At 51.1% G+C, this 108,940-nt stretch overlaps 1 protein-coding gene across 2 annotated transcripts; it reads right to left on the bottom strand.

Moving 5' to 3' along the window:
* Positions 1-38,389: 38,389 nt before the first annotated feature.
* CRISPLD2 (cysteine rich secretory protein LCCL domain containing 2) lies at positions 38,390-104,067 on the bottom strand. Of its 2 annotated transcripts, XM_043898199.1 has the most exons (15): positions 103,913-104,067; positions 87,396-87,710; positions 84,350-84,468; positions 82,437-82,569; positions 81,891-82,006; positions 78,493-78,593; positions 73,173-73,313; positions 71,326-71,386; positions 68,032-68,098; positions 67,414-67,544; positions 65,410-65,453; positions 62,043-62,115; positions 58,891-58,966; positions 52,502-52,635; positions 38,390-40,805 (listed from the first exon to the last, which is right to left on the bottom strand). In XM_043898199.1, exons 2-15 carry the CDS (start codon positions 87,633-87,635, stop codon positions 40,751-40,753), a joined length of 1,491 nt encoding a protein of 496 aa, XP_043754134.1. In that variant the 5' UTR covers positions 87,636-87,710; positions 103,913-104,067; the 3' UTR covers positions 38,390-40,750. The 2 variants fall into 2 exon arrangements, with proteins under 2 accessions (XP_043754134.1, XP_043754135.1); XM_043898200.1 differs by lacking the exon at positions 103,913-104,067 and having other exon boundaries at positions 87,396-87,731.
* Positions 104,068-108,940: the final 4,873 nt, after the last annotated feature.

The following is a 108,940-nucleotide window of genomic DNA, read 5'->3' as shown; positions in this document are numbered from 1 at the left end:
CTCAAGCCCTCACACGCCGCACACAAGTCGCAAGAAGGAGGGCCCCAGTCCCCACCGTTTTCATTCTATCACTTGGGGCCATTCTGGAGGTGGCACTGGGCTGCAGGGTCCTTCAAACCCCCTCCAGCTCTCCCCTTGCTCTGTCTGGCTTCTCAGCTCTTCCATCACCTGTATCATCAATTCCCTGCATTCAGTACCCTCTGCTGAAAGGCCCAGCAGGGTGTCAGTTTCCTGGGCTGGACCTTGATTTCCCGTGGGCCCACAGTGAGCCTCTCTGCTGTGGGTCACACTTCCGGACCCACAATGGAGGGCAGGGAAAGGCTGAGCGGGGTCTTCACCTCCCCGAGGTCAGGCTGTGGCCAGGCTCCGGCTCTCCCACCTGCCCTGTCCTCGGCTCCCCTCCCCCCTCGGCTGCATCTCACATCCCCCTGCTGTGATTCTGATTCACGCCTTGATGAGTCTTGGTTGTGAGACTCTTCATGGGAGACGGCCCAGCAATGGGAATTCCAGGAATGGTTACTCATGCTCAAAAACCCCGCTTTCAAGACCACTATTTCACCAAGGATTAAAAAGACAACTGAAAATATTCTCCTGCTCAGAGCTGTGTTTAGTCCTCTGCAGTCATTCTCCTCTGCCCTGACAAGCCACATCTGTGGCCTGGTTGGGGTAACAGAAGGGGTGCCGTTGGGGGCACCTCAAAAAAGGGCACTGGGCTATTTCAAAATCTTCTTCCCCTAGAGAAGTAAAGCCAGTATAGCCAGCAAGGAACAGGCTGTTTTCTTGGGAGCAAAACCTTTGTAGAAACTAGTGGACCCTTGGTTGCTGCTCTGTATCTGGTGTTTCTGGAAGGGCAGATACTGGTGATGAGAAGGGAATAGGGATTCCAGGGTGAGAGGGAGACTTGAGTGCCCTTTAGCACAGTCACACTTCCCAAGAATGAAGGAGGAAAAACACCTCCCCTCCCTTTCCACAAAGTTCAGTTGGCTCAATCCATCCTGTCTGAAAATAAAGAAGAAAAGCAGCTGATAAACGTCTCCTGCTTGAGGCCGTTCTTTGAGGAAGAACCCAAGCCATGACTCATCACTTGCCTGCGATAAGCATTTGCAGTTTCAGGCAGAAACAGGCCACAAGCATGCCAGGGAGGGTGGGGGCAGCCGCCGCGGGGTCCCGCACTTCTGGCTGGCTGGGGCTTATCTGCCTTTGGTAATGCAGGGGGATCTGAGTTGCCATTCCATCGCCCCTCACTGGAGGGGTGTCTGTCCAAACACTCACAAGCACACACCCATGTGAGATCTGAAATTCCCCAGGGTGGGGGTGGGGAGGTAATCAGGCTCCCTTTCGTCCTGTCTGAAGTCAGACCCAGACCAGGCACCCCGCTGGAGAAAACCCAGGCCGGCCAGACCTTTTGCTGTCTGGGTCTGCTCCATGAAGTGCTGGCATGTCCGGCTGGTGTCTCCTGGAGAGCATGCCTTGGTGGCATGCCATTTGGGAGGCCGGCCCCTGTGAGCATGTCCACCGGCATTAACGGGGCAGGCAGCCTCAGAAGGACTGTATCTCCAGGTCCGCAGCAGAGGCTTAGGACCAAGCTCGGGACAGGGCCTGGCCGAGAGCACCGAAGCTGCGGCTCCTCACACAGCCACCAGAGGGTGCTGTCCAGCACCGCCCCTCCACTCCCCTTCTGAAAACCTTCCGAGGCTCCCCGCGGTCCTCAGAATACAGGCCAGCTTCGTAAACCCACTGACACGCTGTGCGTGATCTGGCCGCTGACCTTTCCAGCTTCACCTTGCTCTCCCTGCCCTGTGCTCCAGCACAGATGGCTTTTCTCCCCATTCCTCGAGAGGACACTTAATGCATCCGTGGGCTTTTGCGATCACTGCCCACTTCTCAGAGGCTCTCCCATTCATCTGCACCGAGAGAAGCCCAGTGGTCCCTCAGGTTTAATAAGCATCAGCTCAGGTGCTGAGAGAAGCCGTCCAACACCCCGATGAGGTTACGTGGCCCTCTGGCACCCTGGTGTCCTGCACTTCTCAACAGCACTTACCACGGATGGAATTAGACCACTAATTCTGCCGTGGCTCGTCCACTGTGTCCCCAGCTAGACCAGCAGCATCTGAGCTGCCATGTGCACTGCTGGCCCCCGGGCCCACACAACGCCCCACTGCAGTTCAGTCTCAGGATCTCACTCTTCCTGGCACCTGGGAGGGTCGCGCTTTCTGCTCCCGGTGAGAGCCTTTAATTGTCAATGTGACCTGAGCCTCACAGCCCAGATGGCAGCTGCTCCCTTAGCTGGGGTCCCCTGTGAGGGACACAGGGAAGCAGCAGCCCCGCCACCCATCACCTGTGTGACTGTCACCTGCTCCTCAAATGCCCCCACACACCTCAACACACTCAGAAACACACAGGGACACACAAACACACATGTACGGACATTTCTAGCACCTTCTAGTGCCTGGCATGTAATCGGTACTCAGTAAATATCTATTTAGTAAAACAATCGATCATTAAATGAAAAAATGACTAAATCAATGATGTGCTCACTATGCTGGGTGCTGGAGGAAACCCCCAAACACACAAGTGTCTTGGCTTAGAGTTGTCACTTCATACCCCCGAGGGGAGGCTTTGCGGGCAGGTGATACAGAAGGGCTCCTGGGGTCATGGGCCTGGGAGTGGGGGAGCAGGACGGGACGGGATGAAGCCTGAGAGCGTACGATTTCATGCCCAGTCCGGGCCTCAGCCTGACCCAGCTTTATGTGTCACATGCATGACTCACACGTGATACACACGGAAGTGCTTCAGGAAAGAAAAACACCTTAACAAGTCTGCCCTGAATATGGAAAGCGAAGGGAGAGGAAATTACGTGGCCAGCTCTGTTAGCATCGGCCAGAGTCTGCGGGCCTCAGTTTCCCCTTTACAGATGCACAATGACCCAGGGCCTGGCCCGCGAGGCCTGCTGTGAGCCTCAAGCAGAGGACTCATGCCATCAGTCATGACCATCAACCACCACGCTGCGGGCACTCGAGGCTGCCCTGGTACAGCTTCTTTCTGGTTGCTGTGGGGGGCCATTCATGGCGTGAAATTAACCACATACCTTTCTGACTGAGGCAAGTGGCATTAAAGCACAATCGAGATGAAGTGCCAGCCTCTGGCCAAGAACATCCGCCACGCATACTCTGCCAGTCCCACCAGGATCTGCCCCGCAGCTAGGCCCCTCTGCTCCGCTTCTGGTAAATGAGCGCCGAGTGCCCACTGCGGGCAGGAAATGGCTTGCAGATGGTAGGTGGGCCAGAGACAGCTAAAAATGGGCCAGACTGGGGTCATTTAAAGGCTCAGTACGTTGAAAGCCTTGAGCTGGCCAAGCCCAGGCCACAGCTGAACAAGCAACAGGCCGGAAGCATGCACTGGGCTTTTGGGGGCTGGACAGTGTCTCTTTAAGTGGAAATGTCAATTGGCTTCGAAAAGAAGGCTCGGTTCTTGGAGGGAAGCCAGGACTGACCAACAGCCTCAGTGCATGAGCTAACCCAATGGGGAGACCTGCTCCTACGTTGCGTTAGGGATTTGGGGGCCTAAATGGGGTGGAAGAAGCTCTGGCCCAGGAGACGGCGAAAGGCGCAATTCCTTCCTTGCCTCCCTCCATCTACTCACCCTCTCTCACCTTGTTTTTTCCTTCTTTCTTGATGCCTCATTTTTCTTCCCTTCCCCCTCCACCTCCCTCTCCTCCTGAGTTTTCTCTTCCGCCAAATATTTATTCAAGGCCTACTATGTCCCAGAGACTCTCCTGGGCACTGGGATTCAGCAGTGAATGGAAAGAACAGAACAATCCTGTCTTTGTGGAGTTTACAGTTTAGTGAGAGAGATGAACAAGAAAGTAAGTAAAAACACGTTTTTAAAAAGCGATCTAGAAAACCAATAAGGAAGAAAGGGGGATGTAGTCTAGAGGGTGGGGGTTGGGGTAGGTGCGGAGGTGGCGAGGAAGGTCACTGGAGAAGGTCATTCCAGGCAGAGGGCATAGCAGGTGCAAGGCCTGGGGGCAGCAGCGTGTCTGGTGTGTCTGAAGAACAGCAAGACAGGGTCTTCCCTAGTGGTTCAGCAGCTAAGAATCTGTGCTTCCTCTATAGGGGGTGGGGGTTTGATCCCTGGTCAGGGAACTAGATCCCACCTGCCACAACTAAAGACTCCACATGTCACAATGACAACCCAGCGCAGCCAATATAAATAAAAAGAACAGCAAGTAAAAAAATTAAAAAAAAAAAAAGAAAAAAAAAAAAAAAAAAAGAACAGCAAGGTGGCTCGAGCTTACCCAGTGCCATCCTCTGGACGGTCACAGAACACTCCTCTTTGTCCTACTTGCTTCCTGGTTCTCTCTTGGGGACTCAAGGATAAATTCTGAGCATCTACTTCATGTACAATTCTCTGCTCCATGCTGGGCATTCAGGTGGGAAACTCGGGCAGGATTTGCCCTCAAAGAAGGCATGGACAGATGTGGGTGCCTCAAGAAGTTAACACAGAACCACCTTACGACCAGTTATGTGCCCCCACGCACACGTTCAGAAGAACTGAAAGCTGAGACGCAAACCCTCATACACGCGTGTTCACGGCATCACAATTCCCAACAGCAAAAAGTGGAAACAGCTCAAGAGCCAGTGAACAGATAAACCAAGGGTGGTCTGTCCTGACAGTGGGGTATGATTTGGTCATAGAGGAGAACGAAGCACTGACAACAGCAACACCACAGATGAAGCTCGAAAGCCTTGTGCCAAGTGAGAGAAGCCAGACACGGAGAGTCACGTATCGTGTGGCTCCCTTTATGCGAAATGTCCAGAGGAGAGAGACCCACAGAGGCAGGAAGTAGGTGGGTGGTTGCAGGAGCAGCGGGGAATGGCAAGAGGGAGAAACAGCTTCCTGGGTACAGGGTTTCCTCTGGGGTGAGGGGAATATTTTGGAACTGTGTGGAGGTGGTGGTTTATAACATTATGGACATGCTAAAGGCCACTAGTCACTTTAAAAGTGTTAATTTTATGTGATTTCACCTCAATAAATTAAACAAAACCTACCAAAGTGGGCAAGACTAAACTCCAGAGAGACCAGCTGGAGGTGCTGCTCAGAGGCGGTGGCGGAGGGGTGCAGGCAGGGGCAGGGGTGGGAGGAACTTGGGATGTGCTGAGACTTCAGAAGGATGGCCCCCCAACAAACAGAGGAGGAGGAGAAGCCCCAGGTTCTGCAGGACTGGGTGGATAGTGGGGTTCGTCAGCATCTGGAGCACAAAGCCCCTGGAAGCTTCTGGAGGAAGAGTGATGGGCCATCTGTGTGTTGGGTTTCTGGTGCCTGGGCGCCTGCCAGGGTGGGGGTACAGGGTACCACTCACGTGAGCATCTCCCACCCAGTGAGTCGGTGGGAGGACTGCTAACATCTTTCTGGAAAGACAGGCCGTGGGTCCTGTTTTCTGGAGCCGGCCCTCCCCACCCCACCTTCTGGGCTGAGCCCCGAGATCAGAGTGGCTGCTGTCGGCTCAGTGGGCATCAGATGGGGAGTGTGTCTGGGCTGGGTGTGGCCCTGGAGGTTGGGCTTCCTGGGGTGACAGGGGGCTATGCTCGCGTCAGGGGCATGCCCGGGGTCCTCCCAGCTCCTCCAACCTGACAAGCCCCTTCCCTGGGGCTTGTGGACTTTGACTCCATCCATTTCTCTTTGGGGGCAGAATCCAGATGCTTGGGCCTTCCTTAGCTGGATTGGGGCAGAAACGCTGGAAGGGCCCACATGAGGACCCCAGGGGACTGCCCTGACACGACCAGGCAGGGGCCCCTGCCTCACGAGGGTCAGCAGGGAACTGGGTCTTGCCGTTTGTAAACCTCAGAAGCCTGAGTGGCCCCTCTAGAAGCCAGGCCGGGTCCACAAACATCTGGAAGCTGTCAGCCTACTTCCAGGCTACACTGATGCCCTTGGCATTGGGAACGCTGCCCTCGGGATGCAGATGCAGGTCTGGGGGTGCAGAGGAGAGGATGTCCCTACAGGAGCAGACAGGGGCCGGGGCATGGCAGAAATGTCACGCTCGGCAGCCAAGGGTCAGCTGAGAAGGCAGCTTTTGCTTGGGCACTGTGAAGACAGACGAGCAGCTATTTCAGAACCTTCCACATGGTGCACCAGGCCTCATCTCAGGCTTCTCCCCCGACCTCAGGCTTCATTTCCTCACACAAGAGGCGGCGGGGCGGTGGGGGGGGGGGGGTCGCTTCCCTGTGCTTGGCCTTTGTCTGGATGCTCCCCATATCCCTCAGAGCTCACGGAAACACTGCCTGCCTCCCATTATAAGCTCTCAGACACCCCATTAAACAATAACTCTCAGGGTCTGTCTCCTGGTTGCCAGCCCAGGTGGGTAGGGTGTGTCTGGCTGCTCATGACTGTCCGTGCCTTGTACACGGGGGAAACTGAGGAAAGGACTCGCTGTATCACTGGATGGATCACTAGATCCCCTGAGAAATGGTTTTCCCATTGTTTCTCCTGTTATAAATGCATCCAGTGAAACGTGGATGACAGAGCTCCCAAATTGGCTCATATTTCTGATGTTTTGAGGGAAAAGGAAGTAGATACAAGCAGAAGCTACCTGTCAACATTGAAGCAGCCGAGAGTTGCAGGGGAACACTCGTCACAGCTCTTCAGCTCTTAAACCTTCTGAGGCTTGTACCCTGGGTGGGCAGAGCTGCCCATTAGACTGGGTTTGGGGTGGGGACTGTGGGATCCTGAATCTTCCAGAGAACTCTCCTGAGGTCTCAGGTTCCCAGCTGTGCTCCCAGAACTGTGGTACAGGAGTCTAAGTTTTTTTCAAGAGAGCAGGGGTTGAAAACAGAGGTGTGCATCAAAATGCAGATTCCTGGGCTTTGCCACTTCTAGTGTGAGGTCTGGTCTGGGACCCTAGTGTGGAGGGGCTTGAAGAGCTCTGGCTGACAGGATGGCCTGAAGCCTCTCAAGGGACGACCCCTAAACCTGGAGTCTAGGGCTGGGCAACCTCCACGAACCCCAGCTCGTGTGGACACCACCCACTCCCCACCATGGTGACTTTGCGGGAATGAAGATAACTGGGGACCAGGGTAGCCCTGATTAGCACTGAGACAAGCAGAATGGTCTGACTCATCAACAGCCTCTCTGAAAGCCAGATCTGGAAAATTTATGCAAGGGGGAAAAAAAAATGAAACAAACAAACATGAAAAGAGAGGGGGAAAGTGTTTTTTAAAAGGACTGGAACTAATTTGGGGGTTAAACCCAGCTGCCCACACAGATTCATTTCAGCGTTTCCAGTGTTATTCTATATGATTTATTTCCTGCTAAAGCATCTGACAACTATTGTGTAAACAGTTTCCATTTATCCTGGAAAGGCATCTTCTCCAGCTCTGGGGAGGTCCAACCAGGCCCCAACTTAATCAGAACAACAACAACAACCGGTTTTGATTTGGAAAGACAAAACCCACAGAAAAACAGAAGAGTAAAACAAATGCTGAGTCCAGAAGGGAACTCGAGACAACCTGGAATGAGTCACTCAGGGCACCACTGGCTCTTGGAAAGATCCAGTTTTGAGTCCTACTGTGTGTCCTTGGGCAAGTTACTTAGCCTTTCTGAGCCCCGCTTTCCTCATCTACAAAATGGGGAGAGTACTTGGACCACCTCACAGGGAGACTATGAGCGCAGCACGTTGTAAACACTTAAAAATAGTATTACTTATTATTCTTATAAAGTGAAAACATGGTCAACAGTAAATGACTTTTTCTCCCTACACTTAATACATGGGCTCATTCTGCAAAGGTTCCAAAAAGGAGGACAGCTCCAGGATTTCAGTTGGATACGAGGTCACTTACTGTGAAGGAAACAGGTAAAGATCAGGAAAGGCTAAGGGATTCGTTTGTTCAAGGCTCACAGTCAGCTAAATGCATGATTGTCTTTTGACTCTAGAAGAGTCCTTAAGGGGACCTCTCTGGCAATCCAGTGGTTAAGACTTGGTGCTTCCAAGGCAAAGGGCACGTGTTCAATCCCTCGTCAGGGAACTATGATCCCACATGTTGCACAGCACAGCCAGAAAAAACAGTCCTTTAATCTGAAAGAAAAGGGACCCTCCCTTTGAAATAAGTGGTATGCCAACCTCACCACTGAGTCATTCTTTCAAAGCCATGACTGAAAGAGAATATGAAAGCCAATGCTGTGAAGCTAGCTGGAGGAAAAAACTTCCCATGAGCTGATACGGGGGCAGGACGGAAAGCAGGCATGGGGAGAGGGGCTGATACAGGGGCAGGACGGAAAGCAGGCATGGGGAGAGGGGCTGATACAGGGGCAGGACGGAAAGCAGGCATGGGGAGAGGGGCTTCTGGAAGCGAGTGAGGGGGGCTTTGTGTGCGTGCCGGGGTCCGGGGCAGCATGGCAGGGGGCTGCAGAAGGGCAGCGTGGCCCCTGCCCGGCACAGCTCCAGAGCAGCCACCGTTCTGTGGGATGTGATGCAAGAGGAAGCCCCTGGCTTCGGCCCAGGGCAGCCGGGGCTACCAGGCTGGCCTAGAAGTCCACTCAGGCCATGTCTGCCAGCTCAGCCCAGGCCCTCGCAGGTCAGGGCACAGGAAAGGGCCACCGCCACCTGGGAAGTTCATCACCAGAGCTGGGCACCCCGTGGCAAGAGGAAGCGAGAGGCCAAGGTCTGGAGGCCAGGAGATCAATCTAAGGTCAGCACTGGCAGCGCCCAGCGAGGGCGAGAGGGGGCAAGGGCAGGGCAGGGCAGGCCGGCGGCCCCACGCGGCCCCTGGGCTCCAGCCACGCAGGCAGCAGCCAGGGTCAGCACAACGGGGCCGGTTGGGCAAGGAGAGCCCGGGGTTCCCGGCAGCAGCCCCGGCTGCGGCCTGAGGACACAAGTCGCTCACTCTTGGCTGGGACCTCGGCTGCCTCCTGTTGGGGAGGGGTGGGTGAAGGGTCAGCAGAGGCGGCAGTGAGGACAGGGCAGCTGGGATGACCCCAGTGTCTGGGGAGACACCTGCGTTCCCACCTTTTAGCTGTGATGTCCACTCTGACTCAAAGCCAGGCTTAGCACCGGCACGAAGAGGCCTTGGGATGGGGATGCCCTTCAAATTCCAAAAGCATTCCATGCAAGGTGGACTCAATGGGGTAGCTTGGCTCCTCCCCCCATGTTCATCAGCCCCTCTGCCCTGGGCTTTAGGTTGAGGCCTCCAGGCAGAGAGCCTGAGACAAGGATTTGGGACAATCCTTGTCCCAAATATAGCAGAGATGCTATAGAATAGCATCTATTCATCTATATTCAGCTATAGAATAGAATATAGCAGAGATGCTCCCAGAAAGCACAGCTGAGGGGGTGCAGAAAGGAGACAGGCAGGGGAAAGATGAAAAAGAGAGTGGTCCTGAGCGGGTAGCCTGCTGGGCACCCCGTGACTTGGGGCGAGCCTCTGAGCTGTCCCACGTAAGGGGCAGGACCCAGGCTTCCCACAGCATGCTTGTCCTTCTTTGCCTGAAGGCAGCTCCCCAAACATCAACTCCACAAGGTTACACCATCCTCGTCTGCCTGGGACTGAGGGCTTTCTGGGCTCTGGGACTTTCAGGCAGCTGCAACTAGGTCAGCCTACTCTCTGGCTCTCCTGGGGAACCCTGCTGCACCCCGGACTTGCTCCTGTGGCCAGAAAAACCCCAGATGGGACACAGCAGGTAAGAAGCCATTGGCATGCATCGCACTGGGGAGCTGAGAGGCAACACGGGCAAGGGCATCTAGTAGCATCTGCCCACCAGCCCTGTCACCCCACAAACCTCTAACCACCCCACCTCCTTCCTGCTGCCTTCCCTTATCCACCAGCCACAGCACACCAGCCAGCCGTGACACTGCCCTAACATTCCCAACACCAATGACCTCAGGGCCTTTGCACTGGCTGCTCCCTTTGCCTGGAAATCTATTCCCCAGACACAAAAACAGTAAAATGTAACCTCCATGAGGAAAGCTTGTGTACAATCGGTGCAGTATTCCCAATGCACAGAACAGTGCCTGGAACTTAGTAAACGTTTATCCACTCATAAGTGAATGAAAATGATCTAAAACAACATGAAGGAGAATGAATGATCTGAGGTGCACCTGGAGACGAGTTTTCAGGCCCTTCCACCCAAGGAGACTGCCTCCCCCAAAGGAAACTGGGGGAGAGTCCTCTAGATGACTGAGAGAAGGTGAGGGTTCCTGACACCTTGGTCTGCCTCTGCTGCCTCAGGCCCTGTGCGGCCCCCGCGAGGTGGTCATCAGCACAGGCGTGACCCAGGACCAGGACTTTCATACTTCCCTTCAGAAAATCGGTCTATGCAGAACCCCATCAAACAAACCCCAACATGTGGTTTTGCCTTACTTAAGCAGGGGTAAGGCATCTAGGCCCAGGGACAACCCTAGGGACTGGGGCACAGCGTGAAGTCCACTGACTTGGACAGCAAGGGGTTTCAGCACAGAGACGTGGAACGCTAAGACCAGAGCTTCTCAAGTGACTGCACTCCCCCACTTGCGGGTCGTAGTCAATGCAGAATCTGAGGCACAAGGTTTGAACGAGAGCCAGAGCCTCTGCATCTCCAACCAAACTCCCAGGTGATGCTGAGGCTACTGGCTTCGAGCCTGCACATTTGGGAAAAGTCTCCCCTCTCTGCCCGAGTCAGGGAGGATTTGATCATCTTGCATGCAGTTGCGACCAGCTCAACAGCGGGGAGGTCTAGGAGAGAGGCGGCAGAGACCCTGGAGTCATCGGCAGTGGGAAGAACAAGGCAGCCTCTCAGACACACAGACCCACGTGTCTGAGTCAGGGTACAAGGTCCGCTGCTGTGACAGAGAGGCCCCCTAATACGTTTGCTTAAACAATATAAGATATTATTTCTCTCACAATCCAGAGGGAGGTGACTACTAGCAGGGTGGTTTTGTGAGCTTTAACACATGATTTTTATCTCTGGATCCAAAGTAGTTGCTGCAGCCCCTATGGTGTCCACAAGCCCAACACTGGGAAGAGGGGAGAGACAAAGGGAGCCCAGGCCCATGCTTTTTAAGGGCGCATGTAAGGACGCACAATGCGTCTGCTCACACACTGGTGGCCAGACACAGCCGTGCGGTCATTACTGGCTGCAAAGGAGGCTAGTGAGTTAGCAGTCTTAAGCCCAGTGAAAACTGAGGCATTCTGTCATTAAAGGAAGAAAGGGGGTGGGTACTGGTGACATCTGTAGGAAGAGAAGTTGTTATTTTAAAACTTAAAGTTATATGAATGATATCCCAACAGCCTTATTAGGCAGAGGCTGCCCACCCCAACTACGTGGATACAGAGTGTGTGGTCAGTGGAATAGTGACCCCCCCACCAAAGTCGTGCATGTGAGTGTGTGAGCTTACACGACAAAAGGGACTTGGCAGAGGTCACTAAGGACCTGGAGGTGGGGACAGGGTCCTGGCTTGTCTCATGGGCTCAGTGTCATCATGAGGGTCCTGGCGAGAGGGAAGCAGGAGGGTCAGAGAAAGGAGGGCGGAGGCACAAGCCCTGAGAACCAGGCTGTGAGCCAAGGGACGCGGGCGCCTCCAGGAGCTGGAAGAGGCCGGAAACACGTTCTCCCCGGGGCCTCCAGGAAGAGCGGCCCTGCCCACACCTTGATTTTTGCCTGAAAGACTCACTTCAGACTTCCAGCTTCCAGGGCAGTAAGAGAACACGCTCGTGTGGTGTTTAAGGTGTTGGGTCTGTGCAGTTTGCTAACAGGAGCCATGGGAGACTGTGCCGGGGAGAAACATCCCTACTGCTCAGCTGGGGCCTCTGGTTTGCGTCCACAGGGCCCGGGGCTCTTTACTGCTCCCACAGACCCTGCTCTGACTTAGACTAGACCTTCAGCGGCCTCAAAAGACCCCTTTTTGGAGCCATCCTCAGCAAGCACAGCTTAGCTTTCGCTAACTGATGATGATCATAGGTAACCAGGATAAACCCAGGCCCCATGGGGCTCAGCAAGTCCTCAAAGTTCCCGTCAGTCTCTGCCTTGCAGCCCCCAGGGAACTTCTGAGAGAATACCTGAGTGCACCCAATCCAGAGGTCCCTGCAGGGGCCCCAGACACCACCCTCTCCTCCCTGTCCCCTGACAGAATGGCTGGCCTCACCGACTGCGCCCCCAGGCCAGGCTCCGTCTCCCAAGCCCCAGTGTCTGCTGTCACCTCAGGACTCACGGCACCCAGTGGACCACAGCTCCTGCGCCCCCCCGACCCCCAGAGGGGCCCACGATCCTCTCTTGACTCCGAAAGCGCAGGTTTCTCTCACTCGGCCTCTATCTAGAGGCTTCCTAATGAATTCTATAAATAAGTAATCTTTTCACAAATATGTGACCTTCACCAAGGGTTTCTTATGCACAAGGCGCTTTGCCCAACACGAGCTGACCTCCACGGCCTCTAAGCCTCACGGCCATCCTTCAGAACAAGGGTGTCATTACGCACCCCCCGCCCCTGTGGCAGGAAGGAAATGGGTGGAGAGGCCCGGTGCTCTGCCAAGGTCACCTTGCTGGGAGGCAGAGGAGGAGGCTGGACCCCGGGGCTGGCCAGGCACAGTCTCCTGTGGCTCCACCACTCTGGTCTGTGGCCAGAGCTGCCTGCAGAGAACATGTCCTCCCGCTGACCTGAACAGCCTGTCCACATCTGCTTCCAGAAGGGTGGCCCTCAGGGTCCCCTAAGGCCACTGCCCTCTTTCCTGATGGGAAGATGAACGGAGCTGGCGCTGTGTGCTGGTGGTTGGGCGGGAGGCAGAGAACTCGGGGGCCAGGAGTGATGAATCAGCAAGCATGCGCACAGCCCAGCCTGAGGGTCAGGTTCTTCTCTGCCAAAGGACACGTGACCTCCCTCCCTGGCTGGGCTGGGAGGCTTTGCTTAAACAGCATCCTTTCAAGAAGCCCACGGAGGGACCATGACAGCACCACTTTCAACTGCGGTGACGTGGCTCTCTCCTGCTGTCTCGGAAACCTGGGAAACACTGAGGAGGAGGAGCAGGCTGGCTGGGAGCCCAGAGCTCAGAGACTTAGTTTCTCATCTGTAAAATGGAGCAACAGCCTGTTTCCTGTGTCCAGGTGCTAGAGAGGACCAATGAGGTCATGAAAGAGGAAGCATTTTGGAAACTCACTTGTGCTTTTTTAAACACTTTGGTAGAGAGCCTGTGACAGGCCAGGCTGGGGAGGGGACTTGCTAGGGGGACCACCCTGCCCTCCAGGAGTTTTCAGCGCGGACAAGAAGGCCCCCAGACCATCACAGATAGGCCCAAGAACCCAAAAGTACCAGGATATCCTGGAAGACCCCAGGGATAGGAGGGAAGCTGAGGCTGGAAGGATGAGTGGGCAGAGAGCAGTTTGACTCTGCAGAAAGAGCAGTCCTGGAGGCAGTTGGAACACAGATTCACCCCCAGACTCCCGGCCTTCAGATCTCCACTGGTCACTGAGGAAGCTCCTCAAATAACCAACAGGGATCTGAGGCCCAGGAGGGAGTGACCTGTCCAAGGGCACATGGCTGGGACTGGTGGAATCTTCCCATGACAGCCTGTGCAAAGGCCCTGGGGTGTGAAGGAGTGAAGTGACAAGTGTGTCTCGGGGACTTGGTCAGGTTGTGAGACTTCAGGGCTGCCCCCCACCCCCGAAGTTGAACTCATGCAATGGTGACACGAAGATGTAAGCAGGTCCCAGCCAGAGGTGAGGCTGGGGACAGAATTGCTCGGTCCCCGTGGGAAGCACACGTGCCGGGAATCCCATCCATCCCCTAGTGGCTCTCCTCCTCCACCGGTCGGGGGGAGGGAGGGAAGACTTTCTCTCTGGCTGGGCATGTGGGGCTGCCTCGCCCCTTGGGACTCTGCTTGGCCCCGTCCCTCTGGACAAGCATTTGGAACAGGGTGGGGTGACTTCCTCCTGGAGATAAGGCTCGGGCAGGCATCCCTGGCAGCTGCTGCAAGGACAGCTGTGGACACAGAGCCTGGTTCCCTGAGCCTGGAGATGCTGCAATTTTCTGATGATAATTGAGCCCGAAGCCCCCAAAGATCCTAGGGGCTTAACCTACCTCAAAGACTGTGTGATGTTTTCAGACGAACTGCAGCTGGAAAGTCTGCAGCCTTTACAAACACAGCCCACAGTTCGGCAGGCTGCCCTGCTTTGCTGTGTTATGTAGGCCTGACCTTGAGAGGGGCCGGGGCAGAGCCTTCGCTTGCAGATGGAATGCAGCTCATGTTTCTAACCTGTTTTGCTTTCTTGGGAAAAAATTAAAATGTTCACAGGTCACTCTTTCCCTCCCTGCCCTCATTAACAATAAAAAATAGCCTTAGGGCATCTGATGGGGAAAACATAGCTTTTTTAAGGAGCTCTTTTGGGATATAACTCACAGGCCACACAATTCACTCTTCTAAAGCACACAGTTGCATGGGTTTCAGCATATTCAGTCATGAAACCATCAACACAGCGACTTTTAGAGCATTCCACCACTCCTAAAAGAAACCCTGTATTCTTAGCCATCACCTCCAACCCCTCCACCCCTGGCAACTACTGATCTGTTCTCAGTCTCTACGCATTTTCTTTTGGACATTTCACATACATACCATCACACAAGCTGTGGTCTTTTGTGTCTGGATTGGGCTTCCCTAGTGGCACAGACGGTAAATAATCTGCTTTGCCATGCTGGAGACCTGGTTCAATCCCTGGGCTGGGAAGGTCACTGGAGGAGGGAGTGGCTACCCACTCCAGTATTCTTGCCTGGAGAATTCCAAGGACAGAGGAGCCTGGCGGGCCACAGTTCATGGGTTGCAAACAGTGGAACACGACTGAGAGATTAATTTCCTCTCCTTTTTTTTGACCTGAACATAATGCTTTCAAGGCTCATCCCTGTTGCGGCCCGTGTCAGTGCTTCGTCCCTTTTTACAGGCAATAGACACTATTCCATTCTGTGGACAGACTATGTTTTGCTATCCATACATCTGCTGATGGAAATTTCGGTTTTTTCCACTTTTTAGAGGCTGTGAATAGTGCTGCTACGAACATGTGTGTACAAGTTTTTGTGTGAACCTAACTCTTCACTTCTCTTGGGTACATAAACAGAATTGCTGGATCATATAGTAACTCTACATCTAACTTTCTGAGTAACAGCCAGACTGGGAAACCATAAAGTATTATAACTTAAATGAAGAATTTATTAAAAACTCACTAACACTTGCTGAACACTTACTCTGGTCAGGCTGTCACATGTGCTACGGTTACTGCAGCCCCACGACAAGCTTGCTCGGTGCGTACTGCTTCTGTCCCCGCTACAGGGCAGGAAGCTGGGAATCAGAGACACTGAGTCACTGAGGAGGTGGCCCAGCCTCTAAGTGAGGAGCGCGGACATGAACCCAGGTAGTGGGCTCCCCTCCCTCCTGAAGACCTGGGACAGGCGGCCTGTATTGCAGAGTCAGGAGGACTGGGCTTCTTCTTTAGCCAGAGATGTTCTCATGTTGAAGAACTAACAACCCAAAGACCACTTTCTAATTCCTCCTCCTGGGAATCAGTCAGAGGCTGGGTCATGATGCTGTGTGGCCATAACTGACTCATTCATCCTTCACATTAACGGTCAACCTGGCCCAGCTCGGGGAAAGGCCTGCTGGGCCGAATCCCTGCTCCAAAACCAACATCCCTGCGGTAAACAGAACCCAACCAGGACTCTCTTCCTTACAGCAGCTCCGACACATGACATTACATGAACCAACGTTCCCATCTTGCCTGCTTACCTGAAAGCAGTCATTCTTGACCCTGAGCTGAGCAGAATCCTGAGGGCCATAAAAACCCAAAATGACCAAACCACCTAAGTGTCCATCAACACATGAATGGATAAAGAAGATATGGTACATATATATACAATGGAATACTACTCGGCCATAAAAAAGAATGAAATAATGCCATCTGCAGCAACATGGATGGACCTAAAGATTATCATACTAAGTGAAGTAAGTCAGACAAACACCATATGATATCACTTATATGTGGACTCTAAAATATGATATAAATGAACTTATCTATGAAACAGAAGCATACTCAGAGACACAGAGAACAGACAAGGGGGACGAGGGAGGGATGAATTGGGAGTCTGGGGTTAGCAAATACAAACTATTGTTTATAGTCTGGATAAACAACAAGGTCCTATGGTATAGCACAAGAAACTATATTCAACATCCTATGATAAACCATAATGGAAAAGAAAATGAAAAAGAGAATATGTTTGTATAACTGAGTCACTTTACTGTGCAGCAGAAATTAACACAATACTGTAAATCAAGTATACTTCAATAAAATAAACTGAAAAAAATTGCTGGGCCTAACCCTCTGAGAGTCTGAGCCTATGGGTCTGCGGTGGGCCCGAGAGTCAGCAAGCTCCCAGGCGAAGCTGACGCTCCAAGTCACTAAGTCATCAGGTGTATCGGGGCTGGTCCACACGGCCTGAACAAGGTGTAAAGTGCTTCTGTCTCTACTTGGGCAAACCTGCCCGTGAGGAATGAGGCTCCTGCTGCACTTGGGACCTTTGTATCCTTGCCTGATGGGGATGCACAGAGGGTGTGAGAATTCACTTGGAAGGAATAAGAAGGGCTGTCTAGATGGGGTGGGCAGGAGTTTCACAACTTATCAAGGTACCAATTCGGACCCCTGCCTTTGTATTTGTAAACTGATCCCTGGTGCTCTGCTGCCCCCCAGTGGTGGGCAATTCTGCACCACCTCCTTTGGGAGGTACCCCTTGATTGCTGACTGTAACTGGGGGTGCCTGCTCTCTGACCCCAGAACCAGGGTCCTCGAACTTGGTTTTTCTTGGGAACTGATCTGTCGTCAGTCATTCACACTTTAGTAAGAGTAAGTGTAAGTTCGAGTCCTTGTACTTCGTTCCAGGGGAGAGTGCCACTTAAACTCCAAAGCTCATACTGGAGGATAGGAATGCTTCGCTGCTGGCTTTATGTACCAGAGAAGGACAGATAGGGTCCTTCCGAGAACAAAGAGCAGCTGTCTCCTCTGACCCTGGAAGGCAGGAGAACCTGGCCGAGGCCCTGCTCCCAGCTCTGGGAGCTCCAACCTGGAGGGGCGGGTGTACACTTCGCACTGGCCTTGTGAGAAGCCCACCTCTGGCTCTGGGCTCCTGCCCCGTGCTCAGGGTCGTCGCTGTATCTCACAGCAGCCCTCCAGGGCCACAGGTACCAGCGGGGGCTCAGACAGGCTACTGGGTTTCCCACCCTCACAACCGGCCAGTGAGCAGCCTGGAAGACATGTTGAGTGGTTGGCCCTGGAACTCTGTGGACCCGGAACTCAGGGGGGCAAGAGCTAAAGAGGTGTGGGGTGGCCCGCACGGTGATGGCACTTAAAGCTCTTAGAAGGTGGGTCTAAGAGCGGGGAAGAGGCCCAGGGTTGGGCACAAAGGGAGAAGGACAGGAGCTGGCAGGAGAGGCCAGGGAGGGTGCGGAATCGTGAGGGGTGAGGACTTGCAGGTGTTGACAGGCAGATGCCAGATGGAAGTGTGTGGTCTCAGAAAACCGCACCGTTTGATCAGCCACTTCACTGGCTGTGGGCCAAAGCCTGACTGCTTGGAGGCAGGGCCAGGGACCCAGTCTGCGACTCCGTCCTGGGGGTAGACTTGAACTCGGGCATCTTCCCTGTCCTTCTGCTTGAAGGCCAATTTGGAAGGATGTGGCCACAAGTCAAAGAATGTCTGGGGCAACCAGGATGGAAGGACCCTCGCCTGGATCCTCCCAAGCAAGCTGACCCTGCCCACACCTTGATTTTGGACTTTTGGCCTCCAGACTGTGGGAGAATATATGTCTGCTGATTTAAGTCACCCAGTTTGGGTAATTTGCTATGGCAGCACTAGGAAACTAATATGACATGGTATCTATGTATCTATACACGTGTGTGGGTGCTAAATTGCTCCAGGCTTGTCCAACTCTTTGTGACCCTGTGGATTGTAGCCTGCCAGGCTCCTCTGTCCCCAGGAGTCTCCAGGTAAGAATACTGGAGTGGGTTGCCATGCCCTCCTCCAGGGGATCCTCTCGACCCAGGGATCTAACCCACAACTCTTCTGTCTCCTGCATTCCTTACCAATAGAGCCACCTGGGAAGCCCTTTTATCTTTATACATACATAAATACAAAATAGCCTCTCATGTATATATATATCACGTATCATATAAAATGAGAGTTTACTATCTCCACCAGTGTTTTTCAAAGTGTGGTCCAGGGATCCCCTATATTGTCTGGATACCTCATCAAACATGAAAATCCCTCCCAGACCTCCAGGATTAGGCTCTCTGGGTGTGGCCCCCAGCTGGCTATTTTATGTCAGCTTTCCAGGTAATTCTGAAGGACCTGGAGGCTGGGACCCCAGTGGCCCCTGGATGTGGTCATGAGGGTGACCTGAGGGCAGGTGGGAAGAGATTCCTCACCAAGGGCCCAGGAACGCATCCAAGGAGAGCAGGAGGGACAAGGACGGGCTGTTCTGTGGACGGGAGGTGGCCGGCGTCCCTTCCTCGAGGCTGGTGTGTGTTGTGGGCCCAGAGGTTTGGGGTCACGAGGACCCAGCCCTGCCCCCGCTGCAGCTGCCTGCCTGAGGAGCCAGGAGCACAAAGGCTGTTTGACGTGGGCCCTCTTAACGTTTCGGCAGCTGCTCCGTGTCAGGCTGCTCCAGGAATTCCAGGGCCCAGGAAAGAGGTCGGGGCTGACATCCCAGGAGCAGCTGGTGGGATGGCCACACGCCCATCTGGAAGGTTCGAGGGCTCAGGGAACACTTATGTAACCGGCCTAGAGGGGAAGTTGGATGTAAGTTAGCTCAGGGGCTGAGGACAGCCCACAGAGTGGGCTGAGGGTCTGGGCAGCCCCTTCAGTCCAGTCCCTGCCACAAGGACCCTCTCTTATCCCTCAGGCCCCCCACAGTCCCCACAGGCTCCATGCTGTCAGGGAAGGAAGGACAGAGGGGCGTGTGTGACCTCCCCGTTTGCCCTGTCACTCACAGCTTGGCAGAGGGCTGCACAGAGTAGCCGCTCACAAGAGTTTGCTGAGTGAACGCATGCACACATGGACAGTTTCTCCTGGGGAGGGGGGCGGCGCCGCTCGGGGTTTCTTGGCGGGGGTGTCTCTGACCAACAGCTCAGCATCCCGAGATATTAGTAGAGATGCAGGTTCCTGGGCGCCACCCGGATCTCTTAAATCAGAAACTCGGTGGGTGGGTGACAAGCTGTGGAATCTTCAGGGGTCCTGCTGCTCCCAGGTGTGAGAACCACCGTGCAGTGTGGTGATGGTCATCCTGGCTGAGTGCTAGATCACCCTCAGAGCTCACAATACAAAACCAAGCCTAAGTTCTCTGCAGACTGGCTGAGCAGAGTCCCTGGAGGGGCCAGGCATGAGCTATGTCCAGTGATCCTCTGGGGCAGCCAGGCTGTGACCCACACGGAGCCTGCAAAGTGACACGGATTCAAATTTGGATTCTAATCCTGGCCCTGCCTCTTGACAGCTGAGAGACTTTGGGCAACCAAGTAAAAGGCCCCTGCCTCTACTTCTTCATGAGAAAACAGGGGACAGTAAGTAACAGGTGTCACGGAGGGGAATGTGTCTGTCTCTGTCTTGTGTTTCCAACAGCATTTGGTACACAGTAGGTGGTAGGACAGCACTAGTGTTCCTACTATTATTATTGCTGCTCTTATTACTACCGTGACTATGATCACTACTATTTCTACTGCCACTATTACTGCCTACCGTCACTATCATCTTAACTACCATTATCACTGCTATTGATCCCTGGGTCAGGAACATCACCTGGAGGACTAAACGGCAACCCACGCCAGTATTCTTGCCTGGAGAATCCCTTGGACAGAGGAGCCTGGGGGGCTGGGGTCGCAAAGAGTCAGAGGCACTGAAGCAACTCAGCATGCGTTGTTAATGTTACTATTAATACTACCGTCATTGTTGTGATAACCACTGTGTTACTATCATTACTAATATTTTTATCATTGCTAGTATTAATGTACCATAGTACCATAACTATTATTATAATAGTACCATAACTATTATTACTACATTGCTATTATAATTTCTATTCTGGCTACGGTTAGTATTATTACTATTAGTATTTCTGCTACTATGACTATTATTGCTCTGCTACCATTTTGTCAAGGCAGAAGCACTCTGTCTTCCAAACTTCTTCAAGGAGAGACAATCACCTCTTGCGCAGGCTGAGATTTGGACTTTTGGAACAGGAACCTGACTAAAAACCCGACACTTTGCAGGACCAAAGGGATCAGGGTCCTCCCGGGTCTCCAGTGCTACAGTGTGCGGCTGCGCCGGCAGGGAGGGAAGCCCTTTGGAAATCAATGGCGGGAGGCTGCAGAGGCCTGGGGCGCAGCCTCCTCCCTCCACATCTGCATTTGGGGGTTAATCTCCCTGGAATGGGGCCACAATCTTCCCCAGACAGTTAGGGGCCCCCCTGCGCCAGACTCAATCCTTCAGGCTCACATTTTAAAACGTTTCTTATGTACACCCATGGCGGATTCAAGTCAATGTATGGCAAAACCAATACAATGTTGTAAAGTAAAATAAATTAATTAATTAAAAAATAAATAAAAATGAGATGACCTGACAAAAAAAATAAAAATAAAACGTTTCAACCTTTTGTCCTGCCCAAGCAAACGGACTGAATTTACAGGGAAGGCTGCTTCCAAGGGGCTCTTCCCAACCCAAATCCTATCTTCCTGGGGCCAGACGTGAAACAAAACAGAGCACCTCTCCGGCCCTTTGAAGCCAGGGAAGGGAACGCCTCATTTTTTCTGAAAGGCCCAAGTACTGCGGGAAGATGTCGAGCACATGCAGCTGTGATTTGCTTTGCAAGTTTTCTTTGGGAGAAAAGGAGAAAACATGACATTGAACTTACAAAAGAAAATGACAGTGAACTTCTAAAATTCGTAATATCACACACCTGGATTTAACAAATGGAGCAAAAACTTCTTTCAGAGGTGATGAGGGCTGAGCCTGGCTGGCAGATTCTGATGGAAACGGGAGAGGTTAAGCTATGGAGTGCCAGCTATGGGAATTTTCCTGCTCTGACCAGCCAGACTTATTCTCTGGGAAAAAATGAAACACTACCTCCATCAGAGGCTGGACTGTCCTAGAACTGATGAAATACACATCACTGTTCATGTGTGGTTTTCCCTATTTATTGTATTAGTACATGGTCATTAACAATTATTTGGGAAATAGAGAAAAGCAGAAAGACGAGAATCCTGTGTGCAGAGAGAACCTCTATTAAATCTTTGGTGAATTTCCTTTCAGTCTTTTTTTCTGTACATTTTAAAACAAGGACAATATTGTACTGTAAGCTATGTTTTGTACTTTTTAAGTTTATGATGACAAAGATTTTTATTTCCCCCTCTCACATGAGTTACCTGGATGAGCAGCCACCACCTGGCCCAACTTCTCTGAACCAGACACCTGGAGGCAACTGTGACTCTGACTTCTCCCTCTGCCCAAAACCTGTGAACCACTGAGTCCTGTCAGGATAGTCCGTTCAGTATGTCTCAACCCATCCACCTCTCCCCATGCCCTCGGCCGAGAGAGTGGCAAGCACTTTAGAAATATTTGGCTGAGGCCTCTCAACAGAGGTGGGTGACAGCCTCCTCCCTGGCTACCACCCTGAACTCCAACAAGCCATTCTCCACTGTCGGCAGAATAAACTTTCAAAATGCAAATCTGATCACCATCACCTCCTGATTAAAACCTCAACTGCTGTAGCCAATTGCTCTTAGCATCAACACCTGACTCCTTCTCCAGGAAGCCTCCCTGACGGCACACATGACCACACCCCTGCTTCATAGCACCACATACCTCCCCCACTGACTGCCATTCTCACGGGTGTCAGCGGGCCCACCATCCGGCCTCCCTGAATCACCGCGCCCTGGGAAGCTCTCCATCACCAGTGCTCAACCAAGAGCAAGCACTCTGAGAACACATTTGCGTTAGATGAATGAAAGCAATCCATAAACAAAGTACTGGAGCATCCTTATCATTCACATCTTGTTTTAGGGTATGTGATCACCCAGTGCAGCATATCTCTATACGGCCACAAAATTTTGGCATGGCCATCTTAAATGCTGAGGATGGCATGACCACTCCAATGTCATTATTCAGGGGAGAGATCTGGTTCTCAGTCTACAGAATTTCTAGGGAAATAGCCCAGCAAAAATAACTCAGTCTGTCTCAGGGACTGGGGACCAGTCCCTGAAAATCCTGTTAGTTATCTGCATCCTTGCCTCCTGGGCATGGAAGGAGGGATGTCCCCTCTCCTGGAGTCAGGAGATGCAGTGGTGCCGTGACCATGCTAATCACTGAGGACCATTATCAGTGACGGAGCCGCCTGGGGCCATTTCGAAAGGCAGCTGCCCAGGTGAGCTGAGGCCACAGGTCCAGCCTAAACACAGAAGCTGCTAGAATCTTTCCAGGTGCCAGCCTCTTAAATCCCTCTCCCCAACTGCACTCTGGGGTTAGGTCCCTGAAGCCCCTGCAGCAGAGACACACACAGAGGCCACTGTGGGGTGAATGCGGAGTCTGAGACCCATCCCTGCTGACACCTTAGGAGTTTCCTACCATTTCCTAAGGTTTGCCATTCTTATCTTATTGGTTAAAATAATGATTTTCTTCCGAAGGGCAGGTGGTGAGGTTTGTGACTCTCACTTTTGGCAAAGCAACGAGGGGAAAAACAACCACACAGTCTGGAAGGAGAGGAGTCGGCCAGAGAGCGAGACTGGACCTCATTCCTCGGCATCTGGGCCACAGAGGGAGAAAATGAGGTGTTTCAGTCTCAAAACGGCCGTCATTCTGATCAACACCACCGCCGTCCTTATAAAGCTGTCCAGCCCTGAGCCAAGGCTGCAGCACCACTAGTGTCTGTGTTTTAGGGACAAGAAGACGGAAGGAGGCCCAGACTCGAGACGTCAGGCTTCTAAGCGGCCGGACTGGGCACACAAGTTCCTTACCTGGGCATCTGGTTTGCAGTGCTCCCCCACTCCCCGGACATCCTGGCAGCTCTGGCAGGTAGAAGGCTGAGAAGTTGAGAGGGAAGGTTGAGTGGCCCCATTTTCCCCTTGGAGTGATCGCTCCAATTTCATTATCAGGGGAGAAACCTGGCTCTTAAGACTATGGAATTCTGGGGAAATAGCTCAGCAAAAAGTGGAGACTGGAGACAGCAGTGCCTGAAAATCCTGCTGGTTATCTGCATCCAGGCCTCCTGGGGATGGAAGAGGCAGCCCCCACCCCAGACGTCCCCCCTCCTAGAGCTGTCTCTCCAATTCCCATAGATGTCACCCTTCTCACTTACAGGAAGGTGGGGCAGTGAGGATCCCAGGGCCACCATGTCCTAGCCATGGCACCTTTTGGGGAAGTTAATTACACACCTGGAGCCTCAGTTTTCCCACCTGTAAAATGGGCTCGGGGCACCTAACTCACAGACTTGCTGGGAAGCATTTTTGCGCCTTCTCCTCTCCTAGCTTTTTTCCTCTTCTTTCGGTTCTTGGCATAAACTAACTCCACCTGGAAGCCTTCCTGCTCCCACCCTGCTCCAGACTACTGGGTCCCTTCTCCCCTTGTAATTCCTGTCCTATGTCTGTTGCTTCCCTGAGGGTGGGGGCAGGGTCTGTCTCATTGATCCTGGGACCACCAGGGTCAGAGCCAGTGCCCAGCATGTAGTGGATGCTTCTGGCATCTCTCGAGCTAGGAGGAGGAGGAGATAAGGACATCCAAACCGTCCGAGCAACGGGCCACCCACCTGAGCACAACCGTCTCCAGCGCCCTGGGGGGCACCAAGGGGGCACGGGTGTGTTTCAGGGCTGGAGGAAGTCGATACCCTGAAAGAGCGCTGCAGGGTTACAGCATGACATCACAGGTTTGGGGCTACTTACTCATTTTTTAGTTATTATTTTCTATAATTTTTTATTTTGGTATAAATTCAACAGACAGGTTGCAAGAATATAAGGCATTCCTGTGTACCCTTCACCCAAATTCACCATCACTGACACTGCCCTGTTCTTTCTCTATCTATATGTTTTCATGTAAATACCATATATATGTTAAGTTGCAGACATCAGCCCCCTTTCTCCCGAAACACTCTGGCGTGTATTTCCCAAGAACATGACTTTCTATCACTTAAATACAATAAAATGATCCAAATCAGGAAATTTAACATCTTACCAGAATATAATACAGGCGAACCTCCAAGATGTTGCTGGCTCGACTCCAGACCACTGCAATAAAGCAAATATTGCAACAAATCATACAAATGTTTTGGTTTCCTGCTGCCTATGAAAGTTATGTTTCCACTATGCTGTAGTCTGTTAAGCACGCAATAACATTATGTCTGAAAACACAATGTACATGCCTCAATGTAAACATATTTCATTGTTTTAACATTCTAATCACCACCTGGGCTTTCAGAGCATCATCCTCTTTTTGCTGGTGGATGATCTTGCCTCAGAATTGATCTGCTGACTGATCAGGGTGGTGGCTGGGGCAGTTTCTTAATATGAGACACCAGTGAGGTTGGCTGTAATGATTGACTTTGGTTAACAGTTTCTCTGGAGCATGCAATGCTGCCCGATAGCATCTGGCCCACAACAGAACTTCTTTCAAAATTGGAGTCAGTCCTCTCAAACCTGTTTTATCAACTAAGTTGAGGTTGTAGTCTAAACCCTCTGTTGTCATTTCAGCAGTCTTAACATCTTCAGAGGAGTGGGTTCCGTCTCACGAGGCCACTTCCATGTCCGTCCGTAAGGAGCAGCTCCTCTCCCGCTCAGGTTTGACCATGAAGTTGCAGCAATTCAGCCACGTCTTCAGGCCCCACTGCTCGTTCTCTTGCTGTTCCCACCACATTTGCAGCTAATTCCTTCACTGTATTCTGAACCCCTCAGAGTTGTCCATGAGGGCTGTGTATTTTGATACTTGAACCTCTTCCCAAGAATCATGAATGTTCTTAATGGCTGTTTCATTGTCTGCACTGAACATCTGCTATTCACTGCAGGACCGCCAAGCACGAACTGAGCTAGAGCTTGTGCATGGTGCACTGCTTCATCGGGCACATTTATGTTACAGAGACGGCTTCCTTCCTTCAACATCATGAACCACTTCTGCGGCTTCCTCACCTCTCAGCCTTCGCAGAACTGGAGAGAGTAGGGGTCTTGCTCTGCATTAGGCTTTGGCTTCAGGGAATGTGGTTGGTCTGATCTTCCATCCAGACTGCTCAAACTTTCTCCGTATCAGCAGTAAGGCTGTTTCACTTTCTTATCATCCATGTGTTCGCTAGAGCAGCCATTTAATTTCCTTTAGTAACATTCCCTTTGCATTCACAACTTGGCTAACGGTCTGGTGTGAGAAGACTAGCTTTTGGCCTGCCTTGGCTTTCCACGTGACTTTCTCACTAAGCTTGTTTCCAGCTTTTGATTTAAAGGGAGAGACGTTTGACTCTTCCTTCCACTTGATCACTGAGAGATCACTTCGGGGTTATTAACTGGCCTAATTTCAATATTGTGTCTCAGGAACAGGAGGCCTGAGGAGAGGGAGAGACAGGAGAACACCTGGTCATGGAGCAGTCAGAATACACACGATGTTTATGAATTAAATCTGCCTTCTAGTATGGGCGTGGTTTGTGCTGCCCAAAACAATTACAACAGTCATATCTAAGACCTCTGATCACCATAACAAATATAACAATAATGAAAATGCCAGAAATACTGAGAGAATTACAAAATATGACACAGAAACAGGAAGCGAGCAAATGCTGTTGGAAAAATGGCACGTGATAGACGCAGGGTGGGCTTCCCTGGTAGCTCAGCTGGTAGAGCATCTGCCTGCAATGCAGGAGACCCTGGTTGGATTCCTAAGTTGAGAAGATCCCCTGGAGAAGGGCAGGCTACACACGCCAGTATTCTTGGGCTTTCCTGGTAGCTCAGTCGGTAAAGAATCCGCCTGCAATGTGGGAGACCTGGGTTCAATCGCTGAGTTGGGAAGATCCCCTGGAGGAGGGCATGGCAACCCACCCCAGTATTCTGGCCTGGAGAATCCCATGGACAGAGGAGCCTGGCGGGCTACAATCCATGGGGTCGCAAAGAGTCAGACACGACTGAGCGACTAAGGACAGCACACAGACGCAGGGTGACCACAAATCAGCAATTTGTAAAAAACAGAATATTCACCAGGCACGATAAAGTGAAGAGCAACAGACCAAGGCTGGCCTGTACTACTGCGGTCTCACAGTATTAATGCATTTGTATACTCTAATATACCTCATTATGCCTACCCAACCCACAGCTCACTCTCAAGGTCATCTCAGCGACACCTCCAAGAAGGCTTTATTTCCTGGGTCCAGGACTCTCCAGAGACCTAGTCCCCTTCACTTTTCCCTCTATTTTAGCCAGAATCACTGAAGGAGGAAGGCAGGGTGAACATGAGGAAGGAGGCCGTTCAGAAACGAATCCTCTTCTCTGGGCTAAGCAGCCTTTGGCTTTGGCTTGAGTTCCCCCAAAGGGAACTCAAATTCTTCCCTTTCCATCCATGCAGGCTCCAACATCTTCCAACCACACGTCTTCACCTGCAGCCCAGGGCTCCTGAAACTGGAGAAAGGGGCCAGGCTTGCACGGACTTCTCCTGAACTAGTCTGGTCAGTTTCGCATTCATTCATTCACTCACTCATTCGTTTATCCACCTGTTCCTGGTATGATCACTTCTTGCTCGGTTATTTTTATAACCATTCACTTGTTATTGTGATGTTATCAGACACATTTACAGGGCTTTCTTTGCTATTATCCATCAGCCTTTATTAAATAGTCCAGTCCTTTATTAAAAATTGTTTTAAACATGTTACACAAACTATCTCACTGACTCCTTGTGATCACTCTGAGAGATAGGAATTATTATTGTGCCTCTTGTACAGTTAAGGAAATGGAAGCACAGAGAGGTTAAGGAACTTGCCCAAAGTCACACAGCTGGAAGAGACCCCACCAGGACTCTAACCTGGGGGCTTCTCATTCTTCAGTTAGACTCCCTTGTCTGATGATACAGATGGGGGGTGAGGGGCGGTGAGAGAGGCCTCCTTCTCCAGAGGATCTTCCCGACCCAGGGATCGAACCTGGGTCTCCCACATTGTAGGCAGACGCCTTACCGTCTGAGCCACCAGGGAAGTCCTGATGGTCACACGGTTGGGGGATAAAGACAAGCACAGGCACCTGTGAGGTGGGTCTCCCACTGAAGCTCAGAGAGGGTTCTGCAAGGCCAGCTACACTCAGCAGGTGAAGTGGAGCCGGGGTCCCCCCAGGTCTGGGGTTCTGGCGTCCATCTGGCTGCTGTGTGTCCCAGCGCCGCAGCCACGGTCACAGAGAGGCAGCTGGTTCTACAGGAAGGTCTGGCCAGAACCTGGTTCTGCCTCTTGTTAGCATGACTGGCCAAATGATTTACGTCGGGCCTCAGTTTCTTCATCTGACAAGTGGGCCTGATAATAGTTCTTAAGTGTTGGCGTTGTTGTGAAGACAACCCACAGCATCTTAGCAGGCTCAGCTCAACAAGGAGTAGCAAATGGGGCCCCTCATTTTGACACTGCACCGTGAGTTACCTTCCTGAAGCAAGTTGGGGGAAGACTCGGGAAAGGAGGGAGGGCAGGGGGTGGCAGTATGGTTTGAATTAAGCTGTTTATATGCACCCCAGTTCAGTGACAAATGGCTGTAGTGACGGAGGAGCATGGTTTCAATTTTCCATCTGGGAGCAGACGTCTCGCGGCTCTGCCAGCCTCGTCCGGAAGTGGGCAGGTCATCCCAGCAGCCGTGGAAGCCAGGGACGGTGGCTCTCCATCTGCATGCCCACTCCCAGCCAGACTGCACTGCAACCAGGCTGGTGGGGGAGGAAAACCATCCTTGCCGACCCCACTCGGGCCTCTCTGGGTCTTCTCACTATCCCTGGACAAAGCGCTGGGCCACACTGGGCCTGGTTCCTCATTGGTAAATGGGGTATTGTGGGGTTGTGGTGAGGAATAAACAGGGGATGCCCATGAAGTGTAAGGAGTTGTCCAGCCACCCACTCCTATAAGGAAACTTGACCTTTCGATCTCAAGTCCTGCCCCACGTCTAGTAAACTTGGTAGAATAAAATCAGTCATTCGGGGAAAAGCATACTGGTTTTCACTATTGTTTCAAGTTTAAATTGGTTCATTCAGAAGGCCCTGCTTCTCCTTGAGGTGGCATTTAATGGCCTTTAAAAACGGAATCAGAGCCCAGTCCTCCTTGGCTCAGGTCCCACTCGCGTCCCCGTTCCTCTGGAGTTGAATCCCAGCCCTTCCCATGGCCTCATGGCCGCCCTGACCCACCTTGGACTCTGACCTCCCCTGCCCCTGCCCTCCCCCCTCCGGCCTTGGAAGGGTCCCTCAGACCAGGCACTCTGACTCCCCAGCACCCTGGGGCTTGCTGATGCCTCCGCCTGGGACGCTCCGCCCCCCATCACCCGTGTGGCTCCTCCCCTCTTTATGGCACCTTCCTGGCCACTCAGGGTAGAACACCGACAGCCCCTGTCTCAGTGCTCCCCGCCCCCTTCACAGTTCATCTTGATAGCACTTCTCACCAGCTGACATACAACGTGTGTAACTTAATGCCTGCCTTCCCTACAGGAAGGCAAGCTCCATGTGGGAACAGACACATTTGTATCTGTTGTTTCTTCATTGGTGGTGTCTCCAGGACCCAGACAGTGCCTAGCACAGAGCAAGTGTTCAATTCTGAATGTCACATGGATGGAGGGATGGATGGACAGTGGATAGCCAGATGGTCGATGACAGATGGACAGACTGTAGACGGTGGATGACAGATGAAGGGTGGGTGGGTGGATGAATGGATAGGCAGATGAGTAGATGGTAGATGATGAATGGATGCATGGGTGACTGTCTTCAGTCTGCAGGCTGGGGAATTCTTCAAGTTCTGGAAGGAAGTGGGGAACAAGGCCCTTCTCCACTCCAGTTCCCAGAACTGATCTGGGGGTTTCCTCTCTTTGTCCCCACCTGACTCTAGCACAATGAGAGGCAGGCACAGACGGCCCTTCACAGCACCTAGAACTTATTTAAGCAAAAAACGGACCATTACAAGAACACTGTGGATCCCACAGAATCTCAAGGAGAGCTGGAGGGACAGGCGGGAGCATTCTGCAGCCAGAGATCACCCCAGAGAAAGGCCTGGTGGGGGTGGGACCTACCTGCTGGGTGGCTGCCTTGCGGCCCAATGGGACTGGAGTCCAGACACTCCTGTTAGGCCCCAAAACACAGGCAACCCAGTTCACTTTGAACTGCAGATAAACAATAGTATTTTAGTAAAGGTATGCTGTATACAATAGTTTACTGTTCTTATTTTGTCTAAATCTGGCACCCCTACCTGCTGTCCCTGAAGCCCCTACAGCTCCCCTGAGAAAAGTCTCTAGACACCCGCTTCCTTGCGTCAGAGGATCCCAATTTGAAGTCATACAAACATATCCTGGGTGTGCCCCTAGCTGCAAGGGATTCTGGGAAAGCCATTGTCTCCAAGCTTCTACAGCAGGAGGGGGCTCCACCTCCTGGGGTTGGGGACTTTCGCAGACCACGGTCAGCAACTGGGTTTGGGCTACTCTCCTGTTATGTGGAGAGCCTGGGCAGGATGAAGAACCAGATTCTGCCCAAATCTGTCGTGTGGTCCATGAGATTTAGCTTTTGAGATCTGAACATTTTTTTTCCTCAACCCATTCTCTCCACTAAATATGTCTATTTAAGACACAATCTCCACTAAAAGGAAGTAGGGTTCCTTGGAGAAACGGCTGATTCCAGGATTAGGGCAAATTAAGTACAAGGCAAGCCAGGAACACCATGTGCCAGAAGGCTGAGCCAAAATTGATGGGGCTGTGTCAGAAGGACACAGGGCCAGCTGGAAGGGGCTCCTGCTGCTCAAATCTGGGATGACTTGAGCATGAAAATACAGAAAAAAAATGTAATCCACCGCATGAAATAAGAATGAGTCTGTAACAATAAATGTGTGTCTATGTTTGTATATAACATAATACACATGAAATATACATTTATAAAATACACTGTGTGAATAAATGAATGGAGGGGAAGGGAAACATTTTCCTGAGATGAAAGTGCCAACTGTCAAATGTGGAAGGCAAAACATAATGAGAAGAGGTAACATTCGATAACCATCACAAAATGCTTGCTTCAAGGAAGAGTCATCACCAGATGTTAAAACTGGTGGCTGAAGCTTTTATGGGGGTAGGATATTTACACAGTTCCAATACATCTCGCTACAAGATAATTAAAATATTTGTCACCAAAAAATATAGGCTCTTCTCAGTAGAGAAACCTGGCAGATATCATCTTAACCAAGATATCAAAATTGACATGAGAGCCCCACAGCGAACAGGCACGTGGCCCCTGGTCTGAGGCACTAACACTTACAATATCCCTTCTGTGAGATTCCTTCCAAAAACATGTCATCTGAATCTCACAAGAAGAAACGCAGACAAACTTGATGTGAGGAACACTCCCCAAACCCTTGGTCAGTCATCTTTTTAAAAATGTCAGCTTCATAAAAGAAGAGCATAAAGTGAAGAGCTTATCCAGATTCAAGGATACTAACAAGATGAGAAAACTGAATGTGATTCATGATCTGAGATCTTCTTTTGCTGTAACAGACATTCCTGGACAACAGGCAAAATCTGAATAAGGTCTGCAGATTAGATTACATAACGCATCCATGTTCATTTCCTTGATTCAGATAATTACACCAGGGTTATAGAAGAAAATGCCTCCTTCCTCCAAAGAGAACGTCCATGTTCTTAGGAAATACACACTAAGGTATTTAGAGATAAAGGGGATTTCATGTCTGCAACCCCCTCTTAAATAATTTACAGGAGAGAGAAAGAAGATGATCAAGGAACAGCAGTAAGTGTTCCTATCTGGGGAAGCTGAATGAAGGGCAGAGGGGAATTCTCTGGAATATTTCTGTGGCTTTTCTGCAAGTCTGAAATAGTGTCAAAAGAAAAAGAAGAAACAAAAATCCGTCTAGTAAGTCAAAAGCTAAATAAAATTCATGTCTTTGTTCCTGCTCTTCTGCTGTGGCCTTCCTTCCCTGAGAAAAACAGGGGCTGCTGCATGAAGGCTTAGGGCAGAACTTTGAGGGGGAAAAAAAAAAACGAGGAATGCAAAACACATTTGTTAAAATGCTGATATAAACTAACATGTATATAGCACTTATTATGTGCCAGGCTTCCAAATCCTTTTTTTTTTTTTTTAAGAAAAACATTAACTTGTTTGAACCTCCTAACAACTATACAAAGCAGCTGCTATTACAGCTCGATTCACAACAGCCAAGACATGGAAACAACCTGAATGTAAACAGGTGAATGGCTGAAGAAGATGTGGTACATACACAGAACGGAATATTCCTCAGCCATAAAAAGGAGCAAAATAATGTCATTTGCAGCAACATGGATGGACCTAGAGATTATCATACTAAGTGAAGTAAACCAGAGAGAAAAAGACAAATATCACATGGAGAATCTAAATTACAATACAAATGAACTTATCTATGAAACAGAAACAAACTCACAGACATAGTAGATTTGTGGTTGCCAGGGTGGTGAGGGTGAGGGAGGGATGGAGTTTGGGATTAGCCTCTGCAAACTATTATATACAGAATGGATAAACAGCAAGATCCTACTGTATAGCATAGGGAACTATATTCAATATCCTGTGATAAACCATCATAGGAAAGAATATGAAAAAGGACATATATATTTGAGTCACTTAGCTATACAGCAGAAATTAACACACTGTAAATCAACTACACTTCTTCAAAACAAAGCTTTTAAAAAGTCAAAGTAGCTGCTATTATTGTTCCCATTTCATATATGAGGAAACTGAGGCAGAGAGGCTAAGTACCTCATGCAAGGTTTCACAGATTGTTAAGTGGCAGAGCTGTGATCTGAACCCAGGCCCACCAGCTCCAGATTTTTCTTCTGTCCCCTCTAAAGTATCAGATAGGGAAGATGTCAAAGGTTCCAACTATGAGGAATTGAAAAGGGAAAATGAGACAAGAGCACAGACTGGAACCTGAAACCACATCAGTCACCAATTCCCAAAACGCTGCCCTGATAGTCACCAGCTACGGAGGGGCTGGGGTGAAGACCCCAGAGTGAATGGTGGCAAACCCAAGTGTCCAGGGAGAGAGCTGTCACGTGGACAAGCAGCTATCATTGCTCAGCCCGCAGGACAGGTGTCCACCTGCTAGACTGGGTTGAATAGTATCCCTCCCAAATTCATGTCTCCCAGGAACCTCAGAATGTGACCTTACTTTGAATTGGGATCTTTGCAAAGGTAAATAGTTAAGGAGCTTGAGATGGCCACGTGACCTGGGGCAGACATCAGAGTGACGTGGTGAGAAGCCGAGAGATGCCTGGGGCCCCCAGAAGCTGGAAGAGGCAGAATTCTAGATTCTAGAAGTTTCAGACTTCTGATCTCCAAAACTGTGAGTAAGTGTCTGCTATTTAAGCTACTGGATTTACCGTCATTTGTTACAGCAGTTCTAAGAAGTGACACCTGCACTTCTCACCTGTTCACAGGTGAGCCGGACCTGACCTACCCAAGGTCCCTTCTCCCATTTGTCCTCACAGGATCCACTTAACAGCTGGATCTGCAACATGCTCAGAAAAAAAGACGCATCTCTCCAAACTTCCTTGCAGCAAGAAGTGGCCGTGGGACCCAAGTCTGACCAAGAAGGTACCAGTGGAAATTCACAAGCCGAGACCTCTAGGAAAGCAATGCTTCCATTGTTTTTCTGGTTGAGACACAGACTCAGGTTCTCCCTCAGAATTCCAGAATTGAAAAATACACTACCTGGAATAAAAGAGGCAGAATTAAACTGCCATGTAGCTTCTGCCCTTCATGGTATCTCTTCCTTCCTGGAAGGTCTGCTATGGGATAGAGGTGAAGAGTCATCTTTTAACCACAAGGACACACACCACTCTCTGAGGATGACAGGGCAGGAAGTGGGAAGGAACCTGGAGGACTTCCCAAGCGTGCATCCCTGGGACCTCCCTCCCACTGTGGTTGGGTCTCCATTACATGCAGCTCAACGCATTCCCAGCTGACATTTTGACAAAGAAAATCTAATTAGGATTTGAATTATATTTGACACATACATTGAATTAGAAAATTGTTGATGGAGACGTGTGCTTACTAGATGAGACAGCACAAACTTGGTGCCCAGTTAATCCTGGCATGTAGTGGCACTTGGCACAGGTGGGTTCCTTTGCTGCCTTCCTGGGTCAGACAGGGGTGGGGGGACGGCGGGTCTGGACTGGTGACAGTGGGATGGAGTAGAAGTATCCTTGGACAGCAGCCATGACTGGTAAAAGAAGGTGAGAGCCTGCAAGCTGGGAGCCTGCTGGCTGACAGGCCAGCCCATCCCCATTCAGGAGGCAGCAGGGCCCAGAGGGCGGCCTTCTGCCCACGTAGGATCCAGGCCAGGCACTGACAGAAGAATTGGTTTAATGGTCTGTCTCCTGGTCCTTGGATGAAGGCCACTACTGGTTTAGTTGGCCAGGATGAGTCAAAGGAACACCATGAGGGTTTTGAAACCTGGACCTTCGGCACCAAATTTGTTTTTTTAAGGGGCTAAAAGATTTTTAAAGTCCCAGTGGTAGTCTAGGACAGGTCTTGGTGTGAAAAATTGGAAGGAAAATGGGTAAGACAAACAAACAAATCAACCCCATAAAACATGTAACAGTTTCAGGACCACCCACCAAGCTGCAGGGTTTTTACTTTTCCTTTTTAGAATGAAGTGGACATGGTTTGAGGAGCCAGGATTTCACAGTTCCTGTCACCCGTTCCGTGGGTTCCCTGGGCCCTCGGGGCAGGGCAGGAGAAAGAGGGAAGGCAGGTCTCTGCTGGGAGCCAGAATCAAGGAAGACGCTCCGAAGTCGATCTAATCCAAGGATCTTCCAGCTTCCGTTCATATTCTTCCAGGGAAGAGGCGTCACTCCCTCTTCATAAGGCACATTTCACTTCTGGAAGTCCTGCCAGTCTGAATCTTCCTCATTGTACTTGGTAGAAATCTGTCTCCCTGTGGCATGTACCCACTGGTATTAGTTCCATGCTGCAAAGCAATGTAGTGATGATACATGTGGCACCGTGGGCATCCACCAAGGGCTGAGCACGTCTCAAGCACAACCTCATTTAATCCACATAAGCACCCCGTGAGCACTGTCATTATTGCCTCTTTACAGAGGAGGCCACCGATGCTCAGAGAGGTTCAGCAACTTGCCCAGTGTCACACAGCTGGTGAAGAGCTGATGTGGGATTCAAACCCAGGCATGTCTGTGTCCTGGCTCGTAACTCTTAGACCATGTGACCCCTTCGTGGCCCCCGGTCTGCCTCTCTTCACTCTAAACCCTCCTGTTCTGTCACAGTTGCTCACGATAAACCTCGGACTGGGCATGTGACCCACTGGTGATGAAACAAATGCAAAAGCAGGCCCGCTGGGGAATCCCAGGAATGATTTTCTTCCCCAATAAAAGAATACTGTGAGTGTGGAGATTTCTTAAAAAACTGGAAATAGAACTGCCATATGACCCAGCAATCCCACTTCTGGGCATACACACTGAGGAAACCAGATCTGAAAGAGACACGCGCACCCCAATGTTCATCGCAGCACTGTTTATAATAGCCAGGACATGGAAGCAACCTAGATGCCCCTCAGCAGACGAATGGATAAGGAAGTTGTGGTACATATACACCATGGAATATTACTCAGCCATTAAAAAGAATTCATTTGAATCAGTTCTAATGAGATGGATGAAACTGGAGCCCATTATACAGAGTGAAGTAAAGCCAGAAAGATAAAGACCATTACAGTATATGAACACATATATATGGAATTTAGAAAGATGGTAATGATAACCCTATATGCAAAACATAAAGAGACACAGATGTACAGAACAGACTTTTGGACTCTGTGGGAGAAGGCGAGGGTGGGATGTTTCAAGAGAACAGCATCGAAACATGTATATTATCTAGGCTGAAACAGATCACCAACCCAGGTTGGATGCATGAGACAAGTGCTCGGGCCTGGTGCACTGGGAAGACCCAGAGGGATCGGGTAGAGAGGGAGGTGGGAGAGGGGATCGGGATGGGGAATACATGTAAATCCGTGGCTGATTCATGTCAATGTATGACAAAAGCCACTACAATATTGTAAAGTAATTAGCCTCCAACTAATAAAAATAAATGGAAAAAAAAAAAAAGAAAACTGTGAGAAAGAGGACACACCGCCTCGTCCCTTCTCCCCATCTCAGACTCAGCGTGGGGACAGTCTGTAACCGGCGGCCGTCCTGCCCACAGAGGAGGGGGGGAGGTCTGCATGGATGCTGACCAGCTGTCCTGACATCCCTGAGCCTCTGCCCCCAGATCATCTCCCTTCTGACTTCTCACGTGAGATGTCTGGATGTTTTCAGAGTGATGATTCTCCAACGGACCCAGCACCAGAATCATCCTGAGGGCTTGTGAATTCGGGCAGGTTTGACTCACAGGATCTGGGTTGGGACCCAAGAATCTGCCTTTCTGACAAGTCCTGGGGCTACTGCGTGGGTTCGTGCTAGCTGCCGTCCCAAAGCATGTCACCCAGCACAGTGGCCACGATTACTAGAGCACCTTTCAGCCCACAGCTCCCCTGTAATCACTGCTCTGCGGTGAGGTCACTGTGAGAAATTCTGTTTCCTAAATGAGCAGCCAGAGGGCCAAACAGGCAGAAGTGACTTCTCTGGCAGGACAATGGTTAAACTTCCCCCCTTTCAATGCAAAAGGCATGGGTGTGATTCCTGGCTGGGGAGCTAAGATCCTACAAGCCTCACAATGCAGCTGGAAAAAAAAAAAAAAACTTGTCCAAGCTTCCTCAGTTGGTAAGGGGGTGGGAGGCAGGCCAGGGACCCTCAGGCCAGTGCTCTGACCCTGGGTCACCTTGCGCGGAGCCCCCTCTGTTGGGGTCCCCAAGCAGCGTGCTGGCATTCAGCCTGCTCACACCACTCCTGCCCCCCTTTGCTGTGTCTCAGACTGACTCTGCAAGAGGGGAGCGTCAGCTCCCTCCCAGCTGCCACTATCTCCCCAGCTGCCAGTGCCTCTTTTGTGTGCTGGACATCTGGGGGCAAAAACTTCGGGACCCAGGGTTGCAGCATTCTGGGAGTTCAGAAGAACTTCCTGAAGCAGGAGAAAGAGGTGTGGGCACCAAGGAAGGCTGCAGGCTCTGCAGGAGAAAGGCTGGAAGGGCCACTCCCAGTGCTTGGGGGTTGCCGTTGATTTGGGGGGGAGGGGGGGATTGAGCATGTCTATGGCCTTAACAAAGCATTTGTCAGAAACCTTCATTTCCCAAACATCAGTCGTCATCATCTCATCTTTGTGATTTCTGTGACCCACCTGCACATCTGCTTATGCAGTATTTTAAATCAACATTTAAAAAGCCTTAAAAGGGAACTTCCTTGGTGGTCCAGTGGTTAAGAATCCACCTGCCAATGCAGGGGACACAGGTTTGATCCCTGGTCCTGGAACTAGGACCCTACTTGCCACAGAGCAACTACCGAGCCTGTGCTCCAGTCTAGGAGCCACAACTACTGAAGCCCACGCGCCCTAGAGCTAGGGCGCCACAAGAAAAGTCGCTGCAACGTGAGCCCAGGCACCACAATGAAGAGTAGCCCCCGCTCGATGCAACTAAAGATCGCCTGCCTGCAGCAGTGAAGACCCAGCACAGCCACAAAAAAAATAAATTCTTAAATTAAAAAGCCTCAAGTATATTTATTAGAAAGGAAAGCTGAGAATTCCCAGGTGGTCCAGCGGTTAGTACTCTTGAGCGTCCCCTTAGGAGGCACAGGTTTAAGTAAGATTTCGCATACCACTGCCAAAAAAAGAAAAAAGGACCACTAACCCCACCATCGATGGGAATGAGAAGTACTTCTTACAAATAGATGGCTGGTGAAAGCAAATGCAGAACGTGGATGGGGAGATGAAAAAGGTCGGCCAGGAACCTCCAAAACGGTTTGTGGATGCTGGCGCTCGAAACACATAAGAGACACACGACTCAACTGGACAAAAACGGACTGACGCCCGGGGAAGAGGACGTCTGTTCAGAGCTGAGCTGGGTTTCCCCCTCCCCAAATTCACGTGTTGAAGCCGCAACGCCCGATATGTCTGTTTGTGGAGATGGGGCCCCTTAAGATGCGCGTGCTCAGTCGTTTCCGACTCTCTGGGACCCACTGGACTACAGCTCTCCAGGCAAGAATGCTGGAGTGGGCTGCCATCTTCTCCTCCCGGGGCTCTTCCCAACCCAGGGACTGAACCCGCATCTGCCCGCATTGCAGGCGGATTCTTTACCACAGAGCCACCAAGGAAGCCCTTCTGAAGGAGATAACTAAGGTTAAACGGAGTCTACGCGGCAGGAATTGATCCTACAGAAACCGTCCTCGTAAGACGAAAAAGAAACACCAGGAATGCTCCAACAGAGAAGACTCAGTGAGAAGGGGGCGCCTGCAGGCCCAGGAGAGAGGCCTGAGGAGAGCGGCCCTCTAAGCCTTCATCTTGGACTTCCGGCCTCCAGAGCTATGGGGACGGCAGGCTCTGCAGTGGGAGCCCCGGGGGCAGCCGAGCGGACTAGGACGCTGATGGAGTGAGGGTAAGGCTGTCGTACTCACCACGCCGTGCGACTAGGTGGTCAGAGGCAGCCCCTCAGGTCGCAGCCCAGCCCGGCCGACCGGAACCCACCAGCCCGGCCCCACAAGCACGCACACACCCACGTCTGCACACACACGTGCCTTCACGCCCCCACGTCCTCACGCTCCCACGTCCGCACGCACACATGGCTTCACGCCCCCACGTCCGCACGCACACATGCCTTCACGCCCCCACGTCCTCACGCCCCCACGTCCGCAGGCCCCACGTCCGCACGCACACATGCCTTCACGCTCCCACGTCTGCAGGCCGCAACGTCCTCACGCCCCATGTGCGCACGCCCCCACGTGACTTAAGCTTCATTCACATCGGAGATGGAAATCCTTCCGTCATTAGCATCTCCACGCCCTCCACGCCCGTGTGCCGCGTTCCGGGGAGGATGGCGTGGGAAAAAACAACCAGCCTGCTGCTGCTTCTAAGGCGCTTCACTCGTGTCCGACTCTGTGGACCCCATAGACGGCAGCTCACCAGGCTCCCATGTCCCTGGGATTCTCCAGGCAAGAACACCGGAGTGGGTTGCCATTTCCTTCTCCAAGCAGCCTGGAAGGAACTTTTAAACGTTTTATTACACAAACGGTTGAAGTGTGTCATAAAAGATAAGTCCCAGAAACGTTTTAGAAATCAAATCAGTTTTATTGAAACGATAGCAATGTGGTCCCTGTTCAAGCGAAGCACACATAAATTTACAATAAATTTTTGTACATAGGAAGTAGTAAAATACATCATTTTTCATAGAAAAAAGCACACGTGTAAGCTGCGGGCTGAGTGAGCCTACAGACAGTATGAAAAATCAGAACATGATGGGAAAAACCGGAAGGAAACCAAAACTTTATATTTTGGGGGTCCCGGTAACGCTGTCGGCCAGATTTATCATCTTTTTATGGGTGAGGTGGCTGAAGGCGCTGTAGGCACTGTTAAACACACTAAATGAGAAAGGGGTCCCTGATTAGGAGAGCTTCTACTTTGAAGCCCTGTGTTCATTTCTGGAAGATAAATGGTTCCAGTTTCAAAATGTTTGTGAGAGTGAAAAAGATAGCAAGACCTGGCTCTGGGCAAAGAGTTTCTAGTCCTTTATACGGGCCAGTTAATGAAGCATTCAAGAACAGGGGAGTTTTACTTTTAAATGATAGAGTTCACTCCTATTGGATGTTTCAGATTCTCCCTCGGGCAGAATGCTTCAAAAGCAAACCTACTGAAATTCCCCTTGACTGCCACTAATTCTAAAAACCCAAACTCAGAGTCTGGATGTGGTCACAGCCACCAAAGCCTGGTGACAAGCAGAAGTCCAACAGTGTAATACCTAACTAACATCCAGAAGTTTCCAAGGACTCAGATCTTTGGCAGGGACAAGATGAGTATCTGACAGTCTGACCAAATTCTTCCACTCTGACATTTGGAGTCGGACAGTCGGTACTTATGAATTATAACAAGCCCACAGTGTGCAAAGCAAAAACAGTCCTGCTCATTTCAGCTCTGTCAAGGTTAAATTAACAGTTTCATTCCTTCTACAAACTCCCTCTAGCTGGGAATAGTATTACCTTCTGTTTCTGCTCTAATTAGGGATACGCTGAAAGGAAGCCCCAGCTTGGTTCCCCAGGTAGAGCTCCTCATCCAGACCATCTTAGTTTTTTCTTTTAACTTTCTGCTAGCTCTTTTGCCTTCAAAATATGCTGATTGAGGGTGGAATCAACTTTGAAACTAGCATTCACGAAAGTGATCTATTGGCCAGTCTGGTGGTGGAAGGTGGAATTTTACCTTCTGCAAAGAAATGCTATTTACAAAAGGGTATTTTATTTCACTGTGGGTTCGGGTCGAGGCTTATGAAGTTTTATATGGCGATGGGAGCCAGACAGCACCATGCTCCTCGGAGCCTCAGCAACATTTGACAAGAACCGTTCCACAAAAACAGGAAGAGAAATCCCCCCGCGTGTGTTACCATCTCTTGTTATTATGCCACAAGATGGTTTCATAACCACTGGCTGTGTCTCCTTCCAGAGCTGCTAACCTCGGCGAGGAATGTACTAAAGAATGAAGCCATTCCTTCCAGTGCAGAAAAATAGGTCATCTGACGGATGGGGAATCTGCACACTTCAGTGCCATTTTTAAAGGCAGCAACTAAACAGCCCTTCTTTGGCTGTTTTTGGACACCTTGGTGGGACCCACAGAGAACGAGGGGTTGAAATTAAAAGTTGGGCTTCATACAGAATCACTTGCTAAGCAAAGACCCTGGTGGGAGACACAAAAACTAGTTTGGGCGGGGTGTGAGCCGCAGCGAGGCGAGGATCAAGGAAGGGTCCTGGTTCGTTAGTCCTCAATGAGACCAAAGGTCGAGGCAGCAGACAGACAGGCCACGTGGACGTAGGGAAGGACCAAGACAAGACACATCTCTGGAGTTAGGGCTGAACTCGAAGTCAGCCAGCACTGCTGTGTATAGAACCAGCCTGCACGCAGCAGGACGGGAGCAGGACCGGCGCCAAGGCAGAGTCCCACGGCCCAGCCAGTTTGTCTGACCAGCAAACATTAATCCCATTTTTCACCATTAGTAGGGACAGACTGTGTTTCTGAATGTTTTAAATAGCTACCTCTACTCCATCCCTGAAACTCCCCTGCCCCCCGAGCGTTCTCCGTGCGCCTCTTCCCATGGCCCCAACGCCTTGCGGTGTCAGCTCCGAATCCTTCATTCTCTCCTCCAGTTGGAATCATCTCTCCATCAAGAAGGACACCTCCATGGGGAGACCTCCAGGCCTCAGCAGGATGATCACTGGCTGTCTGCTCAGGACCCCAGGGATGCTCTCTCTTCCCGGCGCGAGGAGCTGAGACCAAGGCACGGCAGACGGGACGCTGGACACCAATCAAAGGAAGCTTCCTGACTCCCCACATCCCCGGCCCACCCCACCCCACCCCCATGACAAAATAAAAAGCGAACCCCTGAAGCCGTCTTGATGACGTGCCCTTCTCCCCAGCCCTGCAAGTTCACTGCCTGACAGCAAAGATGCGGAAGGCCTTTCCGTCTCTAGGGGTCCTCAAGCTGAAAAAGAAGGAAGAGCGCATGTTACCAAAAGTTCTGCAGGGATTGAGCTGGGGGTGGGGGAGCTGGGTGTCCCCAGGTCCCCTCAGTGGAAGCAGTGTGGCCAAGAGATGCTTCCTAAAGCTTCAGGAACAGGGCCCGCCCCGGCCAGGAGCAGCCTGCCTCTGCCTCTGCAGACATGCCTGGGTCTGAATCGAGATCTGGATTGTTAAGGTATTTCTGTTAACTTGGAATTTGCTGGCCCCTGTCTGAATGCAACTCAGCCTCCAGGACTTCTGCCTGGTTTTTGCTACCACCTGTCAACCCAAAGAGAAACCACCTGCTTGACTGATTAATAGGGTGGTGTTAAAACAGTAGTACATGTGTTCCAGTTACTAAAAGAGGCAGCACAATTGGGCTTGGATATTGTATAGAAGTGTAGAGAAAGTTGCTCAGTCATGTCCAAATCTTTGTGACCCCATGGACTATACAGTCCCTGAAATTCTCCAGGCCAGAATACTGAAGTGGGTAGCCTTTCCCTTCTCCAGGGGATCTTCCCAACCCAGGGATCAAACCCAGGTCTCCCGCATTGCAGGGGGATTCTTTACCAGCTGAGCCACAAGGGAAGCCCTGATGTGAAGAACTGACTCACTGGAAAAGACCCTGATGCTGGGAAAGATTGAAGGCAGGAGGAGAAGGGGACGACAGAGGATGAGATGGTTGGATGGCATCACCGACTTGATGGACATGAGTTTGAGCAAGCTCTGGGAGTTGGTAATGGACAGGGAAGCCTGGCATGCTGCAGTCCATGGGGTCGCAAAGAGTCAGACACGACTGAGCAACTGAACTGAAATGAACTGAATTGTAAAGGAAGCATTTTCTATCTGCCTTTACCTCCCTCCCACAGTGGAGCCATTCGTATCCCTATTTTTCAGGCAAGAGTATGAAAGCAAGGAGAAAGTCAGTTTCTACAAGTCACACAGCCAGAAAAAAACCACTCTCTCAAGATGGGAGCTAAATCCTTTTTTCAAAACAAACAAACAAACCCAGCTTCGTTGAGATACAACATGCCATGAAATTCACACTTTTGAAGTGGACAATTCAGTGACTTTTAGTGATTTTGGGGGGCTATGCAATCATATCCACAGTCCAGGTCATTACAGTCATCCCTAGGTCTCTGGGGCCCATTTACGGTCAGTTCCCCTGGCCAGTTCTGTTCCTATGGACCTGCCTCTTCTGGACCTCTCATGTCAATGGAATCACACAGTGTGTGACATTCTATGATTGGCTTCTGTTCTGGGCATGGTGTTTTGAGGTTCACCCATGTTGTGGCCTCAAAACATCACGCTCAGAACAGAAGCCAATCACAGAAAGCCAATCATCCCTAAAGGAGAACCAGTCGATCCTGAAATAAATCAACCCTGAATATTCATGAGAAGGACTGTTGCTGAAGCTGAAGCTCCAGTACTTTGGCCACCTGATGTGAAGAGCTGACTTACTGGAAAAGACTCTTGACATTGGGAAAAATTGGCATGAGGAGAAGGGGATGACAGAGGATGAGATGGTTGGATGGCAACACTGACTCAATGGACATGAGTTTGAGCAAGCTCTGGGAGACGGTGGACAGGGAAGCTGCAGTCCGTGGGGTGGAAAAGAGTCGGACACGACTTAGTGACTAAACAACAAAACAGCAACGTGTTGTAGCGTGTTCAGCACTTCATTACTTTTCTTACCAGGTGATATTCCATCATGTGGGTAGATCACACACCATTAATCCCTTCCTCAGTTGATGGACTTTAGATTTCTTCCATTTTTGGCCAATATAAATGATGCTGCGATGAACATTTGCATACAGGTTTTTGTGTGAATGTATGCTTTCAACCAGAGAAGGCAATGGCACCCCACTCCAGTGTTCTTGCCTGGAAAATCCCATGGACGGAGGAGCCTAGTGGGCTGCAGTCCACAGGGTCGCTAAGAGTTGGACACGACTGAGTGACTTCACTTTCACTTTTCACTTTCATGCATTGGAGAAGGAAATGGCAACCCACTCCAGTGTTCTTGCCTGGAGAATCCCAGGGATGGGGGAGCCTGGTGGGCTGCCGTCTATGGGGTCGCACAGAGTCGGACACAACTGAAGCGACTTAGCAGCGGCAGCAGCATGCTTTCAACTCCTTGTGGTTATATACCTAGGAGTGGAATTACTAGGTCGTATGTTAAATGTATGTTCAACTTTTAAAAAACCTGCCAGACTATTTTCCAAAGCAGCTGCACTGTTTTCCATTCCCACCAGTGACACGCAAGCATCTTCCAGCTTCTCCACATCCTGTCAACATTTGTTTTTGTCCCTTTTACAGCCATTGGCTCCCTGTACAAAAACAGCTTCCTCGTGCTTTTGATCCAGCTGCATAGTATTCTCTTGTAGGAAGCTATTGTGTACTCAGTCGCTAAGTCATGTCTGACTCTTTGCGACCCCATGGACTGTAGCCCACCAGGCTCCCTTGTCCATGGGATTTTCCAGGTAAGAATACTGGAGTGGGTTGCCATGCCCTCCTCCAGGGGATCTTCCTGACCCAGGAGTCAAACCCGTGTCTCCTCTGGCTCCGGCACTGGCAGGCAGATGCTTTTTACCACTGTGCCACGCTATTATCATATAGTTCACTGGGCCCTGAGGATGGATATTTAGCCATTTCTAATGTTTTGCTTTTGCAAACAATGCTACAGAGAACAACCTGGTCCATGGGGCTGCCTATATCTATAGGAGGGCACCCAAGGATAAGCTCCTAGGAGTGGAATTACTATATCAGAGGATGTGCCCACTGGTGATGTGGGCAACCTGCTGAATTGTGTTTCAGGAAGGTTACCATGATTCACAAGCCCCTCAACTATGCACGAAGTGGCCTGTTAACCCACATGTCTCCAGCACAGCTCTTCAGGTGGATTTTTTTTTTTTAAGGTAATTACCATTCTTTTTTTTTTTTTGGTTGAGCTGGGTCTTCTGGAAATGTGTATCAGATGGGAGCCCTTGGCAAGAGGGGGCGGTGGGGACAGTCCAGAGCCCAGAAACAGCAGAATATTGGTGCCATAAGCCCCCATGGACCGCGGAGGCAGAGGGTGGACGCTGTGGAGGGGGCTGCAGTGACTCTGGCTGCCCTGCAGTTCTCTCAGAAGCTCAGATTTCAGGGCCCTCCTCAGGCCTCTGGGCAAGACTTTCCTGGATTCTCTGCCCAAGTGAATCGTCTGGGAGAATCACTCAGAGCCACATGCCTTCGGCTATTACACGTGCTGGGGACAATTACCAGAGTTTGTGATTCTGAAACTCTATGGATGGGACAGGGGGTGCCCCCATCAAGCCAGGGACAGGGGCCACTCAGGCTGTCATCCAGATAGGAACCCTAATGTTCCTACCAGACATCCCCACTGAACAACCACCCCACCTGGAAGGCACAAGCAAGCTCTGCTGCACCGGCTGTTTATTTCTCAACACATCAGACAGCGGGCCAACTGGGTATCACGTGACATCAGGTGGGTCCCTCCCACTGGCTCAGGCAAGGTCCATGCTTCAAGCATTTACCAAGCTCCAGTTCTGCTAGGAAAAGTGTGACCTGATAAATTATAAGACAACCTCCTTTTCTAAATCTTGCCCTCTGACTCTTTCTAGGTTAGTTTGTAGCTCCCACAAGGGAATGTAAACCAGCACAACATTTCTGAACAATTTTCACCAAAGGTATTGGATGATGTTCCCAAAATATATTGAACAATTTTCATAAAGGATATTAAAAATCCTACAACTGGTTCTGAATAAATAGCTGAACTCATCATTTTGTCAGTCATTCAACCATTGTTTACTGAACACCTACTATGTACGGGCATTGGGGTGGGTGTTGGGGACACAGGGTTAACCACACCTGTGAAGGGGTTCTTACCTTCACGGAGCTTACAGTCTGGGGGTGAGAGATCAACCGCTAAATAGGTGTAAGGAGTAATTGCAGACAGTGGTGGGTCCTGAGGATCAGATTAGATCGGGGGTGTGGTGGGGGGAGGGTGAATGGAGACCCCATAGCAGGAGGGTGCCTCCTTGGGGAGCTGGCATTTTTGTGTAGATGTGAACAACATGAAGGTCCAGCCATGGGAGGTAGAGGAGCTGGGAGGGCCCAGAGTTGGGTACCAGCAGGTGCAAAGGCCCTGAGGTATCCAGGAAAGAGAGCAGGCCAGTGAGGGGTGCTGTTGTGACGAGGCAGATGCTATGCCAGGAGGGTGGGGAAGTGGGTGGGGTGACTGCCTGGTAAGAGTCGGAGATTTTTTTCTCAGCAGGGCTTGAACAGGAGAGAAACACGCCATGCATCACAGAAAGAGGTCAATTTGGTGGCTGTGGCTATGCTGCTAACAGGAAGTTACCTAAGCAAAGTGTGGGGAAAGCACACAGGTTGTGCAAAGATGTTCTTTGCTGTGTTGTTCACAACAACAAAAAAAAGGAACCAACCCAGATGTCAGTCAACTGGGTAAAGAAACGATGGTCCGTCCATGTGACAGAATAGCATGGAGCCATGGAAATGATGGTGTGGCTATGTCGGGCATGGGAAATGTTGGGAAGACACTCACAACTATTGTTGACTGAAAAAAAAATTAACAGAACGATGCGGGCAGTCTGATCCCTTCCTCTGTAGAAACAAAAGCAAAACCACATGGGAGTTCCCTGATGGCACAGTGGATAAGAATCTGCCTGCCAATGCAGGGGACACGGGTTTGACCCCTGGTCTGGGAAGATTCCATGTAACACGGAGCAACTAAGCCCATGCACCACTATGGAGCCTGAGCTCTAGAGCCCGTGAGCTGCAACTACTGAAGCCCACGTGCTCTAGAGTCTGTGCTCTGCAACAAGAGAAGACACTACAAGGAGAAGCCCGTGCACCATGACTAGAGAGCAGCCAAGGATCTCCAAAACTAGAGTGAGCCCTCGGAGACCCAGCACAGCCAACAGGAAAATTAATTAAGAAAACTAAGAAATAAACTGCTACTGTGTAAATAGGAAAAAATCTGGAAGGAAACCACCAGAGTGTTCACAGTGGGATTTTCTGTGATAGTAGTTTCTTAAAACTATTTGCACTATTTCTTGAAATTTCTCTAATCTTACTATGAAAAGTCGGGGGGTGGGGAAGAAGGGAGAAAGAGAAAGAAAGGAAGGAAGGAAGAAAGGGAGAAAGAGAGAGAAAGGGAGGGGGAAGGGAGGGAAAACCAGTATAAAAACCCCCTCTGAGAACTGGGGAAGAACCAGAGCTGGCCTGGGAAGCCCCTGGGGTGTCCCCAGGGTCACTGATCTACTGGAATGGGAGCTCCGGGAAAGGCTGAGGCACTGTGGCCTCGGGTGGTGTCACAGCCCAGCCCTGGGGAGTGAGTCCAGGCTTCCGACAGCCCCTCGCCTGCCCTGGGTACCAGTGCTCAGCTCTCCGAGCCAGCGGCTGTGTCTGGCACACACACCAGCGCACCCCAACGCTGCCTCCATTCGTTATGTAATCTTACCCCGTCCAGTCCCCGCAGCCCCCTGAGAGATCTCCAGGGTTCCTCCCACTTACAGAAAGGGAAGCAAGGCTCTAAGAGGTGATGTGATTTGCCCCAAACAGAACACCTGTTCCAGGTGCAGCTGGGACACGGATGCAGCTCTGTGGATGCTCTGGGACCCTTTCCTGACCCTCATCCTAAATGGATGGGCTGTGGCCACACCACTGCCCAGGACCACACTGGGCAACCCCACACGGCAGTCGGGGCTCAGACGCCGGGAGCCCCTTGGGAGGTGGGAGGCTGCAGGTCTGCAGGAGCCAAAAGCATAAGGCTTCGTCCTGAAAGCTCACTCCTGTGGGCGAAAATTATTCAGGGAGGAGGTGGTTGGTGTTTGGCAGCACACAGTAGAGACTGGATTAAAGAGAGAGGACAGTGTACCTCTGTCCTGGGACAGGCGGTCCACTAGTTGGCAGCTAACCCCAGGGGGATGGAACCCAGCGACAAAAGGATGGCAGAGGATTGCTCTCCTGGCTTTACATTTGTGACATCTTTTTTAGTATTAAGCAATATCACTTATATGCATACATGAACATGTATGTATTTATATGTATAGTGTGTTATACATACATAAACAATTTTTTTAATATTCTAATCTGTTCCCCCAGATTCTCACCCTCTACTGATCTTCCAGGAAACTTCAAGAGTCAGACAGAAATAGTTCCAGATCTTATCTATTGGACCTTGGGGTGGTTAATCCATTTCTCTGAGCCTCAGTTCCTGCTTCGAGGACAGAGTTCACAAAAGCACCCCCTCCTCAGGGGCCCTATGCGAGGTGAATGAGCTCATCCAGGGAAGGTTCTGGGAGCTCAAGCCCTGGGCCATGGGCAGCGCCACCTCACAAGACTGAAACCGCATTCTCCCATCAGGGGGACAGCGGGCAGGTGCACGGCGGCGAGTGAATTGTTATTATTAAGCCCAAGCCCCAAGGAATTGTCAAACCTCTTCATCTCATTTCATGAAATAGAAAATATTTTTTAGGATAAAACAATTTCAGAAAATATTTTTTTAGGGAAAAAAATACAATCTCCATAAAAATACAATTTTCATTTTTATGTGAATTGCCCGGGGTGGGGTGGGGGAAGCCTGGAAAAGTTATAAAAAAGCAGTTAACAGAGATTAACAGAATGCCTATAGGAACTCTTGTTTTCTAATCCTTAGACATATTATTTAAATAGAAAGTGAAAGTGTTAGTCGATCAGCCATGTCCGACTCTTTGTGACCACGTAGACTATGTAGCCCGGCAGACTCCTCTGTCTATGGGATTCTCCAGGCAGGAATACTGCAGTGGGTTGCCATTCGCTTCAGGGGATCATCCAGACCCAGGGATCAAACTTGAGTCCCCTTCATTGCAGAGGCGGGGGAGACTGCCGGCCCGAGGATACCCAGCTGGCGAGCAGTACAGAGGGGTCCCAATGCCATTCTTTACCGTCTGAGTTACCAGTGAAGCCCTATTATTTAAATAATAAGTAAGTATTTCTTTTCTAACTAACATTTGTAAAGTTTACAAACAAGTGTACCTTAGGAGTGTAAAAGGCTCACCCCAGCCCCTTCTGCAGTCAACAGCCTGTCTAGTGAGGAGTCACGTGTGCTGGTTACCAGTCTGAGTATGGGCCCTGCTGCTTACTGGTGGGGTGACCTTGGGCAAGTCGTTTAACCTCTCTGTTAAGCCTCCCTTTCCTTATTGATAAATGAGGGTAACTGTGGTCTCTGCCTCATGGGACTGTTGGGAGGTGAGCTGAGCTAATGAGAGTACAGATCTGAGAGTGCTGGGAAACGGGAGCTGGGAGGAAACGGGGAGGGAGGGAAACGCCGGGGGAAAGCAGCCCAGCTTGGTCCAGCAAAAGTCATTCCATCTGGAAATAACAGCCCAGTGGTTTCTGCTTCCCAGAGTTTCTGCACAAGTTGAGAGAGTTTCAGACACCCAACCCTCAAGACTCCCAGGGCTCACGGTGGTTACCGAGGGCTTGAAATGCAGCTCGCCCAGACTGAGACGCGTTCTGTGTGCAAAACACCTGCTGGGTTTCCCAGCTCTTATAAGAAAAGAAGAGTGCAAGTTTCCCACCAACACTGCTTCTGTTCATACGTATTGAAACAATAATAATGATGCATTGGATGAAGTGAAATGTACTCTAAATTCTCCCTTCTGTTTCTTTTTCACTATAATTACTAGAAACCTTAAAACCCCCATGTGTTGGGGAAAGAATCTCAAAAAAAAAAAAAAGAAAAGCAGATATATGTATATGTATAACTGACTCACTGTCTTGTGCACCTGAAACTAACACAACACCGTAAATCAACTATGCTCCAATAATTTTTTCTTAAATCCCATATGTGACTCATGGTATGTATCTGGGACATGCTGCAGTAGACAGAGGCGTCTGAGGACAAGAATTTGGCTTCTTCCGTCCCTGCTGTGGCCCCAGCCCCAAGGACAGTGCCCAGCACACAGGAGCTGCCCCATAAATGCTACCCGAGGTGGCCTACCATTCAGGTAAACATCGATCCACGTATATACCATCAACCTCTGTAAAGAGGTCATTGTGACCAAGAGTATTATCTGTCATTGTTCAGTATATTTCCCAATCTCATTGTGAAATCTGTCTTTAAAAATCAGTCCTGGCCTCAGGAAAAAAAAAAAAATCCTGAACTGATATTCTTCCAGATGTCCAGCTTCTTTCTGAGAATATCTGGACAAACCCAGGTCCCAACACCTAAAGTTCTCCCAGATTCCTTTTCCTTCCTTTCTTTCATGGGCATGTGTGTGTGAGAGAGAAAGTGCCTGTCCTCTTACGTGGTCCCAGTTCTGCATGGTCATCTTTCAAAATTTCCAGGAAATCCTCTTCTAGAAAAAGATAATTGCTAAACTAAAGAGACTTTGAAGCGGAACCAACTTGTGGTCTGTGTACTGAGAATTCTGTTCAGGAGGTTTCATTTGTTTGACTGATTGAAGGATTCCCCAAATTTAGAATGTGGCTTTCTGTGAATGGGCTGCTATATGTCCAGTGTCCACATCTCCCTCGGGACAGTCATGACCACTCCAGGGGCCCTGCAGACACTGAGGACAGAGTCACCATCCAGCCTCAGGCTGGGTTCCCACAGTCCCTAATGGGAACAGGCTCCAGGGAAATTTCTCAGCCCTGGTCCCTATGCAGAGGGGCTCAGGTCCCATCTAAAGAAGGGGAGGAGGGGGCTGCCCTGCCTAGGGCAGCCAGACATCTCTGCAGCAGCCACGTCCCCACAGAGGCCCCTCCAGACTGTAAGATGGGACCCTGCTGGGTGTACTCGGCTCCCGGCACCACCCTCCATAGCAGAGACGCCTGTGCCCTGCTACTGAAGTTGTATTTCCGCACTGTCTGTCCTGCAACTAGGTGACAAGTCCCAGGAGGGCGGAGATCGGGGCTATGTGTTCCCCACTCGGTCCCAGTGCCTGGGACACTATAAGGGTTCACCCCGTGCGTGACACCTGATGGGTGAGAGCACGTGGAATGGATGGATATCAGGATGGAAGAGTAACTCCTGCACGATGCTTTCTCCCTTGTCTTGGAATAATCCACGTAGGCTACTTCCTACAGTCGAGTTACCTGACCCTACATGAAAAGAATCATAGTGTCTTGAGGTTCAAAACAGGCCTTGAGGTGTCATAACAGCCAGGCCAGCGGGTCTATTAGATGCTTGCCCTAAGCCGCTGGTGAGTGCTTTGCACGTACTTTCTCATTTAATCCTCACAGCAGACTCCTGCCCCAGGACACCCAGCTGACGAGCAGTGCAGAGCGCTCCCAGCTGCCCTTGGACCCCACGTCCCCTCTGGCCTGGCCTCTCCCCTCTGCACATGCAGGGCGGACTACCATCTGGCACCCACTCATCCCGGCATGGGTCTGGGCCCCCGCAGAGACAGAGTACATCACAAACTATTAGAATCACGGACAGTGCGACTCTGTGACCAGGACACGGTCACCCTGCATCACCCCCTCTGCAGCAGCGGTCACCTTCCAGCAGGCATCAGGGCCCCTAGGGCAGATCCACACTCCCCAAGTGTCTGTCCCGGGTTGGCCAGAGAATGTGCTTCTCTAGCAAACTCCCCGTCAATTTGAATGCTGCCCTGGGGAGCCCACTTGGAGACCCACTGTATTCCCCAACACTGGGGGTGGGTGCTATCATTTTCCCTCTACAGGTCAGGAAGCTCACCACAGATTTCAGCTGATCACAGAATTCAGCCTGCACGACCTACTCAGGAGGAAAGAGCCCAAGCAGGCTGTTGGCTAAGTAGAACCTATCTGAGTAGCGCAGGGGGCATCAACCACTGTGGGGCCTGGGGAAGGCTGCCCGCAAGACACAGTCAGCCCTCTGTATCCACTCCACGTCCACCCGTGGCTGTGGAGTCCGTGGATGTGGACGGCCTCCTGTTCTTCATCATTGTGTACAAGGACTTGGGGGCTTCCCTGGTGGCTCAGAGGTAAAGAATCTGCCTGCCAATGTGGGAGACGCGGGTTCGATCCCTGAGTCGGGAAGATCACCTGGAGAGGGAAATGGCAACCCACTCCAGTATTCTTGCCTGGGAGATCCCATGGACAGGGGAGCCTGGTGCGCTACAGTTGATGGGGTCACAAGAGTCAGACATGACTGAACGACTAAACGACCACAACAACAATAAGGACTTGAGCATCCTCGGACTGGGGTATCCTTGGGGGATCCTGGAACCAAGGCGCCGTGAATGTCAAGGGGCAATTATAATGACAGCATTTCAGTCGGGTCCTTTGGCCAGAGAAAACTACAGATGGAGGGGGGCAGTTAACAGTGGGGAAGAAGACACTTTGGGGGACCTTCTGTCAGTCTCCAGTCCTCCCTAGAGACCCCCCTGTGTCCCAGCCTTGGGCAGGGGTGGAGCTGCTGGGGTCCTCTCAATGATAAGAAGGCCAGCCTGTCAGCTTCTCACCAAGGCGTTTTCTCTCTCAAAGGGACACAATGAACTCAAGAGATGGGTGTCCTGGGATTTCTTTCCAGCCCCACCAGGAAATTCCACCTAATCAGCTGCTTCATTTCCCTCCCATTAAATCAATGGAATTTCCCTTCATTAAGCTTTTCCCACACAGAGGTTGCAGGCTTTGAAGGAGGAAACGCAGAAGCCACTAACTCCGGGTGTTCGGGGCTGATGGCCATGACCGAGCACATCCTGCGCGCCCCTGCCCCCCACCAGAATCCCCGTCACTTGATTCTGCAGGGTCCGCCCTTGCAGTGCCCCAGGAGGCTGGGAGGGTGCAGACAGCGGCAGAGCACCAGGGAGCCACGACAGCCCGGGCTTCATGGGGCCTGGTACAGTTTGTACCCTTTACTTTATATTCCCTTTCTAAAGCGGTCCCCAAGTATAAAATCTTCATCATTTCCCCTGGTATGGGCTGGCTGGCTTGTGCGGCCCCACCCTCAAGTTCACATGTTGACCTCCTAATCCCCGGTGCCCTCGGAATGTGACTGTACTTGGAGAAGGGGACTTCAAAGAAGTGATTAAAGTAAGATGCGGTCATCAGCGTGGGCCCCAGTCCAATGTGGCTGGTGTCCTGGCCAGAAGAGCTAGGCAACACCTCCGTCAGCTTCGCAACACCCCCAGAGGTGGGGACTGTAGTTCTCCCCACGTTCCAGGCCAGAAAGCCGAGGCTCAAGAAACCAGGAGACTGGCTCCAGGTCACAAAGTTGGGAAGAAGCAGAGCCTAGGTCTGCTGCACTCCAGACTCGGCTCTTAGTTGGGTAACAAAATGCAGCTATATTCTGACGCAGCTAGAGCACTGCTTTGTGACTATAACTTGGTCCCTTTGTCTTTTGGGGGGAGGGGCATGGGGGAGGCATGCACATATACATACAGAAAAAGGACCAGAGGGATACACACCAAAGATCCCTAACTCCCCCAGGCGAGAGGTAATGGGTGATGGTTTTCCTTGGGGCTTATCTGACACCTCTAAATTGTCTACAAACACATGTGCTGGGTATAGAAACAAGCTCTCCTTTTGAAAAAAGAAAGGAAGAGAGAAAAGGACAGGCTTGTCCTGGGTGCTCTACTGAGAACATGTACCAAGTCTGCCCAGCCTTTATCTTAAAGGACAATCACCGTAGCCCTTCTCCAACGGCCCCCACAGGCCCTGGGTGTTGAGTGTCTGAGAAAGCAGCCCTACCTTTCAGACTGGACTCCATTCCTGAGCGAGCCCACATAGGTCTTCTTTTTATCCACGGGCATCACGTCCACATAGCCCCCACTCTCGTTCCGGATGACCCCCGCGTGCACGGCGGTCTTACAGATGCTGGAAGTCTGAAAGTGCAGAAGGGAAGGGCTGTGATTAGTGTCAAGGTCAGGCCCTCAGTCACACCCTGATGGGGTCAACCATGACTTGGCTTGCTGGTTGGTAGGATGTTGACCCCACCAAGCCCTAGGAAGTAACCATCACTACCTCGATTCCTCAGCGGTCTCTCTGGGGAGACCTGGTCTCATCCCTCATTCATTTGTTCATTTTTTGACAAATATTTTCTGAACACCTACTATGTGCCAGGCACTGTACTAGATGCAAGAGGATTCGGGGGGAACAAAATAAAGGTTCTACCTTCACAGAGTCAAGAGAGACAGACAAACAAATACACAAATGAGGAACTCATGTCATGAAGAAAACAAAACCTGATCATGAGATAAGATTAAGGGGCTCTTTTAGAACAATTAATACGGGAAGACTCCCACAGACATGGCAACGTCTCTGGGAGGAGTGTCCCAGGCAGAGGGAGAGCCTGTGCAAAGGCCCTGGGGTGCAGTGAACTTGTCAGATCCAAAGAATAGAAAGAGGGGCCAGGGCGGCTGGAACACAGTGAGTCAGGCAGAAAGCTGCAGGAGAGGTGGGAGGAGGTGAGCAGGGGCCAGTCACTCGGGGCCGTGAGGGCCGTGGGGGCATCTGGGTTCACTCCAGGTGCCACATGAGCCACTGTGTTTCAAGCAAGGGCAGGAGATGCTGTTTTCTAAAGTCTTCGAGTCATCCAATCCCTGGGTAAGACAATCATCGGGTTCAACTTCCATTAGGGTCTTAACTTATCCAGTAGAAAAACACTCCTCAGACTGGGTTGTCTGAGAGTAATTAATCAATGTTTCTCAAAGCTGGGGAGACTCATTCAGGGCTGGGGAGGCTGGTGCTTGTAAAAGACGCAGGCTCCTGGACCTCACCCTGATGTACCTATGGACTCGGAACCACCCCCTCAGGTGAGGGCCAGGTGATGCTGAGGCCAACTCAAGGTAACACCTTCCTGCCTCTTCTGCAGTCCTTCGCCTGGCCTGTGCTGCGAGCCTCCACCCTCACTGCAGCTGCGGCATCTTTACCTGGTGATGCCCCCCCCCATCCCCTCCTCCCTCCCCCACAGATTCAGCTGCTCTGGGGTGAAGCCTGAGGCTGAGTGTTTGTCAGGTGCAGCCAGGGCTGCAGACATAAGAGGAGCTAACCCATCTATGGAGTGAACAGCCTCCGTCACGGAGAGCAGAGCTAGTGTCGACTGAGCTTATTGAATACCAGCCCTGGGCTGCTTTTTGCTTATCATCTCATTTCATCTTCCAGTGAGATGGGTGACTACATTATTCCCACTTTATAGGCCAGAAACACAGGCTCAGTGAGACTGGACAACATTGCCAAGGCCCTGAAGACACTTCTTGGTTTAGTAGCGATTTCAAACAAGATCGGGTTAAAGGTCAAGGCTGTGACTCTGTGGTCAGCAGACTAACAGAACTGCCCACCAAAGACGCCCACCCCCGTCCCTGGAACATGTGGGCACGTGACATGGCACAGCACAAGGCCTCTGAAGATGTGACGAAGGTAGGAACCTCAAGACGAGAGGGTCCTGAATTACCCCAGTGGGTCCAGCAGAATTCCAAGGGTCCTTGCAAGAGGGAGACTAGAAGAAGGTCAGAGGCAGAGAGAAAGACCCAACAGCCCTGCAGACTGCCAGCTCCTGCCACATCCCTTCCAAATCCAGGCCATTCCAGACAAGCTGCTGGTTTTGCAGAAGGAAAAAATACTCACAGTAGAAGGCCCCGCCCTGCCCGCTCCCTGGGAAGTTAATGTTGCTGTTAAAAGCTGGAGAGTCTCAGAGCCGACAGGCACCATCCCACTAAAGATGGGAGAACTGGATTTCTTGCTTCTCACCACTGACTGATGTGAGGAGCTGAAGGCCAGTTTTTCTAATCCCACGTGAACATATCTTGTCTTCAGTTCATACATTAAACAGATGAGGGCCGGATTCCTTAGCCCAAAGCAGGCTCCGGGGCATCTGCGAGGCCCTGAGGCTGCAGGCAGAACTCTGTGGGCTTAGAAGGTTGGCAAGAACTTTTGAGGTTTTAGCACTGAGCCTGGGAAACTCAGCATCCCAGACAAACTGGGATGGTTGGTCAACTTTATCAATACAAAGAAGCATTCTCCACCCCCACCTCCTCGGAGGAAGGATCCACAACTTTCCAGTTCTCTTTGTGTCCCTAGAAGATTAACAAGCAATAAGTCTGCCTCATCTCAGAGAGAGGCAGGAGACTGTGAAGGAAACCATCGTTGTGGAATCCTCCTACGTTTGCTGTTTGAGGGCCTGAGCGGGGGCTCACTGTCTGCCTGGTGGGTGGGGCTGGGGGGTTCTTCCATCTCCCTCTCGTATTGCTCACGCTCTGTGAGTGACCAGACCCAGGGCCTGCCCAGGAGGCACATCCTCTGACCACAGCTGCCAAGAGGCCGGGTGCTCCGGTGTTGGGGCCTCTGTGATGGCCCTCTGCCCCGGCCCCCGAGGGTGTCTGGGCACCAGTGGTACAGAAGTTCCCATGATAACAGCAGGCCGCAGGCATGGGACCCTCACACCCAGGGCCTCCTCCTCCTCACTGCATGGGCCGGTGACCACCGCAGACGCCTTCCACTGCTGATGGCGGACAAACACTCTCCTCCCGCTTCCTCCTCCCACACGTCTCGTCTCACCTCTGCTTCCCCAAAGGTACAAGGTATCTGCTTTCTCTCCTCAAGACCTGAGGCAACGCCGACTTTGTTGTTCAGTCGCTCAGTTGTGTCTGACTCTGCGACCCCACAGACTGCAGCACACTAGGCTTCCCTGTCCTTCACCATCTCCCGGAGCTTGCTCAAACTCATGTTCATTGAGTCAGGGATGCCATCCAACCATCTCATCCTCTGTCGTCTGCTTCTCCTCCTGCCCTCAATGTTTCCCAGCAAATCAAGGTGTTTTCCAATGAGTTGACTCTTCTCATTAGGTGGCCAAAATATTGGAGCTTCAGCTTCATCATCAGTCCTTCCAATGAATATTCAGGGTTGATTTCCTTTAGGATGGACTGGGTTGATCTCCTTCCTGTCCAAGGGACTCTCAAGAGTCTTCTCCAACACCACATATTGGCAACACCGGTATCTGGATACTTATTCACAAGCACTATCAACAGAGATCTGGTCTCAGCATCCCCCCCCTCCCCCACCACTGGTTGGCTGTGTGGCCTTGAATGACCTATTTTAACCCTCAGAGGCTCTATCTTCTCAACATAAAGCAGGGATCATCCTAGGTAATCTTTCTGAGCAGTTATCACTACAGGCCAAGTTCTGAGTGTTTCAAGTGATTGATAGAGTAACTCCCAGTAACCTACACAGTATTATCATCTTCATCATTATTATTATGGTCATCATCATCACCACCACTATTATTCCCTCTTAACAGGGGTTTAAAGACTTGGCCCAAGTCACTGGGCTGGCAAACAGCAGAGCCAGGACTGCTGCTCAGAGCTGGCAAGCTGCACACTACCTCACAGGGGTCAATAAGACCCCGAGAGGGGCTAGCGAGGCAATTATGTAAAGGTCAAAGGCTAAATGCAGGCCTGCACACAGTAAGTGCTCAACAGATGTCAGTTAACAAAACAAACACCACCATAATCATTGCTCTCACCATCACCATTATTGAAAATTCCCACAGGACTGTCATCTCCAACCCAGGGGTCCTTGAAGTGCCGTCTCAGACCAGCAGCATCAGCACCACCGGGGAACTTGCTAGAAATGCAGATTCCCTGGCTCTGCCCCAGACCCCCTGAGTCTGAAGGGCGGTGGGGGCGGGGCCCGGAACTCTGTCTGAACACGCCCTCTGGGGATCCTGGTGCGGGCTCAAGGGTAAGAACCCAAGGAGCCACAGAGGGAGGGACAGACAGGGAAACTGAGGCTCAGAGCAGGGCAGGGCCTGTCCACCGTCCCAGGGCTGTCAAGTGTCACAGCTGGGGCTGGCGCTTTTCGCATCTTCTGACCCAGACGTGGTTCACGGGCTACACCCTGGTGCTCCTCCTGCCTGCAGCTCACCACAAAGTGCGGGGTCTGCCAAGTAACGCACGCTGGGGGAGGCACTATTGGGCCCTTCGAAGGCCTGGAGACAACACTCCCAAAATAAATCTCTTAGCTAAACAGACATTTTCCAGGGGCATCATCATTTCCCAGAATACAGAGTGACCTAGAAACCGAGGCCAGAAAAGAGCCTCTGAAACGGAGGTAGTTTTCTCTTTCTTTTTCCCTTCCTTCCTTCCTTTTCTTTTTTTTTAAATTTTCTCAAGAGATGTTTAGGCATTAACAACTGCAGTATTTTTATCTACTTATTCTTTTAACAAACATTAATCGAACAATTATTATATACCAAGCCCTGTCATGGGCACCAGGACAGTGTTGTCAAAAGCTCAAAATCCTAGTGAGTAACTTAGTTAGAGACTGAATACAGGTTTTCACAAACAGGCCTGTTCACACCTGTGCATTCAGAAGTGCAGCAACATTCATGCAGGCAGAACAGACCCAGAGGCAAGACACGCCCTCATCTGCATCTCGCCTTCCCCACTGCCAGCGGCATCATCTGTGGCAGGTTATTCTAAGCCTCCCTGTCTGTCTTTGTAAGATGGGAGTAACAATACCTAGTGATGATGTTTTTAAGAATCTAAAACAAAGTAAAATGTAGCCTCATATTATTACTAAAATTTCATCAAGTTCTCCTTGCATTTCTAAACTTTTTTTTTCCTTTTGCTTTATATGTTTAGCTGCTACACTGTTTGGAGCATATGGACTTGATTTTCACATCTACATACATTGTACCTTTTGTGCCATTGCATAATGAATTGTCTCGTCCCATTCAGTATGTTTAAATTCCACTTTATCAGATAGCAATATTGCCACTCCTGCTTTATCTATTTGTCTTTTGTACTGTACTAGAATCATCTTCCTTGTCCTTTGATATTTAAAGCACTTGAAAATCAAAGACTCTGTCTTTCAGTTGCAGGTTTTGGCTTAAATATTTGGTATAACAATTGATTCACATTGTTTTATTCCTTCATTAAACTTTTAGAGCTCCATTTTGGCTAAGCACCTTTTAAGGAGAAAAAATAAAAAGGCTCATTTAAAGAGGAGAGGAAAAAAAGATGAGGGGTGGGGGAAGGCCAGTCATGAAGGTTGCTTTGACTTCACAGAACTCAGCGAGCTCACATTACAGGAGTCCAGAATAAATGAAGGCGGATGGAGGCAAAGGCGGGCGTGGTGATAGTGGATGCAGGAGAACCATAGAAATGAAGATGAGGAAAAGCTGGGTAAAAACATTAGCTGGGATTGAGTGAAGCTGATCTACTCATGGACTTTCAGATCTAGAGGATCCCCTGAATTAGAAAACCCCAGCCCTGGCTCATTCTACAGAGAGGTGAATGGCTTGGTCAGGAAGACCACACAGCCTGTTGGGCAGAGCTGTGACCGTATTCACATCTCCTGGGTCACCATGTCCCTAAACCCTGGACCACAGGAGGAAGAGACCTTGTTCTGTAGGAGCCATATCTGCAAACTCTTCTCTGTAGGATGGATAAACGACAAGGGCCTACTGTGGAGCACAGAGAACCGTATTCACCATCCTGTGACAAACCAGAATGGAAAAGAGTATGAAAGAGAACATGTATGTATAACTGAGTCACTTTTCTGTACAGTAGAAATGAACACAACTCTGTAAATCAACTATACTTCAATAAAATTTAAAAAACAACCAAGCTAAACTTTCCTTGCTAAAGTTAGGATGGAAAAACGGAATATAATAAGAGTGGTTATTAACAAGTAGTACATTGGCAGTAGTTTGTATTTTCTTCTATGTGCTTTTAGTTCAGTGTATGTACACAGCCAAAAAAGAAATGCAATGAGTGGAGAAGACCAACAGCTATACAAGCATCAGGAGAGCCAGAAAGGTTATTAAGTATCTGGGGGAAGGCAGTATGTGATGCATGGCAGCCTTCACATGAGAAGAGCTTGTCAGTGAGGGAGCAGGATTCAGTTCACCAAACTCTGAAGATGTCTGGGCAAGAGGAGGTACACCCATGTCTGTGTTCATTAGCACACATTGGTGGAAGCACAAATACTTCTGAAAATGTAGAAACTAGAGCACTGGTAGCAGAAATGAATGGTATAAATTTATCTAGAGGCACAGGAATGAGATTTTAAGTTTCTGACGTCCAGACCCTGGAACGTGGTTTCTGTGGGGCAGTCACCAATAAGTCCAGAATACTCACATCGGCATAGATGTTGCTTCCAAACACGGGAGCCCAATAGGATGGCTCGTCTTTGCAGTGCGCTGGACAGCGAACTCTGGAAAACAAGAAGCGTTTAGGGAATGGTTATCATCAGCAGAAAACAAAACTTCTTGAGAAAAGCAGCTGGCCCTCTTTATTTGCTCATCAAGATTTAATACTTAGATGAAAGGCAATTATTACCACAGCCTACTCTTTAAGAAAAAATACATATATACCTCTTTCACCCTAGCAGTGATAAAAGATATTTTTCCTTTTCTTAAAAGTACATGTAGAATTTTATTGACACATACACACTACTATATATAAAATAGACCTTCTGTAAGATCCTACTCTATATTACCGTATAGCACAAGGAACTATACTCAATATTCTGTAATGACTATAAAGAAAAAGAACCTACAAGAGTGGATATAGATGGAAAGATTGAGGGCAGGAGGAGAAGGGGGTGACAGAGGATGAGGTGGGTGGATGGCATCACCGACTCAATGGACATGGGTTTGAGCAAACTCCAGAAGACGGTGAAGAACAGGGAAGCTTGGCATGCTGCAGTCCATGGAGTCACGGAGAATCGAACAGAATTGAACAACAACAGATGCATATATAACTGATTCACTTTGTTGTACACCTGAAACTAACACGACGTTGTAAATCAACTATACTGCAATAAAATTTTTTTTAAAGAAAAAGCTCTTCATATTAAAAGACATGCAGAAACAACGAGGTGAAATGAAACAAAAATCTCACAGAGGTGAGTATGGAATTGGAAGGGGTTGTACCTCCCATTCTTGGGTGTTGGCTGGTTCACACTGTGGGTACTTTATAGAGATTATAATCAATAGATTTTTTTTTTTAAGGCCACTTCCCTGTTGTGGAGGAGGAAAGGGTGGGGGCGCTCACCTCTGTGAATCACAGAATATTCCAGGGAGGGAACACTGATAACCTGGGGCAGGAAGGGTTTGCTCACTGCTGTGTCAGTCACCACATCCCTGCCACAGGGGATGAGGAGAGTGCCTCAAACTGGAGCCTCTCAAACCAAGAAAGTACAAGCTTGACTTAAGAAAAGGTCTTTTGTCTTCATCTGGAACAGGCACACGTGGGCTGGAGCCCAGGGACCAAGAAACCAAAAAGGCAGCCGGAAGCCCTCTGGCCCAGAGACAGGCAGGATGCTGAAGGGGAAGAGAGCCAGGCAGAGCGACCAGGAAGTGGAAAGGGTCCTTTGGGGCGAAGGAGCAGGATAGGCAGAGAGAACAAGGATGTGTCTGAGATTTAAACAGAAAAAAAAAGAGAATTGGGGTAAGAATGTTCTTTCCTGCTTCTAGAATGAGAGGTCAGAAACATTTTGGATACTTGTAGCATGTCAAGTTTTTCTTTTTGTTTGTACTTTCTTAAATTACTTCCTTCTGCTTCTCTTTAACATGTGGGATGTTTTCCCTTGAACACTCAAGGCGGGTCAGCGTGGTGGTGGAGGTGGCAGTGGGCAGTGAGAAAGCCCCAAGGGGAACGTGAGTAGCCAAGGGGAGGAGTCCGGGGCCCAGTCCAGTCCCCTCTCCCTCATCAGCACCCTCCCGGGGTTCCTCCTGCTCATCCTTGTGGGTCTCCGTCTGTTAGGTTTTGGGGGGCCACTGCTCCCAGCATGCAAGATCTTGGTTCTCCAACAAGGGATCAAACCTGTGCTCCTTGCCATGGAAGCAGGAGTCCTAACCACTGGACCGCCAGCAAAGCCCCTCACCTGTTGGTTGTAAGGTCAGTCTTTCCCTTGGAGAACCCACAGGCATCCAGGCCCCGGAGAAGGGCTCAGGGGATACTACATCCCACAACTTCTGAGACGGTCTAATAGGTACTTCAGAGGCACCTCTTCTTTAGTTATGACACACCATCTTCCAAAAACCAGCCAAGTAAGGCTTAGGCAGATGCGTGTAAAACTCACTCCTCAGACAAACTGCAGTACATCCACAGAGTGGAACACCACTCGGCAACGTGAAAGAAGAAACGAATCACCCACTGGCTCTAGGACAGGTGAACTGCAAAGCACTGTGCGGAGTGAAAGAAGCCAGACACACAAGTCTCTGCTGTGACGGCTCCATGTACGTGAGAGTCCAGAAAAGGCACGAGTACAGGGACAGGAGCGGATCAGGGGCCAGCAGGGATACAGGAGAGACCGGAGGGAGGGGAACGGACCACAAGGGAACCTGCTGGGTGATGAAAACGTCCTCTATCGGGACTGTGGTATACACTGGTCAAAACACACCCAACTATATACTTATTACTGGTGGATTTCACTGTGTATAAGTTTTACCTCCAAAAAGCTGGATTTTAACAAGCTGGTTCTAAAGTGATCCACAGAAAACATCACAGATCAAATACAAGAATCAAAGAGCAGATTCCACGGGGACCAGTGTCACCCAGCTTCCAGAGTTCTCAGCTGATCTAAGGGTTCAAGAATGACAGGCCCTGAGGTCTGTCTTGGGGCCTGGGAAGAGCTTGGTGGCAAATGAAGTCAAACACTCTCTTCTGCTTCCCTGGTGGCTCAGACGGTAACGAATCCGCCTGCAAAGCGGGAGACCTGGATTTGATCCCTGGGTTGGGAAGAATCTCCTGGAGGAGGACACGGCAACCCACTCCAGTACTCTTGCCTAGAGAATCCCATGGACACAAGAGCCTGGCGGGCTACAGTCAATGGGCTCACAAAGAGTCAGATAGGGCTGAGCAACTAAGCAGACACTCTCTCCTGCTAGTGGAGGCAACAGTGAGCGGGGCAAAATCATCTTCTCAGTTAAGTTCCTCACGGCAGGCCCCAGGTTCTTGGCTACACAAGGGGCTCACGGAGAAGCTTCTAAAGATGCGATACCCTCCTGGGCCACCCTTGGAGATGGGGATTCGTCCTTTTAATGCCCCTGTAGCAAGTCCAGTGTGCAGCCAGGGCTGAGAATAAGCGGTCTCAGGAAGTTGGGTGGGTCCTTGACTCAGACCACAAAGCAAATGACTTCCTGTGTGGACACATGCCAGGGCCACGTCTAGAACTCAGCCATGCGTGGCTGCATGCGGTGACCACCCCACCCACCCCACAAACCAGCCTGGCCCTTTTTCTCTCAGCCCCCATGTTTACAAGTCCAGATGCCAGGGAGCCTTACCTTGGGCAGTGTGTCCCCGGCTTCTCATACGGGCAGAGCTGGGCCACAGTGGTGTAGCAGTCCAGGTCTTGCACTGTGAACGGGAACAACGGGTCAGAGGTGGGCCTGAGCCTCAGGCTTCCGGACTATGAAAGGGGCTGCTGGACAATGGGCCCTGGGGGCTACTTGGGCCCCTGAACTCAGATAAGAGCTGGGATGAGAACCCAGCCGGTACCAGGTACCAGGCCCCAGTGCTCCCGACTCCTCCCCCAGTCCACTCAAAGGATGAGACAAACCCCACAGCCCAAATGTCTACAGGTCAAAGGTCATCACCCTTACCAGTTTCTCTGTGGGGCCAGCATTGTGCTTTTCCACTTTGAAGTCTTTACCTCTACCTTATCATGCTGGATCCTCATGGAAGGTATTGTTCTAATTATGTAGATGGGGAAACTGAGGTCCAAAAGAGCTAAAAGACCCCCTGAGGCTGCACAGGACAAGCTGAAGGTCTGGTTTTTGACTTCCAGCCTCAGCTCATTGCTCAAGTCCTTCCCGAGGGGTGGGTGACTCCTTCAAGGTCAAATGCTGTGTCTAAGGAAGCACTTCTAATACTGAATACCTGCGGTCTCTAACAGCCTATCCTCGTTTAGTCCAGGCCTCAGCAAACTGTTTCTTAAAGAGTCAGAGTAAATATCTCCAGCTCCCTATGGTCGTGTTATAACCACTCTACTCTGCTGTTGTAGCAGAAACCAGCCATCAGTTCAGGTCAGTTCAGTTCAGTTGCTCAGTCATGTCCGACTCTTTGTGACCCCATGAACTGCAGTTCGCCAGGCCTCCCTGTCCATCACCAACTCCCTTAGTTTACTCAAACTCATATCCATTGAGTCGGTGATGTCATCCTCTGTTGTCCCCTTCTCCTCCCACCTTCAGTCTTTCCCAGGATCAGGGTCTTTCCAATGAGTCAGTTCTTCGCAAAATGTGACCAAAGTATTGGAGTTTAAGCTTCAGCATCAGTCCTTCCAATGAACATTCAGGACTGATTTCCTTTAGGATGGACTGGTTGGATCTCCTTGTAGTCCAAGGGACTACAAGGCTCAAGAGTCTTCTCCAACACCACAGGTCAAAAGCATCAATTCTTCGGTGCTCAGCTTTGTTTATAGTCCAGCTCTCACATTTATACACGACTACTGGAAAAACCATAGCTTTGACTAGATGTACCTTTGTTGGCAAAGTAATGTCTCTGCTATTTAATATGCTGTCTAGGTTGGACATAACTTTTCTTCCAAGGAGTAAGCATCTTTTAATTTCATGGCTGCAGTCACCATCTGCAGTGATTTTGGAGCCCCCCAAAATAAAGTCTGACACTGTTTCCATTGTTTCCCCATCTATTTGCCATGAAGTGATGGGACCAGATGCCATGATCTTAGTTTCCTGAATGTTGAACTTTAAGCCAACTTTTTCACTCTCCTCTTTCACTTTCATCAAGAGGCTCTTTAGTTCTTCTTCACTTTCTGCCATAAGGGTGGTGTCATCTGCATATCTGAGGTTATTGATATTTCTCCCAGCAATTTTGATTCCAGCTTGTGCTTTATCCAGTACAGCATTTCTCATGATGTACTCTGCATATAAGTTAAATAAGCAGGGTGACAATATACAGCCTTGACGTACTCCTTTTCCTATTTGGAACCAGTCTGTTGTTCCATGTCCAGTTCTAACTGTTGCTTCCTGACCTGCATACAGATTTCTCAAGAGGCAGGTCAGGTGATCTGGTATTCCCATCTCTTTCAGAATTTTCCACAGTTTGTGGTGATCCACACAGTCAACGGCTTTGGCATAGTCAATAAAGCAGAAATAGATGTTTTTCTGGAACTCTCTTGCTTTTTTGATAATCCAACAGATGTTGGCAATTTGATCTCTGGTTCCTCTGCCTTTTCTATAACCAGCTTGAACATCTGGAAGTTCACGGTTCACATACTGTTGAAAAACCATTCTTAGGCAACACAGAAATGAATGGGCACAGCTCCGTGCCAATAGAATTTTATTTACAAAACAGATGGCAGGCAGGATTTGGCCTTGAAGGTTGTAGTTTGCCCACCTCTAGCACAGCCTATCATTTAGATGGGCAGGGGTCTATGCAGAGGTCCAACAAGGGTCTGTTACACAATGGGATGCTGGGGAGACCATTAAAATTAGGTTCAGAAGTCCACTTAAAGGTATAGAAGTATATTCTTGGTATATTATTATTTGAAAAGAAAATCAGGCTACCAATTTCAATTTTTAAAAACATATCAATGTACATATTACCAATGTATATACTCAATGCAGAGGGAAAATAAACTCTATAGAAATCCACCAAAATGTTCAGAGTAGTTATCTCTGAGTGGTCGAATTTAGGTCTTCTTTTTTCTTTTTTCCCTACTGATTCTCCATATTTTTAAATTATCTGGAATAAATAGGTATTAATTTTGTAATACGGTAAAATGCTGCTACATGTTTCTATAAAGATATCTAACCAGGTAGTCAGGTATCCAGGAGGAGAAGGGGATGAGAGAGCATGAAATGATTGGATGGCATCACCAACTCAGTGGATATGCATTTGAGTAAACTCCAGGAGATGGTGGAGGCCAGGGAGGCCTAGCATGCTGCAGTCCATGGGGTCACAAAGAGTCGGACACGACTAAGCGAATGTCTGGTATCCAGGGCAAGTGACAAGCATGGCTTTCCCAAAGGAAGAACGGCTGGGTGGGAAGTTTCCCGGGGTGGAGAGGCAATGTTTGTAGTGTGCCTATGCCCCCCTGCCTGCCTGAGACCCTCCAGCCAAGTGCCCGGTCTGGGCAACTACAAACCCAACCCCGATTCTGATTACAGCCTGCTCTCCCACGGTCACATGCCGCCCTGCCAAAGAACAAGCCACAGGTCATGTACCTAGCCGGACGAGGTACGGCAAACATAGGCCATGTCCTTCCCCAGGTTTCACCCCCTCCTCTGTGGCAGACATGACTAACCTCTCCAGCTTCGTTTTCTGCTGAGCACAGAACTGGACCTCAGAATCCTTCTAAACACAATGTTCCAGGTAGCCACTACCACTCGGTAGCAACCAACACTGCCTACACAGCCTGTTGGCTACTCTAGACCCAGGCAATAGTCTTTCTGTGACAGTCAGCGGGGAACTTGGGCATGTGTTTCAGCCTTAGCCATCCAGGGCCAATGCCAAGTTCAGATGTGTTTAGAAACTAGCTAAAGAATCCTCAGGAACCTCTTCAATACTGTGGCAATGCTGAGAAAAGCAGTATCAACAGGTATGATAACCATTAAATCAGTAAGTAAGGGGAACAAAATTCCAGGGTAACCTGTGGATTGTGGTCATATAAGAGAAGACGGTCCACCTTACCTTTTACTTTTGACACCGTGAATGAGCTGGAAGCCTTGTATTTGCTATAAAAGGAAACATTAGGTGAATGCAAAACAGAGCTGCTTCTAAACATGCACCCCTGTTCATTTCAGCCTCGATGTCATATCTTCCTACTTGCTTCCCATCACCCCGAAAGCCCTTAGGATGCTCCCGAGCAAGGTCTAGACTGAGAACATTCTAGAACAGGGCTCATTAACCTTCTTTGTGCCAAGGATCCCTCTAGAGGCCTGGTAAAGCCTTTGGACGCCTCCTCAGAACAATGCTTTTTAAATGCATATGATACATTTATAAGATTAAAAGGAAGTCATGTATTATTAATATCATTGTCAAAGTATGAAAACAAATTTGTGTTAGCCTAATGGCTGTGCATCTTCATTAATGCATTAAAACCAGAATCAAGAGGCAGGTTCTCTAACTTCTGTCATTGAGGGACCATGATGGGCAGAGAATGTTTCAAGATGTCTCCAGCAAGTGGACTTCGAGCAGCGCTAGCTAGATGTGGGGCTAAATATCCATAAAGGAAGACAATACTACATTTCAATTAGAGGTCAGTGAAACTAAAGCTTTCATCTGCCTTGCGTTCACAGACTCCCTGAATTCTGAGACGCAAAGAGCCTCACTCTAGATGCAAAGCTGGCCACTGGCAGGGACCAGAAGGGGCTTCAGGACAGGCATCCTGGGCAATACAGGCCCGAACCCTCAGCCAAGCCCACAATTCCACCGGGGCTGAGGTTGAGCTCCATCAAGGCTGGTGTAGAGGTCACCCAACCTATCTCTCTGAATATTTTCTTGGTTTTCATTTAAACTTCCTTGCTCTTTTTTGTTTTGTTTTGTTTACATAACCCCCAAATCCCTAGCTAAGACAGAACAAGGAATATTGCAACACTGCCTGAAGATGAAGAACCAGGCCTTTCCAAGCAGAATGACTCACATAGTTTCTGAAATGTTCTGAGTGGCCTCACAGTTTAGAACGGACACAGACATACCACCTTGTAACAACCACAGAAGCGTCTGCTGAGCTCCTTCCTGCCACAGACCCTGGGGTGGGCGCTGACAGGGGTCCCTGACACGCCGCCCTGTGGTGGGTGTCAGCCAGGTGTCAGCCTCAGGTCCTACCATGGCCCCCATTCAAATATCAGGGCACTGCCAGCCAGAAGGGACGAAGAAGCCAGCCCAGGTCACAGACAGAGCAGGCAGAGCTGGGTCTGTTTGACCCCAGGGCCTGCAGTGGGTTCCACCTGCTCCTGGTCACATGATGCCTCGATGCCATGGACAGACCAAGACACGGCCTCCTGCTGGTCTTCATGCCCCCTCCATCCCCCAGAGTCAGGATGGCAAGGATGGTCTGCCTTGTGATTCATCCACATACCTTACGTGAAAAGCATCTTGCAAACACAAGTAGGTATATTTAAAAAATGAAAAGCTTCATTCTCGGGGGTAGGGGGGTATGTAGGGAATGCCAGTGAAGAATTAGCCTGCAAACTCAAAGATACCATCAGTCATTACTGAGGTGTCCGAAAAGTTCTCAGTGACAAGGAAGGGAGAAAAAGGAGGATTCAGAACTCACGTCAGACTGCAAGACTGTATGCTTTTGAAGGTTGTGTACCTAGACTATCTCGAGCAAGTGGGAAAGAAGGGGTCAATATTTCCTTATTTGTTTTTCTATATCTTAATGGCTATATGTACATTTCATAATTAAGAGTAGTATTAACTTTCAAATATGGAATAAACTTTCCTAAAAGCTACAAAAACAAGCAAACAAAAAACTCAAAACAAACAAAAAACTCAATACATTAAACATACACTCAGAAACCCAGTGGAATAAAATATGCTAAACGGCCTGTAGGGGTGATTTCTGAGTTCTAGCATTGTCATCTTTATTGTTTCCTGCTTCGTTATACAGTCCAGAACTTCCCAAGGTTTCAACAATACTCTCACAATCAGAACAGAAGTCTTCAGGAGCCCTGATCACAGAATATTTACCTCAGAGACTGCACGCCGTTTCTCTCTGACTTGACAAAAAAGGGGACCTTCCCGTTCCTGGTGACGTCCACCAAGCCTCCCCTGTCGTCCAGGATCCCGTAGTGAATGGCGGCCCGGCAGATGCTGGACGCCTGCAGGGCGGGGCCGGAATGTAAGTACATCTGAATTCACCTTTGTCAGCGATCATTTCCAGGAACACCCAAGATGTTTGTCCTCAACCCACAAAAAGCCAAACAGCCGGGCCAAGGCTCACCCCACTGCTGACTCCGACCTCGCTCTATAACACGTCTTTGTTTCTGGGGTTGCTTATCTTTAAGAACTCATCTGCGTTGCTTTACAAACTAAGAACAGTGACAAACAGCCCTTTCTCCCTCTCCAGTGGAGCATATTATCGCTGGGGCTAACATAGAGACTGGTCGGCTCGGGGGTCAGCCCCCATTCCCGAAAGTGGCTTCACAAATCTGTGACCCCAGAAATAGGCATGGATCAGCTCTACAAAGACAGGGGTTTGACTACTGAGCAGAAAGAAAATCTGTTCACCTGAAAACCAGCCACCTGCTTTTAACACAGAGACAGGAGTCCACGCCAGCCATTTAAAGAAGCTCTGGCCATACTTACGCTTTCATAAAAGAGAGTCCCAAAGATCTTTGCTCCACTGTGCAGGCAGCCTGCTGGGCACTGGTACCTGATGGGGAAGAAAGAAGATGATTTTCATAAGTTGAACAAAATACATTGATAAAACCTTGCCATGAATTTATTGTTTTTATTCCCCTTCAACAGCTATCATTACATATAGAAAAGTGTTGGTGATCTAGCATACACTGTTTGGGAGGAAGCCACAATTTACCGAGGCTGAAGTGTATAGACACATGGCCACAATTACAGATTCAACTTGGCCTCTTTAAAGACCATTTTCATGTGCTTCAGATTCAAGTCACATGGATGTTTCTATGAACAGATGGACAAAAGCCTTGTCCAGAAGAAAGATGAGCAGCATCAAAGGCAGCAAAGAAGTCCTCAGATACCAATCATCAAAGATGTGCAGACTAAAAGTTCCAGGTGTCAAACTACAAGGGTGTTTTAATAGAATAAAATTCAATGATGGTGATCATGCTCACAAAAAAATATCAATTAACCTTTCCAGAAAGCCTTAATGATTCATGTCCCTTAAACCATAAACAAAATGAAGAAAAACAACCTACAAACTGGGAGAAAACATTTGCAAATGAAGTGACCCACAAGCTATTAATTTCCAAAGTATATAAATTCATACAGCTTAATATAAAAAAAGAACAAATAATCCAATCAGAAAGCCCCCCAAATGAGCAGAAGATCTAAATAGACATTTCTCCAAAAAAGACAGCCAGATGGCCAACAGGGACATAAAAAGATCCTCAACGTTGCTAATAGAAAAATGCACATTAAAACCACAATGAGGTACCACCCATCACTAAAAAGTTTACAAATAACAAATGCTGGGGAGGTGTGGAGAAAAGGGAAGCCTCCTACACTCTTGGTGGGAATGCAAGTTGGTGCAGCCAATGTGGAGAACAGGATGGAGGTTCCCTAAAAACAGAACTACCAAGTGATCCAGCAATCCCACTCTTGGGCATATATCCCAAAAAGATGAAAAATTCTAACTCAAAAAGATACATGTACCCCAATGGTCATGCCAGCAATATTCACAATATTCACATGGAAGTAACCAAAGGTCCATCAACAGATAGATGGATAAAAATGATGGTACATATATACCATGGAATATTACTCAATCATAAAAATAAAATAATTCCATTTGCAGCAACATGGATGGATTACCATTCTAAGTGAAGTCAGAGAAAGACAAATATATGATATCACTTATGTGTGGAATCTAAAAAAAGATACAAATGAACTTATTTATAAAACAGAAACAGACTTACAGACATAGAAAATTTAGGAATACAAAAGGGGGAAGTTGGGGAAGGGATAAATTAGGAGTTTGGAATTAATATATACACACTACTATATATAAAATAGATAACCAACTGTATAGACCTGTATATATAGACCTGTATATATAGACCTACTGTATATTGTATATAGGTATTATATGCAATATTTTATAATAACCTATGATGGAAAAGAATCTGAAAAAGAGTAAATATATGTATAACTGAATCACTTTGCTATATATCTGAAACTAACACAACATTGTAAATTAATAATACTTCAATTAAAAAAAATTTTTAATTTATATCCCTTGATTCTTGAATCTCCCAAGCAAAAAGTCAGAAAGTCAGACCTCCATGTTATTCCAACCATTTATAACTGGGAAAAATTGGAAGCAAGTCAGCAGGTGTCAAAGGAATAGCCAAATGTACTTCTGTGTGGCCAAATGTCAGCATGTTATACAGTCACTAGAAATGAAGTTTTTGAGGAACAGTTATTGACTTTGGAAATCTTAAGTGAAACCAGTAACATGCAAGATTGTACAATAGGATAGGCCTAATCAGAGCGCAGAACAAAGGCTGGAAGGGGCAACATCAAATTATTACTGACACTTATTTTCTTTATGCTTGCTTTGGTGGTTGTTTTCCTGAATTACAATGAACAAGGATATCCTTTAAAGTCAGAAAAAACACCCCAATAAATATTTTTCTTGCAAAAGTGCCATGTACAGAAAACTGACATGCCAGGTGGTGGGAGGGCATCCAGGAAGGGCACTGTGGGACTTCAGGGGGCCACATGTGGGCTGAGCTCTACTTCTTGACAGGAGGCGTCTAAGAGGCACAGACCCCTGCCTTCTTCGTGCCTGGGGAGGGCTCCGTCTACCTCCAGTCCTGAAACTCTTTTGATGCTGTCTGACAACGAATGTTCTCCAAACCTTGTCATCTTTTCCCACTGACTACTCAGGCGTGATGCTCTCGTTACAAGTCAGCAGTTCGGGAAGACATGGCACTGCCACGGGCAGCTCAGGAGCCTTCCGGGCATCCCAGACCGGGGAGTCTGCAGGGTGGAGATCCCTCCGGGATGACGTGCAAGGTGGGGGCAGATGGTTACTCCACCACCCTCGCTGCCACTTCTTGCTCATCTCACCACCAAACTGCCTGGTTCTGCTTTCACGGTATTTGCTGGCCCATCACCAAGGCTGGGCGGACAACGTGTGAGCCCCTTGAACATCTGATCCCGGCTGTTCTCTGTCCCAGGACACTCCCGCCTTCCCGCCAAAGGCCAGTGGGGCGTTCTCCTGACAAACTTGACTCCACGTCCCCGTGGTGTAAAATAGGACCGTCTCTTTCAGGTAATATGATACACCTTCTCTTTTGAGCATGTGCTTTAAATAACATGATTCAGCTTTAGATGAACAGACGCCAGGACCTATAGGAAGAAGAGCAAGGGCCCCTCCACCAATGACATGGTTTTCCTGCCGTGAACCTGAGGGTCTGCACGTGGCCGCTGCACCTGTTGGCCATTCGCTGCCAGAAGGAGCAGCCCAGTGGCTATGTTGCCAAAACCAAGCTTGTTCTTCTTGGCAGATGTTTTTCAACATCCAAAATGGATGCTATGAAGCGACTCCATTGGCTAGATTAATTCGTTCCACTCTAGGGGAGATGCTGGCCACTTCTCGTCTGGTGGGGCCCTGGGGAAGCAGGCCGACTGGGACTCCACAGCAGCCGTGCTGGACCCAGCCACGGCCACATCTGCCCTGACACTGCCGCAGCCCAGAGCTCTGAGCCACTCTGGGACCCCTTCACGCAGAGGGTGGAAGGGAGCGCCCACCTGCACCAAAACATCGTTCAGGACCTCCCTGCCGATAGCACACCTGGCATTTCCACAGCAGGTCAGCCGACAGGTCACGAAGGGACCCCGGGCCCAGAGTGGTGTGTCTGAGGGCTGCAGGTGGTGGGGGAGGGAGGGGCCAGCCCCTACCTGTTGCACGTGGACCCTTTACACTTGTCCTTCATCTTGGTGTCACACTTGACGACTTGGGCTAGGAGAGAAATGCAGAAACACTTGTCACGGCAAGAAATGGGAGGATGAGTCCGAGTTAGCAGATCCCATCCCCACCCCAAGGAACTTTCTGGAACACCCCGGAGTCCTCATCATAACGAGAGCAGAAGCGTCGCCCACTGGCTGTAGGCGCAGGGTGGAGGTTTGAATCCCGGTTCCTCTCTCTAGGAGCACCGTCACCTTGGACACTTACTTCCCGTCTCTGAGGTTCAAATCCCACTTATTAACGGAGATGGGTGCAGTATCCACCTCCAGGGGTTTCTCTGAGCCTTGATGAGAAGGAGAACCAACCTCGGGAGGCAGCCTGGCACGCTGAGTCCCCCTCAGCCTCACAGGGCCCTGAGGGCGAGCCTCGCGCAGCCCAGGAAGCGGGGACCCAGCCGTTCTCCCCAGCATCATCTCCCACAGCCACGAGGACTCGGCCAAGTTTTCCTTTGGTTTGTTTTATAGGGGCATATCAGAATCTTGGAGTAACGTTATAGTTTGACAGAAAGACACGTATTATTTTGTAATTTTACATTATGGAAAAATAAAATAATAATGAAAGAGTTTGGAACCTCTGGACAGACAAGGACATCAGGGTATTTCCTGGTCACAGAGAGCTACAGTCTAACAGGCAGGAGTCCAGGGGAGAGATAACTCCTGCTGGGTGTGGGCTGGTGGGAGGGCAACTGACAAAATAGCCAAGGCTTTCTGAGAAAGATGGGTGTGAGCTGGCCTCCTCCTCAGGCCCGAGTCCAGCTGTGTGCTGTGTGATAGTTCGGAGGGAAAACAGAGACACTGGCGGGCAGAGAAGCCACACCTGGTACCGTGTCTGTAAGAAAATGCCCTCTAGAGCCCCCAAACTTCAGTAAAGGTGCCGCATACACAGGTGACCCAGGTCGGGAAGGGGGGAATCAGAGCCGGACAGGGGAGGGCAGAGAGAAGCGAGCCCCAGGAGGGGAAGGGTCTCGGGAGACCAGAGGTGAGCGTGAGGACATGGCATCTGGGGACCTCCGAAAGTCTCTGGGGAAACAGCCAGCTTCCCGCCTTAGGGGAGCTGTTGGAGGCAATGTGCTGGTGACCTCACAATGCAGCTGACACTGGGGGACCCATGTGACTGTGAAAAATCCTCACAGCGACCTGATCGAGCTGCAGCCGCTCGGGCAAGGAGATGGGTGAGGAGGGACAGATGAGAACATGCAGCCCAGGTCTAGAATTCATAGCCTAGCTCCTTAGTGACTGCTTCAGCTCTTCTCTGTCAAGAACACAATGCCTCTCCTAAACTACGGACACAGGAAATGCACACACCCGCGTCTCTGGACTAAAACAGTGCTAACAGGAGGCATCAGGGCTCCTACTTTACAGAAGGGCACATGGAGTCTCAAAGAGGCAGGTCCGAGTCACAGGATCCGTGCGCATGGTGGCCCTGGGAGCCGGGCCCCGCGCTGCACGTTCACTCTTCCTCTGGGAGGGGGGCACCCCAACAGGAACCCAATCTCAGCCCCGGTCCTCTTTGAAAGGACAAGAGAAGGTCTAACCTTAAAATAACTGCGTGGGGGGAAAAGGCCACCCAAGTACAGCTCCTATAATGCTTCTTTTGAAATGACTTTAAAATATCATTTTTTAGAAACATCTTCGGGTCGTGCTTTTGCAAGCTATACCCCACTCTGGTCCCCGCTGTTTGTCGACTTGGAGACCTCTCAACCCACTGGCCCCCCTACTCCGTCCACCCCAAAGAAAACTGCCCCCTTCAGAGGCGGCCAGCATGGCAGAGCTCCACTCACTCATGTAGTTCACGGGAGAGTCTTTCTTGGGCTTCGTGGGTTTGATCACCCTCGGTGAGACCCAGACGTGCTTCTCGTCAGGAATGGGGGCCACTTCCACCTCGTTCATGTCGTCCGTTTCAGGTTTCTGGCCATAAGTCTCTTAATAGTGAAGGGGGGAGAGAAAAGCAACATGCTGGGATCCAAACAAAATGCACTTGGGAAGAAGTAAAAAAGCCATCTGGAGACGAAACTAGTTTGAGGTTTGCTTTCACAAAGGGTCATTTCAGCAGCAAAGAGAAAGTTCCGCTTCAGGGCCAACTGGCCAGGCGGGATTCTCCCCACCAAGAGCAATGGATGGCTGTCTGCTCACTGTGCTTGATTTGGAACCCAAGAGCAGCTGGGCTGACCGGAGGTTAGAAGGCCCCAGCACCCACCCCTGAATGGTCTGAATGATTTCTTGTCCCCTCTCTGCCTACTCACCACTGCCTACCCAAGGAAGCAGCTTCAGGAAGCCACCTCATCCTCTGACCCCAAACCACAGCTGTCTCCCCGAGGTCCCTCTGTGCTGGATTCTCACTGAGGGAGGGGTCCTCCTAGATATGTGCCATCGGGGTGCAAGAATACCCGTGTCGATGGTCTTGGACCCACTGCCCTTTACCGCCTACATGTTCTGTTCCCTTCCCCACCCCCGAAGGTCAAGATCACTTAACCTTTCTCTGCACTGCAGTTCTGAAACCCAGTAACACTGGAACCATCACCTAGAAAGAGCCAAAGACCCAACTCTTGGTTAAAAAAACTTAGTTCACTGGCTCCCAATCTTTTCCCCACTCAAATATGGTTATTTCTCCAAACATGACTGCAACCTTCATGTTTCAAAACATTCTAATTCACCAAACAAATTGCATTTATTAAGCATCAGTTCTTATCATGAAAGTCACCATAATCTGTAATCAGACCACTTGGATACCAAGCCTTACACTCCAGCCAAAGCAAAGCAAAGTATTGCTTGTGCACCCTTATCAAACATGGACCAGTGCACACCTGTTGTGGGACCCGCCAAGGATGTCGTGGACCAGAGCTGGAAACCCCTGCCCTCGAAGCTTCTCCAGTGAGAAAAGACAACAGATGTGCTTTGATAAGAAGGAGTTCAAGGAGCAGGAATGGATGGGGCCCTCACAGGCCTCTCATGTCAATGGATTAAGACTCAAGTTCCATCAAATGTCCACCAATTCCGAGCCTTATCTCCATTTCTCCTTAAGGGTGACAACATCTCTGAAGGACAGACCAACCGTTTTGTGTTGACACAAGCCATTCAATTGAAGGGCGACTTCAAGATCTCTTCAAGAGATCTCTGGGTGCCTTTTGATAGGACACTCTGCAGCCATTTCACTGGCTGACTCATCACTGTACAACCACCGCTCCAGGGGAAACCAAGAGGAGGATGGACGGGATCTAAGCCAGAGGAGAACATTAATCCTGAGTCCCAAGATCATTACCAGAGCTCTTGGACCTTCATGTCCGGCTCCTGGACAACACGCTCACCACCACCTCCCTCCCCCACCAGTTGAAGACTCCCTGGGGCAGCAGCCAGCCTGCTTCACACCCCACTCTACAACGAGCTCCAGCACACAGCAGTTGCTCAACAAAATTGGCTGCATGAAGGACTGTCAACCCTCCCCCCACCCCCCACAATGAATTCTGTCTTTGAACTCTTTGGAGGGGGAAAAATAGTCCCAGCAAAGTTTAAAGATATTCAGGAAGGGGAATGTGGAAAACATTATACTATAGCTATACTCTATAGGCAAAATCTTTATGAAGATGCTGGGTTTGCAAACAGCACTTGGAACCCAGCAGCGGTCTCTGGTCTGTCTTCCCATCAAAGTGGCTATTCAGGCTTGCTCTTCACTGAAAGCCAGAGCTGTCTCTGGAATAAGCTGGGTTTTCTTCCACTGGCCTTTAGGATTTTTATACCTCATAATCGTGGCTTTATTTAGCCGAATATAGTTGGGTAGCGCAGCCTAAAGCATTTGAGGGCTCACTATTTAAGAAAATGGGCAGACAGTCCTCACCCTCAGACACACACATGAAAAGTGGAATGCTTACCCAGAGGACGGGCTGTATTTGAGCACATCCTAATTAAGATCCCCTGAGTGGACCAGCACAGGCCTGGGGAAATTCCGTGCCCGAGTTCACGCCAAGGTTACCCTGTGCACCGTCCAGCTCTGGACCGGGGGTCCCAGGGTACCGAGCATTTCTACGTCATTCTGCAGGCTCCACCTGGTTCTATAAGTGTGGACAAAGCTCATAGCTAATGTCAAGTTCTGGTGTCATCCTGTCATTGCCCTGGGAGGCATGAACAGCCCCATTTCACAGATGGGAAAACTGAGCCTTGAAGAGGCTATGTGACCTGCCCAAGCTCACACAGCTGAGAGTCAGACTCCTTTCCCTGAATCCCACACCCTTCACTGCCACACAGGGACAGGCTGGAGGGGTGGGAACGCCTCTTACAGTCTATCCTTATCCCCGCTCCATCTCCATTAAGAGGTCAAGGCTTTGCCAGGCACCTCAATAAACGCTTATTAAGTAGCTTATGCAGATAAGCTGCTTTAGAGGAGACTTTCTGCATGGTTAGCTAAGGAAATCAGGATGCCCGCCAAGTGGAGTTGGGTATTTTCCACCAAAAATAAAGAAGCAAGTCCAGGAGGCTTCACTGGGGGGGGTTAACCAGCATCTAGGCTGTCTTTGTGTACATTTGTTCTCTGACAAGGACCCTCTGTGGACTTTGGGGGTATATTTATTCAGACAACATGCAGAACACACCTGCTAGGTGCCCCTGGAGGCCCTGGAGTGAACCAGCAGCTGTAACTACAGGTGATTCAAGTTCATGGAGAGTCTGGGTGCAGCAAGGGCATGGAGGCAAGTGAGTGGCCTGGCTGTGAAATCAGGGAAGTCTTCCTAGAGGAGGTGTGACACAACAGTTGTGTTTTCCGAGAAAAGAAGGCATGTGCCAGGATCCTGAGATGGATGGGGCCCCCAGACTGCTAGAGGGCCCCCAGTAACCCCTAAGGTAAAGAACTCCATGCCAGGTGATGAGTGAGGTCATACCTCCCCACCTCTACTTCTCCAAGAAAGTAATGGGCTGGGTCCATAAAGTGCTGACTATGTGCAGGCTGCTGTCCTAGTAACTCATACCTTCCTCACCACATCCTCCCAGCAAACCATCTACAGGAGATGATGGCATCACTCTTACAGATGGGGGAAACTGAGGCTCAGAGAAGGCAAGCAGTTTGCCTGGCATACCCGGCCCGGAGTGCAGACACGCCCCCTCTGCCCAACCTGCATGCCAACGGCCTGCCTCGCGCACTCATGGAGCCCCCCATCAGGAGACCTGAGGGGGCGCCCCCAGAGGTCTGCCCTCCCTCATGGTCCCCATACCAGCCCTCAGGATCTGAGAGGGGACTTGTCCCTCTGGGCGACCAGATAGCAGCCATAGGACCCGCCTGAAAGGGGACTTGGAGCCTGACATGCCTCGAGTGTTGGCCTGCCTTCTCAGCCCTCCCATTACCCCCGGGAGCTGACATGTCACCCCATTTTCACACAGGAAGACTGAGGCTCAGATTGATGAAGTGACCTGCCGGGGTCCCCCTGCTGGAACGTGCAGGGTTGATAGTCCTCAAGCAGGTGTACTAGACTCTCAAACCCACACTTGTCCCAGGAATCCAGGTATCGGAGTGGGACTGTGTGGGAATATTTCACTAAGGATGGGCGTGGGGACCCCGTCTCAAAGACAGTGAAGAGGGGGAGCAGAAACTCCACCTAACCAATGCTCATGGTGCCCTACCGCGTGGCGGGCACTGCCAGGACCTGCGCACCATGCCATGACACGTGCGGTTCCCTGCCGGACATGCCCTTCCCTTCTTTCATTACCAGGCTGTCGTCTTCAACAGCTGCCTGCTCGGGAGGCCCTCCCTGGCCTGGCCCACGGTGGAGGCTCCTGCTACAGCCCCGGGGCACCTGTATCATGCCCTGAGAGGGGCGATGGCCCCACTGGACGCCAGGTTCCCCAGGGCAGGACCAGGACTGGTCCCCATAGTCACCCCACCCCATCACCTAGCAACATCCTGGCACACAGCAGGCACTCAGGATGTTCACACCAAATGCGCTGACTCTCTCATCTGAGCCTGAGATGTGTCACGGACGGAGTCACCAGGCCCATTTTGCTGCTAGGCAGAGAGACCGAGGGGTTTGAGCAAAGAGCCTCAGATCACCAAGATCCAGAGCCAGAAGTCTCATGTCTGGACTCTGGGTTGAGCCCTGATTCCCCCGGAGACTCAGCTACCTGCACATAAGTCACAACCCAGGGGACCACATGGACCAGGCCACACTGACCAAACCATCAGACCTTTGCTTCTCCCCCCAGAGGGCACCCCCACCCCGCCCCACTGCAGTGGGCAGAATCAGCAGGGAAAAACCGGCCCGAGAGGGCTGGAACTCCACTCTTCACCCTGGAGCCCACTGCGCTGACCCCACGAGCCCCCGGCAGGGAAGGGCCGCTGCCTCCTGCCCGTGCCAACCCTCCTGAAAGGCCCCTCTCAGCCGTCACAGGACCTGTTGACGCAGCCACGTGAAAAAACACACCTCAACCGCAGACACACGTTCAGCGCCTCAGCCGGGACGGAGCTGAAGGAAATAGTCCAAAATGTGAGGAGCACTTCAGGCATGAAAAATGTGCATTATTTACAGGAGCGGGGTAAATGGAAACACCCTGAGTGGCCAGCAATAAACAAATGCTGGCGTCGCTGGAAAATACACAGCCTGAAAGCTCTGGCTGGGCCTGAGCTGAGGGGGGAGGGGAACGTAGATGTTTATGACGAGTAAGGGCTGGGTGAGCCTCACGTGTGGGTGGGTGGGAGGCTGGTGGGGACAAGGATGAGCAGGAGGGGCTCCGACAGCCCACCCGGTCCACAGCTGGCCTGGACCATCCATCACGCAGCTGCTTTAAATCCCTCGTTTGTTGTCTGTTTTGTACCAAAGTCTGAGCACCAAGAGGGCAGGATGCCTCTGGTCGGTGCCGCCCACGGGAGATGCCCACTGGGGGATGTCCCAGGGGCAGCTGGGTCCCCGGGGAGCTGGGGCTGAACCCCGAGTCTGGAGATGGGGAGGGGAGCGGGGGAGCGAGGGCTGGAGTCTGGAGATGAAGGAGGGGAGCAGAGGGTAAGGGTGGAAGGGGCCAATTTCTCCCCCTAGCTGTCCAACGTCCCCGTTTCACGGTGGCAGCTCTGTGACTCAGGGACGGGAGTGGAAACCCGCTCCCAAGGGCTCTGAAGTGGATTCCTACCTCGGTAACAGAGGTTGTTCTTGCAGCCACCGCCGTACTTGGGGGGGCACTCGGAGCAAGGCCGGCCGGTTCTGTAGGGGGCTTCTCCGATCCAGTTGCCCCTGAGGACAGACCAGAAACACCATCACGGGGCTGCCATGCCAGGGCCCGGGGGCCCCTCTCTCTGTTCTAGACCCTCTTGGGGCCCCGACACGGTCAGGGAGGACGGAAGGTATGAGGGGGACAGGCACTTGCCCTGAGCCCCTCTGTGCACAACGTCTAGAGAATTACAGAATAATCTAGCCAGAAGCCATGAAGCATCCTTCTCCTTCTCATCCTTTGTCCTGTGGCCCCCACCTACCCACACTGCTCCCTCTCACAACTCTGAACACCGGTGGCACCGCCCCCTCCCCCAGCCCCAACACCAATGCAGGGAAGTTGCTGGGACCCTCCCTTTTAAGCCATTTCTCAAATAAGTGATGGGCAGCCTGCTCCAGGGAGGGCCTCGAGGTTACTGGCTTCTCACTGCACACCCACCAACTCATTCCATCCTTCCAACACCCTAGGAGGGACATGCTAGAGTTCAATCCTTTATCAGGCGAGGAAACAGGCTCAGAAATGTTAAGTGACTTGCCCAACATCACACAGCAAGTGAGTGTGAGGGCTGGGATTTGACCTCAGCCTGTAGGGTTCAAAGCTTTGACCATACTCTGCTCGCGGGGCTGAGAGCCTCTGGGCATCACAGGCACCAATCCGCCTCCCTCTAAGCTTCCGGGGCAGGAAAACCAGAGGCCGCTCGGTGGGATTTCTCCAGGGCCTGGGTAGCAGGTGGTGAGCAGGACTCCCAGGCCCTTCTGGTGGTGCCTTTGGCAGCACAGGCTGGAGCAGTGAGTGACTGGGGGCCGGTTTCTGTGATCTGTTCTAGGAACTTCCTTCATGGTTGCCCCAGTCAACTAGCTGTCTTCTCAGGAAATAGATGCAGGGCCCCACTCTTGGGCCAAGGGCGGCCGAGCCATGAGGAGCAGGCTCTGGGGCTGGACCTGGCCCTTCCAACCAGAACCTCTGCCCTCGTCTCTGTATGGGGTAACCTCGGGGACTGGTCGTGAGATGAAGGAGGTGGCTGTGTGGACGGCTCACGTCAGGACTAGCCTCTGGTGATGGCAACACACTCTCTGAGCGCTTGCTAAATCAGCAACCTCACGGGGTGACGGTCTGATGGCTGTCCAGGGCGGCCAGGGAGGGAGGGGTCCCATTAGTGCTGGCCAGGGACAAACTGCAGAAAACACGCTGTTTGCTCCTGGTCAGCCCAAAATAGTGGAATGGAACCACCCAGGGCCATGCGGGTGTCAGGCCGGGGGTGGTGGGCAGGGGCTGTCACAGGCTGCACCCACAGCGGGCAGAACGACACCCCCAGCAGGCTGCAGACACTGCTTTGTTCAGCACATCGGCCTCACACGCAGGCTGGCCAGGGCTCACGGAGGGCTTCGGGATGACCCCACAGATGGACCATCACCAGGGGGACCCTGAGGCCCCAGCGCCTGCCCTGTCACTGGGTGGGGCTCAGTAGGTTCTTCAGACCATTCGGGCCCCCAGACGGGCTCTTCCCCCACCCACCCCAGCTGAGTCTGCCAGCATGTGTGGGCTCCGCGTCTCCTCAGTGACAAACCAGGCCTCCCACAGGGCTGGCGCAGTAGCTCTCAGAGGTGGTGGCTGTGGATGGGGGCTGGGTGCCAGGCGTCCTGGGAACCCGTCCTCCAGCCTGGGCGCCATGTTATATATACACGATGCATGGGCTGAACGTATGTGCACGCCCCCCATAACCATAACCCCCAGAGTAGCTGCATTTGGAGATGGGGCCTCAGAGGAGGTGACTGAGGTTAAATGAGGTCACAAGGGTGGGGACCCTGATCCAATAGGATTAGTGGTCTTATAGGAAGAGACATAGAGAGCTCAACTTCCTCTCCATCTCTCTCCTCCACCCCCCTGCACACAGTGAGGAAACATCATGTGGAGACACGGGGAGAAGGTGGCCATCTATGAGCTGGGAAGAGAATCCTCACCAGAAACCAGCCCTGCTGGACCCTGATCTGGACTTCTGGCCTCCAGGGCTGTGAGAGAGAACTCTGCTGCTGAAGCCACTTTGTTGCAGCAGTGTGTGCTAAATAATACAAATTTATACATGTGAATATTTACTAGCTGTACTTCCAGGATTAGTGTGTTTTCCTATACGTACAATATTAATTTTTTTAAGAAAGGGATAGGAGGTAAATAAGGGGGAAGTGGTATTTCTAGTAGGATCTTCTAGTGTTTTTTTTTTTTTTTAATATACAGTCAAATTGAATTATTCCTCACTCCACACCTGCCACTCTTCCAGTAGTTCTGACTAGCTTACTGCTCTTCCGTGGGGCTTGGTCCCTCCCATTGATGACACAACCCATAACCTCATCCCTGTGGCTGTGGAGGCACTGTTACCGCTAGCGTGCCGGATGGTTTACAGAGAGTTTCTATTTTCCTCCCAACCTCAGCGATTCTCTCTTCATCCCACCTTCGCATGGCCACTCCTGACCCAACCCAGTAAATGAGGTCATTCCTGCTTCATGCAGTCACTGAGAAAATATGTTTTAAGGGCCACTGCATGCAGGGCCCAGTGCTAGGATGGCGGCCAGCCCCGTGGCCAGTGCGCAAACCACAGGCTGTAAACTGGGTGAGCTGTTCTCCGAGAATCAGCACATAGTTGTCTTGTGAGCAACAGAGGTGAGTGGGTAAAGAGGTAAGTGACATACTGATGGCATCAGGGTGCTGTAAAGATGAAGAGGGGCTGTGACCCAAAGGTTTGATCAGGTCCCTTCTGGGAGGGGAAACATAACAATGCAAAACACCTATTTACTAGCATGCCCTTTGCTGCATATTTTCAGAGAAAAAGAATCTTTATGGTGGACTCCACTAGTTGCCCAGCCAGCAGCTATTCCTGCTTCTGATCTATTCAAGCAGTCCCAGAAGACAATTTGCCAAGCCAACTGGGACAAGTTCATTGGTCAAAGCCAACTGGGGCAGTCTTGTTCCCCCCTGTCCATGAGTAGTCTGGTTCTGGCCAATGACGTAAGGAGAAAGTGGACCAGGGGAGAGAAAAGCCAAAGGAGAGAACTCTTTTCTACCATTCTCTTCCCTTCTGTTTGGGGAGACTTGGTGCCTGATGTTTTGCAGCCTTCTTATGACCATGAGGAGAGGATAGTACTGCAAGAAGACAGAAAGTTCTCCTTGACACTGCTGAGCTACTAAGCTAACCTAGACGCACTAATCTCTGAATGCCTTGTTATGTTAAGTAATGAAGAGGTTTTCCCACTTAAGCCAGTTTTAGTTGGGTCTTCCATGGCAAGCAAACACACCCCAACCCATAAAACCATGTCACTTGTTCTTACTTTGGAGAATAATTGCAAACGAGGTAGACTGCATTCTCCCAAACATCTCCCCAGACATTGATCCTCTGGCAGGTGTTCACAGCACAGCCGATCTTGTTGGTTGTGGCCCAAACTATCTGAAAAGATGACATCCATACATCAAAGTACAAGGGGAAAATGACCAGGGTGACATAATCTGGCCTGAATCCATAAGGTGCCCACAGTAAATGGGTGTATGGTAAAGGGGTGAAGGCCCAAATTCTTCCCCTAGCCCGTGAAAGAGCCAGACATTTGTTTAAATCAAAAATGGAAAAGTGAACAAAACAAAACAAATAAGGAACATGCCCCAGCAATATAAAACTGCTATAGAAGTTTCTAGTGCTTATTCTCAGTTTCCACATTTGTGAACCAGTCACAAACAGTTCAACCCACCAGTTATACTTTGAATAGGACTGAATTAAAGGAAGAAAATTAAGGCAATGATAGAACAGAGGTTCTCTGATTGGGGGAGAGCCCCACAGTTCTGGGGGTGCCAGGCTGAGGCCACGCCCGATCTTCCAGCCTTACCTGGGTGTAGTGGGTGCACATGGGCCCGGAGCACCTCTCTGGACACCAAGGGTTGCACTCGTGGGGGTAGGGGTAGGTGTAGTCCTTCACCTCATCGTACCAGGACTGCACGTGGAAGCCAGGGGAGCGATACCTGCAGGGACAGATGGGCTTGTTAAGTTCTGGTCACCACATGCACACAATAACAGAGACCCCTTCTGGCAGCACCCACCCAAGGTGGAGTTGGAGGCGGGGCGCGCCTTCAGGCCAACAGCCCTACATCCCACCTGGCACCTGTTAGAAGTGCTTAAAACCTGAACTGGCCTCCTTCAGAGTGCAGGAGTATGCCTGGGTGACCCACACACCACCTGTGTGTATGAGAAACCTGTATCTGGCCCCAGTGAATCCTTTTTTATACTAATAATTATGTATTTTTTTCATATACATTTGGGGAAATATATGCAGCCCCTGAATCCCGTATTTCACAGATATTACTGCATAAGAAAAAACCGAAGAGGGGCAAACCTTGCCCCAAGCTCCCATTTGGGATCCTATCACCTGAGCCCTCCCTCGCCCCCAGCACTTAGAAGACACTCCCCATCTCTTGTTGTGACTGGCCCTCTCTTCAGCCCCGTCTGCCAGGCTGGCATCGGGAAAGAAAATAAACCAGATGCAAGCCCCGGTCGCTGTCACCAGCAAGTGTAGACAAAATGGTTTCAACAAGCAGAACAGATGTGGGGGGGACTGGGCACTTCTGAGGGCACCATGGGGAGCAGGGCAGTCAGTGGTCTTGTAATAATTACCGTCAGGACTCTGGCAAAGGTTGTGGTCAGTGCCCTGGCCAGGGAAAGCACCTCTCTGCTTGGGGCCAGCTCAGAGAAGGACACACAGACAGCGACAGGGCTCCGGGGCCACAGGGTACCCACCACCCTGTCTGTCCATGTCCCACAAGCCTTGCTGCCAGGCTGGACTGGTTTTAGAAAGAAAACATTCAGCTGCTGAGGGGCTTTCAGATGAGGGGCTCCTCTGGAAAGTGAGTCAGCAATATTGATCCAGAAAGGGGACAGCCTTTGTGCTATGGACCTATCAATCCTACTCCTCAGAGTTTTCCTAATGAAATCATTCAAATGAGCCAAGAGGGAAAAAGAAAAAAACAAAACCCAGCTACGAGAATAGAATGGCTAAATTCTGGTCTGTCAACCTGATGGCTCACAGGCAGCCTTTCAGATGTGATAACCATGACAAGTATGTGCTAGAAAACTGTTTGATGTCGTATGAGAAGGAAAAAAAAAAAATCAATAGCTGTCCTGGCCACAGTTACAACTATGGGAAAATATGTCGGCCAGATGCAGCCCAGGAGCCCAGAAACACAGAAAGAGCTGACCAGGTCAGCAGGTCCATGGGTTGGGTTCCTCATAGACATTTTCTGGTGATGCTGTCATAAGACTGACTGGATAAAAAGCAGAAAACAACACCGGGTTGCTATGCCTCCACGAAGCCAAGCCTCTAGCCCTGTGATGACCCCTTGCCCAGGTCCTGCCTGGAACAACCCTGGCTAGAGGACAGTGCAGGGGCTTGGGGCCCCATTAAAATCCGAGCTCGGGAACTGGATATGGCGGGTCTGAAGGCCAGCCGACCCTGCCCTGTGTTTTCAGGGGCTCTGTCCAATCCACATCAATTTTTCAATGAAAGGGGCAAAATGGAAGCAGACCCTGGAAACCTCGCGACTCCTGGGTCCCTACTCAGAGAACTCGTGTGCCTAGCACAAGGGCAGCGAGTCTTAATCTGTCAGAGGACATCTTCCCCACTTCCTCTAAGGAAACCCGCTCAGTTGACCTGGGTGAAGATCGGTGGGTGACATTTAACAGGCGCTCAGAGGTCCGGCAGTGTGAGTGAGACCCCAGGTCACAAGTAGGGGCCATGGCGTCTCTCACCTGCCCCAGTGCACAGCCAGGTTCTGCCCGATGGACACCAGCAGGCCAGTGGGCCCGTGCTCCCAGACGCACTCCTGGGCCCAGGCTGCCGCTGACTTCTCCAGCTCTTCATCCCAGGTCTGCAGGGGACGAGAAACGGGCACCAGGAGGTAGGGTCAGGATGGGTGGAAGAACTCAACTGTGCTGACGCCCCCAGCTCGGGCCCCGGGACGACCCTAAGCACCAGGCTTCAGCTTCTGCGACACTGGACTCAAGGACTCTGAGAGCATTTCGACAGTCTCTGGTCAGCAAAGAACCTAGAGGAGCCTGGATGCTCAGAGCTCCTGCTCATCCCCTAACTTGTCAGGGACCCTAGCAAGTCCCTCCTCTCAGCCTCAGTCTCCTCATCTATGAAACGGGAGGATGAATAACTTGGAGATGGATGGTGGTCATGGCTGTACAATGGTGTGAGGGTACCTAATGCCACTGAACAGTGCATTTTAAAATGGATGAAATGGTAAGTTTTATATTATGTATATTTTACCATTTTATATATATACATATGTATGTATTTATACACACACATGCTAAATCGCTTCAGTCATGGCCAACTCTTTGTGACCCTGTGGACTGTAGCCCGCCAGGCTCCTCTGCCCATGGGGATTATCCAGGCAAGAATACTGGAGTGGGTTGCCCTGTCCTCCTCCAGAGATCTTCCTGACCCGGGGATCAAACTCACGTCTCTTATATTTTCTGCATTGGAGGCAGGTTCTTTACCACGAGCGCCACCTGGGAAGCCTATATATAACCTTATACACACACACACACACACACACACACACATATATATATAGCTTTTTTTTTCTAAGTAGCAAGAAATGCCTTCAACTCACCCAGTCCTGCTCCCCTCCGGCAAAGCCCACCCTGAGTCAGGGTCTGGGACAAAGAATCTGTCACCAGCTCCCCTCCCAACCAGCCCAGGGTGCACACATAACCCCCCTGAAGAGAACACAGTGAACCAGATGAGTGGGACTACTTTTCTCTCTCAAGAAACTGACGCCCAGTGGCCCTCAGGCTGTGAGCCAGCGGCTGCCCCGCCCCATCCAAATCTCCCAGGCAGGCAGGGGCTGTCCCCTTGCCCTGTGGAGGCCCAGCCTGGCACACAATAGGTGCTTCCTGACAGCCTATACTGGGAGGGCCCTGGGACGTTCCAGGAGACCGGTTCACCAACCGCCGGACCCCAACACGAAGTCACCCCTTCCCCCCATCTCCGGGCCTGTGTCTCCTTCTGGCCAAGATAACGGCACTCCTCAACATCCAGGGGCAAGTCCTAAACCCAGACAGGCTGGCTCCAGAGCCTGTCCACTCATAAAACCTCAAAACAGGGTGTCTTAACTCTGTGGGGTTTTACAGTCCACCTCTTGGGATGAGCCTGTTTCAGAGGGCTGTGGCTCAAAGCTCCAGGACATGGATCTGAGACACCCTCTCCAATCAGCGCCGCCTGTTGTTGGGCGGATGGACGTTGGTGGGCAAGGATGCTGGCAGGGGCGAGGGGAGCCTAAAAAGAAACCTACCCTAATTCTCTCCAGCTTTAACCCTAAAAAGCTCTGAATGGCTGCCCCGCGCATTAACATTTTGAAAGGGTGTCCACTCTGCCTCCTAAAATTAGCACAGCCCCTTCAGAACAAACCCCTGGACCGTGTTCTTGAGGGAAAAAAAAGAAATGGTTTCATAAGGAGTCCCCAGGGGACAGCCTTGCCCAGGCTCTACCCAGGCGGGCACCCACTCATCCCTCAGCCCCCGGTGGGCCGCCTCATCTGGCTCAGCAGTGCCGCGGGGCCCACAGCCACATGGGCAGGTGCCCGGCCGCGAGGGTGACCGAGGTCAGAGCGTGAACGACACAGGGAGCGGCAGCTGAGTCCAGAGGAAGGAGAGGGGCCAGGGCCCGGGCTGCACGGAGCTGCAAACGGGAGTGACGGGGTGCAGACGTGTGGGGTGCGGAGGGGGGCTGTGCACACAGCACCCTGAGACTCCTCTGGCCGCAGAGGAGGAAGCGAAACAAGCTAACCAGACAGGCCAGGGCTCCTGACAGGAGGCGTGGGTGCCAGGCAAGAAGCACAGAGGGCCCTCGAGGCTCCAGCCAGGAGAAAGGCTGGAAGAGTGAAGATTTAGGAATTATAACATGATGCCAGGATTCAGAGGGCAAGATGGGAGGTGAGTCCCCCTCCAGGGCTGAGGCTGCCCTGCTAATCAAGGTGTGAACAACATGGGCAGGGAGGGTGGAAACAGCTGGAGAAAGAGTCCCAGGTACCTAGGGGGGCAGCAGAGTGGGGGTGGAGTTCAGACAGCATGGACAGGTGAACGAGAGCGTGGGTCCTGGACTCAGCCGGACCCGGGTCAGGATCCACTTCTGCCTCTGCCAGTTGTGATCCCGGGCCAGTCTGTAAAGTTGGGGGGAACCACGGTGTCCACTTCATGGGGCCGAGAGAACCGGACAAGGAGACACGGGAACGAGGGTGGGGCTGGGGACGGGCACCCGGAGCTGGTCGCCCCTTCTGTTCCTAAGTGCAGGGGCTTCTCTCGAGGTACAGGGGACCCTCCACTGTCCCTTCTCAGCCTCCTCCTCCCAGCAGAACGCCCCACTGCTCACAGACTCAGCCGCCCCTCGCTGACGGAGGGAGCACCTTAAGAGTGGGCTGGAGACCAAGCTGCATGAAGACCTCGGTACCAGCACAGCCCCAGGGCTGAGTGTCTGACTGGGCGTGTGACAGGCGTGCCAGCCAACTGTCAAGTGAACACTGAGTCAACCCAGCTAAGGAGATGCTGAGGTGACTCGGTAAGGAGGAAGCAGAGCTGGGGTCGGACTCACCAGAGCCCACCCCTTGACCCTCACCGCCCCCCCCGCTCCAAGAGAGCCGAGGGTGGGGAGCGGGGGCTGAGCTCAGAGAGGTGCAGCCAGGCGCCCAGAACGCAGCCAGGGGAGCCTCTCTGGCCAGTAGCTCCCGGGTCCTGGACCCGCCCCCGCCCCGAGCCCCCACGCCAGGCCAGCCCCAGGCCCGGCGCTCACCATGTACTCCATGTTGGAGGCGGGCGGCGACACCTGGCCCCGCAGCTTGTTGTGAAGCATGAGAATCTCCTCCTGGTCCGCCCTGGGGATGGCCCTCCGCGCCCGTGAGTGGGGCTGGTCCCGCTGGTACTTGCTGAGCAGCTTCTCTAAGTGTGTGATGTTGGGCAGGAAAAAGCCTTGGGCTCCGCAGAGCAGCAGCACCAGCCCCAAGGGCACGACACCAGTCAGGACACAGGTCATGGCTCCACGCCGGCAGCAAGGCAGGCGGTGACGGGCGGCCTGGGCGCCTGAGGCAGAGCTGGGCGTTCTCGTGCTCTGAAAGGAAACAGAGGGTGGCTGGAGAAGTCGGTCAGTGCCAAACCCGCCACGGCAGAGAGTGAACAGGGCACCCCTCTCTCCCCATTGTGCAGATGTGAAGACTGAGGCTCACAGAAGCTACACCAGCAAGGTCCAGCAGGCAGGAAGTGGTGGAGCTGGGATTCAAGCCAGCGGCCTCCAGCACGGCAAGCGGCCCGATGCCACATGGACATCCTGGCTCGGTCTCTCCCAGACTCAGCTTCTCGTGGCGCCTCCTTTTCTCTCACTCTGAGTCAGCATCTGGACTCATTCAGGGCTCCGGTGAGTCTATGGCCTGAATTAAACTCCATCTCCTGCCCCCAAAAGAGACTGCTAAAGCCATTTCACGTCAGCAAAGGATGTGCCATGAACCAACGGGGGTAGCGAACTTCCTAGGCCCTGTGAGGTAAGACTCAGTTCCCAAACAGGCTGTCAGGCACCCCCAGACCCACCCCCTGCACAGTCCTTCCACGGGGTGGGTAGCCATCACACCCTACGCCACAGCCTCCCAGGGCCTAGCCACGTGCTCTGCTAACTTGATCCTCGGAGAAAGTGACAGTGGAAAGAGACAGGGCCTCCCAGGGGTACCAGGGTACCCCACTCTCACCCTGTCTCTGCCTGGCAACCCCCCAAACAGCCCAGCGAGCAGCCTCCCTCGGCCAGCTTCTGTCTGACAGTGGGCCCATTATGGGCACTGCCAGATGTGACCCTCCTGGCTGCTGAGTGAGTGGTCCACATGGGTGATTAGCACCCAACAGCCGCATCAGCAGGGCCAAGGAGGGGATGGAAGATGGTGGTTGGGACTCCCGGACCTTCCAGCCCCTCTTGGGGCTGTGCTTCCCAAGGAGTGTTTCTGGAACCCTAGCTCTTGACACATGCCGGGCCAGGGGCCGTGGTGCGTGCCTCGTGGTCACATCAGTTGGGATTCACCCCCTCTGAGATCCACGGTGCCGACACCGTTATTTTATGACCCGTCAAAGATCTTCATGATCTGTCCTTGCTTTTGGGCTCCGGGCCCTTTTCCCAAACACCGCCTCTCACTAACCTTTCTTCCTTGGCAGGCATCTTAGGAAAAGCTGTCTTAGTCTTGGAACACACTTACTAATTCTAAAATCCCCCGGCCTGAAGATAATTTATTAGGTTTGAGTTTCCGCTGCGCCTGCGCTCTTTCTCAGAGCCCTTCCTGAGCCTCTGCGGGGGCCGGTCGCCTCATCCGTGTCATCTCCAGCCCTCACGAAAGCCCAGGAGGTCGGTCTGCCCTTGCAACCACTTTACAGATGGGGAGCCCGAGGCTCAGAGAGTTGATCCCAAGGCTGCTTACTGGTAAGACTCAAACCCAGGTGTGATGTCCCTGAGGGCCTGGGGTTTTCCAGTACACTGCCTCGGTTCCTCTCACCCTGGGGGGCCAGGGGTCACACTACAGGTCATGAAGTGTGGTCCTCCTGATGACTTGTTGTCTGGTCCAAGAAGACAAGACAGGGCTTGTTGTTCACCCTTGTTTGCTCACCCTCTCGCCTCTGTTTCACCCCCAAGGAAAGTCGATCAGTCACCCAGTGACCTTTATAGGCACCTATTTTGTGCTGCATGGTGGGAGAGGAGGACAACAAGGCACTGTCCCTGGCCTCAAGTGGCCCCCAGTTAGGCTGGGGAGATGGGAGCCCCTGACCAGCGGGATAGGCCTGGCTGAAGACAGCACAGAGAGCTGGAGGGAGGCATCCAGAGACCCCTGGGTGGGCAGGGAGGGAGGCAGCCTGGAGGCTACCCACCCAGAACCCCAGGAGGCCCCTCTGTCATCTCCCACGTGAACAATAGCCAGGGTTTCAGTGGTTGCATTGGCGTGGGGCTGCAAGATGGCAGTGGAAGAAGGGGGTCCTCTGGGGCTTGTCCTGGGCACCCGAGAGGCAGAGAGCAGAGCCTGAAGCTATGGGAACGCGGCATTTCCCATCTCTGTTCCCTGGAAACTCTCCAGGGTCCTGACTGGGCTTACGCTTCAGATAAAAGCAGCCGACATGCAGGCGGAGGCCCAGCTCCGTGGCCTCTCGGCCTCTCGGCCAAGGAGTTCCCTCTGGGGCAGAGCCGCAGGGACCGCGGGAGGGCTTCTGTGTGCTCACTCGCCCCGTGGGAATCAAGCCAGTAACGCAGACGCTCCCAGGGTCCCTGCCGCCTCCCCGCTTAGTCACACCACCATATATGATCATTTCCCAGCTGCAGAGGCCAGGCTGAAAAGGATGCCAAAAAGTACTGACGGTGGGTTAAGATTTGGGACAAAGCAGGAGCAAGACTGACATCACAAAACGACCACTTGGTGGTCACAGCAACATCCAATTTGCTTTACTCTCCACTTCAGCATCCCGAGGGGCAGGGCACCCCCAAAGGCATGAAACAGGAATTGTTTACATGACTCAACTGGACCAAAAGCTGGGTTTGTTTTAAACCACCAGTGGGCACAATTCAAATAACTCTCAGTAGGGGGAGGGGTAAAAGAACTGTGGGTCAGTGTGGGTGAAATATTATAAAGCAGGTAAAATGGAAGACCTGGAGTTCTGGGATTGTCGGCAGCAACAAAGCTCTAATCCAATGTTGGGCTAAGAAAGTTGTAGAATGTTATGCCAACGGTAGTATTTATTTACATTTTAAGGTATATAAACCATATTTTGGACAAGTTTATGGATATTATAGGTGGACATGCATATATATGTATGTGTATATTACACAGACATGTATTATATGTGTTTGTACATATATCAGATGGTGTGCGTGCATGTGTTTGTATAGTGAAACCAGTTCGTGGGGTGGTTGACTCTGGGAGGGAAACTGAACTGGGAACAAGAATATGAGGGGACTCATCTTTAATATATTGTTTCTGCTTTAAAATCTCAAGCACATGTGGCAAAGCGTAAGCTCTGTTCATGCAAGGTGGACCAGATGAGTTAGCAGGAATTGTGATGTGGTAACCAAAGCAGGGCATCCTTGGGGGCCGGACCTCATTGGTGAGTGCCCTCTATCCTTTGGACTTGCCTACTTCAAGTTTTTAAAAAATATTAATGAATAGAACAAAGCAAAATGGCAAAGCATGAAAGGACAGTGAAACCGCTGCTGGTTCCAAGTGCATCCTCCTGGCATGTTCTCCTGAACAAGGGTGACCTTATTCCAGGAGGCTTGGTGAGCCGCCTTCACTCTGAACGTTCAACGGCCTCGCACGGTCCAGGGCCCACAGACGGGGCCTTCCCTCCAAGGTTCAGGAGAGAACTGATGAAGCTTCGAGTGGAGCTTCAAAGTTGGGAGAACCACGGGGTTTAGTCAAACCTTCCCCTGGGGAGAAACACAAATGAAAAGAGGCGTTTCTCCAAGTGGCTTCTCCACCTCGAGATGGTCGCTGGCACAGACATGCCGACTTGTCTTGGGTCGGGCCACTCATAGCACCATGTCGGGCGGCACTGCTGGGTCCAAAAGTAGTCTGGCCTGCCTGCAGCTTGGGGAGGGGGTGGGGAGGGGCGGGCTGGGGGGCTGGGGGTCCATGCTGGGGAGGGGCAACGCTTGGATCATGATGGCTTCTAAGTCTGGGCCAGGGAGAACACAGAAGATTCAAGCAGAACTGTAGCAGTAACAGGCCTGGTGTCCCACAACTTTATTCCAGACCACAAACAGGGCTGGCACACAGAGGGAAACACAGAATCCTGGACTGAGCTATGCCTTCTGCAAATTCCTTCATCGGAGTCCCAACGCCAGCTCCTCAGACCATGGCTGGGTTTGGATACAGGGTCTTAGAAGAGGCAATTAAGTTAAAATGAGATCATACGAGTGGGCCCTGCTCCAGTGGCTGGTGTCCTTGTAAGACGGAGGGATTAGGACACAGACATGCACAGAGGGATCAGCATGTGAGATACAGGGAGGGGACCGCCGTCTACACGCCGAGGAGCAGTGCCTAAAAGAAAACAGCCCTGCCGGCACCTTGATCTTGGACTTCCAGCCTCCATGAGAGGGAAAGAATGAATTTCTGGTGTTTGAACCGCTTGGCCTGGGGTGCTTGGTCCTGGCAGCCCTAGCAGACTAGTATTAATACAAGCATCAGACAATAAATGAGAACTAGGTTCTAAACATCCCGCTGGTGGCTGTATGGAAGGGGGCGAGGAGGGGACAGAGAGCAAATTGGGCGGCCAAGACTGGGATCATGGCTGGAACCTGGGCGGAGGCAGTTGGTACTGTCTCAGCACAAGGCCATCGGCCAAGGCGACTTCGCCAGGCCCTGCCAGCCCCCTGGTCTGGACAGGCTATTCAACTTCTGCTGCCCAAACAGCTCAATCAGAACTTAGGAACAAAGCACTCTGGCCCCCTTTCCATCTATAATTTAAAAGAAACTGACTCACAAACATAGAGAGCAGGCTTGTGGTCGCCAAGGGGGATCGGGGTGGGGGAGGGATGGAGCAGGAGGCTGGGGTTGGCAGAAGCAAACTACTATGTACAGGATGCATAAACAACAAGGTCCAACTGTAGAGCGCGGGGAACTGCACTCAATATCCTGTGATAAACCAGAATGGAAAAGAACACGAAAAAGAATGTATATATATATATACACACATAACTGAGTCACTTTGCTGTACAACAGAAATAAACACAACATTGTAAACCAACTGTACTTCAATAAAATACATTTTTTTTAAAGTTTTCCAACGGAGACCCACCCACTGCCACCTGGGGCTTTCCAATGACAAGTACAGGCTCCTACCAGGGAGGCCAGTGGGGACTTACCTGGGGGAAGACCCACCACGTGCCCATGGCTGCATTTCTCATCCCACCCTCCTGATGATCCAGAGGTTTGGGTTCTACTGCTCCCATCTGACAGATAAGGAGACTGAGGCCCCCGAGGTCTTTGGGAGCCCACCCAAGGTCATACAACTGCAAGCAGAAAACCTGGGGCTGGAACACAGCTCCATCTGGCCTCTGAGCCCCCTTCTCAATGCCACCATGCCTTTCCCGGGGTGAGTTTCCTTGGGGATTTCCCATCACCACCCATGTAGGGGCAGGACCCCCGCAAACAACCCAGCTCACACTGTGACCCTCCCTGCCCTTCTCTGCTTCCTGGGCAGATGGCTGGGCTCAGCAGAGACAGGCCCCACTCCTACTCCAAGTCAGCCAGTGACTCTGTCGAGAAGAAGGCACCCATGTGTCATCCCCAGGGGAGTGAAACATTTACATCATGGTGACATCGCACCACGACGTGCCCCGTCACCGAGCCTAGCACCCACCCAGCCTCCATCTGCCTCTGACTCAAATATGACGCCCACACGGACTCTCTCTGCAACCCTCCAGCCCTCCTGACATCCCCGAGGGGCTCACACTTCAGGCAGGCGGGTTATCCGAGCTCCCTTTGGGGCCTGGAGATGGAGGCCAACACTCTTTGGCTCTTTTGCACCCCCACTTCTCCCAGGGTGGCCAAATGCAGGCCTCATTTCCAGAGAAGTCCTCTCCACTCTCTGTCCCTGGCCTGCTACCAACAGCATCAAACACCCGCACAGTTGACAGAAATGCAGTCTCCGCGAGGTCTCCTTGGCGGCAGTTGAAACTCCCAGCCTGGGAGACCACAAACAAGATAAGGGCACCAGGGGTGGGGGGGAGAGGGGCGGAGGCGGGGAGACACCGACAAAGCTTTCAAACCCCTCGGTCGACAGCCAGACTCAATCTGGGGTTGGATTCCTGCGGCATCGCCCCAACATGCAGGATGCATTTGGACTCTGGCCGTTTCCCACTCCATTTTCTGGAAAACAAAACTGAGCCTGGGTGATATTCCATGGTATTAGTGAGGTCCGATGCTGGATTGAGATGGAACCAAGACTTGAGATCCCACTTCGTGGAAGCGTGGAGGGCTCTGCCATTACCCTCTGCCCCGGCTAAGAGTCTGTGGACGTCGAGGGCACCCACAGCCCCACGTGCCCCCAGTCCACCTCGGGGGTCTCCTGCCACTCAACTCAACTCTCAGGAGCAAAATGAAGAAAGACAATGTGAATGAACCTGAAGGCGTCACTCCGCCTGGGCTGCCTTTGCCTGTGTTTAGGAAAGTCTGCCAGAAAGATGAATCTCCGTGGGGCCCGCCAGCCGGCAGCCCCGAGGCCGTGCCAAGCTCTCTGCTCTTGCACACACTGTTCTCGAGGCTCAGCCTGTGACCCCGACCTGCCCCGCCCCCGCTGGGGCCTGGCAAATGAATTCCTGCCTGTGAGTTAGGACTCAACTTTGGGGTCGCAGCTTAATCATGGCCCCAGACCTGTCCACCTTGTTCACCGCTGAATCCCCAAAGTCTGACCTCGTCGGAACGAGGAGATCTGTACATTCACTTTGTAAATATTTATAGAACACCGCTGGCATCTTCGTCGATGAACAAGATCAACAGGTCTGCAGGCGTGATTCAGCTCCCAGAAGTTTCTGGAAAGTGGTGACCCTTTGACTCCTCCACTGAGTCTTCATGTGGAGCAGAGACTGATCTGCCTGTGAGGGGAGGAGGCAGGCTGGGGTCAAGGGATGAGCCGTGGGACAAGGAATTACAGGGTCACAACATTACAGGGTTCGTTGCATGGTTAATGGCTAATCGTATTGGCTATGACAATAATAATGATGCTAAATGCTGCACAGATCCATTGTTCGGAGAGATTTGAGAAAGACTGGGATTAATAATGGTGAATGAAGTGAAAAAGGCTATTCTCTCTTATTTCAAAGCTTCTGCTTTGAGACAAATCTAATTTTTAAAACTCCTATTAGATGTCTAATGCTAGTGGGGATGATAAAAAAAAAAAGGCTTCCCTTAAATCTGAAATATGCTTCAGTTCCCTACATGCCTGGGGCCTTAGCCACTTTCTTTCAGCTTCCTGGGGAAGTGGGTTCCGAGATGTCACAGACCGGGTCACAGCATGAATATGATCAGCTGGCCAGGAACCGGATTCACAATGGCGGTTATCCGGCTCAGTGGCCGTTGCTGCCCTGAGACTGGGTCTCCTTCCAGGGGTCAGCTGAGCCCTGGGTGTCAAGGACCCAGCAGCCTGCCTCAAGTCTGCTCACACTGGCTGCCTTGCCAGCTAGACTTGGCGCTTCTTGAGGGCTGAAACCAGTGCTAGACTGGCAAATGTTTAATAACGGACATTTGGAAAACCTTGAAATACTTACCCTAATCTGTAGTGTCTACCCATTCCCTTGGTGAAATATCCCCACCACAGTTATTTCAAGCCATTGATATAGGGTCACTGAGCATGGAGTTTCTGGAAAGAGTCCCACAATAACACACCATGATGCAGCTTTTCCACCATACGCATGGAGTAGACAGCAACCACCCCAAGAGCAGAAAGAACAGTGAAGCAGGGTAAAAGATTAGGATACAATAAGTTTTGACTAGTTATTACTTTTATTTTAAATAAGACATTTCGTTGTAAGTTTATATAACACATAATGGTGGTTGTGTGCACAGGGAACTATACCCAATATTTTGTAATAAACTATAAGAGCAAAAATCTGAAAATATGTATATGTAGGGCTTCCCAGGTGACACAGTGGTAAAGAATGCACCTGCTAATGCCACAGATCCAGGAGACAGATCCCTGGGTGGGGAAGATCTCCTGGAGAAGGGCATAGCAACCCACTCCAGTATTCTTGCCTGGAGAATCCCATGGGCAGAGAAGCCTGGCAGGCTACAGTCCATGGGGTTGTAAAGAGTAGGACATGACTGAGTAATTGGGCGCACGCGCACACACGCACGCACACACACACACACATGTATAACTGAATCACTGTATTGTACACCTGAGATTTACACAACACTGGACATCAACTATACTTCAATTAAAAAAACAATGATGGTGGGATTGAACTGGCCCACAACTTTTCCAGAAACTTAACCATCAGCTCCCACAAGCCAGTATGAGCCAGCTCCAGCACGGCACTGGACGACTGGGTCTTACTCAACCCGAAACTTCGGGGCGTATTAACTGCTCAACAAACATTTCTCACCCATCACCCAGCCAACATGTGATGAGTGAGGACAAAGTGGCTGACCTTGTTCTAGGTCCTCTACTCCCAGAATCTTGTCTTTCTCCCTCTCTGCAGACTGTTGGGGTCAATGCGACTATGATCCCTATTTTACAGATGAGGAAACTAAGGCTCAACGCAGACGAGCAACTTGCTCACAGTCGTGCAGAATGCCTGCAGACGACGGCAAAGAGCCTGCCACACTCTGACTCCCTGCCTGCCTTGCCCTCGAAAATATCAGGGCAGTTCTGACTTGCGCCCCCATGTCAGCAAGAGCCCCCATAGCTAGCCCCAAAGGCAGGGGCATCAGGGCTCCAAGCTCCCTCAGGAGCACAAAGGAGAACTCAGAATGTGAGTGAGGCTGAAGGCAGAGCGGAGTCAGACCCACAAACCACCCAGAAATTCCAGGAATGAAGTGGCGGCTGGGAGGAGGGGGGCGGGACACCCCAGCCTGTCTCGGGCAGATCCCAGGGCTGGGAAGAGTGGCTGGGTAAGTAAGTACCAGACACGCTGAGGGCGGGGATCTCTCTCCTCCACGGGAGCCAGTTTTCCTTAAACCCTTCTCAACAGAATTAGGGAAAGACCATGGAGGACTGTCCCTTCCTTTGTCAACTGCTCTGCCCCCAACCCCACAAAGACGGACAGTAGGCTTAACAAAAAAGGCCACCCCCACGGGCACCTTCTTCCCTCCTGTCCCCTCAGCAAAAGATATGTCCTTATGGGATACACAGGGCAACGACTCGGTACGTTTAACTGAATATAATATATAAAACCCATTCAGTTTTTTAAATACTATGCAGAGAACATACACAATTCTGAACGAAAAGAGCACACTTACTCAACAAACATTTGCTTAATCTACTCTGTGCAGAAAAAAAAAGAACGAAAAAACAGGTTTGTTCAATGCAAGCCAAGATAATATATGAGAAGCCACTTTAAAGTGACTGGATAATAAATTAATATACTCTTCAAATACCCAGTACATGACGCCTGGGGCCCTTTTCTCCCTTCTGGAAGACATGTGGATGTTTCCTTGGAAACAATGCTCCCAGAAAGCTTTAGATAAATGGCAGGAAACCTCCAGCTCCCAAAAACAAGAAATCAAGGACTCCCAGGAGACAGTGAGGAAAAGTGTGGACAGTGGGTCAAACCCGGTTCGAATCCTGACTCTATGACATAAACCTGGGGGCTGCCCAGAAGGTCCCTCAATCCCTCGGAGTCACCAGTTCCTCCCGGACAAAACAAAGTACTGAGTTTCTCCCAGGGCTGGGGGAGAATTTGCAGATTGTGGAAATAGTGGTTCTAAGGAGCCCAAAGGCAGAGTCCCGAGACTCACAGGTGTTCAATGAGTATTTCTTTCCCCGCTCCTTGAGGGTGAAACCAGCCATCCCAGATACCTTTGCTCCAGGCTACGGTGCGGGCAGCACCAGGGCTATCCTCCCACCTGAAATGTATGAGTCACTGGTGTCAGGTGGTACCTGCAAGGATGAGTCACAGCCTTGAACAGAACTCAAGCATTCTATATAGCACCAGACTATGGAATCTGCACGCAGCCTCTCAGGGGGAAATCCCCAGGGCAAGCCCTCAGGTGGCCAGGGAGTGCCTGGGGTATGCAGTGAGCAAAACTCGGTCCCCAGGAGTGGGGCACAGTGGGGGTGGGGGGGCGGTTGGCGGGCATCACGGCAAGCTGGAGGAAGACAGCCTGGGACACCGGAGGTGAGGGTGGACAGAGGTAGGGGCAGTGACCACTCTGGCTGAGGTGAACTCCAGGCAGCGGGAACCTCAAGGACAAAGGCTCTGAGACGGTCACTGTCTCGGCCTGGACAAGAAGGGTCAGAGCAGTGTGACTGGGAAAAAGAGGGTCACAGAGGCAAGCAGGGCCAGGCAACCTGGGGCCTCAAGGGCCTTGACAAAGAGTGTTGATTTTACTCTAAATGCAAAGCGGAGTGGGGGGTGGGGGTGTGTCTGTGTGTGAGTGTGTGTGCGCGCGTGCGCGCACGCACTTCAGGTGCAGAGCAGATGAAGCCAATGGTGACAGGGTCTGATTTATGCTCTGAGAACCAGGCAGATGCAGCTCTGCAGATGGAGCTCACAGACGGAACGCTGAACTAAAGAGGCCAGACTTCAGTGATGAAACATCCATGCTGCCCTTGATGTAAAGTTCAAAACCAGGCAAAACCAACCTACCCCAACAGAAGTGCAGAAATGGTTCCCCTCGGGGGTGGGGCTGTGGGAGGGGCCTGAGGGGTAGTCCGGCTCTGTCGCGTTGGGGCCCCGAGTCTGCGCGTGCCCGTGCGCACTTGGAGAAAACGCCATCCCCCTGTGCACGAATGCATGTGCTTTCTTCTCTAGCATGTTGAACTTTAATAAAAAGTTTAAGAGAAGAGTTAAAGAGGCTCTGGCTTCTGTTGGAAGAATGCCTCCACAGAAGCAGGAGAAGAGTACTGTGCAAGAGAAAACCCTCCAGGCTCTCCCCTGAATATCAGCGCTGAGACAAGTTCGGGCCCTGGTCTCCGACAGCCCTTCGAAGTGAACCTGAAGGTGCTGGAGCCCAGAGAAAGCAATGTGCGGCCGGGGCCTCCCACCTGGGCCAGACAGCTACTCTGCCAGACAGGGCCCGGTTCATCCTGGTCTGAGAGGGCACTTTGTCCAGCGATGCCAAAGCTGAAAATATCTCAGTCCCCGGGAAGACCGTCCTTGACGGTTCCCGGGAATAAACAGTGTTTTTAAAGCAGCCAGTGCTTCCCCACCATGAGAACAGACTGGCTGTGTTGGGAGCCGGCTTGGGGGCGGGATGGAGAGACGCAGTGGACATGTACGGGCACACAGATGTATTTTGAATGCTGGAGAGGAAACAGCCCATTCTTTCAGAGGGGCCGCTTAGGGGTCACCAACAGACGGACTTCACAAGCTCCTGGGCACACGGTCTAAACACAGCTGAAGGAAAAGGCTGGAACCCTCAGGACACTTGCTCAAGCCCTAGAGCGATGGGCACCAGCAAACCTAGCGTCATTCCGGAAGAAAGGCCTAGAAACACACCAACAACTTGCTCTCAGGGGCCTCGGCTCTGGTCAGAAGACGTCATTCTAGCTCCCAAGCCACTGGCTCTATCCCTGCCACGGGACTTCTCTGTGCTCACACGAGGTCCTGTAAACAGAACCTTCTGCCCCAATCAGCCAGTCCCGCCCACCCCATTCTGGGGCCCCTGCCCAGGGAAAGTCTTCCAGGCTTTCCCAGGCAGTGGGTCCCACCCTGGAGCCTGCACCAGAAAGTGCTGGAAGTCGCGCTAAAGCACAGATTGCTGGCCCCACCCCCACAGCTTTTGGAGGTCTGCAGTGGAGCTGAGAATTGGCATTCTGACAGCTCCCCTGGGTGCCGCTGCTGGCCCTGGGACCTCACTTTGAGAACCACTGCTCTAGGTGGTACCAGCCTCTCAAATCTCCCCATGCTGTACCTTAGTCTGGTGTTTCCCAAACTCCAGCCCTTGGCACACCCGCTTCCCCAAGCTTTGCCCACCTTCCTACCATCTCCCTGTTCTAGTTCATATTTCTTATTTTTATTTGTTGGTTCTCTTTGGGAGTTCAAAGAAATTTATATTAAAAAGGGAACCTTCAGAACTTCCTGGTGGTCCAGTGGTTGAGACTCTGCACTTCCAATGCCGGGGACACAGTGACCCCTGGTTGAGAACTAAGCCCACATGCTGTGCAGGGCGGCCAAAATTAAAAAAAAAAAAAAGTGGGGAGGAGGGACCTTCTATGATCAGCATGTGCAGAGAACCTGATCCCTTCTGCTGTGAACAGAGGCAGGAGTGAAATGAACCTCGATGAAAATGGAGCAGAGCTGGGACCAGAGGTTTCATTGTAGAGGGCGCTCTGTCTTTGTTGTAAAGGGAGGTCAGTTTTGTAAACGGTGGGTTGCTGCCGGGTCAGCACACAGGTTCAGTCACCTTGGGGACAGGCCCAGATGGGCTTCACACACTGTGGGGGACACCGATCATCCCACCGTGACCTGCTCTCAGGTATGAAGGCCACACCGTGACTCCCCTGTGCCCTGCAGCTCAGAGCAGGAAATCCAAACTCAGCACAGCTGACCCCATCAGTGGGCAGGTCCCTCTCCCAGCATACCCCCCAATGTCCCACCCACCCACTGTCACCTTCCCTGCCAGGAACACCACCTCTTTGCTCTAAAAGGACTTCTGTGTGTGCATGCTAAGTCACTTTAGTCATGTCTGACTCTTTGCGACCCCATGGACTGTAGCCCACCAGGCTCCTCTGTCCATGGGATTCTCCAGGCAAGAATACTGGAGTGGGTTGCCATGCTCTCTTCAAGGAAATCTTCTCAACACAGGGATCGAACCCAAGTCTCCTGCGTCTCCTTTTACCACTGAGCCACCAGTAAAAGAACTTCTAGGATCTTATCAAATCAGCTGCAGCAGTTGCCAGCTGGATGCCAGTCCCCAGTTCTAGAGAGATCCAGGAATTTTCAATCCAAAAGAACATCAGGGAGGGTCCATTCTGGGACCACTTGACTACAAACAAAATGAAAGGTGGATTCTTTTTCCTTCCAGGATTTTACCATTCTGCACTCACAGTAGGAAATGATCCAGAAACTTGGACTGAAAATGTGGTATTTCATAATTTATAATATTTTTTTAAAATGATGGTCCAAAAGTTGCATAATCCTCATTAGGACTTTTCTTTTTTCCCTTGAATTTGTGGTTTTTTCCTAAGCTGACGCAGCACTTGGGGCAATCAGAGAAGATAAATTTCCCTGGGGCTGGACCACGAGAAACTGTCTGTCCCCACAATCTCGGGTTGGGGGGGTTTGTCTATCACCAAGTACCCACAAATGCACAGCCTGGGGTACAAGATGTTCCCCAGGACAACATCTCTGACAGGAATCTCTGCCAGTTGCTCTCCGGGGTGAGGGGTGGGGAAATACTGTGAACACTTCCCCCAAAACACCCAGACGCCCCATTCTCTATGCTCGTGGCAGAGGGCCTTGATTCCTTCTGGAAGGAGATGATCTCAGTTGATGCCTCTTCAAGACGAAAGTCAAGAAAAAGGGACACATGATCCTTAATAAGGTAAAAATAAGGTTACCATGGGATCCACCTATTCTACTCATAGGGGTAGAACCAAAACAACTGAAAATGGGTGTAAAAATAAAAGTGTACACAGATGCCAACAGCAGCATCATGCGCAACAGCCAAAAGGGGGAAATGGCCCAGACTCCCAGCAGTGGATGAGAGGGTCAGCGAAGGATGGTCTCTTCTGCCCACACCACGGAAGAGTATTCGACCACAAAAAAGTGTGCAGCAGTGACACAGGCTCCAACATGAATGAACCTTGACCATGTTATGCTCAGTGAGAGATGCCAGACACAGAAAGTCACATACCAGATGATTTCTCTTACACAAAACGTCCAGAATTAAGCAAATCCAGAGAGACAGAAAGCAGATGAGCAGTTGCCAGGGGCTGAGGAGGACAGAATGGGGAGTGACTGTTGATACTGGTTGTGAGGTTTCCTTTCGGAGTGATGAAAACGTCCTGGAATTAGACAGTGTTGATAGTTTCACAACACTGCTAATGTACTAGATGCCACGAAACTGTGTACTTTAAAATGATAAACCTCATGTTATTAGTATTTTATAACACTAAAATCATTTTTTTCCAAGGGGGGAAAAAAAAGAGCATAACTGGTCCTACCAACCACTACCCAGAGCAGCCTGACCCTCCCTGTTTCAGAACAGAGTGTGCTCCCCTTAGGACTTTACGAGGGGCTCCAGATCCCTATTGTAGTCAGCTCAGTGAACTGAAGACGAAATGAAATGACGCCTGTGTTGTATTTTCCTTTCTTGACAAGCCATCAGCCCCTTTGAGTGATGCTGGGTTTACACATCTGGGACTGATCAAAAACCAGTGAGTCTGCAAAAAAAGGAGGGGAGAAAGGCTTCCTAGGTTGGGAGTAAGCAGACACAGAGGCACCTCCCATACATAGTAAATTACTCTGGTGACAGAGAAAAGAAATGTTCCAGCTCCCACGAGGCCAAAGAGGTCAGCATTCAGAGGTCCTGCCTTTAAGAGCCAGTTTTCAAATGCAACCTACAGAAAAACCCAGGTATCCAATGTGGGGTCTCTGAGTGAGGGATGAAGTGCAGGGGTCTTCAGAGGCCCATGCTCCGCTCCTGAGGCCCCAGCCCCTCCCCGTCCAGCCAACTCTCCTTGGCAGTCCAGAGGCAGGGCTGTGGGAGCAGCTGGCATTGCTCTGGGTTCCCCAGCAGGGCCCCTGCATACTGATGCAGGTACCTGTCGGCAGAGTGGATCCCAAGCCTCCATGTCACTGTCCCCTCTCTAGCCCCACCCCTAGTCAGAGCCGGGGAATTCAGACCCCACACGGCAGAAGCCTTGCCCAGAAGCAAGCTCTGAGCTGACAGTCATGTGGCCAGTCATCGGACCGGCATCTTTTTCCAGGATCTGAGGGAGGACCCGGCTAGGATGGCAGCTCTCCCCGACCCTGCCCATGTCATGCTGGGTACATGCCTTCATCACTCGGAGCCTCAATTTCCTCCTTGTAAAAAGGAGAACAGTCCAGCTCACAAAGAAGTCAGTGGGATGGGTCATCCATGTAAAACCCCAGGCATGTCTGACCCACAGTAAGCGCCAGATGAATGTCAGCTACTGAAAGGATTACAAACGCGATCATTACTATTTCTACTCCTATTTTTTGAGAGACTGTAAAAATCAAGATCACTCTTTTCATTCTCTTTCCTGACTGCATCGTCAGGGATGGGCTGGGCCCAACTCTGCTAACTGTGTTTTACCTGGAGGCCCTCTCAAACAAAATGATCCCTCAGATTTGAAGGTCAGGTTCAGAGGTGGAGTTAGCTATTGAACAGAGAAGTATCTTAAAGGAGGCAGGACTCAGCCCTTAAGTGTCAAGGTTAAGTGCAGACAGATAGACCTGAGGTGACAGCATCACACACAACCACCAAGTGCACAAAACAATAGGCCCAAGAGTTCCCCTCTGGATCTTTTTGGGGAAGGGGGCATGCCTTTCATCCTGTCCTTCACATCCTGGCCTCTCATCTGTCAGGTTCTAGCCCTAGATGCCCTGACCCTTCTGGGGAAGGCAGGCTCACCCTAATCTGCCAGGGCAAGGAGCCCAAAGGCTCAAAGTGGAAACTCACAAGCCCGCTCTTGGTTGGAAGGTGAGCTGAGCATCTGTCAACTCCCAGATGCTTCCCTTGACCAGAGCAGTAACTCACCTTCCAGCTAACAGACACCCAATTCAAACTGGACTTCGATGAGCTGGCATTAGCCAGCTGGCTCGTCCACCAGCCCAGCCCTTTTGAGGGAGGCTCTGAGTCTCTAGTGCTCGGGGGCTGGCCTTGGCTCTTCCACTGGGGGTCGCAAATCTCCCAGACCCCAGAGCTGAGCCCTCAGCTGCCAGCGGTTCCCCCCACCAGAAGTTTATACAGATGTCTACTCTGGCTGAAGAAACCCAGGAACTCTTCCCAAACCTGTAGGAACTGGACATGTGCCACGCCCGGACACATCCACAGCCTTATGGGGCTTTGAAGGCAGACAGAACTGGGTCCCAGCCTCCGCTCTGCCTGGACACTTCACCTCCCTGACCCTCGGTGCCTGCCTCTGAAACAGGGCAAGAGGAAGACTCCCTGGAAGGTTGGTCGCAAACACTACCATAAAGGGGCGTGGCTTTGTAAACTGCCCAACAGAATACACACGCCGCTAGGATCACCTCAGCCTCCACACGTGGGCAGAACACATTCAAACTCCTGCCACATGCTCTCCATTTATTGACGCCCACTGTGTACACAGGGATGCAACAGATGCTGGCGAACTGCACAGGGAAGGCAAGAGTACACACAGCCTCAGGGCGCACGATTCTGTGGTCAGACCGGCTTTGAGTCCCAGCTCCCTAGCTTCTAGTACGTGAGGTCTCAGACAACTTGCCCTCGCTGAGACTCAGTTTCTCCATCTGCGTAAGGGCATGCCGCCGAGCACGGTTCTAAAATGCAGGAGGCGTGCACAGCTAACTTGCCTGCACACAGTAAACCCTAAGAGATTACATCTGCTCTGGTTATTCCAGCTCCTAGGAGATTGAGGGGGTGGAGAGCACGGTGCAGAGAGAGGAATCTAAGGCACACTCACCTCCCTCCGCAGGCCTCAACCACCTCCTCGCCGGCGTCTCCTGCGTGGAGTGGCGGCAACAGCAGCACAAGCACAGAGGACGCAGCCGGCAGGTCGCGGGATAAGGCACTCTCGGGTCGCCGAGGGATGCAGTGGGTCGGAGGACCGTACGCGCAGCCTCTTGTAGGCTGCCCGGACCCAGGGGCCACGCCCCCGGCGGCCCTAATAGGGTCGCGCCGCCGTGGCCCCGCCCCCCCAGCCCCCCCCCCCCCCGCCTCCTATCCCCACCGGCCCCGCCCCTCCCGGCCTCGCCCCACCTAAGAGCCTGGCAGACTCCGGGCGGCGCTGGCGTCTCGGGTCGGGGGCGTCGCAGGGAGGGCAGGACCACCCGCGTCCTAAGAACTCGGCTTGAGAAAAGGAGGACACGCTCAGTTTCCTCATCATGACCATAAAAATAGCGTTTCCATTGAGAACTTAACGGTGCACCCAGCGCGGTGCCAAGCACTTTCCACCAGGGGTTTGCAAATTTACCAAATTCCACTTCTCTGCGCCTCAACTGGAAAATGGAAAAAGAGAAGCTACCTCCTGGGGACTGGTGTAGGTCCCATCAACTAGGGTGTAGAATACACTTGCTAAATTTATCCCCATCCTCTACACCTGGATAGAAAACTTCACTCTTGCCATCCAGACACACATATACACATAGACACACACGTTCCCAATATGCAAATGAAGACAGGAAGATGTTACTGGATGAATGCAGTAAAGCTGAGGCCCAGGCTAATCCTTAATCGTCATAATTTCAGTATACGTTCACAGGAATCCATTGAGATGGAAATGACCCCATTTCACAGATCACACAACTGAGGCTTGGAGGAGAGAGTGCCCCAAGTCCCTAGCTAGCAGTGCAGGTAAACACTTCAGTGAATTTAGAGCCAGAAGAAATCACCTTTGAGAGATGTGGCCAAGATCCTGGTCAGTAGGGGAAGAAAGCAAGGCCACAGGAGCTAAAGGACTCCCTGATGCTCCCCACTCTTAATGTGGACCTACTGTGTGTGGGTGGTGCTGGTGCCCAAAGGAGCCTGTCCTCACCACGCTGCTTATTCCTGCATGAAGACACCGAATCACTCAGTATCAGCTTTTCCCCAGCAGCCCCATCCAGTCACTCTGCACCCGCCCCTGCGCTATACAGAAGTGAGCAGGCACAGACACGTCCCTCTGGGACTGGGATCTGAATCTGGAGTGTCAATGGTTCAGAGCACTTGGCTGTTGGGGGGGGGGGGGGGCGGGGGCAGGTGGCGCGAGAGGATGGGGTAAATATAAGGGAAGAACCTCAGTGATTGGCCAGGCATGTGTGACTAGGATTCAGAAAGCTGGAAACTCTTGAAGACTTAGGTGCAGCTCAAATGCAATTTAAAAAAAAGTTATTTTTTTAACTCATTTTATTTTCATCTTTTACTTTTCTTCCTTTTCTCAGTTTTTGAAGCACCATTCTCAGCTCAACACTTATTCATTCAATACTTATTAAGCCCCTACTATGTGTCAAGCTGTGTCCCAAGCACTGGGCATTTAGTGGTAAGCAAAACAGACTGCTTCATAACGAGCATCCTTGGTGTGACAAAGGGCAGATCCAAGGGGAAGAGAGAGCTATATTTCTGACAGATGCCTCTCAGTGTACCCAGCCTCATACCCATCATCCTGGCAACGCCCCCTGCTCCCAACAGCCCTCTGAAGCTGGTGCTACCACCATCAAGAAACTGAGTACAGAGAGTGTAAGGAGCTTTCCCAAGGTTGAACAGCTCCCCAGTGGAGGTACTAGGATTTGTTCTTTTGTTCGCTTTTTCACTGGAGGAGAAATTTTATTTTACATTTACAATTTCAATTAAACTTTGGTTGAACAGCGACACTGCACCTGAGCCTCGGGAACACAGGGCAGCTTTCTAAAAGCCTCACTACTCCCCTCCCACGCTGGTTCCCTGCTCGCAGGCCCGCTCCCACCTACCACAAGGAACTGGGATTTCAACTCACGCTTGCACCATCACCTGCTGCCACCCTGTGCACCATTAACCCTGGGGCTCGGGGAGTGGGACGAAGCGGCCCCTGCCTCAGCAGAGGGGAAGAGAAGCGGCTCAGACTGATTTCTCACGGGCCCAGCATTCGGGTGGGGGTGCGGATGGGGGTGGTCAACAACGAAACATCTAGTTTGGCTGACTCGGGCCTCCCCCTCCTCTGGCAGCTGCTCTGTGGGCTCCTCGCTAGTTCTGGATGGCTCTGGGGACACCATCCCCAGCTCAGGTGTTCTAGGGGTGCCGTTAGCAGACCTGCAACCTGAGGGCACCTCTCTACAATGTCACCCCCAAGCCGAGGTGCCAACTCCTGTCCAGAATGGCTGCCACTGCCCCGCCCCCTGCAGCAAGGAACTGCCAACACCCACCTCCTCCACTCCCTGCTTCTCCTTTCCTCTCCCTCTGTGGGCTCCTCTGCATTTGTGCACCTGCTTCTTGTCTGCCCAGAGCTGCCTGCTGACTTCTGGCAAGCACTCACGCCCAAGACCTTGGCCCCTAAACCAAGTGGCCTGAGGGGAACAGGGAGCTGGATGCACCACAGTGTGAACCCACTAGACATTTCTCAGCAACTTCATTTCTCTTTAACATCTCAGTGGGGCTAACATTTCTCCAACAGGATGTTAGGGTTACTGCTGCTCTGTAACAAGCCATCCCAAAAGATACTGGCTTAAAACAACCATTTTCCTTGATACAAATGAACTTACTTACAAAACAAAAACAGACTCACAGACTTCAGAGAACAAGCTTATGATTGCCAGGGGGAAGGATGGAGAGAAGGGATACTTAGGGAGTTTGTGGCTGACATGTACACACTGCTATATTTAAAATGGATAACCAACAAGGACCTACTATACAGCACAGGGAACTCTGCTTAATGTTATGTGGCAGTCTGAATGCCAGGGGAGCTTGGAGAATGTATACTTGTATATGTATGCCTGAGTCCCTTCATTGTTCACCTGAAACTATCACAACATTGTTATTCAGCTATGCTCCAATGCAGAATTAAAAGTTTAAAAAAAAAAGTTAAACATAAAGAAAAAAGCACTGTGCTCATGGTTTTGCAGGTCAGGAATGTGGGATGGGCTCTGCTGGATGGTTCTTCCTTGCCTCATCGAGTGCCTTCAGTCAGATGCTGGCTGGGCTGCAGACACTGGAAGGTCCCACCTGGCTGGATACCCAAGCTGAGTCATTCTTGTGGTAGGAGCTCCATGCGGCCTTTCCAGGTAGTCAGACTTTTTACTTCCCCCAGAGCAAGCCTCCCAAGAGAACTAGGCAAAAGATGCAGGACCTTTGATGGCCTGGCGGTGGAATTCACAGAACGTCACTGCTCCCGCACCCTTGGTCAAAGCACAGAAGAGAGGGCACAGACCACACTTTTCAACAGGTACAGATCAGAGAATCTGCAGGCTTGTTTTAAATCCTCCCCAGATTTTAAAACAGATCTGACAGGGAATTCCCTGGTGGTCCAGGGATTAAGACTCTGCTCTCACTACGTTAGGCCTCAGTTCGATCCCTGGTTGGGGAACAAAGATCCCAAAGGCCATGAGGTGTGGCCAAATCAATTAATTAAAAGAACAGACACAATACGTGAAAGCACATAAACAGTACCTGGCACCAAGCAGACATTCAGTGAAAGATAACTGATCCTTCTTAGGGGAAGGAGGGTCTAGATGGACGAGTTTGAATCCTGGCTCCACTGGCTCTGTGTCTTTGCTCAAGTCACCTGACCTCTCTGAGCTGCAATCCCCTCCCAGGCTGGCTCACCCAAGGGGCAGTTTGAGCCCAGGTCTGTAGCTCTCCAGAACCAGCAGGGCTGAGTTCAAATCCTGGCTCCTCCACCTCCAGGCCTGGCCTTTGTTCAGCTTCCCGTCTGTAACATGGGAACATGGGGTGATCATAACAGCATCTTTCTCTGCCAAGGCTGCCATGAGCATTAAATGGTTAATATACGGAAACGAGTCAGACAGGGTCTGGCGCTTAGCAAGTATTAGTTAATATTACTGTTATTAGGGTCAATAGAGTACAGAGGGAGAGGTTTGATTTCCATCAAATTTTCCATCATTGTGCAATCTAGACTTTGATTTCCAAAAAATTGCATTTCAATTTGAATAAAATGGTCAGCATTTAAATAAAATGTCATGAGCAATGTGGACTCCTGGGAGGTCCTGGATGAGAAAAAATTGAGAGGCACCCAAGGGTCCTCTCGGGAAGGGACTTGTCACATACATCCGTGGGAATCCCAGCAAAGGAGCCTATGTGTCACCCAGGCAGGAGTTAAGTCATGGAGACTTTGAGACCAAGGAAAAGGCCGTCTGGTCATAATGAAGCCCAGGTTGGAAAAAGGAACGCTTGGGCCTGGAGAGGTTCCATCCTCTTGTCTGCTCGCTCTCTCAGAACCAAGGTGGGCTGATGCGAGGACCACACACATCTGCAGAATGGAGGGGTTTGCAGATGGCCATGAAAATTTAATCACCCACAGCAAAGATCAAAGTCTCTCTTTCCTCTCTCTTGAGGTGGCTGCCATAGAACTGATGGGTCTTGAACTCACACCAATGTCTTCTTACCAGTTGTTTTCATTGGAGTCTCCTTGAGCTGGACACCAAGCGCCAGGGTTGGGGAGTTCCAGCTTCTCATTTGTTCCTGCCACACCCATTTAGCAGCTGCACAAAGCCACTGAGCCTCAATTCAGCATCAAAGACCTCTAACAACTTGAGTCAAGGAGACATGGGGGTACCATTTTGTGATGGGCATTAGTTTAGAAAGAAGAACCAAAAAAGTGGGAAAGATGGTGACCCCTCTGTGTTGACAGGTGCCAGTCGTGTGGTCCTCTGGGATCTCGGTGGGGTGGGTTTGCTTGACTTGTTGGAGAGGAAGGGCCCAAGGGTGATTTCCACATCTTATGTTCGCAGGTGACTCTTGGCGGGGTTGTGAATCTAGGGGAAGATCTCGAGCAACTGAAGCGGCATGTGACAGAAACCCACTT

This window comes from Cervus elaphus, chromosome 4 (assembly GCF_910594005.1).
Source record: "Cervus elaphus chromosome 4, mCerEla1.1, whole genome shotgun sequence".
Taxonomy (NCBI): Eukaryota; Metazoa; Chordata; class Mammalia; order Artiodactyla; family Cervidae; genus Cervus; species Cervus elaphus.
This window is presented reverse-complemented; position numbering and strand designations above follow the sequence as displayed.

What these genes read in the sequence shown, in the direction of transcription:
- CRISPLD2 (XM_043898199.1), bottom strand. Translation starts at nt 87,635, where the DNA reads ATGACCTGTGTCCTGACTGGTGTCGTGCCCTTGGGGCTGGTGCTGCTG. An exon ending in CTCTCCCGTGAACTACATGA is followed by an intron (nt 71,387 to 73,172) that starts GTGAGTGGAGCT and finishes TTTCTCTCCTAG; the next exon opens with CCCAAGTCGTCAAGTGTGAC. An exon ending in GAAGCAACATCTATGCCGAT is followed by an intron (nt 52,636 to 58,890) that starts GTGAGTATTCTG and finishes CTGCACTTTCAG; the next exon opens with ACTTCCAGCATCTGTAAGAC.